Consider the following 121,801-nt stretch of genomic DNA (forward strand, 5'->3'; position numbering starts at 1 on the left):
GAGAACAGAGGAAAGCATTCTAGTCCGAGGACTGGCAGGCAGGCATTATCCATCCCTGAGCATCCAAGCCTCAGACAGCAGTCAGGCAGAGAATAAAGGGAAACACCCCTGGGCAAGGAGATGTGGAGAATAAGGGAGGAGAAACACATCTCCAGGTGTTGAGAGGGAGCAGGAAAATGCTCTCCCAGGTTGAACAATGGGATGGGACTTAGGATCAAGGACCAAGGTAGAATCCCACAAACCCAAATTAAGCCAATACATGGAAAAGTAAAAAAGCTGCTGGGTATGCCAAAGAACTTTTGAGAGATGGATAGGCAGGGTAAATCCAGGTGTTGTGGGGCCTCCTTTGAACAAAAGAATGCAAAATTAAGAATACAAAAAGTTAGGATTCCTCCCAGAAGGTGTTCATGTAAATAGGTTTCTGTAGCTTAAACTCCGTTAAGTTTAGAGTAAGTTTACCCCTGAAGACTGGTGAGGGGAAGGGAAAGGGGCTTGAACGGAATAGTGTAAAAATTCTGCAGTTGTCCTGGAAGCACCCATCAGTTTCTAGACTAAAGTATTGAAGCTAAAACACTTATTTGTTTTCTGTCCTGTCTGAATGGCCTGGGAATTAGAGTGGATCTCACCTTCTATCTGTGATCAAAGATGTTCACTGTGGGAATAGAGAAAGATGGAATCAGGGAAAGTGAAGCAAGACATTTATGTAAGAAATTATTTTACTTGCAAAAGTGGAATAAAAATATTTATTTTTCTTGCCAAATTTCAAAAGATGACTTTGCATATCAGAAAATATAGTTGTATGAACATGTATGTGTATTTGAACATTATTTTTATGTAGGTAAAACCAAGTATATAAAAATGTGAGGGATAAAATATAATATGCCAAAAGAGAGTAGTAATGTGCATAGGTTGACAGTATATTTTAAAGATTTTTCAATATTATAAAACATATGATAACCATATTCCAGGAAGAAGAGGAAAAAAAAAAAAAAGCAATCATTCTCAACCCTGATGTATCATTATAGTTTTTGTTCATTCTTCTCAGATTTATAAAAATATGTACCTTTCCTTATATAATCCTGTGTCCTTTGAAACAGAGGAGACTCTGCCTCAATGTTAAAATGCATCTCCATCACTTATTCACTAACTTCTAAACCACACCCTCCTTTCTTTGAACTTGGTCAAGCTGCATTTTGTGCTTTAACCATCATTTTCATCCTTATTACTAACTGCTTAAAAACAGCTAATGCAGCCCTCAATTTCATTAATGGAAGCATAGTGCCTGGAATATGGGTGTTAATAGCCCCTCTCTGCTCTGGGCAGGGCAGACCACATGTAGATTGCTGTGTTCACTCTCAGAAACACATTTTGTAAGGGTCATTGACAAATGGTATTACATTTGTTCAAAGGGGGATTATCAGGATGTTGAATGCCAAATGAGGGACATTAAAGAAACTGAGGACATTAACATTGAGAAGAAAAGCCCTGGAATGAAATGGGGAGATAAGATATATCCCATCAATTATCTGAATTTTGTCATGTAGCAGAGGCATTAGGCTTGTTCCATGTGGCTCAACCATTAGGTGGAAGTTACTGGGAATCAAGTTTCTGCTCAATCTCAGTGAACTTTCTAACAAGAAAGACTGCCTGAAATTTTAATAAGCTCTCTGTTCCCCATCTCTGAGAGTGTTCAAGCAGAGATTGGAGCACCACCTGGCAGATGTACTTAATTGGAAGGTAAGTCGAACTTGCTGGAGTTACGAACCCAGATGTCTTCAAAGGTCCAGGCAGGTATGTGAGATGAAGCTGATGAGAAAAGTAATGTGGAGGGAGGGAGCGTGTGGCACGCTAGAGAGTGAACCACCACCCACCTGATGGATTCACACTCACTCGTGAAGCATTCCCAATACGCACTGTACACACACGTACAGTTAGCAGACCATATTCAGCTGACAGAAACCGGTTCATGACCTTTAAACTATGTCATTTCTGAGGTCTCTTCCAAAGTTAAAATTCCTGCCTTTTCAGACTACGTTCACTACTGTGCCCTAGGAATTATAGAATATTTTATGTTAATAATTACAAATAACTTTCCATTTATTTTAACTTGAATTAAAACTGTAGGATTCCATCAATGTTTTACACTTTTAAAGAAAAACATGGACTTTTGTAAGTTGGAATGTATTTCCATTTTTTTCTCATCACCACCCCAAAATCAAAGGTGAATCAGGAATTAATTGAAGCAGTCTTCATTAATGGCGGCATCTATCATTATAGATGCAAGTAAACAGGATTCTTAAAGAACTGAGGATTTGAATCAGATTTTCCCATTGAATTATCTGTATGCGTGCATTCTTTTTCCCCAGTATTTCACTATAAGAGCCATACCTGTAACTAATATAGAGAAAGAAGATCAAAATTATTGCCTAATATTTGAATAATTGCCCTTTTGTCCAGATAGAGTAATAAAACCCTTAGCTTTGTTTCAAGTAACTAAATATAAAGAAAATTCTATTTGACATTAATTTTATAAAATATGAAAAATAGGTTTGCTGTATGTAAGTAGTCAGGTCATTGACAGTAAGTTGTAATTTTAGAGTGACAAAGTCCTTTTCTAGTGGAAACACAACCTTAGATATACAATAAATTGCATCTTATTTAAAACACCACTATTTTGGGCCTCTGATTCTTGGTTGAATCACTTATATGTTGGATTTGGTGAAATTGGTATTTCTAATTGACAATTAACTGACTAATACCAATAATTAATAACTGAAGAGGAGAGAAATATTGGGAAATGGGAGTGAAGCATATAAATTTAGTTTTGGACCACTGAGTTTGACACTCTTATGGGATTTCCATGTGACGAGTCAACAGATGGATATACAAGAAGACTTCAAAAGTTTGGGCAAAATAGAATTAAAAGATAATACACATCTCTCCATGAAATTTTTGAAGACCCCTGTAGATGCCTCTAGAGCTCACACAAGAGATTTGCACTGTACCTTTGAGAGATTTGCACTATGCATTTTAAAGTCCTTGGCGCCTAGGTGCTACTTAAAGCCACAGGAATCTTCAAAGTCACTTCATCTTTGCCAAGATTCTCATTATCTTTTAATTCCATTTTTCTGCCAACTTTTTGAGTATCCTCATAAAGGCATGAACACCAATGGGTGGTAACCATGGGGACCACCATAGAGTTTGCCTTCCACAGAAAACGAAACACAAGTGCCTAATAAGACTCTCAACCTGATGCCATTGTCACATTTCCCACTGTCATAAAGTAAAAGTGCTGCTGAGGATTTGAAGCAGCAAGTACTCTCATAAATTATTAGTGTAGTATACATAGATACTTTCATTATAAGAGATGTTTAACAGCATATGCCAAAATTCAATATACACATACTGTTTAAGCTGTTAATTCCATTTCTTGATGTCCACACTACAGAAATATAAACACTAAGACAGAAGTACAAAAATGTTCAAAACAACATTACGGTAATAATAAAATTTGGAGAAAATCCAAAACATCTCAAATAGGAGAATTAAATAACTTATGGTACATTTGCAATATGAAGTATGCAAGCTTAAAAATTAATAGGATAGAGTTGTATGTACTAATACAGAAGAAGGTTAATAATATGCTGTTGATAAAAATTTAAAAAGCAAGTTGTAGAACAATAGCATTTATTATAATAATTTTTTTAATGTATGCATATATATATATCTGCCTATTCATTCATTCCTCTATACATTAATGCTTTAATGATTAAGCAGGTAGAGAAGTATACAGTTCAGATTGCTAACAATTTCTTATTTATAGCACCCAAGTGCTATTTACATATTTTATATACTTTTTAGTTTTTACAACAAAGTGTTTTTTTGTATAGTTTATATAAGTTTAATTGTTACTTATTTGTTAATATTTTTATCAAATTAAGACACTTTCTTCCATTTCTAGCTTACTAGGTGTTTTTATCAAGTGGATGTTATAGTTTTATTGACATATACTTTCGGCCACTAACTCTACTTCTCAATATCATTTCTATGGAAATATATGCACTAGGATATATGAATAAAAATATTTAATACTTCATTATTCTAACAGTCAAAATTAAGAGAATACCCAAATAGTTGGCAATAGAGGGTTACATAAATTGTGGTTCACATAAATTGTGGACACTAAAAAATGTGCACTTATTAAAAAGAAGGAACCTTTTCTGCATTTATGGTTATGGTTTTTTTTATGCTACCTCCATTTGCTAATATTTTATTTTGTATCTTTCATTTTATACATAAGGCAAATTAGTCTGTATAGTTTTTTTTTGTGGTTGTTCTTAGGTTTTGGTATTAGGGTTAATCTAATTTGGTATTAGGGTTAATCTAATTTCTAGGTTTTGGTATTAGGGTTAATCTAATTTCATCTAAGAGTAAGCACCCTTTTATCATTGTCTCATGATTCTGTGTTTTAACACACTGAATGAAGTTGCCTTTTCCTTTAAGATCGTGAAAGAATGAACTGGCCTAAAAATCAAATGGGCCTGGGTGGTTTCGATCCCTTTTAATTGCCTTTTCAATTTCTTGCATAGTAATGGGGAACAAAAAGAGCACAATGAAGAAAAGTGAAGTTCCTGATTTGGGAAGAAGCCTTATTCTGTAAAATCCTCCAAATAAAAGGAATATTCTGAGATCAAGCTATGAGTATGGGGTATTTGCTTGCAGAGGCCACAGTAGGACAGATGGACAGAACAATGGGACATGGAGCCTCAGGAGAGTAGAGGAAGAAGCGTCTGGCAATTTGGACAATGCCCCGAGACTCTGGATAAAAGAAGGCATGGATGGAGTTAATCTCAGGACTCCCAAATTTAACTCAAAATTACTTTGCTTTGGTGTTAGAATTACCTGAAGCAGTGCTTATAAGAATTCTGCAGAACAAAAAAGAAATGAGACAAAACCTCCTAGTTTAGAATAAGCAGTGACAGAGTCTCAAATCCTACTCATCTTTTGGGGACTGTCATATAGCCCATTCCTTCCAAAAGCCATCACTACCTACTGTGTTGATCTTTTCTTCCCCTTAAGATTAGTAGCTCTTAGTAACCCACAGATGGGCAATGACAACGTTCTTTTTTAAAATAAATGTTTTATTTTGGAATCATTTTAGATTGTTGGAAAAGTTGCAAAGATAGCTCAGAAAGCACATACATACTTTCTCCAAGTTCCCCTAATGTGAATTAGGCATATGTTTGCCCAAACTACAATTTAACACTGGTGTAATACTACTAATTACATTACAGACTGTTTTCAGATTTCAGTAGTTTTTCCATTAATGTTTTTTTCTCTGTGTCAGGATCCGATCCAGGTCACTATGGCACATTTAGTCATCATGTCTCCTTAGCTTCCTCTAGTCTGTGACAGTTTCTCCATCTTTCTTGCTTTTTATGATCTTGAGAGTCTTAAAGAGTAGTGATTAGGTATTTTTTAGAATGTCCTTTCATTTGGACTTGTCTGGTACTTTCTTATGATTAAAGTGAAATTATGGAAAGAATACCTCAGAGGTAAGGTGTGGTCTCATCATAAGATATCAGGCAACTGAAATGCCCATCAATGGATAAATGGATAAAGAAAATGTGGTATATATAGACAATGGAATACTACTCAGCCATGAAAAAGAATAAAATCCTGTCATTTGTGGCAGCATGGATGAGCCTGGAAGACATTATGTTAAATGAAATAAGTCAGCCACAGAACGATAAATATCTCATATTCTCACTTATATGTGGGAATTAAAAAAATGTTGACCTCATAGAAATGGAGGATAGAATGGTGGTTACTAGAGCCTGGGAAAGGGAGGGGGAAGGAAAGATAGGAAGAGGTTGGTTTACAGATACAAATTTAAAGCTAGATAGGAAAAATAAGTTCTAGTGGTCTATAGTAGTGCTAGATATCTATAATAAAAAATAATTTATTGTATGTTTTCAAACAGCTAGAAGAGAGGAGCTCAAATGAGTCACAAAGGAATGATAAATTTTGCAGCAGTGGATATGGTAATTGCCCAGATTTGATCATCACACGTGAATACATGTATTGAATGAAATATAACTTTGTACCCCATAGATATGTACAATTATTATGCATCAATAAGAAAATTTTTTTTAAATAAAAGAACAAGAACAAAAACAATAACAAATTTTTTAAAAAATAAAATAAGTGAGTATATGAAATAAAGACCCTCTCCTCTCCAAAAAAAGATAGCAAGCAGGAGGCACGTGATATCAACATGACACCACTGGTGACATAAACCTTGACCACTTGGTTAGTTGGTGTCTTCCAGATTTCTCCTCTGTAAAGTCATTATTTTCCCCTTCCCATTGTCTGTTCTTTGGGAGTCAGTTTCTAAGTTCAGTGTATACTCAGGGGGAGAGGAATTAAACTCCACCTCCTGGAGAGAGATTGTTTACATACATCATTTGGGATTCTTTTATAGGGAAGATTTGTCCCTTCTTACCCATTGATTTATTTATTCAATCATTTATTTACGTAAGTATGATCTCATAAATACTTATTTTATTCTTTGGGTTGTAATCAAATTCTGTCATTATTAATTTTGTTATTCAAGGTTAACATTCTTTTAATAAGTCATGTGTGTTAGTTTATCTCCACCTCCAACTTTAGATAGTCTCTACCCTCCCACTGTCAGACTGTAAACTCCTGAATCTAGGCACATGCTACAGAGAATTTGTTTCTTTTCCTTCACAGTATCCATCTTAGATCCTTGAATATAGTAAATCTCAAATACATTGTTATATATATTAGTAGATGGTAAGTAGAGAGAAAGAGAAACATATGTGTCTTTCTACCATGATGTAAATCTATATGAAAACCATTTCAGCTAGATAATTCCCTAACCAAATCTTCCAGATATTGTGGGAAAAAATGGTGTGTGAGAAATGGAGGGCAGTGTAAGCACACTTAAGGAAAAAGAAAGACATTTCCAAGACAATTCTCAGGGGTAAGGAGCTGTTTATGTCAAAGTTTGTTTCCCACTTAACATAAGCCTTGACTTTTCTCATTCTACAATGTCATATCTGTGACACCCTGGCCTTTTCTATAAAATTGCCTGTTTACAAAAAAAAAAGCCCCATATTTTAGAAAATCAAAATCCCACATGTTAATTTTTAAACCAAGTTAAAATTTTAAAAAATGTTTATCCAACATAAAAGAAACACTGCACATTTTAATTATTCTAATTTTAAAAGTTATTATGGCAATAATCAATTCCAAAGCTCCATATACTGATGAGATAAACACACTATTCTGACACTTGAAAGCTCTTGACCCTAATGTACTAGAGATGTGAGATTGTGTAATTAGGATTCACACCATCACGTGCTATTACATTTAGCAGTTGAGGGATGTGTTTGTAACTTCCTTACTGTGAGCAAAATGGCAAGTGCTCAAAGGCCAAGTCTAAGCAGTCAAAATGAAGCAGAATATCAAGTAATTACATAACAAATTCAGACAGTGTAGACAATAATTCCCGAGACCAAAGCATTCATCTTCAGCTCTTGGATATCTAAGCTATCTATTTAAGTATTGGACCAGCTCCATACAGAAATGGCATTGACTTAAATGTATTTATTAAGATAAATTTTAACAGGTTTGATCACTATTTAGTCCAATGAAGAAAACAAAAGCTAACTATGTAGAGACAACCATTATATTTTGACTGGAATCAGAAAATAAATTAACTATATATAAGAGGGACATTCCAGAATCTTAAATTAGGTTTGCAATATATTTGGGAAAATGTGGGAGGGAGGTAGAGGGGAAATCATCAGTAAAAAAAAAAAAAAAAATGCTTTTCTTCTTATTTTATATTTGAAGTCATCAGATTTGACAAGCTACTAGCTCAAGAAGAGCTTAATGTTCTAATATATCTTCAAATAGGCTCTCTGGTATTTTCACAGGGTCAGAGCTGAAGTGCATGTGTTGTACATTGACAGCTTCTCTAAATACTATTTTCTCTTTGCTTACTTCAGGAAACACACCACCTGATGCCCAATTAACATAATGATTTACATAAAATGAAAGTCCTTGCTTTTTTGTTTCACTGTCATCCCTCTGTGGTGTCCCCAACCAGTGCAACATTTAAAGCAGCATCTGAGAAGTATGTTTATTGCAAAGGAAGACCACACACACACACAAAAAAAACCACCATTGTTCTCTCTCCCACAAGTGTGCAGGTATTCCATGTGGAAAAGAAGAAAAAGAGACTCCAATTTCTTATGTTCCCAGCACTCAGTCATCTTGCTCCTCTCTTTGCAGTTGTTTCAAAGCAGAGTTTCATCCAGCAACTGGGGACATCAGAGGAGAGACCTCAGTTATGGCAGGAAGCACTGGCTCTTTACCTCAGAAAAGACTCAGGGATGAAAGAGGTCCTGTTCACTGCTGTTTGAAATTCTAGTTTGTTTGAGTGAGCAGTAGAAATAAAATTATTTGTTTGGGGAAGCCAGGAGTGATGGCGGCACTGTCAGATGCCAGGAGTGTGTGGCTCTGGGACAATTACCCAGCTTCCCTGCATCCAGGTAACAGAGGCCACGAGGGTGCCATCTCTTTGGGACTACGCCTCTCTGCTCCATTTCCACCACTTCTGAAGCCCTCTGTTTCAAAGGGTTTTTCAGAAAGGTAAAGAGAAAATCTGATCGTGGTTGCTTATGGAAGAGAAAATCTGATCGTGGTTGCTTGTGGATACTGAGGTGGCTTTACCCAAAATATATTAGATCAGAGCAATTTCATAGTCAGTTAATGTAGGTTAAGCAAGGCAGGTTAGATATGTTTTGTCCATGTTTTTCCGGTGCTAAATCAAATTGAACAGGAGCAGCTGGGTGTGCAGATGACATATTCCTTTTCATATTTCCAATTACTAATTACTAAAGACCAATCTCTTCCCTAAGTGGTACTTCACCACTGTTTATCTTTACTATACATTTATTATGGGTAAACAGTTTATCTTGCAGTATTTGAGATCATAAGTTAACTGAAAATGAATTTTCTTTTGGCATAAAGGCACTTCACGTGGGTTAATTATGATTACAAACCTTGAAATGCCCAGTGCCTTATACTTCTGAATGTGAAATTCTGAAGGTATTGAAAGGATTATCTTGAAACAGATTTTAGATTTGTGTATTTACCTAAGAAAAGATAGAAAATTTTTTACTATTTTCATTTCATCAAAAGATGTAGAACTTTTTTTAAAAATTTAAGACATTGCCAATCATGTAATACTAAAAATTTTGTGATTACAGAAGCATGTTAGAGTTTAATGATAGTAGATCAGAAAAAAGAAGACTTAGGATCAACTTAGTATTAAGAGATAATTTAACTAACGGAAACATAAGTATATATAAAAATATATTTATTTAATATAACTAAATCTAGGTGGTAAATTTTACCAAAAGTGGCTAGATATTCCCTCTACTGGGGGATATCATGCCATAGCAGCAGCAGCCGGGAAAGAAACACAAATGAGCTAAAGGGCACCTGTCACAAGCCAAGAAGCGGAAGTCCTTAAAGAGCTCAGACATTGCTCAGCTCCAGCCAATCGAGGCAGAACAGAATATCAACCTAGTGTTGCTATTGCTACTGATTTTTCAAGAGAAGCTTAAAATTTAGATTTTTATGAATGAGAGATCTCTTGTTTTTTGAACACTGGATTTTTTTTTTTCAAAAATTTGACAGTCAAACAAAACAAGGTTGGATTAGGCCCCCGGGAAGCCAGTTTATTCCTCAGATGTAGAGGGATCCTAGAGGAGCCAATGGTAACTGGCTGGAGAGACGATCACTCAAATGTCTCTCACTGAGCACACTGACACGCCGGTTCACTGGGGGTACAAATGCAACCGTCAAGGATGCTTAAGTTGAAATTACCGAGTAGCTCATGATGAAGCTCAGTATCTTTATTGCAATAAATGAATTTTCAGTTTCACATTAATGTATATCATCATAATAGATTCTGTTTTTATGAGCCTTTTTGTTTCCCAGGGAGGAATGGAGAAGTCATTTATAATGTTTGGCTAAAACTGCCCAAACTTTGTGCCAGATGGGGCCTGATAGGAACTTGGACGGTGAGAGAAGCACGCAAATGTCATAGGTCCCAGGGCTGGACCAAACAGCGTTCTTTCTTGTTTAATGATTCCAAAGAGATTCTCTGATGGAGAGGAAGGTGCAAGATTAGGCTTCAGGGAGTGGAACCAAAAGTAGGAAATCAGAGAGGAAACTTATCAGTGTTTTAAGCAAGAGAAAGGTAGACCACACTGATGTAAAATGATCAACGAGTGGATCATTTTACAAAGAAGGAACAAGGTACAAAGAAGGAACAAGGTACAATGCGAAAGGGGGAAGCTCTGGAGGTTAATACCCCTCGTACACCACAGCATCCCTTTTACAGAGAACCCTCATCAGTCCCATAGAGGAAATGGTGAAATCTCAAAGGGATACGATAAGGTTAGATTTGGGAAAAAAACCCAAAACTCCATGGAAGAATAATTGTGTTTATCAGCAGCTTATTAAATACAGGTATGAACCATAGGGGGATTTCCACGTTTCTCTATATTTGATATGATATAAACAGTTCTTATTTTGAAAATACTTGGGCACAGTTGCAGGCAGATCTAAGTTATAGCTTTATGGCGCTCCAAGGTGCTGCTTAAACCTTAAGCCTTCACAATTGAATGACACTTTAAAGATACAAAGAAAAACATTTTTTGGCAAAAGGGTGAGGGTACAACCAGGAGTAGAAAAATCATCCTTGAATGACAATTAGGTGAACCAATGGGAACACTCCAAAAAAAGAACAAGACAAGGACTCCCCCAAGTCCCATAACATTCAGTATATTTTCTTGAAAAGGCCATTAACATAGGTCTAAATCAAAGTGAGTGGGATGTAGAATATTCCCCCAGCGTCATCATAAACCTAGCACAGTCTTATAAATCAGTGAAGCAACATGCTCATATAAAGAGTGAAATACCACTGTATAAAACTGTATAATGCATGTGATAAGGCCACCACGTTTTTAGAATCTAAGTTTATCTTCAAGGGATCTTTAGGGCTCATGAAATCCTTTTTTTTTTTTTTTTTTTTTGCCTCACGTAAGCACTGATTATTCTTCTCCCAACCTCTGTCCTGCCCCTTTTCTGTTCTGTGCTTCACACTGAGCAGTTACACCCTGCCTTGGCAATATGTTCTTTGGCTTAACTCTACCTGTTCCATGATATGAGACTCCAGGCAATCTTTCATATCAGTGACTTCCACTCAGATATAAAAGCTCTTTAAAGTCTACTAAAAATTGTGGAATGCATGCCCAAGTGAAATGTTTTACAGATTACCATTTCATTTCAAAACAGCAGAGTGAACTAGAAATAGAACTGTGGTTATATCTTTTAGTACTACTCAAAATATGGGCATAACTGTAATCTCTCTTAAAGGTAATTGTAGCTTTTCCTAACTTAAAACTTTTAGTATAATTATCCTCCCTGCTTATTAACTTAACTGCTGTCAGATACACTCACTTTGTGTTTTTTATCTTAACTGTTAGTTTTTTTCACTTTTACTACATTTTAAGGAATTGTTTTGTAATTTATTCAAAGGTCCATACAATTTATGAATATACTGTAGAAATATGGCCACTGTTGCCTTTTCTGCCCTTTCCTAACACTCCAATAGTGTATCTAATAGAGGTGTTGATGGCAGTTACATCATCAAAATTTGGTTTTCATTTAACTTGATGGCCTAATGTTTGAGTTCTTATGTGTCAAGTATGCTACCAGCTTATTCTAGCCACATAGTATCTTCTTGAAGGCAAATAGGGGCTAAGTTGGTAAGTAAATGAGTAAAAAAATAAAATAAAATAAAATAAAATAAAATAAAATAAGCTTTTTAAAGTAGATATACTTTTTTTAGAACTGTCATGGGTTGATTTTTGTCCCCCCAAAATTCAAATGTTGAACTCCTAACTCCCAGTGCCTCAAAATGTGACCTTATTTGGAGATAGAATCCTTACAGAGCTATCATGTTTAAATGAGGTCATGAGTGTGGGCCTAATCCACTATGACTGGTATCCTCATAAAAAGGGGAAATTTGGACACAGCAATACACATAGAAGGCAGATGTGAAGAGACAGAAAGAGCAGATGACCATCTACAAGTTAAGGAGCAATGCCTGGGATTCTCTCACAGACTCAGAAGGAACCAACCCTACCAACACCTTGACTTTGGACTTCCAGAATCCAGAACTGTGGACTTTTAGTAAAACAGATTACCCTGAATTATGTAAGTGGGCCTCACCCAATCAACTGAAGGTCATCATAGAACAAAGACAGACCTCCCGCAAGAAACAAGGAATTTTGCCAGCAGACTGCATTTAGACTTAAACTGCAACTCTTCCCTGAGCTTCCAGCCTGCTGGCCTAGCTTAAAGATTTTGGACTTGCCAAACTTCCACAATCGAGTGGACCAATTCTTTAAAATAAATATATCTATATCTATCTACCTACACACACACACACACACACACACACACACACACACACACACACACACACACACACACACACACACACACACACACACACACACACACACACACACACACACACACAACACTGTTGGTTCTGTTTCTCTGGAGAAACCTGTCTAATACATTAAGTACCTATGATAAATAATAATAAATTCAACATTTTTGATGCTAACAATAACCCAGGAAATACATTGGACACTTAACATGGGTTATTTTATTTTAGACTTGTATAATCTTGAGGTAGATATTGTTATCTTCCAAATTTTATAAATGAGGAAACCGAAGCATAGAAAATTTAAGTAACTTGCTCAAGTCACTGAGCTAGAGATTTTGCCATTCTGACAATAGGACATGTGCCCTTAGCTACTGTGCTGCAGTAATCATCACTAGGAACCAAGCTATGTCCAGGGGATAAAATGGTAAGGTAGACATGGCTTCAGTGGGTATTAGCTGTAAATGTGGTAAACCTAGCAGTGTGGTGAATGCCCCAGAAATGTTTATTCAATTGTAGCAAATTAGCATAAAACATTAGGCCATCAAGTTAAATGAAAACCAAATTTTGATGAAATAACTGCCATCAACTCCTCTATTAGATAGACTATTGGAGTGTCAGGAAAGGGCAGAGGAGGCAACAGTGACCATATTTCTACAGTATATTCATAAGTTGTATGGACCAGGCATAAAATCTTAAAGGGGCATTATTGTGTATAAAAGTGGTTCTACCTTCCAGCTGGAAATTACTGAATCTTAGGAAAGAATGAATCTCAGACAGAATAATGTTTGTCTCTAAGGAGAAAAATGAGCTAGACTTGTTTTATTTTTAATTTTTCCTCTTGTATATTTCAAGGTTTATAAATCCCAGAGAGGTGTGTGCACATCTCTGCCTGAACGCAGCCTCATTATGTTCAGAACAAACACCAGAGCAATGTGTCCTGCAGGTGCTATGTTTTTTCCAGCAAAACCATTAGTGGCCAGGAGTTGCCCATTAAACTGTCTTTTTACAACCAGCTGGATCACTTCCTATTACTCATAACAATGTTATTTACAAATGAGATGCTGAAAGGGTGGCGTTGTCTGCCTCAGCCAAGCTACCTTCTGTTCTATTAAGAATATATAAAAGTAATAGAAAGGAAACACTTCCTGCCAGTTAAGAGATGCTGGTGAAGGTCCAGAGGCAAAGCCCAGGGCCCTTAAACTAGGCAATCATTAAGTGCTAGGAAACATCTACAGAGAGGTCACCTCTGGTGATGTGGGAGGGAGCAGGGAATCTGGGGGAAATATTTACCTCGGCATGAGTGGGAAAGCTGAAGTACTCAAGAAGGCAAATATGCAAAAAGCCAAGGAATTGAGGAATCCCTTAGTTTTCATCTGAAATCAATTTCACCGCACTACAGCATTTTATGGAAGAAAAATCATGGTATGCCCTTTCCCTCCTTGGTTTTTTGTTTTTAAAACATTTTACCTACTCTTCCTCAATGTGATGGCAAATCTGGGCTGAACATTGGGAATTTCAGTAAAAGAATTTATGAGGAATGTCTGCTCTGATCTGTGCTTCATTTGGGTTACAAATTATATACAGTGCTGTTTTGTTTTGTTCTGTTTTGACCAAAGATCAAAATGAAACCAAACCTCTACAAAATACCTAATTTGGGCTAATCTCAAAGCACTAGTAAGTTTGCTCTCTAGATATATTCACTACTTGATTAAATATTAAAAAATCAATTTTGGTTTGAAACAGCCTTTTGCCTATGGCTGCTGATATTATATATTGCTTTTGGCTTTGGTTTCCAAAACGTCAGTAGATGGAGAAACTGAAAAGAAGTAGAAGGATCTGCAAAGTTCGGGAAAAAGAACCAGAAGCTTCCTCCCACTACTGTGTATCCCAAGCTTCTTCACTCCCACCCCCTTACTCACTAGTTTTATTTCTGGGATACTTCTTACATTCTCTTTCTATGGATTTTTTTCTCCACACATGTTTTCTGCTTTGTTTCTCCTTGCCCATCACTACAAAAGGCTCCAAATTTCTTCAAAAGCCCCAGAAATAATCAGTAGACCCCCCAAAAGTAGGCAGCAATGTAGATAGTTCCCTAAGATTAAGTTGAGGAGCATGAAGAGGTTTTTACATTACTTACCCAATAGAACCCAATTTCGTAATTTCAACATAACCAGATATCCCTGCTTTTGCTATCAATAAGGGGTATATTTTTGTACATTTTCCCGATCTGGTGCTCAGTCTTTCTCAGATTGTCACAAGAAATTAAGCATTGCCCCAAACTTGCATGAAAACCTATTGTTAGCAGTGACTACCCCTTAGAAAACAGTTTAGTTACCGTCTGCTGTTACTTAATCATCCATTTGGCTCAAGCTGCTCATTAAAACCCCCCTTCCAGTCACAGACACACTCTGGATGTGAGGAATCTGGTAAACGAAATTTTCTCCATCTTTGTCCCATGTGTATTTCAAGCATGAGGACCCATGCGGCATGGCAATGTTTTGACTTACTTCTGTGAGGTAATTGCTCGTGTAAAATATTTAAAGAAGAGAGAGGCAAAAGGAGGTGACTTTGTCAGAATGTGCCTTTTTAATTCAATATTGAATACATCTTATTGCTATGAGAAGCTTACTGCTATTATAAAGAGAAATTCAGAAGAAATGCATTAGAGATGTCATTCTCAGCAAAGGCGCTTCCAGGTTGGGGGATTTTATTAGGGACCCTCACTGTGGTCCCGAAGTTTTGGTGGATAGAGATGGGGATGTAAGTCCTTACTCTGAGTTTAAAAGCCAGATGAAAAAAATAAGCAGAATAGCTATGTTTTACTTAGAATTTCTCTTTGAGGAGTTAAAAAAACAGCATTTCTCTATTAACCCATCAAATTTCACTTCCTTATTAAGTTCAGACATCTTCATTTGCCTAGTTTTCACTACAATTTTTTTTCTGGCAATTTAATAAAGCAAAGGCAGTTATTGCTATTAGTAGTCATTGAATACATATGTTCTAAGTAACAGTTTTATGACACTTTACCATCAGCTGTCAATATTATGCTAAGCATTCAAAGGCAGAGGGCTTTAAGTGACCAGTTTAAGACAACAGGAAAAGTCAACCAGAGCTAGCAAGAATCCGGTTTCCATAAATTGTCTGGGTTTCTTGACATACTGAGTCACACTGTCAGGTAATATAAACCTAGTGTAGCTCAGATTCTTCAATAAGGTAAATGAGGCATGTTATTCTTCTTTACTTCTGCACTCAAATTATCATGCTGTTGTTTCATGCCATTTCATCAAAATTTATATATTCAAAACATAAAGCATATGATTAACAATTAAATGGCACTCTATTTACCAGATATTTTAAAGTCATTAATTAATTTTTAGTTCCTGTTTATGTTTGCAATTGGAAAACATTAGGTCTTCCATTTTGCAGGTAGAAAAACATAGTTTTATATGGTAAGTGATTGTAAAAATATGTTAGTGACAGAGAGAGGATTACCCTTCAATTGCTGTTTCCTAATTGTTCCCTTATTTAACTCAATTCCCACAGTAAGACTGTTCCTCATCACACCATATGCTTCTACTTGCTTTATATATGACTTGGGTTTGGAAAAATAGATATTTTGCATGCATAACGGAGGTAAATTTTTCAATCTAAAAATCACATCTTTGGGACAGCCTGACATCAATTTATCAATCACTATAACTGTTCCAGCTCTATGTCAATTAGTTCATTTCCTGTCATTACACATGTCAGTCATTACTTTTCCTTCACATTGTTACTTGTTCTTGTCATTTCTGAAGGCATGTAGGGCTTTGTCGAATGTCATTCCAAGACTTTGTGTGTGTGAGTGTGTGTGTGTGTGAAATGACTACAGAAAATAACTAAAACTTTTCTGAGAGAGCTTAGTGAGGAAGGAACCACAGCGCGCTTGCCCTCAAATGTCAATCAAATTTCCCCAAATTAACCACATTAAAAATACATATTTTGCTGAGTTTCAAGACCTTTCATAATCATGGATAGGTTGTTCCATATTGTAAGAACGTACAAAGATCATTAAAATGTTTATCTTATGTGTTTAATAAAAAAGGAATCATAGTTAATTTCTCATGACATGTCCTCTGCATGACTTTCTGTAAATTATGGCCTACCCACAAAATTAAGCTAGACAGTTGTGGAGTCTAGTCACTTGACTTGTGCTCATACAAGATAGCAAGATAGCATGTCACTTTAAAATTATATAAGTGGGGACAGACTCATAGGGAAAATAATCTACAGAAAATCTTGTTACTAGATGTGTACAGTATTTTAATAAAAGGAAAATCAGTTAACAAAAGAATATATGCACTACTATAATTCTCACTTAAAAATTATTTATAAATATATGTATTATAAATATATATATATCAATACACAGTGACAAATACATGTGCATTTGTTGAAAATGTAGTACATAGCTTTAGAGCTAGAAGTTTATCCACAAAAATGATTAGAGTTTCTCTCCATGAGGTCATATTATAGGCCGTTGAAATTTATTCTTTATACTTTTCTTTAACATTAACATTTTTCTACAATGAATAGGCATTAACTATATAAACAGGAAAGTGTTCAAAAGTAGAGAAATAGATGCATAATCAATCATAAAAATTCTAAAATTAGAAGGGCTGTGTGTTTAAATTCTTTAAAAAGAAATGCTAATAAGGAAAATGTGGTATATATACTCAATGGAATACTACTCTGCCATAAAAAAGAATGAAATTCTGCCATTGCAGCAACATGGATGAGCTTGGAGAAAATTATGTTAAGTGAAGTGGGCCAGGCACAGAAAGAGAAATACCACATGTCTTCACTCATAAGTGGGAGCTGACAGAAAGAAAAGGAATGAAGGAAGGAAAGAAAGAAGGAAGGAAAGAAAGAAACATAATATTACATTAAACTTTCCAAAAAAAATAACAGAACTGTGGTTATTAGAGGCGGGAAAGGGAGAGGTGGAGGTTGGCAAGAAACTAGTTAAGAGTCACAAGGATTGATTACATTTTGTAAACATGAATATACTAATTATACTGATTTGATCTCCTCATATTGTACACATGTATTGATACTCGATTCTGTACACCACAAATATATACAACCAATTATCTTTCAATAAAAAAAACTGTCCAAAAAAACCCCAAACAATAGCTAAGGCCGCTGGACTTCACTTATATGTGGAATGTGAAAACATCAAACTCTTAGAAGTGGAGAGCAGAATGTGGCTACCAGAGGCTGAAGAGGATAGGTGAGATGAGGAAAAGTTGACCAAAGGATACAAAGCTCCAGTTAGACAGGAGAAATGAGTTTTCAAGGTCTACCGTATGGTAAGGTAGCAAGGAAAGTATTGTTGGTAATAATATGCTGTATATTTCAAAATTGCTTAAAAGAACAGATTTTAAACGTTCTCACTAAAAAAAAGATTAGTATGTGATGTGATGATACGTTAATTAGCTTGATATGATCATTTCACAATGTATACATATATGGGAACATTACATTATCCCTCACAAATACATGCCGTTATTAATTGTCAATCCAAAATTTTTAAAAATTCTAAGTAAAAAAAATGAAATTAATAAATGTTCGAGTTTTAAGGAGTTAAATTACAAAATACTTCCAACGATACTACCTAAATTCAAAATAATCTCTCATTTAGACATTTGTAAATGGCTATCTTTTTCAAATGGACTATAATAAATAGAAGGTTAGATCTAGCTAGGCTAAAGTGAGGCAGAATACCTATTCATAGTAAATCATTGCCATGTGGTGGTGAAAATATCAGTTTTAACGAGAAGACCTGGTTTGTAGCCGAGGATCTTCTTACTAATACGTGACACGTAATTCTCTCTGTGCTCAGTCTCTTCTCTGATGAAATGGATATAAAATATCTAATAATTGCCAATAAAAAGAAATGCTAAGTTAAAAATGTATTAAGAGAGTAATATTACATGTTCAAGATTCTGAAAATAATTTACAGACTAGGTAAATAAGTAACTCACATTTTCTACTGAAGGTGAATTAAGTACAGCTGTTAAGAAGAAAACAAAGAAAAGGTAAAGATTTTTTGAACCTAGAGGGTTAAGAGTAATGTTTTCATTATCTCTTCTGTTTGACTTTATTACAACTAATTACAGTTTGCTTGGGCCCAGTTAAGTGGATTCATAATTATATTATTTAATTTTTAAATTTTATTGTTTAATTGACATGTAATTGTACATATTTATGGGGTACAGAGTAACATTTCAATACATGTCTATACTGAGTGATAATCAAATCAGGCTAATTAGCATATTCATCATAGAAACATCATTTCTTTGTGATGAGAATGCTGAACTCCTCTCTTCTAGTCATTTGAAAATATATGATAAGTTATTGTTAATTATAGACACCCAGCAATATATCAAACTATATCAAACTAAAAACCTTCTACGCACCAAAGGAAACAATCAACTGAGTGAAGAGGCAACCTGCAGAATGGGAGAAAATATTTGCAAACTACTCATCCAACAAGGGATTAATACTCAGAATATACAAAAAATTCAAACAACTCAATAGCAAAGAACAAATAACTGATTAAAAAATGGGCAAATGAGCTGAATATACATTTCTTAAAAGAAGACATACAAATGGCCAAAAAGTAAATTAAAAAATTCTCAACAACACTATTTATCAGGAAAATGTAAATTATTTTTTAGTTTTTTATTTTTTTCATTATGCATTCACATTTCATTTGCATATTTTCTCATGTTGTCCCTCAATTTTTAGGAAAATAATTAATTAATTAATTTCATTGGTTATGAATATTCATGGGGTGCAAAGCAAATTGTCACCACTCGTGCCTAAGATGTGATGGCCAGATCCATACTGGCATCATGTCCATTACCACAAATTGTAATTATAACCTGTGTCCCCCACCCAATTATCACCTCAATTATCCCCAACCTCCCTCCCATCCCCCTTTCCCCACTACACTTAGCTCCCACTTATGAAAGAGCACATATGGTATTTATCCCTCTGTGCTTTGTTTACTTCACTCAACATAAGTTTCTCCAGGCTCATCCATGTTGTTGCAAATGGGAGAATTTCATTCTTTTTTATGGCAGAGTAGTATTCCATGGTGTAGATGTACCACAGTTTCCTTATCCAATCATCCATCAAAGGACATTTAGGTTGGTTTCATATCTTGGCTATCGTGAACAGAGCTGCAATGAACACGGGAGTGCAGGTATCCCTTCAGCATGATGATTTCCATTCCTTTGGGTATATACCCAGAAGTGGGACTGCTGGATCATATGGAGGATCTGTCTGTAGTTGTTTGAGAAGACTTCATACTGTTTTCCATAGTGGTTGTACTAACTTGCAGTTGTGCCAACGGGGTAGGAGAGTTCCCTTCTCTCTGCATCCTCGCCAGCATTTGTTATTCTCATTCTTTGTGATTATAGCCAGTCTAACTGGGGTAGGGAAATGCAAATTAAAACCACAATAGTTATAATGGCTGTTAACAAAAAGACAAAAAACAATAAATGCTGGAAAGGATGTGGAGAAAGGAGAACTATACACTGTTGGTAGGAATGTGAATTAGTACAGCCATTATGAAAAACAGTATGGAGTTTCCTCAAAAAAATTAAAATTAAGCCACCATATGACCCAGCAATCCCTTTAGTGTGTCTTTATCCAAAGAAAAGGAAATTGGTACACCAAAGAGAAACCTGCACCCCCATGTTTATTGCTGCACGATTTATAACAGCCAAGATATGGAATCAAAGTAAGTGTCTATCAACAGATGAATGGATAAAGAAAATGTGGTATATATGCACAATGGAATACTACTCAGCCATAGAAAGAATTAAATCATTTCATTCATGGAAACGTAGAAGAGCCTAGAAAACATTACGTTGAATGAAACAAGTCAGGCACAGAAAGGGAAATACTTCATGTTCTCAATCACACGTGGTAGCTAAAAAAAGTGAGCTCATGGAGGTAAAGAGTGAAATTATGGTTACTAGAGGCTGGAAAAAGTAGTTGGGGAAGGGGAACAGGGAGAGGTTGGTTAATGAATACAAAATACAGAATACAGAAGTACAGAATTACAGAAAGATTAAGTTCTGGTATTTGACAGTAGTGCTAGGTGTTCATAATTAACAAAAATTTATCTCATTTAATTTTACTGAAACTAAAGGAAGTGAACCCTCACAAAATGGACAGGGGTCTTTAAAGATTTGTGCAAAGGAGGGCCGGCCCGTGGCTCACTCGGTAGAGTGCGGTGCTGATAACACCAAGGCCGCGGGTTCGGATCCTATATAGGGATGGCCGGTTTGCTCACTGGCTGAGCGTGGTGCTGACAGCACCAAGCCAGGGGTTGAGATCCCCTTACCGGTCATCTTTTGAAAAAAAAAAAAAAAAGATTTGTGCAAAGGAACTACAGATAGCAGTTAATATTAATCATCCAAGATCAAGCAAATGTTAAATGGCAGAGCTGACATCTCCCACTCCTTATACAAGACATCCATTAACCACATTTCATGTTAGAAGCAATACCCCATCTGATAATTCAAAATCACTAATACTATTTGGAATATGTGTCTATAACACATGTTTGATAATAAATTAATATCACTCTAAGTGTGTTCTGTGTGTTAAGATAGTAATGATAGGGCCGAGCCCGTGGCGCACTCGGTAGAGTGCTGCGCTGGGAGCGCAGCGACGCTCCCGCCACGGGTTCGGATCCTACATAAGAATGACCGGTGCACTCACTGGCTGAGTGCCGGTCACAAAAAAAGACAAAACAAAACAAAAAAAAAAAAAAAAAAAAAAGATAGTAATGATAATATAAAGCTCCCACACTAGCAAGACATAAAAAATGAACATCCGGGACATAAAGACAGACCATGACAATTTTAAGGGATGTTTACATCATGTCATACTCACTGCAGAATTTTATTAAATTTCTCTATTAAATCTTATGACATGTGTTCAGAAGTATCTTTTAAGATTCTTTCACTTCACTGTAAAAACCAAGCACCATGTACCAATGAGGAAAGTCTTGTTTCTACAACAGTAAAATGGAATGAAATAACGCACTGAAAGAAATAAAGAGACAGTCTAAAACCATTTCTTTTTCAGCAAGTACTGCTGGAAGAAAGAAAATATTGCCAGAGACTGGAGTAAACAGTCACAAATCACACATCGTGGCCGATTTATTCTTTTGGATGAAACTATGGATTATGCTGTGTCTCAGCTGATGGTATTTGCTATATACTGTTTCAGTAATGGAATATACTAAGAACTAGTTTTTTTGTGAGCCACTAAAGATAGTTGCTCGATTTAAATGTAACCATTGATAGAATATATGACTGTGACTGGAATGGATAAGAGAATTTACTTTTAGAGCTCAGAGATAGCCCAGCTTGTGAAATTCAATCACTGCATCATTCACAGGCAGACTATCGCAGCAAAGGATTGAAACCAGAAGCAAGTGGGGATTCTTCAAGATGGCGGTGGCTGCGGCGGTTGGCGCGGAGTAGCTGAGGTGGAAAAGGCGGCCACTGGGCCTCAGGCAGCTGGGAAACTTGTGGACCTTCCTCTTGCCGTCTCTTAAGGGAGGACCGCTGCTGGTGGCCAGTCGTGGGGGCTGACCACCACTTTGCCCTTGGCAGGAGAGGCTGCCTCGTTTACAGGCAACAGCTCTGAAGTGTGGAGCAGGAAAAGAACTGTTTCTTAGCTGCAAAAGCGAGTCTCGAAACAGGGAACACGGCGCCAGGGCTGCTGTGGATGCAGCCAGGATCCCGGAGGCCGGGACCGCGCTGAAGGCGGCCAGCTGCCCTATTCAGGATTCGAGGTTTCAGGCCGGCATAAAAGAAGATTCCTGGGAGCGCCCGAGCCGCGCCGCGGGACCGAGTGAGCAGCCCGAGGCGGTGGGAGCTGAGAATGGGGACGGCGACAAAGCAGAGGCAGAGAGGGAGCCGCCTGACCTGGCACAGCCCTGTGAGTGACCCCCAACCAGGCCCTGCTTGGGGGGCTGACACCCGCCCGGCTTCCGCCTGCATCACTGGGTCACTCACCGCCCCCGGGGCTGGCTCCATTTTCTAAGGTGGTGGCAGCTCCAGCCCGGCTCAGCCAAGCCTGTCCTCCTTGCCCAGCTCGGCTCCTCACTGAGCCTTCCCACTTGCTTGCCCCTGCGCGGGGCTTCTCGGGGCCTGCGGGCTGGCCTCCCTGCCACTCCCTCCGTGGTTCTCTGGCGGGGCTGGTGGCGTGGGGCATCCCCGGCCAGCATCGGGAGGGCAAGGAAGTACGGGCGGGGCCGATGGTCACTCCACCGCACCCTGGGCTCCGGCCCCCGGTAAACTTCCTGTTACTGGGAGGCAGATACCATCTCTGCAGCCACCAGTTCGGAAAAATGCCTAACCGATTTCTGGTTAGGAATAGTGTGGTTGGAGAGTTCCCAAGTCCACTTGAACCTGCCGGAGAGCTGACTGCGGGTGGGCACTGGACTCGGTCTGCACCGGGGGGATACAAAGGTGAACCGTGTGCTGCGGGCTCTTCCCCCAAGGAGCTCACACTCTGGTGTGGGAGATAAGACAAGTACACAAATAACTGCGATACCAGGAGGAAGGTGATAAGTCCCGAGAAAGATCTACACAGTACTACAAAGACACCCAGAGCGACCGGTCATCTGCGCCTAGCAGAAACCTGGTAGACTTCCTGGGCGAGGCGGTGCTGAGCAGGATCTTGAAGGCCCAGCTGATAGAGGAGGGTTGCAGAAGACATGTCCCAGCCCAGTGCGCACAGAGCGGGGAGACGTCTGGCTAGGAAGGCGGAGACTCGACAGAAACCACACACCCTGTGGGGTCACCACTGCATGATCCAACAACCCGGGCCAGAGCGCAGGGAACAGGAAGAAGTCCTGCATGGGAAGTGAGAGCTCAGCAGAGATCACACACCCTGTGGTACCACCCCGTGATCCAGCAGCCCAGCAGAGGCCAAGCTGACCAGAGAGGTGGCTCCTGGAGAGGCCCAAGACCCGAGGCAACCATACACACAAGGCACTAGAGGCCAACTGAGCAGTCACGGAGGTAGCCATACAAAATTGGCAACCACAGCAATATCTTAGTTAGTCAATAGTCTCAAAACGGTGGACTGTGAAACCCCCTGCCACAATGAATAAACATCAAAAAAAGATACCAGAAATACAAAAAATCAAGAAAGTACACCACCAAAAGTTAATAAATCTCAAACTCTAGATCCTATAGAACAAGAAGCCCTTGAAATGACTGACAAGGAATTTCGAGTGATAATTCTAAGGAAACTGAATGAGATACAAGAAAACTCAGCTAGACATCATGATGAAATGAGGAAAAGTATACAGGATCTGAAAGAGGAAATGTACAAGGAAATCAATGTCCTGAAAAAAAATGTAGCAGAACTTGCCGAACTGAAGAAGTTATTCAGCAAAATAAAAAACACAATGGAGAGTTTAACCAGCAGGCTTGCGGAAGATGAAGAGAGAACCTCTGAACTTCAAGATGGGCTGTTTGAAATAAAACAAGCAGACAAAAAAAAGAAAAAAGAATCAAAGACATTGAAGAAAATCTGAGAGAGATATCAGACAACCTTAAGCACTCAAATATCCGAGTCATGGGTATTCCAGAAGGGGAGGAAAATGGAGATTCCATTGAAAACATATTCAACAAAATAGTGGCAGAAAACTTCCCAGGTATAGGAAAAATCACAGATCTTCAGATCCAGGAAGCTTAATGATCTCCAAACGTATTCAACCCCAAAAGGCCTTCTCCAAGACATGTTATAGTCAAACTGGCAAAACTCAGAGACAAAGAGAGAATCTTAAAAGCTGCAAGAGAGAAGTGTCAAATCACCTATAAGGGAGCCCCAATCAGGCTAACATCAGACTTTTCATCACAAACCCTAAAAGCTAGAAAGGAATGGGATGATATATTCAAGATACTAAAAGACAAAGATTGCCAGCCAAGAATACTCTACCCTGCAAGGCTATCCTTCCGAAATGAAGGGCAAATAGTATATTTCTCAGACAAACAAAAACTGCGGGAGTTCACTACCACACAACCACCCTTACAAGAAATCCTCAAGGGAGTACTGGGTTTGGTTCCTGAATAATAGCTACCACTGCCAAAAAAAAACCCCAAAAATCAAAACCCACTAGTATAATAAAAATGGCATTCATGAAGAGAAAACAAACAAACAAAAACACTATCTACAACCTAAGGAACCAACAAATACAGAAACCAAACAGTAAATCAGAAAGCAAGGATCAAAAGACACCTAAGAAAACCAAACAACCAATAAAATGCTAGGAATAAATCAACACCTTTCAATAACAACTCTTAATGTAAAAGGCTTAAATTCCCCAATCAAAAGACACAGACTGGCTGACTGGATCAAAAAGGAGGACCCAACTATATGCTGCCTACAAGAGACCCACCTCACCCATAAAGACTCACATAGACTAAGAGTGAAAGGATGGAAAAAGATTTACCATGCAAACAGAAAAGAAAAACGAGCTGGAGTAGCTATTCTTATATCTGACAAAATAGACTTTAAACTGAAAACCATAAAAAGAGACAATGAGGGACACTACTTAATGATAAAAGGACTGATCCATCAAGAAGACATAACAATCATAAATATGTACACACCCAATGTTGGAGCAGCCAGATTTATAAAACAAACTCTATTAGACCTAAAGAAGGAAATAGACACTAATACCATAATGGCAGGGGACCTGAACACCCCACTGTCAATATTAGACAGATCATCTAGGCAAAGAATCAGTAGAGAAACACAAGATCTAAACAAGACTCTAGACCAATTGGAATTGGCAGATATCTACAGAACATTCCACCCAACAACCTCAGAATATTCATTCTTCTCATCAGCACATGGATCATTCTCCAGGATAGATCACATATTAGGTCACAAATCAAGTCTCAACAAATTCAAAAAAATTGGAATTATCCCATGTATTTTCTCAGACCACAATGGATTAAAACTAGAAATTAATAACAAACGAAACTCTGGAAACTATACAAACACATGGAAATTAAACAGCATTCTACTTAATGACATATGGGTCCAAGAAGAAATCAAGCAGGAAATCAAAAAATTTATTGAAACTAATGAAAATAATGATACATCATACCAAAACCTGTGGGATACTGCAAAAGCAGTATTAAGGGGGAAATTTATTGCATTAAATGCTCACCTCAGAAGAATGGAAAGATGGCAAGTGAACAACCTAACACTTCACCTTAAAGGTCTAGAAAAACAAGAACAATCCAAACCTAAAGTTAGCAGATGGAAAGAAATCATTAAGATCAGAGCAGAACTGAATGAAATTGAAACCCAAAAAACAATACAAAGATCAATGAATCAAAAAGTTGTTTTTTTGAAAAGATAAATAAAATTGACAAACCATTAGCATGGCTAACAAAAAAAAAAAGAAGAGAGAAGATTCAAATAACAAACATTAGAAATGAAAAAGGCGATATTACAACTGATTCATCTGAAATATAAGGAATCATTCGAGACTACTATAAACAACTATACGCCAACAAATTTGAAAATCTGGAGGAAATGGATAAATTTCTGGACACACACAAGCTCCAAAAACTGAACCATCAAGACGTAGAAAATTTGAACAGACCAGTAACAATAAAAGAGATTGAAGCTGTTATCAGAAGGTTCCCAACAAAGGAAAGCCCAGGACCAGATGGATTCACAGCAGAATTTTACCAAACATTCAAAGAGGAATTGACACCGATTCTTAACAAACTATTGCAAAAGATTGAAACAGACACAAATCTCCCAAACTCATTCTATGAAGCAAACATCACCCTGTTACCAAAACCAGGTAAAAATATAACCAAAAAAGAAAACTACAGGCCAATATCCTTGATGAATATAGATGCAAAAATCCTCACTAAAATACTAGCAAACAGAATACAGCAACACATACGTAAAATTATTCACCACGATCAAGTGGGATTCATCCCAGGGATGCAAGTTTGGTTCAACATATGCAAATCAATAAATGTGATACACCATATTAATAAAGTCAAACACAAGGACCATATGATCATCTCTATAGATGCTGAAAAAGCATTTGATAAAGTTCAGCACTCATTCATGACAAAGACCCTCTATAAGTTAGGTATAGAGGGAAAGTATCTCAACATAATTAAAGCCATATATGCCAAACCCACTGCCAATATCATCCTGAATGGGGAAAAGCTGAAAGCTTTTCCTTTAAGAACAGGAACTAGACAAGGATGCCCACTCTCACCACTCCTATTCAACATAGTGTTGGAAGTACTAGCCAGAGCAATCAGAGAAGAGAAGGAAATAAAGGGCATCCAGATTGGAAAAGATGAAGTCAAACTGTCCCTGTTTGCAGATGACATGATCCTATATATCGAACAGCCTAAAACCTCTACAAAAAAACTCTTGGAATTGATAAATGATTTCAGCACAGTAGCAGGATACAAAATCAACACACAAAAATCAGTAGCATTTCTTTCCTCCAATAGTGAACATGCAGAACGAGAAATCAAGAAAGCCTGCCCATTTACAATAGCCACCAAAAAAATAAAATACTTAGGAATTGAGTTAACCAAGGAGGTGAAAAATCTCTATAATGAGAACTACAAACCACTGCTGAGAGAAATTAGAGAGTATACAAGAAGATGGAAAGATATCCCATGCTCTTGGATTGGAAGAATCAACATAGTGAAAATGTCCATACTACCCAAAGTGATATACAAATTCAATGCAATCCCCATCAAAATTCCAATGACATTTTTCTCAGAAATGGAAAGAACTATCCAGACATTTATATGGAATAACAAAAGACCATGCGTAGCCAAAGCAATGCTGAGCAAAAAAAATAAACTGGAGGCATAACACTACCTGACTTTAAGCTATACTACAAAGCTATAATAACCAAAACAGTATGGCACTGGCATAAAAACAGACACACTGATCAATGGAATAGAATAGAGAATCCAGAAATCAACCCACACACTTACCACCATCTGATCTTTGACAAAGGCACCAAGCCTATTCACTGGGGAAAGGACTGCCTCTTCAGCAAATCGTGTTGGGATAACTGGATATCCATATGCAGGAGAATGAAACTAGACCCATACCTCTCACCATATACTAAAATCAACTCAAAATGGATTAAGGATTTAAATATACACCCTGAAACAATAAAACTTCTTAAAGAAAACATAAGAGAAACACTTCAGGAAATAGGACTGGACACAGACTTCATGAATACGACCCCAAAAGCATGGGCAACCAAAGGAAAAATAAACAAATGGGATTATATCAAACTAAAAAGCTTCTGCACAGCAAAAGAAACAATTAACAGAGTTAAAGACAACCAACAGAATGGGAGAAAATATTTGCAAAATATACATCTGACAAAGGATTAATATCCAGAATATATAAGGAACTCAAACAACTTTACAAGAAAAAAACAAGCAACCCAATTTAAAAATGGGCAAAAGAGCTAAGTAGGCATTTCTCTAAGGAAGATATACAAATGGCCAACAGACCTATGAAAAAATGCTCAACATCACTCAGCATCCGGGAAATGCAAATCTAAACCACACTGAGATACCATCTAACCCCAGTTAGCATGGCTAAAATCCAAAAGACTCTGAACGATAAATGCTGGCAAGGTTGTGGAGAAAAAGGAACTCTCATACATTGTTGGTGGGACTGCAAAATGGTGCAGCCTCTATGGAAAATGGTATGGAGGTTCCTCAAACAATTGCAGATAGATCTACCATATGACCCAGCTATCCCACTGCTGGGAATATACCCAGAGGAATGGAAATCATCAAGTCGAAGGTATACCTGTCCCCCAATGTTCATCGCAGCACTCTTTACAATAGCCAAGAGTTGGAACCAGCCCAAATGTCCATCATCAGATGAGTGGATATGGAAAATGTGGTACATCTACACAATGGAATACTACTCAGCTATAAAAATGAATGAAATACTGCCATTTGCAACAACATGGATGGACCTTGAGAGAATTATATTAAGTGAAACGAGTCAGGCACAGAAAGAGAAATACCACATGTTCTCACTTATTGGTGGGAGCTAAAAATTAATATATAAATTCACACACACACACACACACACACACAAAAAAAAAAAAAACCGGGGGGTGGGGAAGAAGATATAACAACTACAATTGCTTGAAGTTGATACGACAAGCAAACAGAAAGGACATTGTAAGGGGGGAGGGAGGAGAGGGAGGAGGGAGGGAGGTTTTGGTAAGGGGCAACAATAATCAGCCACAATGTATATCGACAAAATAAAATTAAAAAAAAAAAAAAAAGAACTCATTCTTCTGAAATACACGTGGAATGTTTTCCAGAACGGAAAAGATGCTAGCCATAAAGTAAGTCTCAACAAATTTAAGAGAATTGAAATCCCACAATATACATTAGAATAGCTATAATCAGAATTAAGAGACACTGGAACTTCCATACATTGCTGATGGAAGTGTAAAATGGTATATAATCCCTCTGGGAAATTGTTGGACAGATTTTATAAAGTTAAGAATACACTTACCCTACAACTCAACCATTCCACTTTGTTGTATTTACTCAAGATCAGTGAAAACATATGTCCACAAAAAGATGCGAGCATGAATGAGTGTTTATAGCAGTTTTATTCTTTATAGCCAAAAACTGGAATCAACCCAATATCCATTAGCTGACAAATGGGTAAACAAAATGTGGCATATCTATACAGTGGAATACCACTGAGCAATAAAAATAAATGAATTGCTTATATACACAGTATGGATGAATGTCGTAGTTATGAGCTTCCATTTCATTGCGATTTTTTAAAAGGCAAAACTAATCTATAGTGACAGAAAGCAGATCAGAATAGGGCTGGGAGTGTTGAGAGGCTTTATGGAAATGGGGCAAAATAGAAGTTTTGGAGTAATGAAAATGCTTTGTATCGTGATTCTGGTGGTAGTTAGATTGTCCTAGCATGAGTGAGGAGTTTAATTCTTATCGATGTAAGTTCAAACAGCAAAGTTGCTGGTAAACTATAATTTTTAGAGAATAAGTTTTCTCAGTAAGTGGTCCAAGTAAGAGATTGTTAGGGCACTTTAAATCTGTAGTGTGTTCTTGGGAGTCACTGAATCAGTAGTTGGAAAAGTTTTCTCAAAAGTAAGCATCAAGACTTGAGGATTTTACAGACAGTTCCAACCAAACTCTAGAGACATACTGATCTAGTCCCATATACAACTCTTACAGGGAGATGAAAAAAAGAGAACATTTCCCTATTCATTCCATGAAAGAGGTATAACCTTATGACCATTTCCACATGAAAATGTTCCTTATATCTTGTGAGTTTGAAAAGGCATTAGAGAGCACATGGTTAAATTTATCCAGGGTGTGGAGACTGTCAGTACTAGTCATCACTATTTTACCAAAAGAAACTGAGACAAAAAGAAATAACTTAGAGTCTAGCACAGTTTCTATTTGGCATGGAGTAGATTCTCAGTAAATGATGAGTTAAATTGCCAATGTGAGGGGCCGGCGCATGGCTCGCTTGGGAGAGTGTGGGGCTGATAACACCGAGGCCACGGGTTCGGATCCCTATGTAGGGATGGCCGGTTCGCTCACTGGGTGAGTGTGGTGCTGACAACCCCAAGTCAAGGGTTAAGATCCCCTTACCGGTCATCTTTTAAAAATAAATAAATAAATAAATAAATAAATAAAATTGCCAATGTGACATTCTTGTTTGGTTAAACCAGCCTATCTTAATCATCAATGGTGAGATATCTTGAATAAGCGAGTTATAAAAATAAAAAAGATTCCCTTGTTTTTCTAATATTATATGCTAAATTTATATTACATATAAAATTAATGACCATGTACATTTATATATTAAAACACTAAGCTTATTTTGTTAGTGAAATGGGGAATTGTTATTCTAGACTAATGAAAATGCTTTATTTTAGAAATATAATTGAATATCTTTGCCAGTCTTTTACAATATAAATGCATTTATAGTATTTACTTTCCGTGTGTCATTTGTTCTGAGAAAAATTTCTGAAAGGAATTTGAAGTACTTTGATGCTGTCTTCAAGTCTATCTTTAAGCCAAAACTAACTCTTATAATTAGAATTACCAAAAAGCACTATAAATATAGCCTTAAAACCAATTTTAGAATGTTATTGGTTACCTACTGACCAAATGATTCTTCAAATTAAATGTTTTCCCCCTTCAAAGTAGGGTAGTGTTGGCTGCCCTTGATACTATTTCAAGTTCTCTTTTCAGCCACTAACTCTAAGGGCATTTGAAAACCTTTCATTTTCCTCTTCATTGTTTGCCTCTCCACAAACTTACTGAGAACAACCTAGAGTAGAAACTGTTAGAACAGGTCTTCTTCACCACAGATATGACTGCTGTGGACAAGACTGACATTTCGCCCACTATCTGCAGAGTAACTCTAGAGTCTGGGATCTTGAGCTATTTGTACAGAGCTGGAATAGTGAACTCTGGAAGTTCATGGCCCCAATTCACATTTCCTCTTTTAGGATAGCTAATTTAAAGAGATATGACAAGCAAAAGACACAAATAGGTAGTCTATAAAAGAAGAAATAAAATGCTAAGAAATACCAAAACTATTTCAATTCTACTAGTAATCAATCCATTGAAAGAATGAGATAACATTTTGTGAGTGTTTAATTTGCAAAGATTTTAAGTGATAATGTTTGTAAGAGGATGTGTAGTGGTTAGAATGAAAGTCCTGGAGCCTCATTGCTTGTGTTCAAATTCTGGACTCATCACTTAGCAGCTGCTACTTAAAATCTTGGTTTTAAGTATTTAAATCTTGTACCTTAGTTTCCTCATCTTTTAAATGGGCTAAATAATAGTGTCTATCTCAGAAGTTTGTTGTGAGGATTGAACAAACTGGTATTTGTGAACGAACCTGTAATAGTTCCTCAGACATATTAAGAGCTCACTAAATGTTAGCTATTGGTATAAGCAGGGATTTCTATACATAGGCACTTGCTTTCTGAAAAGTAATTTGCTCCCTAAGTATCAAGAACATAAAACGTGCTTAAAAACTTGTAATCCAGTAATTTCCCTGTGAGGGAAACTATCTGAGCAAAATAATAACTACTTCAAAGATTTATATACAATGATTTTTTTTTAATCAAAGCAAGAGTTTTGATAAATTGGAAATAACTTAAATGCAACGTTTGGAACAAAATTAATAAAATTATGCTATTTATAAACGTAAGCTTTTTTAATGCAATGGTTAAAATGATTAGGATAGAAGTTCTACTATTGACCAAGATAGAAAAATAAGGACTTAATTTACTTTCCTGCCTTAAATAACCAGAAAAATATATAAAATATATGAAAAAAAAGTACTTGCAGATATTGGACAATAGGCAGATCAATATGCCAAAGTGGCATATTTTTAACTCCTTTAGCTCTATAGTGTTAAGATGTCAATTCTCCCCAAATTGATATACAGATTCAACAAAATGCCACTTAAAATCCCAGCAGGCTAGTCTACAGCCATACCACCCTGAATGCGTCTGATCTTGTCTTGAAAGTCCCAGCAGGCTTTTTCATAAAACATAAACTATTTAGCTGATTCTAAAATTTCTATGGAATCGTAAGAAACTAGAATAGCCAAAACAGCTTTTATGGAGAAGCACAAGGTTGGAGACCCACACTATCTGATTTCAAGACTTAACACAAAGCTGCAGTCAACAAGGCAATGCTGTACTGAGACACAGACATGTGTTGTCAATTGATTTTCAACAAAGGTCACAAAATAATTCAAAGAAAAAGAATACTGTTTTCAATAAGTGATGCTGGTATAAGTAGATATCTATATGTTAGGAAAACAAAACAAAACAAAAACAAACCTCCTTACTTACCTCACACTATAATAAAACCAGTTTCATAAAATGTAAAAACTGAAGGTAATCAACTTCCACAAGAAAACTGGAAAATATATCTGTGACCTAGCTTAGGGAAAGATTTCTTAGAAATGACACATGCACAAACCAAGAACTGCCATCAAAGAATGCACTACACTGTTGGTGGGACTGTAGATTGGGGCAGCCATTATGGGAAACAGTATGGAATTTCCTCAGACGACTACAGATAGAACTGCCACACGATCCAGCAATCCCACTGCTGGGTATACAGCCCAAGGAATGGAAATTATCATGTTGACGGGATGCTTGCACTCCCATGTTTATTGCTGTTCTATTGATAATAGCCAAGAGTTGGGACCAACCTAAATGTCCATTGTTGGATGACTGGACAAGGAAAATGTGGTGTATATACACAATGGAATACTACTCTGTCATAAAAAAAGAATGAAATTCTGCCATTTGCAGCAACATGGATGAATTCAGACACAATTATGTGAAGTGAAATAAGCCAGGCATGGAAAGAGAAATACCACATGTCCTCGGTCATAAGTGAGAACTAAAAAATAATAATAATTAGTTAATTGATTGATTAAGAAAAGAAAGAAAGATACAACAATCATAACAATACATTTAGCTTTCAAAGGGAGAGAACAGAACTGAGGTTACTAGAGATGGGTAAGGGGAAGGGGGAATGTGAATAACAAAGTAACCAATAAAGGGCCATTAAAAATGATTAATTATGTATAATATTGAATATACTAATAATCCTGATTTGAGCACAGATATGTACAACCCATTATGTTTCAATAATAAATAAATAAATAAACATTAAAATAAAGAAAATGAAGAGGCAAGCCACAGACATGGGGAAAACATTCACAATACATAAAAGGAAATGCTATGGTCTAAATGTTTGTCCCTTTAAAAGCTCAAGTGGGGGCTTGATTCCCAATGTGGCAGTGTTGAAAGGTGGGACCATTAGCAGGTGACTGGATCATGGAGACTATGCTGTCATAAATGGATTAGTTTATTCATTTGTGTAGTGAAGGGTTAATGGTTTAAGGGATTATCATGGTTTTGAACTGGTATTCTGTTATGAGTGACAGAAAATGGGCTAATATAGGAAGCAAGTCCTTTATTTTTTATGCATAATAAAATTATATATATTTAATAAATATATATATACATAATACATATTTTATATATTTTATGTGTACTAAATGTATATATTATATATAAAATAAAGGACTTGTATCCAGAATATGTGAAGAAGTCTATCAATTCAATTTTTAAAAGTCATAAAAAAAAAGGAAAAAAATCTGAATAGGCATTTCATTAAATAATAAATATTAATGAAAAGTAAGCACATTGTTATGAGAGAATTGTGTCTCCTCGCATCACCCCAACCAAATTTATATGTTGAAGTCTGAACCCTCCATAACTCAGATTGTGACTGTATTTTGAGATATGGTCTTTTCAAAGGTAATTAAGTTAAAATGAGGTCATTCGAGTGGACCCTAATCCAGTATGACTAGTGCTGTTATAAAAAGAGGAGATTAGGACACAGATACAGACAGAGGAAAGACCATGTGAAGACACAGAAAGAAGTCAGCTATCTACAAGCCAAGGAGAGAGGCCTCAGAAGAAACCAGCCCTGCTGACACTTTGATCCTGAACTTTTAGCCTCCAGAATGTGAGAAAATAAGTTTTTGTTCTTTAAGACACCCAGTCTGTGGTACTTTTTAAAAGCACCCCGAGCAAACTCATCACACAAGAACATGTTCGGTATCATTAGAAAAGTGCAAATTAAAACATACTAGAATGTCCAAAATTAAAAAGATAGTCAAAATCAAATGTTGACAAGGATGTGGGGCAACTGGAATTTTCATACATTGCTGGTGGAAATGGAAAATGATATAGCTACTTTGGAAAACAGTTTGGTGATTTTTTTTATAGCGTTAAATACACTCACCATACAACCCAGCAATTGTATTCTCAGAAATTTACGTAAGAGAAATGAAAACATATGTTCACTAAAAGAATTGTATTTAACTATTCAGAGCAGATTAATTGATAATAGCTCACCTATGGAAACAACCAAAATGTCTACCAACTGGTGAGTACGTAAGCAAATTGTAGTATATCGTATAATAGATTACTACTCAGCAATATATAGGAAAACATTATTGATACATGCAACATTACAGATAAATCCCAAAACTATTATGCTAAGTGAAAGAAGCCAGACCAAAGACTACGTACTGTATGTTTCCATTTACATAAAATGCTAGAAAAAGCAAAACTATAGTGACAGAAAGCAGGTCAGCAGTAGGATTCAGGGGTAGGAATAGGAAATTGACTGCAAAGTGACACTAGAGAACCTTTTGGGTTGATAAAAATGTTCTAGGTAATGATTTTTGACAGTGATTAGACCATGGCATACAATTTGTCAAAATTCAAATTGTGCAGTTAATTAGTGAATTTTTCTATGTAAATTATACTCAGCCAAGATGATTTAAAAAATAATTAGGATTTACAAAGAGTTTTGATGGCACTTATACAATGGTAAGCAAAAAAATCAAAACATTAACTATCTATGTAAAATACATTGAAAAATGATAAATTATATTATAAAATGAGAAATATACTTTTTTCTTAGTGATCGAGTTATTGGTGCTTTTATTTTGGTATTCTTCAGTAATTGCCAATTTTTCACGGTAAATAAATTTTATTTTTTTTCCTTAAAAGAAAAAATAAACTTAAAAACTATATTAGTTCCTTCATTTTGTTTGATTTTCAAGAGCTACCTAAAGTGATAGAGCGGTAGTAGTAATGGAAGTCAGAACAACAGATTATCTCTCACAAACTCCAGAATAACCATGAGGCTGAATTTCAAGTGTTAGTCCAGAATCCAAGATCAACAACAGGCTGTTGACCTCCTGCTGTTACAGTGAACAGGTGTTCTGTGTCATTGCTTCTACAGTATTTGAGCCACCAGCACCCCACCTCACCATCTATACCATATATATTCTTTTTCCTCTATGGAGAGGCTTCTGCTAAGTCTTGACTTCTATGTCTTGATATCTTCAATCTGCCTTCCCCGTGTGCTCCTCATATCTCAAGATCAATCTCTTGAGAGCAGGAATCATATAGGTCCTGCTAATTATCATTTGTTTTGATTCTAAAATACATCCTAAAATTGATCGACACTTCTCTCTTTGAGAGGTGGAGGCTAATTCGACTCCTTGAATGTGGGCTGTCACTAGTCCCTTGTTTCTAATAGATTCAATGTGGCAGATGTGATGATGTGTGCTCCCAAGACTGGGTCTCAAAAAGCACTATGGCTTTCTCCTTTTCTTTCTCTTGGGTCACTTGCTTTGAGAGAAGCCAGTCACCATGTCATAATATTCAAGTAGCCCTGTGGGGAGGCCCATAAAGACAGGAACTAAGTTTCTTGACAATAGCCAGAGAGGAGCAGAGGCTTCCTGTCATTGGCCACGTGAGTGAGTCATCTTTGAAGCCAATGCTTCTGTTCCAGTCGAGCCTCAGATGACTACAGCTCCAGCTGACATCTTGACTACAACCCAAGCCAGTTAAGCTGCCCCTGAATGCCCAACCTCCAAAAAGTATAAGATAATAAATATGTTTTGTTTTCAGACAGTGAGTCTAGGGGTAATTTGTTACACAGTCGTACTGCCCACATTAAAAGGGAGTTGTATCTTAAGCTTCCCCAGAGATTGTCTTAAGGCACCCAGGCATAAAAAACAATACAAGAGTGTTCTCTCAGCAAGCAGTTTGGGTTTAGAAATTTGCCCAGGAGTGGAGTTATAGAAAAGAGGGATATTTTTATTGGCTATGCAGTAAAAAAAATCTGAATAAAAAATGCATGCCCTTTTAGGATAATAGACAAAGGACTCCTAGCTTAAAAAAACAGAAATAATTATTTTCCACACAAACAAGACACCAGATATCGATAAATTAGTTTAATAAAAAGTTTCACAGAAGCCTAAGTTTCCTGGAAGCTGGTTTCTAAGGTATGTTGTTTTGAATTTCTAGATTTGCCACTGTTAACAGTGTAAACCTAAGTCACTTAGACTTTTTGAGTTTCTTTAGAGTAATTATTAATCTTGTTTTGGTCAAAAAACACTTTCGAGAATCTACAATTTTCTTCCTGATAAATATAGTCTGCCGCAGTGAGTTTAAAAACTCCCTGCTTCTTTTGGAAAATATTTCCTACCTGGCAATCGTGCATATTTAACTTGAGTAATTCCAGTAGTCAGGGTCCAAGTAACTCACGGTTTTCCAGCATTTTACAATCTGAGGATTTTCAATTAAATGGTTTACTACAGACTTACTACTTCCACTCCATATGTTAAGTAGTGCTTTATAAATAAAGTTTTTCCTTTTTCAATTAGTGTTTTACTTTCTGTTCCTAAGGGAGCTGAGAATCCAAACTATAACACAGGTGTAGAGTTACCCGTACCCAGTACAGCGGATTTACATAAACTGCTGTGACACACCTATTTGTTATAAGTTATGAATTCTTGGTGTTAAGAAATAATATTAACTCATGTTGGTGCTCAATGGGAGACTAAATTTAAAGGAAACCCTCATGATCAGTTCACTACCTGGTTTCTGTACATTCAGCTTTCTGTCTAATGAACCTCTTTTTATTGGAGTATCAGAAAAGTAACCCAGGATGAAAGGACACATTGATCACAGATTAACAGCATTGTTTTCACAAACAACAGGCAATCCTGTTTTGTCATTTATAGAGTAACATATAGAGATCACAGGAGCACAGAGACAACCTCTGATGGCATTATCCTTCTCAATACTCCTAGCTGAATGTAACTACACATGGCCACAAGGACACTTTTTCTGTAGGTTAACCTTTTTAAAGATTAATGATTCTTCAGAATAAAGTACCTATGAAATGAATCTATGAGATGCTGAAATGGGATCAATACTGATGGACCTTGGATGTGACTGGCGCCATCTTGGACATGACTGGGGCCATTTTGTACACACTGAGCACAATATGGCCACCAGCCTTTCCCTTATGAGAAACCTCATGGTATATGAGAATAGAAACTCCTCTACTTCCACATGGGTGCAGCCTTCCACCTGATCACATCAGCCAGCCTTACCTTCCACAGCAGCACAAACCCCTCCCTGATTACGTCAGCCTTCCTCACAGTCTATATAAGCCCTCCCTCCCTGACGCTGGTTGCTGCTCTCCATTTTGAGTGCAGCCTGGCAGATTCTTTTCCTTTAATAAAGCTTGATCAGTACCCGGTGTTTTGGCTCACTTTCTTTCAAATATTTCTTCCATAAAGGATGAAAAGGAAGACACTAAAACATCTTGTTTGATTACTGTTTGGAACAGCAAGACAGCAGGAATCAGATGAGTGGCTTTGCTCCTCCCTACAATCCAAGATAGGATATTCCAAAAAATCCATAACTTGCCCTCAAAAGAAAGTGAAAATAATTCTTCCCTATTCATGAAATGTTTCACCTACCTTAAGAGATGGATTCCAATGGGGCTTTCTAGTTAGAGTCCCCTCACTGATTGATTGCCAGTGTGGATTTCATAATAATTTCACCTTCAGAAGACATAATAAAGAGAATGTTGTGATATTAAATAGTGACCAACTGCAGCAAGTAAACCGTTTCACATAATTCTTATTTTTTAAAGATGTGTATTTTTAAAGTTTCAGTTTCAAAGAAAAGAACCTTATTTCATTAGCATTAGAAGAACACAAAAAAAGAAAGAGAAGCTGCTACATCAACAATTGACAGAAGCTACTATGGTGAGGAACATTAACTAACAACGCCATCTACAACCCTCTCCGCAACCACAACTCCACCTTCTCCTCTTTGGGTGGAAAAAAAATAGAAACCAAAAGGTCAATCTAGTGTTGTAATTCAAGTTAGAGAATAACAGCCTAAGATTATTAAAAGGATTCTTTCACAATTTATGATAATGTACAATCATGTTCTTTTCTCCTAAAAGACTTTTGCAGGATTGTATTTATTTCTTATAAAGGTGAAATATCACTTGTCTTGCAACAGATGTGAAATTATCCTTATTAGATACTTTTCTCGACACTGGTATTTTAACACTGTGATTAAACCAGATGGAAAACAACTTTTTTTTTTCTATTTCTTTAAGAAAGGAAAAGGTAGTGGAGAGGAAATAAAACACACACTCACAACCAGGTACTTTCAGATTCTAGTTGCCATAACAACTTGAATCAGCTTCCATCATTAAATCATCTTTTGACCATGCTTATGGATTTTTTTGTGTGCAACAAGTAAAGAAGTCATTTATTTCATTTATTTTCTATTGAGGAAATCCTTCTTTTTGAAAACCGCTCATTGTCTATTTTATTAAACAGAAGCAGAAAAGTATTATAAACCCCCTCTCAAAACTATAAAGCACAATGGCTCCCCAAAGAAAGCTAGGAAGTGTTTTATTACATTTTTGCAGACTCCTAATGGTATTTGTAAAGGGTATTTTGTGTCCACGAAAATTAAATACTTCTGGTAATTTTACAATGTGTGAATTATCGATATATTTTCCTCTGTTTCAATAGGCCAATTCAAGAATTGTTTATGATAACACCACCAAAACATATTGCAGTAAAATGCCTTCCTTCTGCCTCTTGTCTATCGTTTAATCTGTGGGTCTGAACACATCTGGAAAACAGTGAAATCAGTGGGAAGTGTGAGAAGCTGGTATTGAAGCAAGTTGCTTCCTAGCAACAGCAGTCAGGAAAACAGACTCATTTGTCAAGGGGCCCCAAGCAGGAAATTAGGAGGCCCTGGAGAACGACAATGGCATAATCAAGGTGCAAAACCCAAGTTAACATTTACCTTCCCAAAGAATATTCAATGTCCTTTCTAAACCGGATGCCCAAAACTGAAAAGGAGTACGAAACCCATGACGGTCATTGGAGAGGACTGCTTCTCTCACTTATGTGACGAAGCTCCGATGTGTATGTGTGTGTGTTTGCTCAATTCATTACAGATTGTTCCTTTGTAAAATTAATATAAAATATAATAATATACTATACTATAATAATATATATAATATTATATATACTATAATATATAATAATATATATTATGTATATGATATAATCATATCAACCATAAAAATCCTATGAACTGAATGAGGATAAAATTTTACCTAGGAGGAGAGAGGGGAAGCTAAGACTAATTTCTCCAGTGGTTCCTCTTCATTTTTAACACAAAAGGTAAATGTCGTGCTTAGATCACAAAGTTCTTGAAGATCTTCCTCATTCCCCTGTTATTGTAGGTTTATTCCTCATTCCTTCCCAATGTGGAATTTATGCTTCAGGCACAAGGAATTCGGGTAGATGAAATCCTGGAATTTCCAGGGCTTTCCTGTTCCCATACCTTCCCACTTTCATCCTCTCTGCCTGGAAAGCCTTCTGCTGCCCCCACCCCAATTCCTCTTCCTTCCTCTTATTCATTCGTTCAACAAATGTTTTTGAGCTACCTGAGTGACAGGATTTTTATGTGAGTTTTAAATGAGATAGTGCATTTAAAGGGCATGGTAAGGAATGCAGCACATGGCAAGAACTCAAAGATGACAACGATGATGGTGATGATGGTGATGCTGACACTGATCATGTGGACAAGGACTATGAGGTTATACGATGATTTGAGGATCTAACGCTTTGTTTCGTAGCTACTGATTTTTAAGTCACCTCAAATAGACTGTGAAGCTCCATTGCAGGAATTGTGTTTTTCACCTCAATATTTCCATTTGCTAATGAGGTTTCTAGGGTACAGTAAGATCATTATAAATGTTGGGAGAGTGGTAAGAAACTGAAGGGGTCATAACACGCAAATATATCCTCCTATTCTTTTTCCACTATGCAGTGTTATATATCTTTTAAAAGGTCCCTTTTTCCAGCCTCCTTACCACAGAATGAAAAAAAAAAAAAAAAAAAAAAACACTCTCCATTTTAAATGACCCTGGGTGGAAGCAATTAATTTATTTGTTAATTTAATTGTTGGATTATTTCAGACCTTGTAGAAATGGCTAAGCATTCATTATCCACGTAAATGGAAGGGGAATGTGACAGCATGGAGGTGTATCACTTGGATCTCCCCTCAAGAAAGAACTTACTCTTCAGCTGCAAAAAGTACAGTTTCATGATCTGTCTCAGCTTTCAACTCAAGGCTACAGCCTTCTCCGGCAGTTCCCAGTCAATGACTGAGCCTAACAGAGTACAAGATCTTGGCAATTTCTGCCTAGCCAGGATTCCTCCAAGGGGGAGTTCTTACTCTAGAGCTTTCACTGACTTGGCTGAGACTGTTTCTGATCTACATCATGGCATGAAGCTCTTCTTCCCAATCCTGCTTCCTTCCCATCTTATCTTTTGTGGGTGTTACTGTAACCTGTGTACTTCTCAGTTCATCTCAGAGTCTCCTTCCTAGAGGATCCAAATGGCATAGGAATATGAAAATGCAAAAGCATGCTTTTGGTTTCCATGATGGGAAATTAAGCATTGAGTCAAACTGGAGTCTAGCTAAAATAAAATAGAAGAAAACAAAACAAAAAACTTGAAAAAGATATAAGCAAGACCGGCAGAGCACTTCCCCCATTTATCTGAAATTAAGCACAGAGAAGGATAATTGTGTCCCCCACCTGCTGAGACACTCTATTCTTTACCCCTTAATGTACTACTGTCACTACTGCCATCTGAACTTCATTGTTTCCGTCTTCATTTTTCTCCATTGCGTACATTCCTGATGCTTTCAGACTTCGGGACTAATATTCACAAGTCATCCTTCATCTTGTTTATATTCAGAAAGGTACCATAGCCTCTGTGGGTGACTGAAGGCAATCTTAGGTACCTTCTTGATTATTTAACAGCTGAGAGCAGGAAGATATAGCCAAGCTGTAGCTATGTCAACAGAGGAAAAGGTAAATTTATTCAAACACCTAGTAATAAATTGTGGGGGAGGTTTGTACTAAATCAGTAGTTCTTAGTCTCTTTTGGCATCTTGAATACATTTGACTATGACACAAAAGGTGTGGGCTCAATCCTTAGATTAAAAAAGATACTACTATTATTAGAATCAGGACTTTAGGGTATGGATTCTACTATTATCTTTTCATTATAATCAATGTTTTACTGTTAATCATGAGTGCATACTAGGATCATATTTTGCTGTATTAATGAATGTTTTTCATTCACAGTAGTTTTATTTGTTGTTATTCTAAAAATGAAATGACTGCAATTCTGCATCAGGGAGGGGAAGCTTCAGAAAAATGAATTAATTAATAAATATATTAATAAATAAAATATTTTTTTAGTGTTTGGTTTTTCAAAGCTGATGTCAAATTTTCCTCATCTTACAGCAGATAAAAATTCCTAGTGTGGAGAGGGGGAAAACAAAATTAGAGGTCAGATGTGCCTCTCTATGCACGGGTGAAAAGATCAGTGCAACAATTTTCATATTTAGGGGAGTCACAGGCCCCTTTGAGAAGCCGACAAAAACCATGGACCTTCTAAAAATATACATCACACATTTACAAAAAATTTTGTGCATAATTTCAGGAGGTTCACAGACCTCCTAAAACCCATCTGCCAACCTCCGAAGGATCTATTTGGAGGATATTGCTCTAGATTGTGGAAATAAAGGCACTTATATTATGGCATTAAACTAATTTAATCAGGGGCAGCAGGAGAGCATGCGGGAGCAGTCAGAAGTACCCTGAAGGCACAGTCACTGAGTTCTGACTTCCTGAATGATTAACGTTCAGACATTATCTATTCTGGGAGAGACAAGTCTCCAGTTTCTCTTCTCAATTAAAAAGAATAGAAACGAACTCATAAGTGCAGATCTCAAATCAGTTATAAAATTATCACCTGTGGTGTCTATTGTGGACTGAATTGTGTCCCCTCAAAAGTTTAATGTATTGGAGGCTTGATCCCCGCTATGGCAGTGTTAAGAGGGTGAGAAATTCTATTATGATAATTGTGGGGTGGGGTCTTGAAGAAGTGATAAGGTTGATGGTTCAATGCATGTGGTTCCGAGGCCTTTAAAAGGAGAGCACATGAGGAGCCACGTCTCTGTCTTTGCTCCGCCCTTTTCTGCCATGTGAGGCCCCTGTGTTGCTGTGAAGTCCTGACCAAAAAGGCCCTCACCAGATGTGTTCCCTGGACTTTGAACTTCCCAACCTCTGAAACTATAAGCAATACATCTCATTTTCTTTAGAAATCATCTAGTTTCAGGTATTTTGTTATAAGCAGCAGAAATAATACATTATGACAGCAAAAGTAGTCCCTTAGGCCACACCCTTCTCTCAGTTGAGAAGGTAGAGTTGGTGTCTAAAACATGGAAGACAGAGGGCAGTGTGAGAAGTTGACATCAAAGAACAAGGTGCTTCCTAGCGACCTATCTTGGGAACCTCATCTCATTTGTCAAGTAGCTCTAAAGCAGAGGGTGGGAGAGGCCGGAGGACTGATGGTGACATGTGCTCTGGTTTAACCAAGAGTTAACATTTGCTTTACCACTCTAAAATCATTCTTCATAACCTCCTTGAATGAATAGAAAACCAGGGATGGGGTCTTTTAAAATGAAATAAGGGAACAAATGAGATAATGTGGTCATATCAAAAAGAATAAAGAGGAGATTGAAGCTCTACACTAACTCCTTGGGTGACCTGAGACAAGTAAAAAGTCTGGGCCTCAGTTTCCTTCCCTATCAAGTGATGATAGTATTATCTGCTACAATAACTTGCAGTGAGAGCAGTAAACTGAAAAGGTAAGACAACAGAGCTGCTAAAATTCAGTCCTACACAATGTACAGTTCCCAAGAATACGGGGCATTGGGAACTGTGCCATTATCTCAGCAAGTCTAATACCTATCACCTGGATAATCAAAAATTTTCACACTTGCTTCATCTATCTCTTGTTTTGAGCACAACTATCAGTTGATGAACAGTGGTGAGCGCATCAGTAACTTGGGGCCTCAGTGAGGGAAAGTCTAGACTGATCCGCCCAACAGGATTATTTTAACAATTAAATTATTTATTTATTTATTTATTTTGGTAAGGGCATCGCAACCCTTGGCTTGGTGTCGCCCGCACCGCTCTCAGCCAGTGAGCGCACCGGCCATCCCTATATAGGATCCGAACCCGCGGCCTCGGCGCCATCAGCACCGCGTTCTCCCTACTGAGCCACGGGGCCAGCCGTTTACCGGTCATCTTTAAAAAAAAAAAAAAAAAAACAGTCGTTTTAGAGGTTGTACCTCTCACCCTCACCTGCACCCAGTTTTATTTTTTTGTGGTAGTCGTTAACACTAAAATTATATAATTATTTTATTAGTTATCTGACATCTCCCCTATGAGATAAGGGCCCTTTCCTGTCTCGTTCACCGTTTAATCCGCAGGGTGAACCGAGATTCGATACTAAATAGTCTGGCTCTAAAGTCCGCGTTTTCAAGCACTACATTAGGCTGCTATTTAGCGAATAAAGTAGACGATGGACTTCTGCCTACACAGGGACGCAATGGTGAGAAAGGATCCTGCGCACGGGTTAAGCGAAAAACACGCAGAGCCGTCCACACAGCGGCCCCTCCGGAAGCGCTTGACCCCCCCCCCGGCGAGTGCGCACGCGCGGCCGCAGGGTTCGCTCTGGGCCGCCCGCGGAGCCGGGACGTGAGGGAGGGTTCCGCCTCCGGGGCTGGAAGGCGCCTGCGCCGGCGGGGTCCCGGTCCTGACGCGCATTCTCGCTCACTCCCTCCCTTGGCTGCGCGCGCCCGGTGGGCGTGGGAGGAGGCGGGGAACGGGGGAGGGGGCGGCTGTCGCGGGAGGAAAGGAGCGAACCGGAGCGCGTCGTCCTGAGAGGAGCGGAGGCGGCAAAATGGCGGATCGCTTCTCCCGCTTTAACGAGGACCGAGACTTTCAGGTAAACATGGGCGTCGCTGCAGATCCGGGGAAGGCGTTGGCTGAGCCCGGAACTTCCTTGATCCCCGGCTCCCAGCTGTCTTTCCTTCCACGCTCTGCTCCGGCTCGCGAGCCGGCTGGCTCTTCTCCCGCCTCGGATTTCTGAGGGGCCTCCCAGCTTGAGGCGAGGCCGCATCTCCTCTCGCCTCTTAACCTCAGGCGGCCGGGCTTGCGGCTGCGGCCTGTTCGGCCTCGCGGTTTGGAAGCCCAGCCTGGGTGCTCGTGAGGGCTGTGCTCTCCTCGGGTCCGCGGCCTGTGCGGGCGTGGGGCTGGCTCCCCGGGGAAAAGAGGGTCGGGCTGGGAGGGCTGGGGCGAGTGTCATTGGGAGGCCGGCGCTTCTGAAGCCCTGGATTTTGCCCCCAGGGACCTTCTTGGGATCCTCCCGCGTTTCCTCACTGTGCTAATCAATGTCCTTTCATCGTCTGTTTTCCCTTTTCCTCACCTGGGGAAAGGGTGCCTTCGTTATCAGACGCCTTTTTGGCTGGTCAAACATGGAGATTTTCCCCCGGGCATTGCTGTTGTTAGTCCGATGTAAACTTAACTTCAGTTCCTACATGGAACGAAGGTTTATAAGGAGCCTCATGATACGGGCTTTCCGAGCGTGTGATGACTAGTGTCAAAAGCTCGCTTTTTCTTTCTTTAGTTGCAGATGTTGATGTGCAAAAATGTCTTTGTGATAGCAAGCATTATTGAGGAATACGTAAAGGCCAACTTAAGTAGCTCCTCTTTCGGCTCTTTAAAATCCCTGGCCGTGGAGCACTGTTACCGCGGAAATCTGGGAGACTGAAAGGGGGTTAGTAGAGATTGGCTATTTCTAGGTAAGATACATCCTCAGAGTCTCAAAGAAACCGCCGCATACTACGGCATCTCCTGGCAACAGCAATTTGGGTCAGCGGATGAACCCTGTTGTTGTCCCGCTGCAGATCTTCCTTAAAGCAACGCGGGACACTCTAGATAGGTTTCAGAAGCCAGTTTGAAGAATTTGAATTCCCTGAAGTGATTGGGTTGGTAAACAAACAGGTAAAGCAGTTTAACAGTTTTAAACGAACACTGTTAACAATCTAGTACACAGTATTTATGAGAAGTTTTTGCAGCAGTGAGGCTGTTGAAAAGCCTGTGATCATGCGCCTGCTGTGTGGCTGCAGCACTGTGCAAAATCTCAAGGTGTTTAAAGGGTATAATGCAGACCCACCAAAGTTTGAAACAGTTCATATTAACCATTTGATCCCCGAGAAAGATTGTTTAGCAAGCACCATAAAACTTGAGTAGGCTTGAAGAGTGTGAGCTTTACTGGTAACCTTTAAAGAAAAATATTGATAACAAAAACCCACGAGTGCTTTATAGAGGAGAGAACTTCAGGGTGACCTAATAAAATTACAAGTAGGTAATATGGATAATTTTGAGGAAAAAATGGCTGTCGACCACAGAATTCCAGCAGGCTTAACAAACAGTATTTGCAGTGACTTGAATGAAGATTTTGAACACTGTGGATAGCAGAGTGAATGCTGTCCCCTGAAAAAACTTGAGGTTAGCTTCTACCTTTTCAATACCCGTTTTCTAAGTAAGATGACCCTCTGTTCTGAAGTTTTAGTTGCATTAATGTGAAAACTAATTTTGGCTGCTTGGGAGTCCTTTGAAGATACTACATACATTTTAACTTTATTTTCTGCTTTTGTGTTGAAATATCCAACTTCTGACTGTATTGGGTCAGCCAGGAAAATGTTGGTTTTTTAAGAATTCAGATGTCCTAGCATTTGGGGTAAATAGGGTATTGGGAGTGAAACCTTTTACACAGTTATGAGATGTTACAACTTTTGTAAATTATTGCGTTAACATTTCTAAAAGCATTTTTAAAAAAATACTTGAAGTGGTAGTTTTTCTGGATGTTTTAATAAAGGGAAAAATACAGTTGACTTTCATTAATGACTTTCTTTGATTTAAAGTTTTTGGAGAGAGTGTAATGTAACAGGGTGCTCCTGTGAATAGTATATCTGAAACATTTTTCAAGCTCAGGTTATTCAGAATTAAACGTGGCCTCCTTTTAAGGTTTAAGTGATAAATGAGGTACGAAGCTACTAACTGCAGTTGAAAAACAAATCCCAAGTAGGTTTCCAGACACAGTGGACAGATCCTTTTGCTTTAAACAGATCATCTTGTAGCACTGGAACTTTCTCTGTTTATCTTCTTTGGTAAGTTCTAGATGGCTGTCATTTTCCTTGCCTTTAATCTGGCAAGAAAATTTGAAATAGTAGAATTTCACTCTTTTTTTTTTTTTGGCAGCTGGCTGGTACAGGGATCTGATAGAATTTCACTCTTTTGCAGTTTATCACTAAGTGCAGGTTTTGGAGAATTTGAATGTTGTCTCTTGAACTGAGTTTTGAGTCAGGGATTATAGGGTCTCCTCATCTCTTGTCTCTTAGGCACGCAATTCTCTCAGTTAACTTCTACTACCAGCTTCTTTATATATCCTAGAGCTGTTATATGCATGTATTTTAGTTTGTTTTATTTTTATTTAATTAAAATATCATATAATAGTGTTGACTTTTTATTTATTTACTTATTTTGGTGGCTGGCTGATGTAGGATCAAACCCTGGACCTTGGTGTTACCAGCACCATGCTCTAGCCAGCTGAGCTAACCATCTACCTGACTTATTATTTTTATTTTTTAATTAAAAAAATTTTTTTAAAATTTATTTTAATTGACATAATTGTACATATTTATGGGGTACAATCTGATGTTTTGATACCTATATATGTTTTATAATAATGAAGTCAGGATAGTTTGTATATCCGTCACCTCATGCATTTATCATTTATTTGTGTCAAGAACATTCCTCTAGCTATTATGTAATATACAAAACTTTTAAGTATTGACTTTTATTTTGATGTGCAGGTCTATGAATTTTAACACATGTATAGATTCACATAACCACAACCCTAAGCTGCTTATAGAGCAGGATTTGTACTTTTTAAATGTTTAAAATATATTTTTAGGGGGGAGATGTAGATATAATGCCTTTTCCTGCCCTTTTTTAAAAAACTAAAGTATGATTAAGATATAGTAAAATTTACCCCCTTTAATTTACAGTTTGAGTTTTGACAGAACGTGCCATAATGTCACTACCATCACAATCAGTATATAGCCACTGGTAACCACTGATCTTTCTTTTCTTTAGTTTTGCTTTTTCCATGTAAAGGGAAAGCCTTTTGAGTGTGGCTTCTTTTACTTAGCATAATGAATTTGAGATCATCTGTGTTATTGCTTGTGTGAATAATTCCTTTTTATTGCTGAGTAATATTCCATTGTATAGGTATATCATAGTTTTTCACATCCATTTCCCAGAACAGACATTTGGGTCATTTCCATTGTACAAATAAAGCTATTACAGTGTAATCATTCACAGACAGGGTTTTGTGTGAAAATAGGTTTTTGTTTCACTTGGGTAAATACCTAGGGACAGTATTGTTGAGTTGTGTGATAACTGTATGATTAATTTATAATAAACTGTCAAATTGTTTTTCAGAGTTGGCTGTACCATTTTACATTCCCACTAGCAATGTATGAGAGTTCTTGTTCTTCAGTTTTATCAGATGTTGATATTGTCAGTTTTTTTTAAAAAGCCATTTTAATAGGCATGTAGTGGTATTGTCTTGTGGTTTTAGTTTGTATTTCACTAATGATTTATGATGTTGAGTGTGCATGTCTTTATTTGCTGTATAATGCACATGTGCTCACGTGCTATATATCTTCTTTGATTAAATGTCTGTTTAAATCTTTTGCATACTTTTAAAATTGGGTTGCTTTTTTACTCTGTTTTGAGAGTTCTTTATATATTCTGGATACAAGTGTCTTTTTGTTTTGTTTTGTTTCTTTTAAGTAAGGTAAGAGATTTGTAGAAATTTTCTCCTAGTCCAGTTTATCAATTTTTTCTCTTAGAGTCTGTGCTTTTGGGTCGTGTCTAAGAAATCTTTGTCTAGCCTGAAGCCAGAAAGATTTTCTCCTATATATTTTCTTATAGAATCTTTATTTTTTTAGACTTTACATTTAGGTATGCAAATACATTTTAATTTTTTATCATTTAAAGTATGGATTGAGGCTCATTTTTTTTTAGCACCATTTATTGAAAATTCTATCATTTCTCTATTGAATTGTCTTTGCACCTTTGTTGGAGATCAGTTAATCATAAACGTGTGGGTCTTTTTGTGGACTCAAACTATATATGTAGTTGTGTGTTTTCTTTTGTTTTTTTGGCAGTTGGCTGGTACGGGGATAGTAACCGTTGACCTTGGTTTTATCAACACTGTGCTCTAACCAGTCAAACTATATTATTAATCCTGATTTATAGTAATAGATCCAGAATGATTTGAAACTTTTAATTATCTGTGTTTAGAAACATGTTAAGCATCTTATTTGGAACCTGGTGTTTGCTGATAGTAGTTTGTAATCTACAGAAGGATTTTCTTTTTTTTTTTTTAAAGATGACCTGTAAGGGGATCTTAACCCTTTACTTGGTGTTGTCAGCACCACGCTCTCCCAAGTGAGCTAACCGGCCATCCCCATATAGGGATCCGAACCCGTGGCCTTGGTGTTATCAGCACCTCAGTCTCCCAAGTGAGCCACGGGCCGGCCCTTCCAGAAGGATTTTCTAAAACAACTTTAAAGTCTAAGATTAAGAAAAGATTTTGGTAGTAGTTCATTAAGTAGTGATAGTTCATCCAGCAAGAATGAACTGGAATGGCTTTTCCTAGAAGATGCCTTTTTTTTTTTTTTTGTAGAATTACTTGGTAATTCTCTAATATCTGTCAATGTGCTCTTATTATATCATCTTTGATAGTGATAAATTTGGGTGCAATTCTCTTTATTTAAAATAATCACATGGTTATCCTAAGTTAAATACTCTAAAGGCTTAATTACTTTAAAAGTAGTGTACAATTATTGTTGATAGGTTAAGATTATTCTTTTATCATTATGGAGCTATTGAGTGAAATTATGTGACTTGGCTGTACGTCAGTTTTCTATTATATTGTGAGGTTTCAGTTAATCTAAGTGTTGGGATGTTTGTTTATTTTTGGCAGCTGGCCAGTGTTGCGATCTGAACCCTTGACCTTGATGTTACAAGGCTGTGCTCTAACCCTCTGAGCTAACCAGCCAGCCTGGGATGTTTGTTATCTAAGAATTTAGAAGTATTTTGCAATTAACACCTTTTAATTAACTGTTAAATTTTAAAATTTTAAAGTAGAAATTAAAATGCCAAGAAGCAGGTGTTAAATTTTTAATTTTTAAGTTTTGTTTTTGTGTTTGGAAAACTCATTCCTATCCCCTGTTATTCCTTTTTTCTTTTGGATAGACTCTACCATACAATTTAGTTTTCTTATTTTTATTTGAATAAAATACACATAACATAAAATTTATCATTTTAACCATTTTAAAGTGTACAGTTCAGTGGCATTAGTATATTAACAATGTTGTACACTGTAATCACCACCACTATCTAGTTCTAGAACTTGTTAATTACTACCACACAATTTTATCACCTAATTGTTCTCTAATGTTTAACTACCATATTAAGTGTTTGGGTTGTAAGAGATAAACAAGACTTAGTTCTTGTTCTTAAGGACATCACAATCTGGTGAGGGGAACCTAATATTTATAATACAATATGGCAGACTACATGATAGAGCTCTCCATCATCAAGTTTTATTTATTAAACTAGAATTTTAATTTTACCTTGAAAAAGCAAAGTAACTTTTTGTTAGGTTAACAATCAAGTTGTCGTATCATTCTACACGCTGAATTAATTTAGGCTATACTGAAATCTTTAGTCTTTTGATGTAGGTCAGTTCAGGACTCAGAAATCCTCCTGCCCTCTACTTTGGAACAAGAAGGGAACCAGGAAATTGATATTTTGATATAAAGTCAAATTATGAGCTATTCCTTCATACTGTAACAGGGAGATATGAGAAAACCCTGATTGGAGAGAATTTCCTAGTTGTCTGCACCTATCCTTAGTTGAACTGTTTAGGAGTGACAGCTTGCTTGATTATGATCAAATTTGGCATTATACAAGCATGTTTATCTCTCTTGGCAGGTCATCTTGAGGAATAGTTGCATTTGGAAACTGTGTCAAGAGATTGTGTTTTTGAATTCTTTGAAAATCTGGGAGGTAGCAATTGATGATTTAAAGTTTAATGTCTTAGTAGTTTTATTTATCAGTAATGTTATCAGTATTGAACAGTATTATAATATAGATTTTATTTGCATTCTTCTGATTTTTTTCTTTAGTATTAAAAATTTAATACAATGTTATTTATGAAAGAGAAATGGCATTGCCCTTTGTTTTTAAGATTCTGCAGTCTTCATAATATAGTCAATTTAAGAAAGAGCTGATGTTCCAAATGGTTGATGGTGTTTTAGTTTACAATTTCAGCACTTATCAGAAGAAGTAGAGTTCAGATTGCCAGGCCTAGACTCCTAGTAAGTTGTTGTTATAGGTTTTTTAAAAGTCTGAATTTGCAGTATGAAAAAGAATGGAGAATTAGAAATGCCTAGTTTTATTAGTTTTGACATTTATTACTTTTGAAATATAACTGTAGTCCTCTTTTTTCAGGGTAATCACTTTGATCAGTTTGAAGAAGGACACTTGGAAATTGAACAAGCATCGCTCGACAAGCCTATAGAATCGGTAAGGTAATCAGTGCTTAATTTTGGGTTTTAGCCAGTTAGGTAGTGTTCATGTGACACTTGATGTGCATGAAGTTAAACTTATTAATAACTGATAGTACAGTTTAGAACTGTTTTCTTGCATGCCCTACAATAAACAAATAGAGTTTGGGAAGTAATCTAATAATTAATATGTTAGGAAATAAGTCCCAAAAGTCTAGAAACAAATTAGAATTTTGCTGGAAAAATATTATTTTGGCCTATACTGATAATCTGTTAAAGATAGCAAGTTAAAGTTTAGTGTTTGTATAAATTTAATAAGGGAGTAAAATGCATTTTGATCCTTTAATAGCTTAACCTTTCCTGGGCAGCATAATCATGTGTGAAATGTTCCATTAGAAACAGTTAAAAAGTAATACGTTTTTTTTACCAGACCTGTGAAACATGTTAAACTTGGTCTCTGTAGCTTAAGATATATCTGGTTTTTATCAAAAGTCAATTATTTCTATCTTTTTACACTGCTTAGTTTCAAACATTCATGATACTAAGCAATAGAAGTAGATATATTTTCCTGACTCTTAATTTTAAAAAACTTCTTAATTTTTGAACATCATTTTCATTTTGAAAAACCTGCTGTTTTAAAATAACACAGTCCATTGTTAAACTGTCTAAACTTGTCATTATTGTCAGCATTTAATACTTGTGCTTAAGTGTACATATTAAGGGTTTTAGTGAGTTACTGGTAAAACTCAAGTAGGGGAAGAAAATCAAAGAGGGAATCTTAATCTTTATTAGCAGTCAAGACAGGGCCCCTTCCCCTCTTAAGAAACACTAACTTCTTCTCCCTCAGGAAAATAAGAAGGCAATTTAGAGAGCACAGATATTTTAATTTTAGCATTTATTTTCAAAACTGTAACATAGTAAAGGATGAACATATATTTATGTTCCTAATTAGGTTGATGTTGTGTGTGTTTGTGTGTATGTTTAGATGTTTACAGAAATTTACACAACATGGGGTGTTTGACATTTTTCTTCCAGAGCAATTGGCCCGTATTAGCTAAGCAGCCATGATCTGGTTTGTTTTGCACGGTCTGCCTTTTAAAATATTTCTTCTCTAGGGTTTCTTTCTCCCTACCTCCCCTTCTTATTTCTGTCCTTTTGGTCCAGTGAACACTGCATATAGTACCTTCTGTCTTAATGTGCTAGCATGATGCTAGACTTTAGGCATGGCAGTAATTGATGACGCATGTGATAATGCTGCAGAGGGAGAATTCATATCTGATGTGCTGCAAGTCAAGTCTTGTGTTTTGACATGGGGGTAAAATGCCAAGCCCACTTTGCCAAGTTAAAAATCACTGAAGTTTGTGCCTTGTTCCATATCATCTTGGGTTTTATCACAAGGCAGAATTTTGTAATGAAATCTATAGGCTAGATCAGTATTTTAAACTTCGAAAATAATTTAATTTTTCAATTTTAATTTAAACATGTTTCTTTGGGTCAAAGTTTAAGAACAGAAAACCATCCGAAGCAAGGCCCCAGTAGCATATTCTACAAAGTGCGTGTTTGATTAATATTCTTATATAAGCTATAATTAATTCTGTGGGTACTCTGACTCGACAGTAGTAGGAAATTTAATTAGATTAAATTTGCTGCCTAGTATTCATTATTGCTATACCAAACAAAAATTTTTAAAAAGCACTAAATTAAATGGTATTTAACATTTTTTAAGTCTTCATTTATGGCTACATTGTAAGATTTTTGGAAAACTCATTCCTGTGTCACGTGAGTCTAATGCTGTTCTACCTCTCACAGTGTCCAGAGATTTTTCCAGCATATGTCATAGAGAGAACACTAGCAGAAGACAGTCTGACTGAGTAATCATTGTTGAGTAATCTCAGTGAGTAGTAGCAGAATTGATATATGCCTTATTTATTAAATAGTGTTATCTTCTTCACTTAAAATAGCAAATGGTATAGTATCCAGACTGGATATTTAATTTTTTAATAAATAAATTTATGTTCAGAGATGTATATTATATTAATAAATTATACTTCAAATGAAAATTTACTCCTGAAACACATAAGTATATGAATTATTTGTGATGTAGTAGTTTAGGTAGTACAGTAGGAGGAGGAGCTTCACAGCCTACATTGTGTTAGATAGAAGTGGGACACAAGATAGGAGGGATCTTATTTCTGCTTCCTAATCATTTGTGAGTAAAATTTAAAAGTTTTAAAAGAAACTCCTGCAATGATTGACATCAAAGTAGTGCTCCCTCCTCTCCCCCCAAAACAAAAGAAGTGTCCCCTATCACCTATTTGGTGGGAATGCCCACCAAATAATAAGTATATATTAAGTTATCTGGCTGGCTGGCTATATTTAGCTGTTTTGTTCTTAGGGGAAAATGGCATTGCTCCTGACACAGAAAGAGTCTGCTGAATTAAAATTTTTCTCTGCAGCAATATCTATTGAGAGGTGCTGACTGTTTTGCTACAGCATGCAACTCAGAAGTGGCTGGAAATATGCAGTTTTGGGAGTCTACAGATCATTGCAGGAGCTAAAGGCCTAGTCATTTTTTTTTTTTTTTTTTAATAACAAAGGTAATCTGCAGAAGCTGGTAACCATGGAAGTCTGCACAGGTTTATGCCAAGAATATGCCCGTTTGAAGGGTTATTGTGACTATAGGATTAAGGTCTTTTTGTTTTGTAATAGGGTAAATTTGATGCAAACCAGTAAGATGAGAAATGAAATACAGAGATGTAATAGTGCATTATGCTTTTATTGAACTTCTTGAAGCCTAGGTTTTTTTAGTGAGATGATACAGGTATTTCAGTTTCAATAGGCAAATGTCAAAAACACTTAAAAAATCAGCACTTGTAAAGTATTTATTTATTATGAAGGGTTTTTTTCGTCTTCTTTATAACCAACCAGATATCTTTTGGTGAAATTTCTGGTCAAGAATAAAACACCTTTCTAAGAAAATTATGAAAGAATTGCTAGATAACTTCATTATTTGAATTAATCAGAAGGTGGAAAGTATTAACATTTTATCATTATTATAACAAACTTTTTTGAACTTAAATTTTAAAAGTTGTTATTGTTTTATGAGATTTTTAGGTCCCAGCCATTATAATTATGACTGCCGCAATACCTTAAAGAAAAATATTTAGAAAACAAATAACACGATCTAAAGCCATAGGCCAGGCTAGGATTTTATCAGTTATATGAATTAGTTGTTGTGATTTAGGATTTATGGTTGTTTATGACCTTTATCATAGTTAGAAGATGAGAAATCAGTTGAGAGAATGATTTTAAGCTATACAGAAGGCAAAATGCCTGCATCATAGACTTAAAATATGTTGTCATTGGTGCAATTGGAAGTGTAACTGCCCATCAGCCAATGGCCTTTGCACTACCTGACTGATTAAACTGTCTTTATAGTTGTCAGGTTGACCAACCAGGTTTAAAAAATTAGTGTAAGTTTGAAACTCTGATTACAAGTGTTTAGTTTGCTCATCTATGGATTTAGAAGTACGTGCGTAATTGGGTTTTGTCATGTTTCATATCTGTTTAGATCTGTGGACTCCACTAGTTCCAAACTATAACTCTGTAAGATTGCTGATTTGACATTTAGCAGTGACCATATGTGGACTACACTATAAATAGTGTGCTTCTTGGAGCTGAATGGTGTAGCATTACTATATGGCTTTTCTCTCTGGTCTTCATTGTGTCATCGTAGTGAGCTATAGATTTTTTTGTTTGGGGATTTTTTACAACTTGTGGTTTGCATGGGTTCACCTAGTAGCATTTGGTTCTTGCTTACAGAGTCTTTAATACACAATCAGCAAAGCTTACAATCCGCTCAAGAGACTTAGCATTTTTGTCACTGTTGAAAATGGGCTAAATGGTGTAAATTGAATGTGGCTGTCAACAAAAAGAAAATTCAGTGTAGAATTAATATATTCATCCAGTCACTGACATACGTGTAGTATAGTTTTCTTTTGAGAGATGATATTCTTTCAAAAACTTGGAGTCAGCCCTATACAATAGGTGAATTTTTATCTGTGTTTTGGCAGGCTCCCATCATACACATTGGTGGTGCTCTTGCTAAAATGATCGTTGTTACTGTGGTGGTATACAGCTTCATGGAGCAGAGATAAGTTCCTGGGAACGTTTTCTACTTAATATTTAATTAATAAATAAAAGTGTAGAGTAAGGGCTGGGACAGTTAATAATGAGTGTTTTGGTTTTTGTTTTTATTGCTGGTATTGCATTTTCAGAATAATGGTGGTGGTTAATAATATACATTTCTTGCCTTCAAAGATCTTCCCATTTTAAAAATTATATTCCTCTTTCCCACATGTATAATAGAGCAGAATGAAGGAGAAGGGTGTAGCATTTTAGTTAGACATTTAAGTTTAGAAATAGAAAAAGAAAAAGGCCGGCTGAGGTAACCTTGGTGAAAAAATTGGGTTTTTAGTTCAGCTTTATGGTTGAACCAGAATTAGAAGAACTTTGTTTCCAACCAAAGAACATGCCACACTGCCACCTTTTTGTGGTTTTGAGCGCAGAGCGTAATAAATAGGTTGTGTGAACTCTTTATGAATCACTTGGAAAATGAGCTTTTTTCCAGTTGCCTTAATTACTTTAAAATTAGGATTTCCTCACAGTTCTTCATGTACGTTTAAAGTATGAACAGCTTACCATTTATCATGCATCTTTGTTAGTTGAAACCAGGCTATTTTAAAGAATTTTTTCTACAATTTATTTTTTGTTCTATGAGATTATAATTAAGCCCCAAATTATATATTTTATTTAAGGAACAAAAACTGAAAGATTTTTAGTCACTATTACAGGTTGAGCATCCCTAATCTGAAAACCCAAAGTCCTCCCCAAAGCTTTTTGAGCACTGACATGATGCCACAGTGGAAAATTCCACAGTTTCATACACAAAATTAGTAAAAATATTTTATAAAATTACCCTCAAGCTATGTGTATACCGTGTACATGAAAAATATATGAATTTCATGTTCAGACTTGGGTCCCATCCCCAAGATATCTTATTATGTATATATGCAAATGTTCCAAAATCCAAGAAAATGCAAAATCTGAAACACTTTTGGTCCCAAGCATTTCAGATAAGGGATACTCAACCAGTTTAGTGCCTGAAATAGTAAAGAGTTACTATTTTATTAAAAAAATTTTTTTCTCTAATAGTTACTATTTTAGAAATAAATTTCGTCCTCATTGCCCTTGTTCTGTCTAGATTATCTGTTTGAGCTTATAAATTACTCGCACCAGCATACTGTTATAGATAGTATCCATGGGCACAACTGGCAAAGCCACAACCCTAAACAGAGAAAATACATTATTTATTTTCTGCAGGCTGGTGATTGATTGAGACCCTTGTTCTTTTGTAGTGAAAGTTTTGATCATTTCAGAGACAGGCAAATCTGCTTTGTTCTACTTTGCTATAAAGTATTTTGGTTTGCCTTCCAGTGTTAACTATCATCCTTTCGGATTTTTGACAGTGTTTATAAAACCTTTTTTCTTTTTTTTGGTAGGAAGAGGGATCATACTGAATACTAGCTCTTTCTGCTGAGTCACAGAGCTGCTTTTTTCCCTCCAAAAGCAGGTAGTTTGAAATGATAGGAAAGGTTCAGTTTTTTCTGTATTAGTCATTCATTTACTCTAGGAAGGGGAAGAGGTTCTGAGAGATGTGTCCATAGTTCCTGTTGCCTTTGTTATAATTGCAAGGACTTAGAGTGGTTAAATATTTTAATACAGCCCCCAACATTTCATTCTCTATTCATACCTGGGAAAGTGGATTTAATTAAGGAACAGTTTTAACCTAAAGTTTTAAAAAGAAATGCCACTACCGTCTTGTATTAATAGCTTTTTGAGGTGACAGGCATCCTCTTGAGTGGTTTCATAAAAGTCGTGCTAATGTGTATAATCTAAATTTTTCTTTTTTCTCCCTCTCCCTTTAACATTTGCTTTTCCTTTCACTGTTGTCAGTCACAACATGCTGCTGTTGAATCTCTCAGCTGATCTTGACTCGTGAATTTACTTATGCTTTCACTCTTCTTTAATAAATACATTACTTGCAAGCAGTGAATTGAAAACAAGACAAAAAAAAAAAAAAAAGACCATTAGTGATTGGACAGTTTCTCACTTTGTGTTACATTTAACTGTTCTTTTGACAACCCAGTTTTTAAAGCCAGATTCGTATGGCTTTCACTCCACTTGCCCTGCTTTTGGAAATAGCATACTGCTTCCTCTGTCTGTTTATTTTAGTGCATTCATAATACAACACAGTCAGCATAATGTCTCATCTCTACTTAGGCAAAGATTTCAGTTTTCTCTTAAAAAAAAATAATACAACAACAAAAAACAAAAATAGGGGGCAACAATTTTTGTCAGCGTTGTTTAATACCTAAATCTTGGTGCCAGGTATAGTTACAATAGTAGTCTATTAAGATATCAAACTATAATTTAATCAACTACATACTCTTGGAGTCATTCTGTTATCTTTGTCCTTTCTAGAGTTATTCAGTTGTAGGAATTATTATATGAAATAAGGGTTTATATACAGGTAAGTTTGTTTTCACAATAGTAAAATAAGGGCCCCTTTACCTTTTCCATTTTCTGCTAACAATACTTATATGGAGACTTTTAATCTTTTTTTTTTAAATAATAAAGTTATAAATAATTAAACACTGAGTACTGAGTAAGGGAATACTTTAACTTCCAATTCAGTTGAGAGGGGAAAAGGGAAGACATTGCAGCAGCAGCAGCAGTAGTAGTGTTAGGTTATGTTTTTGTGATGTCTAATAATATGGAAGTCATCACTTGAGATTATACACTCGATAGCCTTTTCTAATTCTTTCAGTTCTTAGCAAAAATAATTTCTCGTGACCTTTTGTGTACCATAATGATTATTTATATGTATACATATATGTTTAAAACAATAGCCTCTTTTGCTTTAGAAATAAGTTTCTGATTATAGTTTGCCTCCACTTTTTGTTTTTAAAAAAGTATCCTTATCTTTCTTCCCATAAACAAAATAATCAGCTGCTCAACCCAGTTTTTCAGTTTGCATTCTGTCATAAATTTATAGGAAATTGTCATTTAAAAAAAAAAAAACAGCATTGGGGAAGCTTAATCTTCTTCTAACTTCCTATCAGAGAAGGTAAGAGTAAAATAATGTTTTCTTTCCCACCTCTATGATTTCAAAGAGCATTTTATCATTGAATATGGAGCTGGAAGATACATGATTTAATATGAAATGTTTGGTTTTAATGCAGAGATTTGTGTTTTTGTTAGCTTTATAAATTGATTTCATGAAATATGAGATTATTTTCAAATGGTGATACCAGATTAATTCTATAAATTACATTTTAATACATATAGAACACTTTGCGTTTATGATTTTAAATGTTTCCTTTGGACAAGTACCATCATTTTTTCTGATACACAGTCAATGGTTATTTTAGCTTTATGTTGGTATTTCACAATAACTGTAAAAAGCAAAGAATTGGACAGAGTGCTGCAGAAGTTTCTGATATCTTGACCACTTACACAAAAGCTGACACTTAGTTGTTTCTGGTGTCTTTTCATACAACTTAATTGAAATATATATTTCACCTTTTCCAGTGTGCACCTAGGAAGATGACACATTATGTATGTTGAGTTTTTTCCCCCTACATGCACTAGTGGTTCTTTACTGTTAACTTATTGCTAGGCTTGTTTCATTCTAACATCTTAACATTTTTATTAGACCACATGTTGAAATGCATCAGTCAGTCTGCGCTTGAGCTCATTTTGTTTTTCTGTTTAATCAATTTAATTTCTTGTTTTACTAACCTCACTGTTTTTTCAGTTTAATATTGGCTGCATGCTAGTTAAATATTTATATTTTTTATATGTATTAAAAAACCAATCAAGTCTAGCCTGGATTTTGCTCTGATTGTTGGTTTTTGTTGTTGTTGTTGTTTTTTCATTTCTAGTGGTGGGGCAGTCTTACACTTATAATTTACTTTGTATCATGAAAGCCTGACATGAATAAAATAACTAAACACAATGTAGATTTTCTTTAAGAAACAAATCTTAAAGTGGTGCTGTCTAGGTGATGGATATGATTGTTCTTCTCATATAAAATACTAGCCAGCATTTCTTTTTACATTAATGTCCCTTTTATTGGGCACATGTCCTCTATTATTAGCACATTTTTGCATGCATATATGCAGAACTATCTCTTGCTCAACACCTGTTTAAAATGTCACTAGGAAGGGAAGAATATATTATTGGAATACTTTCAGTTTGTTTCTCTGTTCTGTCTGTCAGAACAGAATATTGGACACTGCTGACTCCAGAAACATGGGTGGAAGCTGGGCCAGGGATTTGGAAAATCTCTTCAGGGTAAGTTTTAAAAATTTACCAAAAAGAAAAGAAAGAAAACAATGTTTTTGATGCAGATCTTGTACCTGAAAATATTTGCTGTCTTTTTAAAAAAGTGTTTAGGTTTTTCCCCCAAGAATAATCTATTTTTCCTATAACTGTATGTTAAGTCACTGTTAAGCCTCCATATTTGCCAGTAATTTGCGAGAGTAACTGCTGTGTTATTAAAACTTTCAGTCAGACATACTGTGTATAGCTCAACCTGTTTTAATTTTTTTTTGGTGGAGGTGATGGGTGGGTGGAATAAAAGGAGTGCCACAGTGTGCTTTCTTTGTGCCATCTAGTGATGTTGTATTGTGGCTTTGGTATTATAAAGAGAATCATTCAGTGGAGTTTAACTTTTGTCCTTCCAAATTCTCCCTGAAGCTGGTGATTGCCTTGGCTCTTTTGTTCTGCATTCAGAATCCATGCACTGGTGGAGTGAAAAATTAACCCTCAAAAAACATAAAATGAGAGTAGAGGTTTTCCTAGGGTTCTCTCAGCAGGGCTGTCATTTCCCAGGTTCAGATCAGGTTCTGGAAAGTGTATAGCTTAAAAGTTTCCATTGCGTCTGTTTTTCCTTTTAACTATGCTGATCATTTGGGTCAAAACAAAATACTAACATTTCTGCTTCTGAGTTCTTGCTAGTTGGAAACTAACCAACTGCATTCAATTTTTAGCTTTCTCAGATTCAAGAAATACTGTTTGTTCTTTGCAGATTGTGATGTGAATGCTGCGTCAGAAATGATGGGAATCATTTTTCTTCTACATCTGGTCATGGAGGGGCTCATTGTGTAAAGGGATCTTTGGAGAGAGGTGTGCTACTGTTGACTAATTCTTTGAATTTTAGAAATGGATTTTCACAGTTTGAATGTGGAAGTCTACAGCTCAAGTGTGTTAAGAACAAGAAAGAGGACTGGGCATGAAATAGGACATTTCAATCATTAACACCTTTGCTTTTTAAATTCTACTTCTGCAAATTCTTTTCAGTGGTAACACATAGGAGATGCAAATAAATATATTTTGATACAGTATTTATTTCTAAGCACTGACCTGTTCTTTTGGGGACATAGATTTGATTACTATTAAACTTGTTTTTCAAGTGGCACAAGAATTCTTTGCAAACAATGCAAAGAATATTCTACAATTAAGAGAAACTTGTATGGCATAGACCATAGATTATATGAGTCCAGAAGAGAGATGGGGCAATCAGTACCGAAATAGAAATGCCTTTTTGATAGAATTTGTCCCGGAGGTTTGCACAGTTGTAAGCGTTGGGTTGAATTGAATGGAAGTGATTGCACATAAGGTCCAGAGACTAGATTTGGGCTTTCCCTCCAATTAGAGACATGTCTTCTTCTTCAGGATGCTCAGGATCATTGTTGATTGTTATTCTCTGGCAGATCTGTTTGAATCTCAGAATTTTTCATTTCAAGCATCAGAGACTTTAAAGTACAACTAGAACTTGCAGCAGGGCGGGGTGGGGTGGGGCGGGGGGACCCATGGAGAGAGATTGAGAGAGAGAGTTTAAGAAAGGATAGTTTAAGAATGGATACTCACTTGCTTTGGATGAACCAAAATTATTTCATTTTTTTGGTTTTAAGAACACTTTAGAATTTTGGTTTTTTTCAAACTTTGAGCCCCTTAAAAAGAATTAGGTTTTATCCATATTTTGCGTCCATCTCCACAGTAACAGACATATAGTAAGTACTCTGTAACTTATAAATCTATTATTATTTTTAAAGTACAAGGGAAATTTGAAGCCTGTTTGAACTTTTTTCCTTTTTACTTGTGGTAAAACAAAACAAAACAAAACACAAAATTATCTTAACCATTTTTAAGTGTACAGTTTAGGGGTGTTAAGTATATTGATATTGTTGGTGCAAAGCCCATCTGTTTTAAATGGCTAGTACAGTGCCTTTACCCTTCAAAAAGAATGGAACCTTATTCTGTTTTAACATTAAGGGCAGAGGTTAATTGTTTCGTAAATGACTCCTGTTTCCTAGTGTTAGATTCAATAGTGTGCAGGCATTATGCTGGTTTCTCACACATAGCTCTTTCTGTAATACCCACATGATTTGACCTAGAGTATAACCACATTTATGGCATATTGAGGCAATTTGTAGCAGATTTTTTTTCACCATACCAAAGCTTTGCTATAAATAACCATTGAAGAAAGTCTTGTTGCTCTAGTGAAAGTGATTAATGCCTCTTTGGTATTGTATAGACCAGTCACCACACGTAATTTCTAGGCTCACACTTTATAAGTTCTTTGCATTTACTACTTTATTGTCAGCTTTCAGTTCTCTTCTTGAGTTTAGGACTCTAACATATCTAACATGAAACCACCCACTAAGATTTAAACCTGGTATCTTTGGGCTTTTTTGCCAAAGGTTTAAAAGTTATTTTGACCCATGCAGGACCTTTATAGATAGTGCCAGTTGTTTTGGCGCCAATACAGTTATCTTGTCACGGGACAGGTTGGGGAATAGGGCATGCTAACTCTGGAGTGAAGTTATCTGTGGATATAAAATTGTACTTTGTGAACTGGTTTTATTTTTGTATTTTAATTTTCTTATTATTCACCCTTTGTTCTCTCTTAGTATTTATTAAAATATTTCAAAAGCTAAAAAAAAAACCAAAAACTTTTATTGTCTGTGGCAAATAAGTGATTGTTAGTATTAAAAAATTAAAGACCTGTAGAAAGGATATATTGGCAAGGTTGAAGGAAACAGCACAAAGAAAGCCCTGTTGATGAGAAATATTATGGAAATTGCTTATTGTAGAGGCAGAGGATGTATTTAATATGGAATAAAGCAATAGTGAATGACAGCTGTATTTTGTGGCAGTTGGACAGTATTTGGTTCTGGAAATTGTTTGATAACCTTTTGACAGCTTTGAAATGTAGCAGAGTGTAGCTCAAAATCTTTATTTCACTGTGAAGTGTGTTTACTCAGTAGGTGTAGCCCAGAAATGGTGCCTGAACTTCCTCTGTTTCATTGTCTAAGAGCTATTTGATGATTTAGCTGGTTCTTTGGTCACACCAAAGTTCGGCTCCTGGGAAAAATGAGTGGGGTCTGATATTTTATATTTCACCCTGTGTAGAAGGTTCAACCAATACATTTAAACAACCCACAGATATTTACCGAGCTAATAACATATTCTAGTTATACCTGTTGTAAGTAGCATAAGACATGGACAAAGTAGATAGGACATGGTTTCTGCTCTTCAGGTTTATTTTCCAGTCCTCAAAATGCTACTTTTTAAACTACTGTAGGCCTTTGACGGTTTCTTGAGGAAAGTGACTATGTTTTATACTTCTGTGTACTCCTTCCATGCTTAGAATTAAGTGTATGATCAGTTTGAATATTTGATTGATAAATTACTTCAAGCTCCTTGAGCATAGGGATTCTTATTTATTTTTGTGTGAAAGTACTTGGTGTGGGGTACGATGGCATTGTGTTAATAACATTTGGAAGCATAAGATCTAGGTTTGAGTGTAGCACTGCCATTTCCTGTAGGTAAAGGGACAAGTTACCATCACTGAATTATTTTCCTCAGCAGTAAATGGGAATCAAAATATCTGTCCATCTTCTCATAAAGTAGTAATGGGGACAAAGTAAACTAATGTAAGTGAAGTCACTTTATAAAAACTGTAAAATGCTGTATAAATGCCTATTGTTATTAACACCTCCATTGTATAGTGTATATTCTAACCGAATTAGCGATAATCCATCTTTACGTGTTAATCAGAAACCTAAATGTCATAAAAATCATAAATAGAAACTTCTGTCTTGTTACTCTCTATTTCCCAGAATTAACAACAATAGTAACTAATATGCTTTACATGTGTTAGATAGTGGACTCCAGGATCTGTGCTTTTATATGTAACACCACACTCTACCCATCTGAGCTGTCAGCTGTGCTTTTAATGTTATATGTTTTTAGGGCTCCTAAACTCCTAATTTTGTTTTTTTTCCCTCCATTCCAAGCTCACTCATCATCTCTACTTCTGAATCTAATTTACATCCTCTAAGGGGAGCCTCAGTCACTCAATAGTGTTGTTGGGACAACTGGGTGACAACCTAGAAGAAAAAAACTTGGATCCCTATTGTCATATTTTACCCCAACATAGATTCCAGGTGGATAAAAGATTTAAATGTGAAAAATGAAATTACAAAATTATTAGGATGAACAATAGAATTATTTTTTAAATCATCTTTGAATAAGAAACCTACATGCTACTAAAAAAAGGATAAATTTGGCCATATTTCGTCATAAACAAAGTCAACAAACAAGTAAACTGGGGAAAATATCTATAATATCTCATAGGCAAAGGACCAATTTCCTTCATGTATTTATCAGTATGAAAAAGACATTACCTAAATAGAAAGCGAAATGACATGAACACTGTACAGAAAAATAATGCAGATGGCTTTTAAACATGTGAAAGTATTCTCAACCCTTCTCATAATAAGAGATGTTCATATTAAACTACAGCATGATACCATTTTTCACTTGGACTAGAAACAGTTAAAAAAAAAACTACTGAAAACAGATACGTCATAGTCGTGAGAGTATAAATTGGTAAAACTACTACAGAGAGCAGTTTGGAATATTTAAAGATTAAAATGCATGTGTCCTTGAATCTAGCAATTCTTATTTCTGATTATCCTGAACTAATTCTTGTGATGCACAAAATAAGGTATGATTGAGGTTATTCATTATATCACTGTATGAACAAAAGATTGGAAACAATCCACCATATTTCATTCATTCTAAGATGCATTTTTTCATATTTTAAGAAAACTAAAATCAGATACAGCTTATCAGTGGCATTGTAATTGGCAGCTTTTTAATTTCTTAGTGGCACATAAAATAATAATGTGTTTTATGGTTAATGGCATTTTAGATTTGAAGAAATAGAATACTAAAATGGTATAAAGGAAGACCATGCAGCTTTAAAAAGATTGAAGTAGTTTACTATTGTACCCAATATGTGTAGAACAGTTTCTGAGATATAGTAAGTGAAAAAGCAAGGCACAGAACAGTGTGTAGTATGGAATAGATACATATGTACCTCCTGCTTAAAATCATTATTTTGTTCCTGAAAGTCAGATTTCCTGTGTGAAAACCCTACCTGGAAACCTGTTTCTCATTATAAATGGACCACATGTCAACCCCAATCTTTCACGAGTTTCTAAAACCTAATGGAAACACAGAAAGCTGCCTATTCATGAAATTTAAAAAAAATTTTAGGATATATGATTCTTCCTTATTACCAAATAATTAATATGGTGGTTAAACATACAATTGCTTTCTGTACATCCCTTTTATTGATACTGAAGCAGCTTTTCCAAAGTTCTGCTAGGTTTATTTGGAATGTATCTCCAGATTTCTCACACATCTTTTTTAAAAGAATGTTGTATTAAGTTTTTGAGATGGAAACATAAAAATTTTTACTATAGGGCCGGCCCGTGGCTCACTCGGGAGAGTGTGGTGCTGAGAACACCAAGGCCCCGGGTTCGGATCCCATATACGGATGGCCGGTTCGCTCACTGGCTGAGCGTGGTGCTCACAACACCAAGTCAAGGGTTAAGATCCCCTTACCCGTCATCTTTAAAAAAAAAAAAAAAAAAATTTTTTTTACTATATAAAATCATTGGCCAAAAAATGTGTCAAGAGAGGTGAACATCCTTTATAGTTTGGGTATTAAAAATAAGGCATTCTACTGCAGAATATTAAAAGGGTACATTCTGTGAGTATACAGGATCATGTCTGTATATTTGTGTTCACATTTGCTTGACCGCAGAGAGAAAAATCTTTGTAAAGGTAGACTCTGGGAAGGGAAACCGAGTTGCTTTTTACCGGGGTTTTTTTTGGAATTTGATAGGTACTTGTATTACTGCTCAAAACAAATATAGAAAATAATTGTTTTGGAAAAGACTAGAGTGGGGAAACTCAAAGCAGAGTAGGGTTGGGGGTGTTTCAGTTAGGAAATGAATGGCAAATGTAGTAGGGTAAGGCCTGCATCAGATAAGTCCCAAAAATGTTTATACTACATTTTATAACTGAAGGAAAACTACACTGGAATTCAGTACAATAGAATAGAAATAAGTAGTGTTACAATTTAGCCTTTATTATTAAATTAAATTGTTCTTAAGAAAAGTCTTCACTAACTTCTTAAGAAAAATCCTTCTTTGGTTGAGAAAAAATAGTTTCCCCCTAATATAATGACATAGATACGTTTTTCTGCATAAGGTCTTTGGAAAAGCTAAGTGTCCTTCTACCTTATTTTCTCTTTGAAATTCATGTTTTCCTTTAGAAAAAGGGAATAAAGCTTACTTAGTACATATTATGTGCCAAATATTGATCTAGAATCTAGATGTTTTACACTGTCCCATTTAATGAAATAGGTATTAGTATACTCATTTTATAAAGTGAAACAGGTTTGGAAAGGTCGTACAGCTACTGAGTGTCTGCCATTCAAATATAAACTGACTTTGAAATCAGCGTTTCTACCTTTATAACTTTTCCCTTCTCAGAAAAAAATGACACTGAAAATAGGAGTACATTGAGGGAAGACAGCAGACATGTAGCTCCCCAAGTCACAAAGCAAGGTATGGATTGTCAGAGAGGCTTAGTTATACATGGAGCTGGTCTAGCCAAGGCCTCTGCTCCCCACTAATTAAATGGGCCTTGGAATCTGTATGCAGTTGCCAAAGGCAAGCATAATTTTAGTAATTGACAAATTACTAAAATTTATTAAGGTATAGATTCTATAGGGCCTTTGACCTTAATGGAACTTAGTATATAAACAAAAGAGGTGAAGCCCAGATAGTAAACAGAATTAGTCAGAATTGGCGGTCTATAGTAATAGGTCTAGGTTTTAGGGCTAAAATAAAAAGGGAGAGGGATTGGGGGAGAGGAGAAGGAAAGGCGGGATGGTGAACTCAGATGCTGTATAGAAAGAGACTGCCTGTTTCTCAGTACAGAGATGATCACATTTAAAGGATAAATCAGAAGATATTAAATATATGTTAAGTTCATGGCAAAATAACAATCAGAAAAGAAGGGCAAAATTTTCAGATAAAGATTTAGAACAGATAAGTGAAGGCTATTTTATCGTTCTCGCACCTATTTTTATTTATTTCCTTTTTAAAAATTATATTCTTTTTTACATTCTATGATGTTGTGGAGCAGTTGGGAGGGAGGGGGAGAGGGGAAAGGGGAAGGAAATGGGACGGAAGGAGGAAGGGCTGGATTGAGGCCTGTGGCACCCCCCTCATTCCCGCAGGGGAGACCAGGGGGCTTCCAGCAGTGGCTGGGTCATTGCCGGGCTGGGTGCAGATGTCGGGGGTGTGGCAAAAGCCCTCGCCCCCACCACTCCAGCTCGGGAACCTAGGGCCTTTCATCCTGCAGCTCGGTGGTCATCGCTGGGCTGGTTGCTTGGGGGTGGGGGTTAGGGGGTACCTGTTTTTAGTTAGAAAAGATAGAGTGAACCAGTTAGAGAAGCAGATTAGACATTTATCAAGGTAGATTACTTTAGAAGAGGCATTCACTGGTAAAGAATTAAATGGAATCAGTTGCACATTTATTAAATACTTACTATGTCCAAAAGACTACAATAAAGGGGATAATAAGATACTGCTCTTACTCAGAGAATTTGTCATTATTTTAGGAGGTAAGACTTGAAAATCTTAAGAGTAAAAAGAGGAGGGTTTGGGTTGAAGTAGAGTTCTTGGTCTTCAGGAACAGTTTGAAAACCATAAGTAGAAGGCAGTAATGGGAGATTGGTTAGAATAGGCACAAATCTCATACTTAGTGTTTATTATGTGCAAAACACGTAGCAAATATCTTATTTAATTCTAATTAACAAGCCTGAGACATAATTACTTTATTCCCATTTTGTAAGAAAAACTGAGGTTTAGAGAAGTTTAGTAAGTTGCCCAAGGACAAGCAGCCTGTAAACTACAGAATTAGCATTCAAACCTTGGTCTTTCTGGCTCCAAAATTCGCTCTTAACTACGACACTAGATGTGGAAGTCTTTAATGCTGATCCAATTTGGAATTTTATTTTGTAAGCCAAAGACAATTTTTGATAGGGGAGAGGTGTAGACTTTTATAGCAAGAAGATATATTAAAGATAATAAATCTAAAACTCATTTTATAGACGAAGAGATTTAGGTTTAGGTTTCCAAAATGCCTTGGTGATAGTGCTGCAACCCAAACCCAAATTCTCTGATTTGTAATCTAATGCTCTTTTCATTACACCAGCCAGACATTTGTGGTGTAAGTAAGTACTAGTTTGGACAAAGTATGTCTGAGGATGGAGATGGGAAACCCTTCAGAAAGTTGCCTGGATATGAGTAGATCAGAGCTTGGAATATAGTGATAGCAAAGGAAAGGAAGGAATAGATACGAAGGATGATAAGACAAGTCAGCTATGAAGCACAATGTACAATCAGTTCATGCATGTGTCCAAATAGCAAGCGTCTGTTCACTGGGTTTAGGGTTATCCTTTATAATAACTGAGTGCTTGCATATGGATTATTTAATTTAAATCCTCTTGAGGTAGATATGATTCCCATTTTGCAGAGGAGGAAATTGACATTCTGAGCAATAATTTGCCCAATATTTTACAGAAAATAAGTGGTAGAATCTGGTGCCAAAACGTATGCTTTTTTTTTTTTTTTTTTTGGAAATAATATGAAACATTTATTTAATATACTGGATGAGAACAGACCTAAGTAATCCAACTCTACTGCAGGATTACAAAAAAATCATCCCTTCACCACAGTGTAAGATTTAAATGCAACCTGCACAAGGGTGCATGTTATATAAAACATAGTAAGATTGCTGCTACCCTGCCAAGTACTTCCAGTCCCTACACAGGTTCTACTGAAAAACTGGTGGTCCCTATAATTTTATGGAAATAAATCATTTTTTAAAAAATAAAGCATTTAAAAAGACAAATCAAAATGCTTCTGTAACCATATATCCAACTCAAACATTACCTATTTAAGTGAGTTATATTTGCCTCCCACTAATAAAACTTTATTTCACGCAAACGAGCAATAAATCTTCCATACTTAAGTACCTTCCTTGCCCAATAATTCAAAGGAAAAAACCCAAAATGATAAGTGAAAGAAAATGTAGGAATCAACACAACACTCCTTTGTTTTAAATATTTTTAGGTTTAAAAAGTGTTTAAGGTTTTCCTAGAAGGAAAACATTATCTGAATGAATACCCTAATGGCAAACCACTGTAAAATGCTTCAAGCTGCATTTGCAGCAGAGGGGTAGGGATTATCTTCAAAGCACCCCAGCTCTCTTGATGAGCTCAGAGGTACACTGGTTTGTATTATTGCGACATCCATTAGGTGATCTAGGTTATTTTTCCTTCATCAAGGGCTTTATTTGTCAGAAGGGCATTATGCTTGATCTTCAAATTTGGCTTACAATTTACTGATGAGATTCATAACCTTTGGGTTGCTCTGATATTTTGACATATTTGCTGGGTTCTGGGCCACATCCTGGAAGGCCACCATAACTTCTGGATCCTGCATGGCTGCAAGAACCTCTGTATCACTAAGAATTTCATTGAGCCCAGGCATTCCTGCCATTCCAGGCATGCCCCCTCCCATTCCAGGCATTCCCCCAGGAAAGCCACCTGGAAAAGAGTAGTACTGAGCTCCTGATGGTCATCTGGTTTCTTCCTCCCTCTGGGCTCTCTCATGTTCATCTGGAGCCTTCTTAACCCTTTCTATTCTTTCTTTGATCTCTCGCTCTTCACGTTTTCGCTCATACTTTCTCCGATGTTCTGCAATTTTCTGGGCCCTTGGTTGAACTTCTTTCAGCATTGCACTAGCATCTTCATCATAATCCAGTTTACAGGCAAGGGCAAGACCATGGGCTGCTTCTTTCCAGTGGCTCAGAAGTCTGTGTGCTTTCCCTCACCACTTGTAAGGCTGAGCTGAGTCAGGATTTATTTCAATGGCTCTGTCACAGTCTCTGATAGCAGCATTTGGCTTCTGTAATTTGATGAAGACACTGGCTCTCTTGGCATACAGAATGGCCAAGCGAGGATTCAGCTTGATGGCATCTGTGAACAAATCAATGGCTTTCTATGGTTAACCACCATCACTTAGGGCTTCAATGGCAGCCACTTTCTTATCATTCGCCTGATCCATCATCTCCTCTGTTATCTCTACATTTTCATCTCCCATTTCTTGAGGGGCTTCAGTGTCTGGTTCAATCACACCTTCATTGTCAATTTCTAGATCACTCTCCTCACTCGATAGGTCATCTGTCTTTATGTCTTCCTCCGCCTTCTTACTATCTGTTTTTTCTTCCTTGATATTTTCTTCGGATTTAGCTTTATGAGTAGCAGGTGATACTTTACCCCCATGCTCTCCACCCACTCCCTCAGGAAGCGCATTTGCTCGGTGTGGCGAATGCTCGGATCCTGCTTTCACCAGTTCATGAAGGCCCGAAGCTCGCTCACTTTTCCGGGATCTATAGCCGGGAGGCAGCGGGGCAGCGGGAGGTGGAGGGCATGGCTGAGGCTGCAGCGGCTCCAGGCCTGGGCGCTGTCTCAGCGTGAGCGCCTAGAAGCCAAACGTGTGCTTTTAATCAGTATTCTGTAATGTACCCAGGACTGTAGGTGTTGGTTCACTTCTGTCTCCTGGAGAGAGACAGGATGGTGGTAAGAAATACCACTACTATAGAATTGAAATATACAGTAGTTCTTCTGGCTGAAAACATTGGAGATAGCTCTGAATGTGGTTTTCTCAGGGTATTTGAAGTGGTCATATGTATTCTTCATGATTAGGACAAATTCACTAGAAATTTGAGGCTAAATTGGTAAGAATCTTGGCCAGATATTTAGGAATGGTCTTCAGGGAAAAAGAAAATACTGTAACATCTGTCTCATACTATAATTTCCTCCTTGATTTCTTCTTATACTTTATATTTCACTCCTGTGACATTTTAAATATTCTATCTTGTATAATTTTTGTTTATGCATCTCTTTGGCCATCATTAGACTATAAGCTCCTAAAGGATAGTAATTACTATGCATTTATGTGTTCTCTTTTGTTGGTTTTCATGTTTTTATTCTTCATGTGTTCATTAAATCCTTAGAATGTGCCAGATCTGTACTAACTAATAAATGTAATGCAGTATAATGAGTATTGTAATTAGGAGATTTAAAGGGAGAGTGGGGGCTTAATAGCGAATTGAACAATTTTAACTTAGAATTACAGTTTATTTCCTTAATGATTTAACAGTGAAAGATACTCAGATTGTGAGAATCAGGAAGCAAGCAAGTATTTCACATCTTCCCAACCATACTTGCTGTTGATACATGGAGCACAGGTACCTGTGGGTTAGTGGAATCTCTTCATTCTTCCATGAAAATCGCTGGTATTTTAAAGTAGGATGAAATGTGAAAATGACAAGAACACAAAATAAACAGTGTGTTTTATAAGAAATCTATTTTGTTAAAGAAAAAAGCTTTAGAAAGTTTATTAAAAATTCAAAATAAAGGGACTCATACATTTAGAAAAGAGAACAAAGTAATATTATCTTCCATGTATAAATGTATTTTATTAGTTTTAAATCCAATCTTTCCTCTCTCACTAAATCTTCCCAAGCCTGTAGAGTAGATAGCTACCAAGTGGGAGTTACAGAGAAAATCCAATGGGAGCTCAGGAGGAGGGAGCAAAGAATGTAGACCTTGAAGTAGGAATTGGGTCAGGTGGTAACATATGCAGTTGAAGCCCTTTAAGTGTGAGACAATAGGAAGTGGTGTGAGCTGTGCCATGTTTAGGGAAAAATAAATGCCACTCAGCTCCTGCTGATTGTTCCTATGTGGGAGTATAGTCTCAGTGTTGCCAGGTCTTCTGAATTTTTTAAAGGAAACTAGAAATCCAGACTTTTCTATGAAATTTTCTAATTGATGAATGCTGGCTCAAAGTGTAAAATAATGTAGGAAAGACAAAACATATTGATAAATTCCTAATTGATGAATGTTGGCTCAAAATGTAAAATAACGTAGGAAAGACATTGAAATCTGACCTGGGTTTAAATTCCAGCTTTCCAACTGTAATAAGAAGTGTGACCTTGCTATACCCTCAGTATACTCATTTTTAAAAGATTTGGGGGTTGTTTCAGAAATTAAATATGATAGTATATGTATTTTATATACATGTGGCAATCTCATTTTCCTCTCTGGTTATAGAGTGGGACATAATGTCACTTAAGAGATTGAGGTCAAACAGCTAAGGATAGGAGGGAGCTGTGTTTACCACACAAATCTTCTGACCTCTACTTCCATTAGATTTATGGTTCTCAGCAGAATCGCCTTGGCTACTTGCTGAAAACATAGATTCCCAACCAGCACAACTCACCAGGTCTGGGGTGGGGTTCAGGAAATTAATTTTTTTTTTTTTTTTTTAAAGATGACCGGTAAGGGGATCTTAACCCTTGGCTTGGTGTTGTCAGCACCACGCTCAGCCAGTGAGCAAACCGGCCATCCCTATATAGGATCCGAACCCGTGGCCTTGGTGTTATCAGCACCACACTCTCCCGAGTGAGCCACGGGCTGGCCCAGGAAATTAAATTTTAAATAAGCTGCCCCCAAAATTTTAATGCAAATGGAATGGACTATAGCTGGAAAAACATTGCTTTGGACCATGTGAATGAAATAGGCTTCTAAGAAAATGACCTTCTTTACAGCAAGTAGGGTGGCCAGTTGGTTTTTTTACCCAAAATGTGTTAGTGATTTTAGATCTGAAGTAGTATAATATATTTATTTTTCTTTTTAGTTGTATCTTTAGCCTGATTTACATTGTTTCCTACCTTATTACTTACAGACTTCTTGCCCTGTTAATTTGCATGATTAAAATGAAACTGGCTTAGTAAGATACTTAGGCAAGAAAGTGGAGTGTCCAAGAAACTTTTTAAAGTGAACAATATAGAGTGATAGTGGTTTCTTTGTAAGTAGAATAGTCCAATCAGATGGAAATAGTTCAAAATATAAAAATTTATTAGTTAATCAGTATTTGATAAATAGGAACTAAGAGGAACAAAACTGCTTTCAAAGGTGTATGTAATCATAGAGTTTTTAGAACTGGAAAGGAAAATTTTGGGGGATGACCTAAGATCTCTGGGTGCTTAGCAAAGGAAATAAGGGGAATTTTTTTTTTTTTTTAGTAATTTAAATCTACTGGACTTTCTTAATTTACATACTCTTATATTCTGCATGGACTTCATCTATTACAAATTTGATGTACCATGGATTAATATCTTTTGCCACTCACTACACATACATATGTGCTATTGTCTCCCTCCAGGTGATGGTAATAGTAAATAATAGGCATTTCAATAATGTTTAATTTATGTTACTTAAATTTATTTCTTAGGTGATCCGTATTATATGTTTAATTTCGAGAAGGTCTTGCTAAAATTATGCTTTTATAAATTAATTCTTTTGGCACTAATTTGGTAAATGGAATGATATATGGGAAGGACTTTTGGGCAAAACTTGAATTATTGATCCTAGATAATAATTTTGTTCGTCTGTAAGTGGGGTTGTTTCATCACCACCAAATCATATGTGAAACTTTAGCATTTGTCACAGCTTCTGTTTTAGAGTATCTTTTATTTTAAGTTCATTTTCAAAACTACCAAGTTTGAAAATAAAAGGAAGACTATATTTTACTTCCTGAAGCCTTGAGATAATGATTGTGTTAGAATTTAACAGTTTTCTGTATAGCGATTTATAGTTTACAAAGCGTCTTCCATTTGTTCTCTCTTTTGATCTATATGCCAGTTCTGAAGTCTTCATTTTGCAGGTTGGCTACTGAGACTTCTTAGGCTCTGGTTGTCAAAAGTCACACAGGTGTTTAGATAGTATCTCTTATTGCATAACTGAGATTTTGTAGCCTAGCTTTTTTTAGGGACAACCTAGGAAGATATAGAAAGAAATTAATTAAAGATGAAATGGCGGCTGTGGGTGCTGGTGGTGGTGGCTTCTGGCAAGTCACTGGCTCTCTGGCTTCTGCGTCTTTAGAGACCTGCCCCAGGACCTTTGCACTTGCTGGGTCTGCATCTCCTGGGTTTCTCATGAGAATGGATGGATCTAGACCACAATCTCTCAGCCTCAGCACTGTGGGCATTTGGAGCTGGGTCACTCTCTGTGGTGGGGTGTCCTGGGCACTGCAGGTGCTGACCAGTGTCCCTGGCCCTCAGCTACTCCACCCAAGGAGCACTCCCCAGTTGTGACAACAACAAATGTCCCCAGACATTGCCAAATGTCACCTGGGGAGCAAATCACCCCTGGTTGAGACTCACTGTCCTACAATGCCTTTCCCCCAGGTATCCACACCCTCCCTGCTTGCCCATCTCAAGGACACCTGTCCCCGTGCTGGTCACCTCTACCTGGTTATCTTGCCATTTTTCTTTATACTCCCAGCTTCACCTCCAGGACTTGCCTGAGGCATCGCCTCCTCCAGGAAGTCCTCCTTGATGTGCCAGCCTGGGCCAAGTAACTCCTTGTGGCTCCTACAGTGCCTATGTGTCTACCCACCCTGACCTCCATGACCTGTAGCCTCGGCTTTGCCCAGGAGGGCGGCCAGGGCAGGGGCTGGCACTGGTTCACTCCCCACGGCATCTGCCTGCCCAGCCCAGGGACAGCACCCAGCACCTGCTCCACAAATACCTGCGGGCAGTACACGAACGTCACAGTTACAGTGACTGGCAAGCCTTTGTGTTTTTCCTTCCTTTAAATTTTTTTTTTCTTCTTTGGAATTTTCTCTTCTTTCCATCATTCACAAAATGATCGTGAATCATTTTGAAATCAAGAAAGTCTAAAACTTCAAAACAGGAAAGGAAACGGCCGATTTAGCAGTCACGACCATCAGATGGAGGATTCGCACACCGAAGCCAATACGGGCTGGGTTTATTCTTTTCAGTTCTGTGCCCAAGAGAACCAAGAGCTTCTGAAAGCAGCTAGGCTCCCTGGCTGCCGGGCCTCAAACACATGCCAGCAGGTGCCACGCTGTCCCTGCCTCGCGGGGCATCCCAGACCCCCGTGCAGGCTGGTAAATGGTGGCAACGATAGACCATTTGCCATTTGTTGGGCACTGTCAGGTGCACGGCGGGGATGACCGTTATCCCCATTTCTCAGAGGGGCACATCGAGGCACCCGGAAGTTCCCAGGATGAAGCCTATGTTTTTCCTTTTCCAGAGCTCAGGATCTTTTCCCAAGCTTGCGTGTTTGTCGTCCCTGTTTTCTCACTGGCTGCCATGTGGATCCCTCTCCAGACAGTTACCAACTGGGCTGTTTCCTTCCTACAGGACAGTGGGAGATTTTCTTGCTCCAGTGGGCTATGATGGAGTCTTAATATATAATGTAGTCTAGTCATAGGACTGACATCTATCACTTTTGCCAATTTTTCAATTTAAATATGTATTTAAAAAATTTTTAAATGCATGGATCTTCCCTCCCCCCAGTATCCTGCTGGCTGGAAGCAAATCTTAGCTTCTGCTGAACTTAAAGGGAAGAGTGACCATGGTGGGGGGGGTGACTCATTGGGGTCACCTAAGGATGTGTCTGCCTCTAGCACTTGCCATGTGCCAGGCGTTCTATAGGAATAAACTCACTTAATCCTCACAATAATCCTAGGAGGTAGGCACTCCTTATAGCCCATTTTACAGATGAGGAAACTGAGGTCCAGAGAGGTGGTGGAGCTGGGACTTGAACACCCAGGTGGGCCGGCTCCAGAGCACAAATTCCACATCTCCCTCCCTACTCGCTGCCCCTACAGTCAGTCATAGGTCCACAAAAGCATATCACAGGGTGAACGCTCTGGCACACGTTGTCACCAAATGGTAACATTCTTGTGGTCTCGCTACAGCCCCGAGCACAATGCAGAGCCCCCCTCCCCCCCCCAAAGCACCCAAAGGCAACAGACAGCCTTGAGTCCCCCCCTGGGCTGGGTGTCTTTCAAGCACTGGCCGAGGACCTCGAAGGCTCAAACACGGGCTGTAACTGGCACACTGGGAAGTGTGATCAGGAGCGAGTGTCCTGCCGAGTGCACGGGTCCCACATCATCGCATCTTCACGGTAACCAGGCCGGGGTTGTTCTGATCCCCATTTTCCAGGAGAGGAAACTGAGCTCAGCGAGGAGGAGAAGCGACTTGCCCACCATTTCCAGCTTGGGACTCAAGAAGGAGGGCCGGGCTCCTCCTGTCCAGCTGGTTCCTCTGCTGTCCTCTCCCCAGTCCAGAAGGCAGGATGGTTCAGTGGTCACATGCTCTGACAACCTGCTGTGTGACCTCGGGCAAGTCTCTTCCTCTCTGGGCCCTGATTTCCCCGGTGGCCCAAAGCTAGGCTCCTTTCATCCACCCCACTTAGCACGTGGCTAAGGGCATACATAGCCCATGGGTTCATCAGACCCATTTGAATCCTTCATGCCAGGCCTCTGCTTTCTCATCTGTGAAATGGGCACCATAAGAGCACCTACCCAAGGTGGGCACAACACCCCTTCTTTCACTTGCCCCTCTTGGACAATCGGCTGCCCTCATGATGTCCCTCCCCTCCTGCCCCCTGTCTGTCCCCAACATCATCCAGCTCCACTGGCCTGGGCCAGTGCTAAAGGGGAAAATAATGACTGTCACTGTCAAACGGACAACAGGTACCTAAAGATGTGAACCTAGATGTCAAATGCTGAGTTCATTTGCTCAGCAAATTCTGCCTGCATGCTTCCTCCTTTCCCTCTCCCAAAGCCAGGCCCCTTGAGGAGCACATCTGGGAGCCTGAGCATGTGTTAGGAGACAGACTGTATGCAGGGGGCTGGAAGGCTGCAGGGAGTGTGCATCTGATGAGGTAAATCAGGAGCCGCCTGGAGTTCTCTACAGGAAGAATTCAAAGTAGGGGCTTGGTTACCCTGGTACCCTAGGAGCCGCATGGAGTTAGCATCAGCAGGAAGTCACCGCTACCACCCCTAGCCTGGAGTTTCAGGGGTGGGGGATTCAGCCAGCCTGGGTATTCACATCCTGCCCCCACCAACTCTCTGGGCCTCAGTTTCCATTGGTAACTCTCAAAATTAGGGTTGAAATGTCAAAAGAAGCCAAGATTGTATGTCCACTGCAATATGACCAAAGATCCATTTAGTTCTCTAGTAGTGGCCAAAGTTTTTCCACTGTGAAAGAGAAAAAAAAAAAAAAAAAAAAAACAGAGAGTAGGTTGAGGATAGCAAACTTTTTCTGTAAAGATCTGGATGGTGAAATTTTTAGGTTTTGCAGCCACCTGGGCTTGGTTACAGCTGCTCAGCTCTGCCAGTGCAGTGGGAGAGCCCTTGTGGATGAGACATGAATGAATAGGCATGGCCATGTGCCAATGAAACTTTATTTACAATAACAGGCAGTGGGCTGGACTCAGCCTGGGGGTCAGAGTTTGCTAACCCCTGGTTGAACACATTTCCCCCATGCTCCTATGGCTTGGGACAGTGGAAGGCTGGCAACAAGCTATGTGTCCCTCAGCAGGGGACTGAGTGACTAACTCCTGGTATGCCCTGAGGATAGAGTATCATACAACTGTGAAAAGGGGAATGTGGCCTTGTAGATCCCAGACTTGAGGCTAAGTGAAAAAAGTGTAGAAGCAAGACAGGGACAGCAGGATGCTATCTGCATAAAACACTGAAGGCGAACACACAATACTGAAGAGTCTACAGAAAAATGTTTTTTATTTTATTTTATTTTATTTTATTTTACTTTTTTTTTTTTTTTTTTTTTTTTTTTGGTCTTTTTCGTGACCGGCACTCAGCCAGTGAATGCACCGGCCATTCCTATACAGGATCAAAGAGTGAGGACACGTACCAATGGATGAGGCCTCTGGGGAGAAACCATGATGGTTTCAAGGGACATTTGCTTATGTTTCATCAATTAAGAAACAAAAAGTCCCCAGGAAGAGACCAAAGCCACTGAATCTAGTCTCTCTGGGTTCCTGAGAGAGGGTGCGATGTCGTTGCCAGAGGACGTCTTTGTCCACATCGCCTGCTGCAGTCCAAAGTTGATGGAGACTCAAGGTGATGCCCGAGGGCCCCGAGGGAGCTACAGCTTGAGCCCTCAGGTGTCCCTAGCACCAGCTGCATGATCTCGTTTCATCTTGATAACTGCCCTCCAGCAGCTGGCGACCTTTCCAGATTCAATGAAGTTCAGGCCACGTCCCTCCTCTCTTTACCCGCTGTCCCCCTGTGTCCCCAGCACATTGAGAATGAAATGCAAATGCTTCAGCAAAGCCCAAGGGGCCCCCTCCTACTGCCCCCTTGCTTTCTCTGCTCTGGCCACACAGCTGCTCCTCCCACACACCAGGCACAGTCCTGCCTCAGGGCCTTTGCATGGGTGGTTCTTGCTGCCTGAATCACTCTCCCCAGATTTCCACATGACTTAATCCCTGGCATTCTGATTTCACTCAAAGGCTCCTCCTCAGGGAGCCTTCACCGTCTACCCAAAGCCCTTCTTCCACCTACCCTGTAAAATTCTGTCCCTGGTGTTGGTCACAATCTCAAAGTGGTCCTCTCCATCTGATGACTTCGTACCCATCTTCCCCAGTGGACTGCACACCTCACGGTGGCTGAGGTGTCTCTCATACACGCTGTATCCCAAGCCCACCACAGTACCTGGCACGTGGCAGATTTCCAGATATGGGTTGAGATCATAGTTGAATAGAACTAATCTACAGTGACAGAATCAGTGGTCGCCTGGGGGCCAGGTGGGGCTGGAGGAACCCTTCAAGGCGGATGTATGTATTCACCCTTGACTGTGGTGATGGTTTCACGGGTGTGTACAAGTACAGACATGGAAACTTGTCACTCAGAGACACTGTGCACTTTAGACATGTGCCTTTTACTTTGCATGACAGTGATGCCTGGAGAGTGATGTTCACAAAGAAACATACTTAAAACTTTTTATGTAGAGTCGAATGAATTCTACCATCCTATTTTCAAACTTAGATGGCTTGGACACACGCACAGAACCCACATACCTCGGGAAAATAAAGAGGATGAAAAACACCAGCATGTGGACGGTGGCCATCTTTGCCGGCTGGGCTCAGTGGTGGTTTTCATTTTGTTACGATCAATGGAACATTTTGTGTGAAAAGGAAGAAGTATCTGTGTATGTTAATATAAGACAACAGGCTGGCTTTGACTCTGTTAGTCCGTTTTGTGTTACTATAACAGAAATACCTGAGACTGGGTAATTTATAAGGAAAAGAGGTTTATTGGGCTTATGATTTGGGGACAGCTGCACCTGGCACTGGCCTCAGGCTGCTTCTACTCATGGCAGAAAGAGACAGGCAGCCGGCGGGTACAAGCAGATCACATGGCAAGAGGAGGCGAGAGAGAGAGAGAGAGAGCAGGTGCCAGGGTCCTTTAAACAATCAGCTCTCTCGGGAACTAATAGAGCGAGAACTCACTCACTGTCCCTTCTCCTCCAGGGAGAGCACTAATCTGTTCGTGAGGGATCTGCCCCCTGACTCAATCAGTTTCCAACACTGCCACCCTGGGGATCAAACTTCCACGTGAGTTTTGGAGGGGACAACACATCCAAACTCCATCAACCAGCGCCACAGCTGTGGGAACTGTGACAAGCAGAAGACATGGGTTCTGAGCTCCTTGCCCCGTTTTCTTCAGGCACCAGAAGCCCATAAACTCATTGTAAGTTGAAAATATTTTAAGTCAAAAATGCATTTAGTATACCTAACCTGGTGAACATCATAGCTTATCTTAGCCTACCTTAACTGTACTCAAAACACTGATGTTAGCCTACAGTTGGGCAAAGCCATCTAATGCAAAGCCTTTTTTATAATAAAGTATTGACTATCTCACGTAATTTATTGAACGTGGAACTAAAAGTGAACAACAGAATGGTTGTATGGTTGAAGTACAATTTTTACTGAATACCTATAGCTTTCGCACCATCATAAAATTTAATAATCATATGTAGAACCATTGGAACTTGGGGACCATCTGTACCACATCAGTTCAGAGATCTGATTGCAGGCTAGACGGTGGAGGGTCTCACTGGCCACTTTGAGAATGTCAGCTTTTACACATAATGTCATTTACATTTTAAAAGAACCTCTTGATGTGTTGTGCTGAGAACAGACTAAAGAAGTGCAAGGGAGAAGGTAATGGACCTGTTTGGAGGCTACAGGGATAATCTCGGTGAGGGATGATGGTTTTGCTGGTGTATTGGATGCATTCTATATCTGATCATTCCAATATCTGAAGACTCTCTGGGTCTACTCGGACAGTTGTTTCTCTCTCTTTGTGGGTCTGATTCCACTTTTGATTTCATAATCTTTTTTCCTCAACTCTATTGCAGTGTTTGATAGTGAGCTTCTGTTCACTGAAACTTTATTTGTAAGTTTTTGGTTTTTCTTTTTCTTTTCTTTCTTTCTTTTTTTTGTAGTCTTAGATTTCTTTGAGAGTGTTATTTGCTTTTGTTTAGGCACGTGTGGGCACTGCTGACCCGGGGACACTTGAAACGGAATTCTTGTCTTAGGTCTTTGGGGCCTTACAGGTAGTGAAAATTCAGACCCTAATTCCACGTTGGTATTTGCTTGTAGTTTTGAATTTTCAGGGAAGACTTTTCCCTACTACCCAGAGAAGCTAAGGAATGCAATATACTGGCTGGTTCCTTTTAAGGGAGTGGGTGTTTTTTCAATTTAACTTTTTGCTAGATCTTTCAGTATCTAGCTTTATTGTCCCCAATTGAAACAAAATCCTAGATCAATGAAGATTGGTAGGATTCCTTAGGGAGGTTGCAATCTTTACTAGTTTATCTCTCTGCATTGCTGTGTTTTTTTTTTTTTTTTTTTTTTTTGATCGATTTGCCTTTCATTCTTGTTACTTCATTGAAAAAACATTTTTTTCTTACCATTATATTTATAGCCTTTTTACGTGTTCTGTAGTGGGAGTATTTACCTGAGTAATTAGCCTTCCATGTTGCCATATACAGAAGTCTCCCTATCTTATGTTAATTATTTTGTGGACTTCTTCCCAGCTGACTGAAATGTTCCCTGTATTACAAAGAAAGTGATGCCCAAAGTGCCTAAAATAATCAGTTACAAAATTTCCATTGCTCACTGTGATCAGTGATCACAAATGGAGAGGCTGTAATGTCTCCAAAGTTAAAGAAATTTCCCTTGTGCGAAGTGATTAATTTTATAGTTGGATTCTAAGTGATCAACTTATTGCTCTTAATGGGAGGATGAGAAGAACCAAATGCTAATTGGCTCAAATGTCTAATTGATGATTATTGTTTTCAAAAGATGAACATACGTTAACTGTCAGGGAATCATTTTGAAAAGGGCTTAGAGCCGTGGAGAAATAAAACAGAGATTACTCTGCTGGTCGGAGCTAGCAGACAGCATGCTGCAGTGATTAAGTTTTGCTGTGTTGTCATGTTGTGAGCAACTAATCAAGCCTGGAAGGTAGATGCTTTTCTTTCACTTAACTCCAATACAAGGGTACTTCAAAAAGTGCGTGGAAAAATGGAATTAAAAGATATACGAATCTTTCCATGAACTTTTGGAAGTCCTCTCGTATACTGTAACGTTTTCTTTTTCTTTCTTTCTTTCTTTTTTTTTTTTTTTTTGGCAGCTGGCTGATATGGGAAAGCAAACCCTTGACCTTGGAGTTACAAAGCTGTGCTCTAACCACCCAGTCTAGCCAGCCAGACTGTGACCAGTTTTTAAGGCTCGTTGACACCATGCTGTGATCCAGTTTCTTCTTAGGCACCACGGGTCCATTAGCATCACCTGTTATCGGAACAAATGCGAATTCACGTCTCTCATATCCATACCTATACTGAGTATTCCCATTTTTTGCTTTTGTTTTGTCGCTATTTTGTAAAGGTTTCAATGAGTATTCTGGTACACAGGGCATCACCCTTGGTCTACAAGGTGGCGGGAGGTGGGCGAGGCTGAGGAGGTCACGGGGGCAGCCAGTGGGGCCTGCAGGGTGGAGAGGGGCTGGCGTGAGCCGCTGCTTTCCCATGCAGACAGCAGCAGGCTTTGCCTCTGAACATTTTAGCATACATATCGTTAATTAGAATTTGGGGCCAGAGACCTCCTTCCAAGGTGGCTCATTGTCATGGCTAGCAATTAGGTGCTGGCAAGTGGGATCCTCTCCACCAGGCTGCCTGGGTATCACCATGTTGTGGCAGGTGGCTTCCCCTAGAGGGAGCATTGTGAGAGACCGACCAGGAAGCTTCAGTGTGTTCTATGATGCTATGTCAGATGTCACACGCTGTCGTTTTGAAGCACTGTATTGATCACCTGGGTCATGTCTGATTCAGTGTAGGAGGGGACTACACAGAACATGAATACCAAGTGGCAAGGATTCTTGGTGGCCAACTTACAGGCTATCTAACACGCCTACTCTTTCTCCAGACTGCCTTTTCTCATGAGCCCCGAATTCCTTTTCTTCTGCTTCAGCTTGTCCTCGAGAGCCTGGTTTTGTTGTTGCTGTTTAGGGCCTTGGGAATTCATCGCCTGGTTTGGGACAACATGGGAGGTCTCCTTTTTCCATTTCTCTCTCTTTTTTTTTTTGCGGATGGCCAGTCTGAGCTCTTGACCTTGGTGTTATACGCCGTGCTCTAATCAGCTGAACTAACTGGCCAGCCTCTTCCATCTTTTTCTTTTTTTCCTTATACTACTTACCTCTCTCTGCACCTCTCAGCCTGACCCTCACCTCTCTCCTTCCTTTCCTCTAGCACCCCTGACCAGTAGATGTTCTGAGAGTCAGCTGGGGACGCGGCAAATAAGAGGGGTCTGCTGAGTGCAGGAAATATTCTGAGAAGGTTTGATTGCTGGTCCCTCATCACCTGCTGCACTACGGGGTGGGGGGTGTCTTCTGTCTTGTCAATGCTACTGTCGTCTTTCATGTTCTGCGTGGGGTCCCCAACATTCCTTGGGGAAGAGGATATTCGGTTTAACGGCTCTTATCCATCTGTAACTTGGGAACAGAGATATCTGTATTGCAAGGGGTGGCTGAAGAGTTGCCTGTTGGGGCACAGGTTGTTCCTTGTGTTTGGGACGAGGGGTCACCGCAGAGGCAGTCATCTCATTTTGGGAAAGATTTGAGGATTTGCATCTGGGCCTCCCTCCTCATTTGTATGAGAACGTTGCTTGCTGATGCTTCTTTATCAACTCTTATTTGGGGATAAGAAACAGAGAGAGTTTTCTGGGGATCTCTTTTGTCACTTTTGTTGCAGAATGTGCTAGATTGCCTGTTGATATTCTGATCATTGCTTGTGTTAGGGTGTCATTGCTGGGGGTACTTATAAAAAGTATGGAAAGACAAGGGATGCAAGTTGGGATTGTGTTGGGTGCCCACACAGGGGTGCCTCTGATGGTAGCTGTCATGCCCCCTTCCAGGCTGCTGTGTCTCAGAAATGTACCCTCCTGAGCATGTGGGCAGCGTGAAGGGGCTGGTCAGAGATGAGGTGGACTTGGGAGATAATGCACAGCATGGCTCAGGGCTCAGGGCAGGAGACCACTCACTGGCCACCTCTTCCTGGGGTACTCCACTGAAGGTCTCAATGCCATCATTGTCTTTGCTGCCTGCTTTTGTCTCCTGGACAGCAGCTCTCCCAACTACCACTACCTGTAAGTAGTGGAGAACCTCTTCCTGTAAGTCACTTGCCCTCTTGGAGAACCTCTTCCTGTAAGTCACTGAGCCACTGCGGGCAGCCTGTGGCCAGCCACTGACAGCTCTGGGGGGATGTCCAGGTTGCTGGTGGGGCCAGGCTGTGAGAACCATGCCGCAGGAACACTGATTTTCTAGGACATGCTTTTTGATTTCCCTAGAGTTGGTAATCACCTGGAGTTTTTGCGTCTGCGACTCCTTTTCTCCCAGAACCTCCCCAGCAGAGCTGACTTCTCCACTCCTGTGGCTGCTGCCACCCAGCTGTGGTCCTGGCCTCTCTCTTCTTCACTCCATGGGGATTCCTGGGATGTAGCTCCTATTTCTTGGGTCCACGTTTCCCTGTTTCTTGGTTTGCTCCCTTTTGGGGGGCGGGGAATGTGTGCCCCCTAGGGTTTCCAGAGAGAGCATGTTCCTCCTACCCTCCTGTGTAAAATTGGTGGTTTGGCTGAGAACAGTATTCTGGGAAGTGGATAATTTCCTTTGCCCCATGTCTTTCAGCTTCCAGTCTTGGGCAGCTGAGTGTTCTGAAACTGTCCTGCCCTTTCATCCTCTGCTTGTCACATGTTCTCTCTCTCTCTCTCTCTCTCTGGAAGTTTGTAGAATCTTCTTACCCACATCCTGCACTCTTATGGTCTTGAGCTTTGTATGGGGCTATTTTAACCCACTGTGCTGCGCCCTTGGTGGGCTCAGTCGTGCGTTCTCTTCCTGGCAGACTTCTTTGAATGATATAATTGGTGATTTCTCCCACTTTGGTTTCTCTGTTCTCTTTCTGGAACACTTTCTTGTCATACGTTGCATTTCCTGTGTAGATACTCTCATTTTCTTGCCTTTTTTTCTCCTTTTTGTCATTTCATTCTACTTTTTGGGAAATTTCCTTTGCTTTTTCTTCCAAATGTTCTATTGGCATTTTGACTATCAGATTTTTTATTTCCAAGGGCTTGCTCTCGTTTTTTGATTGTTCCTCTTTAAAAGGCCAACTTATACTTGTTTCCTGGCTATTGTATCTTCTATTATCTCTTTGAGGATAATATACATAAGAGTTTTTTCTAGAAATGTTCTCTCTCCTCCAAGTTACTTTTATTTTCTCTTTGTGGGTTTTGGTCTCTTCGTTGGCTGACATTTATGAGTGGAGTGCTACAGAGGTGACAGAAAGCTCCTTGCCTCAAAGGCAGCTCCCCTCTGGGCCATTATGGGGGAGCCAGCCACTGTAGAGGAATCCCCAAACATCGACAGCCTCTGTAGGGCTTTTCTCACAGCCTGGTGGCCAGTGCTCTGGAAGCCTAGAGAGGGATGGCATCTGGGGTCACCATCCTGTAGATGACTTTCATTTCATATTTATTTTATTTTATTTTATTTTTGGCAGCTGGCTAGCACACAGATCTGTACCTTTGACCTCGGTGTTATCAACACCATGCTCTAACCAAGTGAGCTAACCAGCCGGTGCATGACTGTTTTCAGATGGTGAGTGTTTGCTGATTGTCTATTGAATACATTTAATACTCATTAAATGAATGAGTAGATGAAAGAGAGGTCGAGGAGAGAAGACATCCCAGAATGAAGCCTGTTAAACTTGTATCCATGTGCAGAAAAGCATTTTTAAAATGAGCACAGTCCTAACCTGGGAGCAGAGAATGAGGGCCCTTCATTTACAATGACAGGGACACTGGCAAGGCTCATTTGGAAGGCAATTTGTTGCGTGTAAGTTTCATATGCCTTAATATGTCCATGCCCTTTGGTCAAGAAATTCCATTCTTGGGCATCTATTGGAGGGATAGAATCCCAACTGCTTAGGAACAATCTGTTGTGTAATTTATAATACAAAAGCAATCTAAATGTCCACTAGTAGGGGAATAGTAAAGCAACGTCCCCCAGAACATTCATTTGATTTTATGCAGCTATCAAAAACTCTATATCTCTCCATAATGGCTGAAAAGTAGAAACAATTCAAGTGTCCATCAACTCATGAATGGGTAAAAGCAATGTGTATCCACATATTGGAATATCACTCAGCCATGAAAAGGAATGAGGATCTGACACATGCTACAACATGGATGAACCTTGAACATGTCACACTCAGTGACAGATGCCAGACACAAATGGCCACATAATGTGTGATTCCATTTCTATGAAATGTCCAGAGCAAGCCAATCCACAGAGACAGAAAGTGGATTTGTGGTTGCCGGGGGCTGGGGGAGGGGATGAGGAGCAAATAAAGTATAAATGCAAAGCACACAGTAAACAGGTGATAAATCAAAGTTGTTATAATGTCAAGTGAAGAAAAGCAGGAATCCAAATGGTATAAACGGTCCATCCATAACCAAGAGTGCATTAAAAACAAACAAACAAACAAAAACAGCTGAAGGGAGATAGAGTGTTAATAGCAGTTGAGTGTTTTGTTTTCCTTTTTTAATTTTTCTGAATTTTCTAAGTTTTTTATAAGGGGAGAAACCAATACATTTTTAAAAGTTTATTGTGGTAAAAAACACGTAGCATAAAATTCACCTTCTCAGCCATGTTTAGTGCACAGCTCAGTGGCATTAAGCACATTCACATGGCTGTGCAGCCATCGCCACTGTCATCTCCAGAACTTTCTCATCTTCCCAAACTGAAACCCTGTCCCTATTAAACACTCACTCCCCATCCCCCTCCCCAGCCCTTGGCACCCCCCATTCTACTTTCTGTCTCTGTGGATCCGACGACTCTAGGGACCTCCTGAGTGGAATCACACAGTGTTTGTCCTTTTGTGTCTGGCGTCTGTCACTGAGTACAGTGTCCTCACGGTCCATCCCTGTTGTAGAGTGTGTCAGAACTTCCTTCCTTTTTAAGGCTGAATAGTATTCCAGTGTGTGATGGCCACATTGTGTTTATCCATCCCCTGAGGGACACCTGGGTTGTTCCACCTTCTGGCTACTGTGAATCATGCTGCTACCAACATGGATGCACAAGTATCTATTTCCCGATACATTTTATTTTCAAAACTTGGACAGACATGAACAGGAAGGCATCCCCCAGATATCTCCTCCACCTTAACAAAAAACATGGGTGCTCTGGCTTGTTCACTCAGCAGAGCCTCAATCTGCTTTCCTGAGACATCTTTCAGCCCCAGAAGCCCAGCTAAGGAGGCCACCAGGGAAAGCATGGAGCCAACACTTCCCCTAGCAAGCCGGGGAACTGGCCGGGCCTTGGGGATGCTCCCTGGACCACGGATTGGGACCAGCCAGGCCCGGGGCACGTGGTGCATCTAGGCAGCCACCTTTCCATGCTATCAGTGATCTTGCAGATGAAGATGACAGATCTGCCCTTTCCTTTCCATGTCTCCTGCCAGATTCAGCTCCAGCTCTGCCCACATGGCCACATCACCCCTCCCACACTCACCGACATCTCCTAGCAACCAGCTCGCCACCTGCATCCTGCAGCCTGAGGTCCCCATTGGCTCGGGTTCTCTGGGGGGTTTCTCCAGCCCCAGCAGTCTGGTGTCCTCCTGCCACCACTGGTCAGCCCTTGGGTCTGCTGCCTGGTGGGACAAGGGCTGTGGCGGGGGGGAGGGGAGATGGCCAGAGTGACTGCTCTTTAGGCCTTTAGTGAGTGGCACTGCCCAGACGGCTCACTCATCTGGGCCAGATCTTTCCTAACTAGCTGCTTGGTTTTGCTATTGTGTTACCGAAACTCAGCTTTTTGGAGTTGCTAGGAGGGCTGACTTAACTCTTTGTCACTTGGTTGGTTTTCAGCCACCTGGTGGGGAGGAAGGAGAGCATCTGCCTTGCCTGGGAGCCAGAGACAGGAACGTGGACAGGGGCAGGGAGGCTTCTGAGAGCTGCCCCACCAGGATGTGAGGGAGGGAGTCAGTCTGTGAACGCAGCCCACAGTTCTGCTGCACCTGCCGTGTCCCTCCTTGTCACCAAGGCAAGCCCCTCCTCCCTTCCCTTTCCTTTCTTCCCACTGTCCTAGCTGGAGTCTCTCTCCTGGGTCAAGATGGAAAGAAACAGTGTCCTCTTCACTGCTGGGAAGGGACTCTCTGAGGGTCAGAGAAGGGCTCGAAGCATCTCAAACCCAGATGTACCCAGCTGCTGGTGTGTGCCTGGCCTGCTCCACATCTGCAGATACAAGGGCGAACAAGGCAGACTCGCTTCCTTCCCATAGAGAAGTCATGTCCTCGAGAGGAAGGCAGACAGGTCATTTTAATTGGCGATATGTGGCATAACGACAGCAAATAGGATTACGTGACAGGCTGAGGCAGTCAGGGAGGCCTCTCTGGGGAGGTGACATTTCAGCTGAGACCTGAAGGACAGGAGGAGGAGCAGACCAGCAGGTCAGGGGAAGAGCTCACCAGCCAGAGGGAACCACACATACAAAGGCCCTGGGCTAGCTCAGCAGAGACAGCAGGTCTGAAGTGGAGGGGTCAAGGGAGAGGGCGGCAGATGGGCTCTGTGGTTGTGTTGCTGTTGTTGTTGTTGTTTTAATATCTGAACCTCTCCAGTCAACATTTTATTTATCGTTATTATTTCTGTGGCTGGCCAGCGCAGGCACGGAAGCCTGGACCTTGGTGGTGTCAGCACCGCACTCTGGCCACCTGAGCAACCGGCCAGCCCGCAGACTGGTTCTTGTGGGGCCTGGTTTGGATCTGGGGTTTTGCACGCAGTGCAGTGGGGCCTCTCGAGGGCGTGAGCAGCGAGTGCCGCTGGGGCTGGAGAGAACCGTAGTGGAAGCGACAGGATTTCTAGACGGATCGGCTGCGACTGCAAAGGGATCCAGGAGGACTCCCTGGTGGTGGTGGCGGTGGCGGTGGCCAGCCTGGGCAGCTGCTGGGTGCGTGGCCGTGTGTGGGGGCTGAGGGTTAGGGAATTTGGGGAGTTCCCTGCATGAGGTGCAGAGAATGGGGGACAGCAGGAGAGAGGCCGTGCGGGGGAGGGGGTGGGGCAGAGGGACCTGCACTCGTCCCCGTGCCCAGGCTGTGGCTGTGGCCGGGACCAGCTGAGGGGCTGGCTCTGCCTGTCAGTGTTGTACAGGTGCCCACTCCACCAGGAAGGGGCCCCATGGCAGGGAAGAGCGGCCTGCCCACCTGGGGGGTCTGAGCGGTCAGGCCCCAGGGAGCTGTTTCCTATTTTGACAGATAATGTGCCTGCCTGAAAGAAATGTTTTGGCCTAGGGACTGAGGAACAGAGGCCCGAGGAAGGCGGGTCCTCCCTTTGGCCTGGGCCTGAGAAGGGGGTCCCAGTGGTCTCCCTGTCCCAATCCCTCTGCAACCAGCCCGTGCTCTGTGCCCATGATAGGTGCCGGGGCCACGACCACCCTGTCCCTGCCCACCTCCCCCACCCCCCCTCCACCCCCCCACTGTGACCCAGCAGATGTCCATCTGTACCCCTTCCACCCTCTGAGGTTTGCCATGAGACTTTGGGGACACTGTGGGGGAGGTGCAAACTCAGCCTTGCCACCCCCCCCTCCGGGAAGCCTTCGGGGGCCTCCTGACTCTCTCGCTGTGCGTGGGTGGCCACAAATCTCCTGGAACAGCCCAGGGACGGTCCTGGACAGTGAGGCCAAGTCCGGGGTTGTGGGATTCATTGAGACAGCGCCTCTCGGCCAGATTTCTCTGCGCCCACGGGGGACCCCTGTGTGGGGATGGCCTGAGAGTGCCCATATCTGGGGAGCAGCCACTGGGCAGCCCTGACCCCTCGGACCCCCTTCCTGCCAGTGCTCAGGCTGCAGAGCCTCCGGGAGTGAGGCCTGCTGGCTTGAGCCCCCTACCCAGGACCAGAAGGAGGCGGAGGGCTCAGTGTCCAGGGTCACATGCCCCCTCCAAGTGAAGGACTGCATGGCCCATGCCAGAGGACAAGCAGATCTCCTGGATTCCCCACCTCTCCATTTCCAGGTAGTTCTACAAAGACATTCAGATGCTGGCCACACACGGGTGTCCTTGAAACATGTAAAAATGGAACAGAATGAATTGAGTAACCACAGATCACATCTGTCCAAGGATGGACTTTTCTTTGTCAAGAAAAACTCCTCACAAAGGGAGAGATTAGGGCAAAATGCAATGGGGGCCAGGCAGGGGTCCCCCATGTCCACCTGTGCCAGGAGGTGCCTGCCCATCCTGGACCCTGCACCCACGAGGGAGGGCACCGGGACCCCTTGCCCCAGCCTGGCCAAGACCTACATCAGGGAGGGAGGGTGGGAGGGCGGGTGAATGACAAAATCCAGGTCTTATTGACAGTCACAAAGCATCTCCTCTCTGTAGAAGGCACTCAGTGGAATGGGGTGCCGTGGGTTGGGGTCTCTGGGGTCAGGGTTAGACTGCGGGGTCACAGATGTGTCTAGGTCGTGGTCCACCACGGTCTGCCTGGCTCTGTGACCCTTCACAGGCTTTGGAGCTGGCAGGTGGGTGGGGGTCTGTTTGGAACAGGCTGGATTTGGGGCCGCTTGCAGAAGCGGGCCCCAGGCCTACTCCTGGACGGTGGCAGGGGGCCCATGCCCAGGATCCTATGGACCTGCCAGAAGGCCAGCATGTGCTGGACATACTGCTGGAGACGTGGCCATCAGGACAACCCTCCTGGCCACTCCCGGGGCTGCGGAGCACCCAAGGGGCCTCGCAAATGGGGCCACAGGAGGTCCAGCTGGGCCTGTTCTGGGTCCTTCGGGACAACCCTTCTTGCAAATGCCGAGCTCCAGTCACCCCAGGATGAGAGGAGTTTCACTGTGAGCCGCTCGATGCCCTGATGCCCCTCAGAGCACCAGCTCTTCCCGCCTCACCAGAGGGACCCAGATCCTGCAGTGCGAGCAAGTCTACTCGTCCATTAAGGCCAATTCACAAACGTCAGATGCAACATGATTTGATTTTTGTACCACCCGGATGCTTTCCTTATCCACAAATTTGCAGACAAGGAACCCACAGGGGATGCTGGCCGTGCCCTGCCCTGGTGCTCGAGACTGGCCAGGCTGGGCTATGCCAAGTATTTATGGACCAGAGTGGGTGGGGGACTCCCAGGACAGTCCCAGCCAGTGTGACCCTCTGAGATGGCTCTGAGCACTGGCTTAAGGCCAGGCTGACACTGACACCCACGGCCACCCTCCTGTCCCCACACAGCTCTGCAAGGAGGGAAGGGGAGTCCTAGACTACTTAAGGGGGTGGTGCTCAGCTGCAAACAGGGTTGGGACCCAGGTGCCACCCCCACCTGGAGACAGGTGGCCTTGGGGCCCGGCCTTCCTACCTGGGCACTGGCTGTCATGTCCTCCTGCTCCTGGAGGTCACAGGCTTGAGGGCGTCCATCTGGTCTGTCTCGCAGGGATCCAGGAGTCTGGGCCCGTCTTCATGGGTGGAGGTGGGGGCAGCAAAGAACAAGAGAACACCCTTGTGAAAGAATGCCGATGACACAGCCATTCTGCCGTGCCAGGGGACCCCAGGGGGTCTGCTCCTGTGCCCACGGCACCCCTGACTGATGGGCCACACTGAGCCAGCCCACCCCCTCGGCCAGCACAAGGTCCCACCTGGGGGCATGTGGGAGTCCCCCATGGCCCCACTAGACACTCTGGCCAGGGCTCCTTCTGGCCATGTGCCTTTGTGTGCATGTGTGTACATGTGCCCATGTGTGCATAGATACACGGCTCCTGTGAGGGGCCCAATGCTTTATCCTCTTTTTTCACTTAATGTCATCCCATGACACTAGCAATTCCTAGCAATTACTGGAGTTTGGAGAATATTCCTAAAGACTATTCCAGGAGGTTCCACGGTGGCTGAGACTCCAGGGAGTTCAAGCGTGCAGGGTTTTTCCTGGCACCAGCCTTCACTGCAGTCGATGACCAAGGCCCTTGTGGCCCTCTGGCCTCCCAACACCGTCTCCACTCTCCCTGGTGCTGCAAATCTGGCTTCAAGTCCCCCATGAACCCCTGTATCCCATAACTCAATAAGCTCTCGTAACCCAATAAGGACAAGACCAGCAATCCAATAAAAAACTGCCCAATGAAATAACAGAGTCAGTAGAGAAAACACAAATGACCCCTTTTACACAATGACACAAATCACCCCCATAGTCAGAGAGAAGCAGATTAAAACTATGAGTTGCCACTGTCAACTGTGTGAAGGACAAAGTTCCAGTGGTTTCTGTAGCAGCCCAGCCTCCCTGTCCATCATCACCAGCCTCAAAGTCACCTGCATTCACCTGAGCCCAGCCTCCCACCTGAAACGTACCTTCCTTCCCATCCCGAGCCCCTCCACATCAGGCTCCCTGCTGTGAAGTGGCGCCTGGGGTCTCTGCTTCCACCACAGGCACGGGTGCGCTGCCGGCTTTCCTGCGACCTTAGCCATCTTTATGCAGCTTAGGACCTGTCTGTGCAACTGGGCTGTGAGTTTCCAGAAAGCAGGGCCTGCATCTGAGCAACCTTTACACCTCCATGGCAGTTAGCAGAAAAATGTCATGTCACCAGTGTTCAGGAAATGGGAGATTAAGTCAGTGAAGTCACAGCACACCAGTCCCCTGCTGAAAACCCTCCAGTCTCCCCACTTTCCTGAGAATGCAATCCCACCTCCCTGCATGGACTTCAGGCCTGGCTTGATCCAGGCTCTTGTCCCCTCACACCCACCTCTCCTGTCCCCGGGCCTCCTGCCTGTGGCCTCTGCTGGTGCTGGGTATTGTATGTGGAATACCCCCACCCCCACCCCAGACAATCCAACACCTCTTTGTTCAGGTCTTGCCTCATGTGTCCCATCCTGTCAGGGACACATGCGTCCCCCGATCCTGTGTGAAGGAGCCCCCACTCTCCCCAGCTGCTGTCTAACTGGTGCCCAATTTTTATTTCCTCGCAGAAGATGAACTGAAATTAGCTGGCTCCTGTGCCAATTTATTCTGTCTCCCTGACCAGGGCCTGTCTGGCCCCCCGCACCCAGTGCCCAGTGGACATGTAAGAGAAGCAATGTTGAATTTAGACATTTTGAACCTAAGGTGGTCGACTTAATTTGTGTGTGTGTGTGTGTGTGTGGCTGGCTGGTATGAGGATCTGAGCCCTTGACCTTGGTGTTATGACGCCGCATTCCAACCAACTGAGCTAACCGGCCAGCCCCCATTTACCTTTTCTAATGGCAGGTTACATTTCTGTTGGGTGGATGTCCCATGAGTTGTGATTCCTCAGTGGAGGGACATTTAGATTGTTTTCAAGTTTCTTTTTTTTCAGCAGCTGGCCAGATATGGGGATCTGAATCCGTGACCTTGGGGTTATAAGGCTGCTTGTTTTTAAGTCTTAAACTGAACTCTCTTCATAAAGGGACCCTAAAGTTGCTAGCCCTCTCTCTTTGTGACTATAAACTCTGGTTGGTTTCTAAAAGTGATGTCTCTTGTTTCTTAAAGTTGCATAGAAACAAAGTTACCCCCATCTCAGAGCCCAAGGGGCTCTTGGGAGCAGTTGGTGGCCTGACACCAAGGGGACTTTACCGGGAGCTGCAGGGCCAGCTGCTGGGCTGTCCTCCACAGCAGGGCATGAGTGGGCTTCTGGGAGCACAGCAGGGCCAGGTGCATGTTCCTGTCCCCCCGCAGCAGGCGGCCTTCCACCGGGATGCCGACCCACATGATGCCCTTCAGGATCTGGGCCAAGGGGCAACGCCGCTGTACAGACAAAGCCATCAGGGAAGGGAGGCTGGGTACTCTGGCCGCTCCACTCACAAGCTGCAGGGACCCTGGCAATTTGTGGAGCAGCCTCTGTGACTTGATTTCCTCATCTGTAAAATGGGACCAAGCCCACTTTGCAAGTCAGAGGCACTTGCTGGGATGAAATGAGACACCATGCGATACATCTAAGAGGTGCCAATGCCGGTCGGTGGGAAAGGACACTGGCCTTTCGTGCAGAGCTGCCCAGTCAGTGGAACACATCAGGTCACTGGACAGCAGGCATACCCATCCTCTCCTTACGCCTCATGAGTTATGACAGCTCCATGGCTCAGAGATTTTCCTTTTCAGGATTTGCTGCATCAGGGCTGGCGGCTGGCTCAGCTGGGCAGAGTGTGGTGTTGAAACACCAAGGTCACGGGTTCAGATGTCGCATTGCATTTTGGATTCGCTCTGGCCCCAGAGGTGGATGTAACAGACTGGGGAGGCTCTTGTGCTTAAGCTGAGGGGTGGGCTGTGGGTGTCCATCATGTTAGGACACTGTCACTCCCAGGTACAGGACACGCATGTACTTCTATACAGACCAAATGCTAAGGTAGAAGGAGGCCACCCACACTCGGCATAATCACCCAGGCACAAAAGGCCACATAGCGTGTGATTCCACTTACATGAAACGTCCAGAACAGGCGAATCCACAGACATGGAGGGTGGGTTAGCGGGTACTTTAAACGAAATGGGAGTGAGTGTTTAATGGGAACAGGGTATCAGTTTGGGAAGATGAGAAAGTTCTGGAAATGATGGTGTGATGGTCACACGACAATGTAGATGTGCTTAATGCTGCTGAACTGTGCGCTTAAACACGGTTAAAATGGTGAAATGTATGTTATGTGACAATGAAAAAGTAGCTACTGAGAGAGGAAGGCCTTGGGACAGCTGACCCCCTTGTGGGTGATTTAAATCGTGTGACAGCTGACCACCACAAGGGGGGGCTGTCTCATCTCCTGATAATCATGGTGATTCACTCCGGCTCTCAGTGACATTGTGTCCCCTGATTGCTTAATCACTCTGTGAGGTGGGGAAGACATCTCAGAACCTCCCTGAGCTTCCTTTTGCAGGTGAGGAAACTGAGGTTTACAGGGATGCTGAATCCTTCACGAACTCCATTTTTGGATGCGCCTCTGATAGCAAAAGGGAATGTCTGCCGCTCAAACAACAGCTGTCACCAGCTGCCACCAGACCTCACTTGGAGCCTCAAAGCTCAGGCTCTGAGATTTGGGGAACGCCCCAGCAGGCCACAGGGTGTTCGAGGCTGATCAGAGGTGGGGGCTCCTCCTGGCCCACTTACCATTTTTCCCCTTGACAAACTGGAGGTTCTGGGCTCCTGCTCCAAGCTCACACTGCAAGCCCACCCCTGCATTCACTGGGGGAGGAAATGTTTGGTCCTTTTCCCTCAGAATGTTGCTGATCCTCCCTGAGGGCTCGAGCAAGCTGGGGACACAGAATTTACTTGGCAGGTAAAACGGACAAGAGAGAAAAATGGATAGATGCTTTTGTTTTTCATAAACCACATGAGAATCTGGGAAATGCCTCCTCTAAATTAGTGGTTCTGAACTTTGTGTGCACAGAAATCAGCGGCAGGGTGGAGGGGCAAGAGCTGTAAAAATGCAGAGTTCCAGGTCCCAGCCCCCAGCCTGACACCATGACACAGCAGGTCCAAGGCAGGGCCCAGCAATCTCCACCGTGAAATACGGGTGATGGGATGCCACACACTCAGTCTGAGTGACACCGTGAGACATGGCTTTTGGGACACTGGGTGACTATGGCTCTTGGGACAGGAAATCTCCCTGACACCCACCACCCTGTCCCTGCAGCCCACCTTCTGTGGCTGAGGCAGAGCCCTGGGAGGCAGAGGTGGCCTGGGTCTACTCATAGATGGACAGCAGGGCCTCGTCTTCCATGGCAAAGTACACGGGCACAGTGGTCTCCATGACCATCTTCTCAGGCTCCATCTCCGTGAATTGTTGCAGACAAGACACTCATTTAGGACAGGGCACAGGAGGGCATGGTGCCCCCCAGCTGTCCTTGGAGGGCACACAGGCACCAGTGAACCACCCAGCACTAAGCCGGCCTCAGGAGAGCGTGAGCTTCCCCCACCCCAAGCCTGTCATCTGCAAGAGCGTCCCCACCCGGGGTCTCCGGTGCGATCCTGTCAGCCTGTTCATTCAGAGCAGCCTCTCTCCCGCCTGGCACCATCGACATTTGGGCCAGCTCCTTCTATGTGGTGGGTGTCCTGGGCACTGCAGGTGCTGAGCAGCGTCCCTGGCCTCTGCCCACTCTATGCCAGAGCACCCTGTATTAGTCTGTTTGTGTTGCTTATAACAGAATACACAGAACTGGGTGATTTATAAAGAAAAATGAAATTTATTGCTTGCAGTTTCTGAGGCTGGGACGTTGAAAGTCCATCTGGTGGTGGCGACAGCAACCCGGGGTCTCACTTGCAAGATGGTGGAAGCAGAGAGAGCAACAGACAGACTCTCCTCTTCTTTTAAAGCCCTCAGAACCACGCCCCTGACCACCATTTTTAACCCATTCACTACTGCACGGTCCTGCAATCCAATCACCTCTTCAAGGCTCCACCTTTCCATTACACTTATAGGATTTCCCACCCTCTTAACAGTCACAGTGGAGGCTAAGTTTCTTTTTTTAAAGATGACCGGTAAGGGGATCTCAACCGTTGGCTTGGTGTTGTCAGCACCACGCCCAGCCAGTGAGCGAACCGGCCATCCCTATATAGGATCCGAACCCGTGGCCTTGGTGTTATCAGCACCGCACTCTCCCGAGTGAGCCACGGGGTCGGCCCTCAACCACTTTTTGATCACGTTTTATTTTTCTTTCACACCAGGCTCCCGCCCATCCCGGCAGGCCCGGCCCCCGTCTCCCAGCAATGCCTGACGCGCCTCTGCAGGCCGGGAGCTAGTGCGCAGGCGCGCCGACCTGCTTGCCCCAGGCGGGCCCCGCCCCGCGACGTCGCCCTGCGTGTGCGCTCCCGGCTGGGCCCCCGCCGATTCTTCCGACATGGCGGCTGCACTGGTCGTGCTGCTGGCTCTTTCCCTGTTCGGTGGCTGAGGAGACTCCGCGACCGGTGAGGAGAGGCCGGGGGTCGGGGGATACCAGGGAGCCGAGGGTCCGGTCACCGAGAAGCCGGGAGCCGGGGACCCTGAGGTCCGGGGGAAAGGGGAGCCGGAGTTCGGGGAAAAGGGGAGCCGGGAGCCGGGTATCCGGAGGTCGGGGGAACTGGGGAGCCGGGAGCCGGGTAGCCGGAGTTCGGGGGAAAGAGGAGCCGGGAGCCGAGGTTCGGGGGCACAGGGAAGCCGGGAGCCGGGGGTCGGGGGCACAGGAAAGCCGGGAGCCGGTGGTCGGGGGGACCGGGGAGCCGGGTAGACGGAGTTCGGGGGGACAGAGGAGCCGGAGTTCGGGGGAAAGGGGAGCCGGGAGCCGGGCTCCGGGGAGCTGTGAATCGGGGGAGCCGGGAGCCGAGGTTCGGGGCACCGGGGAACCGGGAGCCGGGGAGCGGGAGGTCGCGGGGACCGGGGAGCCAGGGGTCGGGGGGACCGCGGAGCCGGAGCCGGGGGACAGGGTGGACCCGGAAGCCGGGAGCCGGGCTCCGGGGAGCCGGGGATTGGGGGACCGTGGAGTCGAGTGTCGGGGGCGAGTCGGGAGCCAGGGAGTACAGGGTCGGGGGCACTGGGGAGCAGGGGGTCGGGGGGCCCGGGTGGACCAGGAGCCGGGGAGCAGGGTGTCGGGGGATGAGGGGTTGAGGCCATGGTTTGTAGAGTCTGGAGCAAAGGCCGTGGGATGGAAGCCCTGGACTTGGAGGGTCCTGGGGGTGAGCAGCCCCTGACCAGGGGGCGCCTTCTTGGCAGGGACGGCGCTGGAGGTGAGAGGAAAGCCTGGAGTTCGTGGGGTTGGCGGCAGTGCTTGGGAGTGAAGTCCCCGAGGTATCGGAGGGCTCTGTGGGTTCTCAAGCAGAGCTGTCCCCCAGGTGTCCCAGAGGTGCTTCTGTCCTGGTGTCTGTAAGTGTGAAGCCCTGGGTTTGCTGGTGGGGTGGGGGTCCCTGGCTGAGGTGTAGGTCGAGGAACTAACCTGACCCCTGGGCGAGGGCATATGCAGGCGGCCCACCTGCCCGTCTTTGCGGCTGGTGGGAGGGAGGCCCCATGCCTGGGTCCTTGGACTTTCCTTTTGGACTGGAGCCAGGGGTCAGAGGCCTGTCTAGCACCTGCTCAACCCACCCTCCTGGGGACTGGGTCCTGCAGAGCCTGGGGAGGAGACCTGAGAGAGGGATAACGAGGGGTGGCACGCCCTGCCTGTGGGGTGTCAGAGCGAGAGACTCTCCCCCAACCCCAGGACTCCCTGGGGCCCTGCATGGTTGGTCCTGTTTGAAGAGTGGGCCATTGTCCTCCACTGGGCACTGGGACCAAGTGTGTGTAAACAGCCCCCGAAAGGGTCAGGCCTGGCTGGGGCCTGGACCGGATTGTCATTCTTTGCAGGATTTAGCTCTAGCGTCTTGCCCCAGTATGCACCTGCCCCCTGTGTTCCGTCCACAACGCGAAGCCGGTGTTAGGCTCCAGTGAAGGGCCCTGGCTGCGCGGGCAGGTGGGAGATCCCAGAGTTTGATGCATATTGCTCTCTGATTTTGTCTCATTTGGGGGCACAGGATAAGATGGCACCCTCATCCTTTTTCAAGTGGGGAAACTGAGGCCCGGGAGGGGAGTTGAGGTTTTTCAAGGTCACAGTGAGGTCGCCTTGGGCACCCAGTTCAGAGCAGGGAATGTGGAGAGCTGTTTTTAGCAGACTCCCATGGCCTCTGGGTCTCAGTGCTGTGCACAGGACTGGACCATGTTTTGAGGGAGGGCACACGTGGTATAGAGACTGGTTGTGGGAAAATGGACTGGGGTATATTTTCCCAGGAGAAAAGTAAGACAGCGTCTCTTCTGCTTGATAGAAATTTTTTTTCCTTATTGAGACCCCAGTTTGGTTCTTGGTTAAAGATTCCTAGGGACAGACACATAGGGAGGCACGTGTAGAAGCAGAGGTCTGGGGGCTCTTGGAGAGGTAGGAGTGGCCTAAGCCGGGTCAGCTGTCCTGAGCAGGGAACCGCAGGACCAGGGAGGGGCTGCCTCTTGTAGGAGCTTCGCCATGTCCATCTCCTCTTCCTTGTAATCAGAGTAGTCCTTTAGGAAATGCCTCTCAAGAAGGGCATTGGCCCAGCAGCCAGGCAGCTCTCTGAAAGACACAGAACCCCTGGCGAGGTGAGTGCAGGACCGGTGGGAGCAGGTGGTGTGGGCTCGTGTTGTGGGTACAGATAGGGTGGGGCTGGGTTGATGGGTGCATTTTCAGGGGGCCTGGACCCATGGCTCCATTTTCAGCGGTATGAGTCCGTGGGTACAGTTTGGTGCGAGTTGGGCCCATTGGTGCACTTTTCTGAGGGCTAGGCCCGTGGTTGCACTTGGGGGCAGCTGGGCCAGTGGTAGTGCTTTGGTGGGGGCTGAGCACACGGTAGTGCTTTGCGGGGGCAGGGCCCGTGTGTGTGCTTTGAGGGGGACTGGACCTGTGGGTGCGGTTGGTGGGGGGTGGATTCGCGAGTGCAAATGCGGAGTGCTGAACCCGCAGGTGTACTTTGTGGGGGCTGGATACGTACGTAGAGTCGGGTTTGAGCTGGGCCCCTGTGTGCATGTGGGTGGGGGCAGGGCGCATGGGCGTGCTTTGGGTGGGGCTGGGCCTGTGGATGCACTTTGGTGGGGGCTGGGCCCATGGTTGCACTTTGGTGGGGACTGGAAATGTGGCTGCAGTCATTGGGGCCTGACCTGTGCATGCAGTTGGGTGGGGACAGGGCCCGTGGGTTCACTATGTTGGGGGCTTGTCCCGTTAGTGCAGTTGGTGGGAGGTGGCGCTTCTGGGTGCAGTGGGGGAGGCACTGGCCATGGGTGCAGTCGTGTAGGGGCTGAGCACTTGGATGTACATTGGAGAGGACGTGTCCTTGGGTTTACTTTGAGGGAGGCTTGGCCTGTGGGGGTACTTTGGTGGGGACTGGCCCCGTGGGTGCAATTCAGTGGGGGCTTGGCCTGTGGGTGCAGTTCAGTGGGGGTCTGTGTTAAGACTATTGATATAAATTTGGGGGTCATTGTCATATAGCGGGTACTTAAAGCTATGAGACTAAATGAAGCTGATGTCAGAGGTAGGGTCTGACCTGACTGGTGGGGGGGGTGTCGGGGGGCAGATAGTCCTCCTCAACCGCCTCAGTCCTCTTGTCAGGTTCTTGACCCCACCAGAGGAAAGAATTCACGGGCAGACTCAAGGTAGAAAGAACCAGTTTAATAGAACAGAGAAGAAATATTGGTTCCATAGAGAGAGTGCAGCCTAGCTCCAGAGACCAGAGCATGGCTCGGACCAAGTGTAATATACATGTAAGTTCAGTACAGACATGAGGTTTAACTCCAAAATGAGAATTAAGCGAGTTCAGCAGAGAGCGCAGGTTGGCTCAAGAGTGCGAGCAGGTACCTGGTGAAGGTAAGTTCTGTGCACAGTTAAGCAAACACACCTCAGCCAGGGCAGCGCAGGCTGCCTCCAGGACAGTCAGCAATGACCCCGATTTGGCGTCTGTGGGTTCTTTGCATAAGGAACATTCAGTGAAGGGGGTGGCCCCCAGTTATGGAACATTAGTCTTGGACACGCTGAGTCCGTCTCTTCCTGGAGCGTGTTCGTTGGTCAGACCCTATTGCACGCAGCAGGTACATACATTCAAGAATTTCCTGTCCTCTCTCCAGAGCACGCCCAGCCACTGGATTGGCATGAGCCTGCAGCTTGTGGTCACGTTTTCCCCATGTTGATGCTAAAAATAAGTCTAAGTGGCAACTGTAACTTTCCTCCAGGGAAGAACCCAGAGGAGGGGGCCTGAGACCTCAGGGAGTGGCTGGAAAGCCGGAGACGTGTCCTGGAACCCAGAGCCAGGGAAACCGAACACCTTCTGTGTCAGCATCGTTGATTGGAGACTGTGAATGTAAAAAGAGAAGTCCCAGGACAGAAGCCAGGTGAGAGAAGGTGAGTACGGATGCCTCGAGTGGGGTGACATGTGAGTCGAATCTTCAAGATGGGGTAGAATTTGATCAGTAAGTGACGAAAGACGACATGTTAGATGACAAAAAAAGAAAACCAGACCAAGGTTGTGAGTGCAGTTGGGGGAGGGCTGCGCCAGAGGGTGTTGTAGCCGTGGGTGCAGTTGGGGATGGCTGACCATGGGTGCACTTTGCTGTGGTCTGGGCACATGGGTGCAGTTAGGATGGTTGGGCTCAGGTGTGTACCCGGGGGTGGGGGGTCCTGGTCCCATGCGTGCACCTGGGTGGGGGCTGGGCCCGTGTGGGTAGCTGGTGGGTCTGGGCCCATGGGGGCAGTTGGGTGGGGTCTGGGCCCGTAGGTGCAGTTGAGTAGGCGTCGGTCACTGAGTGTACTTTTGGGGGTGCTTGGTCCATGGGGGTACCTTGGGGTTGGCTGTTCCGATGGGGAACTTTGGCAGGTACTGGGCCCTTGGTTGCATTTCGGGGAGGGCTGGGCCAGAGGGTTCTGTGACTGTGGGTGCAGATGGGGCTGGATGGCCCGAGGGTGCAGTTGGGTGGGGCTGGGCCGTTGGGTGCAGTTTGGATGTTTGGACTGAGCTGTGTAGCTCGGGCAGGTGGGGGTCCTGGTCCCACGTATGCACCTGGGTGGGGGCTGAGCCCGTGTGGGTAGTTGCTGGGGCTGGGCCTGTGGGTACAGTTGGGTGTGTGCTGGACCTGTAGGTGCAGTTGAGTTGGCCTGGGTCCGTGGGTGTAATTCTGTGGGGGCTGGGCCCGTGGATACTGTTGGGTGGGGCTGGGCCCATGGGTACAGTTGGGTGGGGGCTGGGTCCGTGTGGGTAGTTAGTGGGGCTGGACTCGTGGGTACAGTTTGGTGGGGGTTGGGCCCGTGGGTGTGGTTGAGTTGGCCTGGGTCCGTGGGTATAATTCTGGGGCGGCTGGGCCGGTGGATGCTGTTGGGTGGTGCTGGGCCTGTGGGTGCTGTTGGGTGGGGGATGGGCCCGTAGGTGCAGTTCAGTTGGCCTGGGCCCGTGGTTGTAGTTCTGGGCGGGCTGGGTTCGTGGGGGTACATTGTGGGGAGTGCGCTGGGCCCATGGGGGACTTTGGAGGGTACTGGGCCTGTGGTTGCATGTTGGAGAGGGCTGGGCCAGCGGGTTCTGTGCCTGTGGGTGCTGTTGGGTTGGACCTCGCCCGTGGGTGCAGTTGTGTGGGGGTAAAGGCCATGGGTGTAGTTGCTTTGGCCTGGGCCTGTGGGTGTCCTTTTTGGGTTGCTCGGCTCATGGAGGTACCTTGGGAGGGGTTGGGTCCGTGGGGATAGTTTGGCGGGTTCTGGGTCCATGGGTGTATTTGGGGGAGGACTGGGTCAGAGCGTTCTGTGCCTGTGGGTGCAGATGGGGCTGGGCCCATGGGTGCAGTTCGGATGGTTGGGCTGAGGTGTGTAGCTGGGTGGGGGGGGGTCCTGGTCCCATGCATGCACCTGGGTGGTGACTGGGCCCGTGTGGGTAGTTGGTGGGGCTGGGGCCGTGGGTGCAGTTGGGTGGGGGCTGGGCCTGTAGGTGCAGTTGAGTTGGCCTGGGTCCGTGGGTGTAATTCTGGGGGGGCAGGCCCCATGGATGCTGTTGGGTGGGGCTGGGCCCGTGCGTGCAGTTGGGTGGGAGCTGGGCCCGTAGGTGCAGTTGAGTTGGCCTGGGTCCGTGGTTGTAGTCCTGGGGGTCCGGGTTCGTGGGGGTACCTTGGGGGGGCGGTACTGGGCCCGTGGGGGGCTTTGGCGGGTATTGGGCCTGTGGTTGCATTTTGGAGAGGGCTGGGCCAGAGGGTTCTGTGCCTGTGGGTACAGATGGGGCTGGCTGGCCCGAGGGTGCTGTGGGGTGGGGCTGGGCCCGTGGGTGCAGTTGTGTGTGGGTCAAGGCCACGGTTGTAGTTGGTTAGGCCTGGGCCGGTGAGTGTCCTTTTGGCATTGCTGGGCCCATGGAGGTAACTTGGGAGCTGGGCCCGTGGGGGTAGTTTGGCGGGTGCTGGGTCCATAGGTGCATTTCCAGGAGGGTTGGGCCAGAGGGTTCTGTGCCCGTGGTTGCAGTTGGGGCTGGCTGGCCCGTGGGTATAGTTGGGTGGGGGCTGGGCCCTTGGGTGTACTTTAGAGGGTGGTGAATTAGTCCATTTTTCTTGCTTCGCAGAAAATACTTGGAATTGGGTAATTTCTAAAGGAAACAAAAGTTATTGCTTGCAGTTTCTGAGGCTGAGAAGTCCAAAGTCCATCTGGTGTTGGTGACAGTGACCCAGGGCTCTCACACTGGAAGGTGATGGAAACAGAGAGCAAAAGGCAGACTCTCGTCTTCATTGAACGCCCTTAGAGTCCCGCCCCGAGCACCATTTTTAATCCGTTCACTACTGCGAGGTCCTGCAATCCAATCACCTGTTCAGGGATCCACCTTTCAATGACCAAAGTAGGATTTCCCACCCTCTTAACAGTCATAGTGGGGGCTGAGTGGCTAATACATCAAACCTGGGGGACACAATTCAAGCTTCACGCAGTCTTGGGGGGAACATAATTCCACCCACTACAGGGGGTTTTGTCCTTGGGGGTACTTTGAGGAGGCTGGACCCGTGGGTGCGTTGGGTGGTGGGCTGGTCCGGTGGGTGTAGTTTTGTGGGGTTGTGCCCATGGTTGGAGCTGGGGTGCAGCCAGGCCCTTGGGTGGAGTTGGGGGGGCGGCTGTGCCCGAGGGCGCAGTTGTGGGGAGCTGAGCCCATGGGTGCCCTTTGGTTTGGGACAGGGGCCGTAGGTGCGGTTTGGCTGGGGGCGGAGTCCGTGGGTGCAGTTAATGGGGGTGGGGGGCCTTGGATGCAGTTGGTGGAGGGACAGCCCGTGGGGGCGGGGCCCATGGGGACAGTTGGTGGGGGCTGGGCCTGTGGGAGCAGTTGTTGGGGCTTTGGGCTGTGAGGGCAAGTTGGGTGTGCGATGGGTCAGAGGGGGCACTTTGCTGTGCGCGTGTCCCGTGTGTGCAGTTGGTGGGGGCTGGGACCTTGGGTGCAGTTGGAGAGGGCTGGGCAATGAGGGGCCTGTCACCAAGGATGTAACTGTGGGGGACTGGGCCCGTGGGTGCGGTTAGGATGGTTGGACTCAGGTATGTAGCTGGGGGGGTGGGGCCTGGTCTCCTGCGTGCACCTGATGAGACGTTATGAAAGTGATATTGCACCTAGGAAGTCATTTTTATAACCTGTCTTTAATTTGGTCCTTTTGCTAAAGATTGCAGTCACTGCTTATTTATTATACCATTGGGCATAAGGTAGTAATGCATTTATATTTTGTTTACTGGCAGTCTTTGATATTACCTAAAAGAAGAAGTATTTGAGAAAAATTTTTTTTCTAACATGAGATGTTCTTTGTTACTTAAACTTTTTTTTTACTATGGTAATTATTTCTAATTATCTCCCTGTTTATTGTTAACAAACAATAATGGGATAATGGTGATAAATAGTTAAACTTCTGAATTTGTTTTTCATTCTGTTTTTTAAAATATATAGAGCAACTGGATAAAAGTGGTTGTTGGTCACTTTGAAAATGGTTTCTTCTTTTATCTGCAGGACCAAAACCAGTCACGATAATGGCATTTAAGAAAAAAATTTTTTTGGTAATACCTCAGATTTAGCCTGAGAAAACTAAATTTTCAGCCCAAAGGTATAATATATATGTGTGTATAACAACAACCAAAAAAACGATTGTGTACACTAGCATAAGTGAGATGATGATGAGGGAAGTAAACATTATTTTTTTTCACTAAAGGTGTACAACGGATAAGGTAAGTCCTCTTTTCAGTGGGCTTACATCACAATAAACAGCGCAAGTTGTGATGTAAAACAGCTGTGGTAGTAAAGTGCTTGTCTGCCTCATTTTGCTTTGTTTGGCTGGTTATGAGTGGATTAAATATACATTTATTTAAAACCATTTCCAGCATAGGTTGATTAGTTTAAAGTCAATTTTCTTTGCAACTAGTCCTTTTCACAGCTTACCGGTTACTACAGTTAAATCCCCTCTGGAAAATGGGACATCAGAGCACCAGTTTAAAACTATTCTTTGTCCCTAAGGGCAACCAACTGTTGCTTTTTATTTATATTTTTTATAGTTCCATTTAATTGTAAAGCATCTTTGGAAAACCAAAAATAAAAAAACAAATAAACATACTGAGTTGTAATTACAGAGTTTTACTGCATCATGCTTGAAGATGTACTTTTTCTACTTAAGCATATCAGTTCAGATATTTATTACCAGTTTTAAAAGTATTTGTGGGAGAATATCAGTGGCCAAACTGAAGTGATTCTTGGTCAGAAGTTACTTTGGGGATATTTTTTAAAGAAAATAAACTTACAAAGTTTTAAATTTTAAACCTCCTAGTGCCATTGTTTAGAAGTGCTTTGTTTTGCTTATTAATTAATTTTGCCTTAGTAATCCAGAATTATCCCCAACTGGAAAGTCAACCAAGGTAGTTGGTTAGGAAAGGAAGGTTTGGGTATAAGCTGTGAGAATGGTTTGTGTTTGGTTCACTGTAGCTTTCTGGTCTCTGCACTCCAAGGCAAGATCTCTAACCACCCAAACACGATGTGTAAAGTGAGCTGTTGGCTTGGCTTTGCATCTTACCTTGATTATGTGTTCCTGTTACAGGGAGAACAGATCCCATTCCAATTGTTGTCAAGTATGATGTCATGGGCATGGGTCGCATGGAAATGGAGGTAAATTGATCATATTAACTCACTCATTTTATTGGGTATTTAAAATTGGTATTAATTCCAAATTCAGATGCCAGTGCATCTGAATACATTTATCAGATGGAATATAGTTTTAATACTTTCTGGACAATTAAAAATATATTTTACATTCTTATTTAGTGCTACCTTTGAGGCACATAGGGTGTAAATAATGTTCTTGTTTTAACTGGGGCATAAAGAAGTTTGAGTGGTTTACCCAGGATGAAAAAGCAAAACAAGATCAAACTTAGACCCAGGCCCTGGTGCTTTTTTCAGACAACAGTGTTGCTCAGCTCTTAAAATATTTGTTGAGCTAGAGGCTTTATGTACAGCTGTCATCTGTGATATCTGCATTTCATTGCCTAAAATATTTTTTCCATTTACTCTTAGTTCTTTGGCATTGAATATTGAAGTGAAATCTGTTATCATCAATAAATGTGCCTGTTGGGAACCAGCAGCATGAGAGGATTGATTAATGAACTGTCCTTGCATGCTATTTTCTCTACAGGATGACAGAAAAGCAAGTAGCAGCTAAGCAAAATACAAGTTTTTTTGTTTTCAAGCAACACTGTAGTTGTGCAAATGACTTTTTTATAGCTAATATGGGGATACTTTAGGAATTGAGACTAATTATAAATATTTGTGTCAAGCTTGATTATGCTGAAGATGCTACCAAATGGCTCCATGTCCTGGAAGTGGAAAAAGAAGACACGGAAAAGCTGAGACAAAAGTACAAGGTACTTAAATGAAGCCATTTCTTTTTTTTTTTTAGTTAAAAAAATTTTTTTTATTGAAGCATAATTGATTATACATATTTTGGGGGTATGGAGAATGAAGCCATTCTTGTGTAGAGTTTGCTCACACTAAAGAAAAAAAAGAATCTATGTTGATGACAACATTTGTTTGACATTTGGTGGTGATTAGAAGTTGATCTCAGGTTTCTTTTACTTTCCTATTTATAGCCTTTGTAAAAACTATAGAGATAATAATACCTATTCATAAGTTTGTTGGGAAGATTACATTAGTGTTTGAAAACACAGTGCTGGATGCACAGTAGGTAGTCAAGTTAGCAGAGCTGTAAAAATTGAGTCCTTTGAGAGCTTGATACCAATTGATAAGGCTTTCCTTTTCTTTTTCTTTCTTTCTTTAAATTTTAAGAACAAATTGAGAACTTTTTTTGTTCATAGTTAATTAAATCAGTTCCAAAGCAGAGATTTGTCTTGTCCTATGGAAGTATCAAGTTGAATTTACTCTTTCAGTATTTTCCTTTTTTTTTAAGGTGCTAATTATAGAAAACTGCAATTTAGGACATGTTATCAGTTAGCTTTCAAAAAGGCTGACTAGGGGGCTCACTGGTTAGCTCAGTTGGTTAGGGCTCAGCCTTATGACACAAAGATCATAGGTTTAGATCCCCTTACTGGAGAGCCACCAAAAAAAAAAAAAGGACTGATCAAGGAACATGCTTTTGTGTGTGTGTGTGTGTGTGTGTGTGTGTGTGTGTGAGACCGGTAAGGGGATCAGAACCCTTGGCTTGGTGTCGTCCGCACCGCGCTCAGCCAGTGAGCGCACTGGCCATCCCTAAATAGGATCCGAACCCGCCGCAGCTGTGCTCCCAGCGCCGCACTCTCTCGAGTGAGCCACAGGGTCGGCCCAAGGAACATGCTTTTTAAGGTGTTCTAGTGTACCCAGTCTCTACTATAAAATAGCTAAATTTGAAGAAAAGAAACAAGCTTAATTAAGACTATCATATAGAAACTGATTTTGGTTATGATATTTAAGGTGAGAAAAGGGTTTTATTTTTTAAAAATCTGTTCTACCATAAGAAAGAGAAGAAACAAAGCCATATCCTTTTAGTTGTGCGAGTTACCCAGTGATCTATAAGAGACCTTATAAAAGTGTCACAATTTGGGCCGGCCCGTGGCTCACTCGGTAGAGTGCGGTGTTGATAACACCAAGGCCCCGGGTTCGGATCCCATATACGGATGGCCGGTTCGCTCACTGGCTGAGCGTGGTGCTGACAACACCAAGTCAAGGGTTAAGATCCCCTTACCGGTCATCTTTTTTAAAAAAAAAAAAAAAAAAAAGTGTCACAATTTGTTTGCACTGCCTATAAATTTAGCCTAGGTATCTTGAATTCCCTAAATTGGTGAGGAAGAGTTAAAGAGGTAATTTTCCAACTTGAGGCCATAAGAATCAGTTGTCATTCTTGGAAGTCAAAGATCTGTTATTTCTTTTTGTTGTTAAGATATATAAAACTTCGGTATAAATTAAGATAACTATCTAAAGACTTGAAAACATTTGCTTCTGTTTTGAATTTTTAGTGCTGTCTGGATTACATTTAAGTGATTATAGGTATTGTAGAGGGAGTAAAATTGAGTTAATTTACCTATTTCAATATTCTAAGTAATTATGAGTGAAGAAGTAGGCATTTTCCCTGCCTCATTATGTCCCAAGCAGTGATAGAAAGAAATTGAAGGAAGTAGCAGCTGTGGGATGCAATTTATTTTGGGTCTTGTACAGTACAGTGGTGGGAATATGGGACTAAGAATCAGAAGCCTTTGTAGTTTGTGACTTAATATCTGTATCAGTTTTCTAATTGTAGAATAGAGATGATAAGGACTCTGCCAAATCCAACTGATTGCCAGATCCTGCATTATCTCACAACTTGTTAGAATAAGGTTCCTAAAGGTATTTTATAAAGCTAAAAGAAGCTGTATCTAGTGTGGGGGGGGGGATATAGTGGTACTGACCTTTCAAAACCTTTTTTTAAAAACCTTTTATTTTAGGACAGTTTCAGATTTACAGAGAAATAGCTAAGATAGTAGCAAGAGTTCCTATATACCTCATACACCCTGTACCCAGTTTCTCCTATTATGAACATCTTACATCACTATGGGACATTTGTTACCATACTAATGAAGCAAAATTGATACATTATTATTAACTAAAGTCCGTCCTTTGTGTTCCCCTAATGACCTTTTTCTGTTCCAGTATCCTGTACAGGAATACCACATTACATTTAATTGTCATGTTTCTTCAGGTTCCTCTTGGCAACTTCAGTTTCCAAAAACTTTAAAAAAGCAAATGTTGGGCCGAGCTCGTGGCGCACTTGGAAGAGTGCCGCGCTGGGAGCGCAGCGACGCTCCCGCCGCAGGTTTGGATCCTATATAGGAATGGCCGGTGCACTCACTCACTGGCTGAGTGCCGGTCACGAAAAAGACAAAAATAAATAAATAAATAAATAAATAAATATAAAAAAGCAAATGTTTAGTTAATATTAATGTTGTAATTGTCATATTAATTTTGGGTCTAATTTAATAATATTTCAGTTTATCAGAAATGCTGTATATACTCTAAGGCATAGTGGGACTCTTAATTTTTATTATTTATTTGTTTTTTAAAGCAAGCACTTTGACTTGTACATTTTTGTTTGTAGCATTGTTAGACACGGTGATTATTTGGCTGATTTGATAAAGCCTTCATTAGGAGCATGGATCTGAAATTTAACATCGTTTTTATAGGGAGGGAAAAAAAAAAAGATTTGCTTTAGAATGATCTGATTTCCTACTTCCAGGAATGCATTTCAGGGGAAACCAGGGACTGCTCGCTTCTTTGGGTTAAAAGAAAGAGGCAGAGTTTCATATGTTTTCCTTGAACACCTTAATGGCCAATAAATATACCCATTCTCAATTCCTTTTTGTTTTTCTTTTTTGAGGATGGAGCTGTCTTAATCTTTAAGATAATTAATTAATGAATAATTAAAAATTTAAGATAGTTTTTTAAGGTAATTTCTTCCAAATCTCCATTGTCTTTGATCTTCTCCAACAATTTTCTCCTTTGTTTTCTGTATATTCAGTCCCTTCACCTTTTTAATCCTAATAAACAGTTTTTAAAAGCAAATCTTATCATACTACTTTCTTAAAGACCTTGAGTAGCTGCACACAGAGTAAATTATAGATCAGACAATAAATCCTGTGCCCTACAAAGGCAGCCTGTACCCTACCATTCTCTTAGTGGGAGAGTCCCACACTCCTCCCCTGCCCCCAGCCTAAGGTCCAGCTCACCTCCACTTTGAAGTCCTGCCTGACCTCCTAGTCTGTGCTCCGCCAGCTTTCTGTTTACACTTCTAGTGTGACACTTATGTTGTAATTCTCTGTTACCGGTCTCCTCTGTCGTAAGGCATGTTCCTTGGGTCCAAGTACTGTTTCTTCATCAATGTGTTCTATACCAGAACAGTTCCAAGTAGATGGCAGAAAATTAGTGAATATTATGTGTTGGGTTAGAATAACATGTCCTTTTTATGTAAATAAAATGAAAAGCATCTGTCTTATACAGGACTTTTTTTTTTTTTTAACTGCAGTACAGACTCAGTAGTTTCACATCCTAACTAACTCTTGCCCCTCAATTTTTTCAGCCTTTTTGAGGTGATTTGCACTATTTGAATTAATTCCCATTAAGAGCACATTTTTGGTAAAATGGTTTTCTGCAGACATTTTCATAGACTGAACTCATAGGTAGGACTTTTAACAGCCTGATATGTTACCTAGTCTGATAGCCTCTTGTAACAGGTGAGGAAACTTTGTGCCAGTAATGTCTTTAATTTTTTTTTTTTAGAACGTTGTGGCTTCCCTTATTAAAGACAAGTAAAAGTGGATATTATTAAAAGTTTAGACTACATTGTGACAAGTGAGAAATTAAAGAAAGCCTTCCTTTCTCTATTTCATTTCTTAGAGGTAACCGTTGTTATGAATTTATTACCTTTCTGTTTTGTAGTAAAGTTTGAAAATAGACATACTGTTTGGAAGAAATGCTTTAGAAATGTTGAAAATGAGTTTACTCTATTCTTTTTTTTTTTTTTTGGAAGCTGGCTGGTGCAGGGATTGAGCCCTTAACCTTGGTGTTACAAGGTAGTGCTTTAACCAGCTGAGCTAACCGGTCAGCCTAAGTATTAATTTCCATGTTGTTGTTTACTTTAAAAAAAATACACAGACTTTTTTAAAGCAGTTTTAGGTTTACAGCAAAGTTTAGCTGAAAGTATAGTTCCTTCCCATATATCCATTCTCTCCTTCACAGATACAGCCCCCACCATCAACATCCTGCACGTTTGTTATACCTGTAATACGTTTATACATTTGTTACATTCATGAACCAACACTGATGCATTATTATCAACCAGAATCCATAGTTTGCATTAAGGGTTCAGTCTTGTAGTACTGTGGGTTTTGACAAATGTATAATGACATGTATCCACCATTATATATCATAGAGAATAGTTTCATTGCCCTAAAAATCTCCTGTGCTTCACCTTCACCTATTCATCCCTTCTTCCCCCCACACCCCTGGCAGCCACTGATCCTTTTACTCGTTCCTTAATTTTGCCTTTTCCAGAATGTTATGTATTTGGAATCATATAGTATGTAGCCTTTTCAGATGGGCTTCTTTCACTTAGTTTATGTATTCAAGATTCCTCCCTGTCTCTTTGTGGCTTGATAGCTCATTTCTTTTTAGTGCTGAATAATATTCCATTGTCTGAATGTGTCACAATTTATCCATTCACCTACTGAAGGACATCCTGGTTACTACCAGGTTTTGGCAGTTACAAATAAAGCTGCTATAAACATCCGTGTGCAGGTTCTGCGTAGACATAAAATTTCAACTCCTTTGGGTAAATATAAAGGAGAGTGATTGCTGGACTGTATGGTAAAACTGTATTTACTTTTGTAAAAAACCGCCAAACTATCTTGTCTTCTCATTTTCTTGACATTGTCTTTTGCAGAGCCAAAGTTAAATTTTAATGAAGCCAATTTATCAATTCTTTCTTCCATGGATTATGCCGTGGGTATTGTATCTAAAAAGTGAGCACCAAACCAAAAGTCAACTTAGTTTTTTGTTTACTTTTACTTATTTTTCACATTATTGTTATGAGGCTATATTCCTTTTGGGGGCTTTGTGCTTCACTACCAAGCATTATTCCCCATTATGGTGAAATTAAGATTTTGCTTTTGAAAAAAAAGAAAAAAGAAAAGAAAAAAGATTTTGCTTTTGTGGGAGTTTATGATCTTTATGTTTTTGTGTTAACAAACTTTAAAGAAATCAGTTCAGTTTAAATTTGGAAATTCATGGCACTTTAGACCAAGAAATAAAAATGTCTAATTCAAATTCTTCATTTTATAAATGAGGGCACAAAGGGCGAGAAATGACATGATTTGCATCAGGTCATACAGTGAATTACTAATAAAAACAGGACTTAGAATTGGTGATAACAGGCTTAGAGAACTGAGATGAAAGATGTATTGATAGTTTTTCTTGTATGAAAAGTACTTTTTTTGATGATAGGTGTTTATTTCTTATTCTTTGTGACTTGTGATATGGTTCCTAATTTTTCAAAAGGTAAATTTTAAAACAGTAAAAAGTATAAACAGTTTTTTTTTTAAAAAAAAAAAGATGACCGGTAAGGGGATCTTGACCCTTGACTTGGTGTCATCAGCACCACGCTCTCCCAAGTGAGGTAACCGGCCATCCCTACATAGGGATCCGAACCCGTGGCCTTGGTGTTATCAGCAGCACACTCTCCCAAATGAGCCATGGGATTGGTTCTGATGGCTTCCCCCCGCCCCCCACTGGACAATAAATCCAACATTTATTTCCTCTCCATTTCTACATAGGCTAGCTTCTAAACCAATGCAAATTTTTAGAAAATGATGAAAGCATTTTGCTCTGGAATACTATTGTTTGCCTACCATATAGGTTGACAGCAGATACTAGTTTGCCAAGCTTCAGGTGGCAGAATGCTAAGTTGTGAGTTCAGTATTGTCCAGCCAGTTGTTCTTCCTTGCCCTGGAGACTCTAGTGGTATGTGCTGTTGACAGACCATCTTGTAGCCACCACTTGTCTTCTCACATTGAATCCACTATGGTAGAACATTCATGTCCTTAAGATGCAAGGCCTAGTAAAAAGCCTCCCACAAAGCCACTGGATATCACAATGTTCTATTTGATAAATTCTGTTGCGTCTTCAATTACATTGTTGATTTCAGGTGCTGCTTTATTTGCTCATTTCTTAATCTGTCTTTTTGCTTTGTTTGCTTTTTTGACTCCCTTCCAGTTAATCTGCACATAGCCACTGTGACTGGCAATCTGAAGAAGAAAGCCACCACCCACTGCAGTTGCTGCAAGTTTTCCAACTTTCTGGAACAAAAATCCCACACACCAGCCAGTTATGCCACCCATTACAATCTGGGTAGCTACTGAGTATTTTTCTACCATATGTCCTAAACTGTGGCCAAACACTCAATTCCACCAGTGGTGTCTTCTCGCATACTCAGTTAAATCCAACACTTCGTCAGAGTCGTCATCGCTTTCATATCCTTGGGGAGGCGGGTCTTGGGTGGCCATGATACCACCGGCGGCCTGTTCTGGGGTGGTCCCGGCTTTAAAGGAGAGCAATTGGGTCTCTTGCTGCTGCAACGCGAGTGGGAGCACCAGGAGCCCGGGCTCAGAGAGAGACACCTCAGATTGTTTTAAGAAGATGGCAGACAAGCTGGACTTGGGGGAAATCGCCAGCTTCAATAAGACCAAGCTGAAGAAAACTAAGATGCAGAAGAACACCCTGCCAGCCAAAGAGACCATTGAGCAGGAGAAGCGGAGTTAAATCTCTTAAGAGCCAGGAAGATTCCCCACCCCCATCATCTCCGAGCCCCCAGTCGTGGTGTGGGGGAAGAGCCACCTGCAAGATGAACATGAGCCGCAAGCTACATTGTGAACCCGGGCACTCCACACCAATGCCACCAGCTCGTGGGTCTCTGAGGGGACCCCCAATTGGACTGCCACATTCTCCGGTTTGCCCTGGGATACTATAGAAAATTATTTGTTTGATTAATGAAAATAAAACATACCTCATGGCAAAAAATAAAAATAAAAAATAAAAGCAATTGAGAAGGATAACTCTCCTGCTCAGCTCATTCTCACCACGTGACACCCTGGTCACCATGGGATCTGTAGAGAGTCCCTCCAAGAAGACCCTCACCAGATGTATTCCCTGAACCTTGGACTTCCCAGCCTCCAAAACGGTAAGAAATAAATTTCATTTCTTTATAAGTTACCAAGTTTCAGGTGTTATAAGCAGCAGACACAGACTAATACAATTTCCTAGGCCAGTTACCAAAAAGGAAAAGAAACACCTCCTGTAGTGTGACTGTTTTTCCTTATGGGAAGCCCATTTGGATAACCTGAAAGTGGAACCTGATAAAAAGGTATTTTGAATTTAATCAGACACAGGAAGAAAGTGTCCAAGGTTATGAGAGTACCAATTAAAGCATATGAAGAAAAACTATGAGTACAAAATCAAATTATAGTGGAGGAAAAACATTGCTTTTCTAGACATTTCAACTGTCAGATGATAACAGCAGAGTTAGCTGATAAAAGAGAGAGTTGTCTTTCAAGATCTTTTCAAGGGTAGAAGAGGGGAAACTGCTGGCATTTGTGACCTGTAAGTCACGCACAGTGAGATAAAACAACTTCTGAGATATGAATCTGGGAAGCTTCAAGAGGAAGATTCCACCTCAAGAAAGGAAATTAGCATTCTAAATGAAGAAAACAGCATTTACAACTTGAAAAAGGGAGATTAAATGAATCTCAGAAAGAAATATGACAAAAATAGAAACTGTGGTTTTTGAAAATGACTGTTAAAGAAACAGATTTTTAAATTAGAAATCAAGGCCTGGCCAGTTAGCTCAGTTGGTTAGAGCGCAGTGTTGAGAACACCAAAGTCAAGGTTTGGGATCTCTGTACCAGCTAGCTGCCAAAAAAAATGTTAGTACATAAGATGTTTTCTCATACAAAATTATTCTCTTTTCTTTTTAACCTTCTTACCAAAGCCACATTTTCATATTTATTTTTATTTTTTTTATTTTTATTTATTTATTTTTTTCTTTAAAAGATGACTAGTAATGGGATCTCAGCCCTTGGCTTGGTGTTGTCAGCACCATGCTCAGCCAGTGAGCGAACCGGCCATCCCTATATAGGATCCGAACCCACAGCCTTGGTGTTATCAGCACCACACTCTCCCGAGTGAGCCACAGGCCGGCCCCACATTTTCATATTTATAGCTTTCTTCATATCTCTCTCTCATACTTACTAGTTCCTTTCTATCTTGTTTCTATTTCCTTCCTAAACTTAGGTTTGAAACAACCTCTAATAATGTCAGAATTTAGGCAAGGTTATTCTTTCTTTCTTTCTTTCTTTTTTTTTTTTTTTGGCAGCTGGCTGGTACGTAGATGTTAAGAATAGCTGTGCTTCAGGTTGCACGTATACCCCTTTCAGCTCCCATGTCAGTAACCAACAACTGTGATTCCTGTGTTCCATGAGAAAGGGACAACTGTACTTGGAGCTTTCCCCTCCCTTTTGAAACTGTCTTATAAAATGCCTTTGCTTGTAGTAGACTTCGGAGCACTTTCCAACTCTGTTGGCTTGTGTTTCCCAGGTCGATCATCAAGTGTGGCTTCAATAAACCTTTACAGAATTATTTCTGCCTCAAAAGTCTTGACTTTGGTCCACACCCTCTGGGTGCGTGTGTGGTGGCTCTGGTCTCAACATCCAAAATAAATTTGGGGTGGAGGAGGGGGAAAATGAAGTTCTGTAGAGTGGCCGCAGCACAGAAGCTACTGGACTTAGTCTCCACATATCCCAATTTTGGGTTGAAAACCTTCCCACTAGACAGGGTGACCTCCTGTCTGTGATAAAACCAGGGGATCCACTCTTCCCTCAATCACGTGCTGGTTAATGAGTGCCTGCCTTTTAACACTCAGTATCATGGAAAATTCATTGCTTCAGAGTAAATTGACCAGGGTCTTCATGGGATATTCAAAGGGGTGTTTCTGGTGAGCTTTGGAGTATATCTACCTCTGATTCTGGCCCAAAGATTTTAACTAAATTGCTGCATATTGCAGCCAAGACACCAGTGTGATGTAAGTGAGCCATCAGGTGGTTCTGACATACAGCCCAGGTCGATAAGCACTGCTGTAGACACATACAAATGAATTTTCCTTCCCCATCAGTGAAGAACTTTGGAGGTAGGACCTCATCTGGCTGCCATTTTCAGGATGGCAGGGGTCCAGCAAGTGTGGCAAGTGCGAGTCTTAGGAATATATGGAGGAAGTAGATTTAAGTCCCAGTCATGGAGGCAGAATGACAGGCAGAGTTTACTTGTTCACATGTGAGTATGTGCCTTATGTACATCCACCAGAAAACATTCCTCATTAAACCATCTACCTGGGCTGATGCCTCCTAATACACGTTAAGTGAATTACAACCACCTAATCATAGTAGGTACCTTGTATGGAAGACTTCTAGAAGTCCCCACCAGCCCCTCCTCTTCTCCATGCCTGATTGCTCCCATCTATGATAAACATGATTGGGATTTTGGTGGAAATGTCAAAATTTGGTAATTACTGATCCCAATCAAACAAAAGATATTTCCCCCTCCATAAGTTTACATCTTAGTGACCACCAGCAGAGAGTGGACCCTCCCTGTCCCAAGGAGGATCATCGTACATATATTAAAGTCATTGGAGGAGTGTTCCAGAAAGCAAGAAGCGAGAAGCTAAGTCTTTAAGGAATGAGTTGGAGTGGGGTTAGCAGATGTCTTTCTCAGGAACCGCGTAAGGACGGTGGTCAGAAGATGCAGAGCTGCAGAAGTTTTAAGATAAATTGAGGGAGAATGGTCTGTAAGCACCAACAGTGACAGAAAGAAATCTTGCCTACCTGTGGGGCCTGCAGGATGAAGGAGGGGAAGAAGAAACAGCCACCGACCAAGAACCCACAGGAGCAGTGTCTTCAGGGGTGGATGGAGAGGCAAACCTTGCAAATGAAGAAAACACACAGAGAAGAGGGACCAAATGGATGGAAGACATGGCAGAGGACTCACACTTACAGGAGAAGGAAAAGGGGGGACTTAAATAAGACAGATGAGGGATCACCAGGAGATGACTACTTTCCTGTGATAATTGGCATCCACTGTGATAAAAAAGACGATGAGGGACTTCTATGGGGCCAAAAGCCACCCGACCAGTAACACTTCATAAGCTCATATTTTATACACTTTGGATGACAGTCCTTTATCATATATGCCTTTTGTATGTATTTACTTTCTTTTTTTTTTCTTTCTGACTGGTAAGGGGATCGCAACCCTCGGCTTGGTGTTCTCAGCACCATGCTCAGCCAGTGAGCGCGCCGGCCATCCCTATGTAGGATCCAAACCCGAGGCCTTGGCGCTACCAGCGCCGCACTCTCCTGAGTGAGCCACAGAGCCAGCCCACTGTGTATTTTCTTTTACTCTCTGGCTCGTCTTCCCATTCTCATGACAGTGGCTTTTGCAGAGCAGAAGTTTCTGATTTTATTGAAGCCCAAATTACCACTAATTTCTTTCATGGATCGTGCCTTTAGTGTCGTAGGTAGAAAGTCATCGCTAAACCCGAGGTCCTTTAGATTTTTTCTCCTGTTATCTTCTAGCTGGCTGTTTTCAAATTGCGGACTAAGCTGATTCTGCGTGCGCCTACTGAGTACCCGGCATTGGATAGGTCCTGGGGTCACACAGGTGAACGTAATCTCGTCTCTGGGGTCAGCAAGGAGCATCTCCCGTGCTCTTCCGTTCCCCCTCCGGCTGCCCAATTACGCAGAAAGGCCACGCTTTGTCTGACCTGGCTGTTCTGTTGAGCCCTATCCCGGACACAAACACGTGCGCACACACACGCACAGGCACACACGCAAACACGCGCGGACGCACATGCACACACAGGCGCACGGCTCGCACACGCGCGCACACGCACGCCCCCACGCGCGCGCACACAGGCACACGCAAACGCGCACATACGTGCACACACACGTCCACGCACGCGCGCACACACACAAACACAGGCACACGCACACACAGGCACAGGCACACACACACACACACACACACACACACACAGCCGAACTCCTGCGCGCTCCGCCCCCCTCGAAAAAGAAAGAAAGAGGGGTCTTGACGACACTGCTGCCCTTCCTGCCTCCTTTGGATCCCACGGAGTTATTGGGGGGAGAGGGGGCTGCCTCCGAAGCCCATGGGGAGTGAGGGTCCCATCTCAGGGGAGCCCCACACCAACCACGGCCTCCTACTCGGACACAGAGGGACAACTCTGAGGTCCTGCGACTCACGTGCGAGTGGGGAAAATTGCCGGCACAAAGGGATGTCAAGGCCCAGAAGCCGGATGTGTGGCTTGCTGAGGAGCAAATGAAGTCCTCAGGGGGCAGCAGGACGTGGTTCTCGGGGTCCCCAGTTGTAGGCTCCTCTGACCTGGGCGACGTCTGGCTCCCCGCGGGCTCTAGACAGCACCCGGCATGCCCGTGTGACACCGGGGAGGCGGTGGGAGCTGAGCCACCCACCGCATCCTCACGTGGCGTCTCCTGCTCGTAGCTGCCTTGGACGTGGCCGAAATCGAACCGACCGTGGAACCGCATCAGAACGGTCCCTCTCACCCCTCTGGACCCCGGACCCAACGAGGCCTGGCCCGGCTCCGAGATGATGGAGAACAAGGGCCCCTGTGAGTGACAAATGGGAGGTACTATGGCCCTGAAGGACCGGTGACCGTGGAGCAGTGGGACCAAAAGCCAGACTGTGAGGAGGGCCAGCGTTGTGGTGAAACAGAGCTCCCCACACCCTCTTGACGTACGCTATCTGCTTCTGTAGAATTGCTTGCTTAACCTAAGTAACTCCATTTGGCCCCTGTCTGACCTGCAGACTAACACCCCCCTCCCACACACACACACCCTTCTGCGTGAGAAACCGTTCACCTTCTCATAGAAACAAAAGACAACTGCATGGGAACAGGAGCCACACACAGTGAACTATTACACGGGAACAGTTCACTGTGTGTGGCTCCTGTTCCCATGCAGTTGTCTTTTGTTTCACACGGTGAAAAGTTGTACGCTCGGTTGCTCTGACGGCTCATTCTCGGCTTCTGTGACCTAGTTCCCTAGCTTGCTCTGGGCACCTGGACAAACCCGCGTGCCAACGGGATGTAGTTTGTGCCTCTTTCAAAACCCCGAAGACCAAGGCTCCAATTGCCGTTCTTCCTTGGTTGCACGTCGGGAGACGGACGCTGGCCAGCTGGAGTGCATAAAGAAAAGTGCCCTTTTCCGCACGAGTGGCGTGCGGCAAGAGGTGAGGCCGGGCGGACCCAACCAGGCCCTCTCTTGAGCCATTCCCTGGACATTCCTCTCCTCGGCCGCCAGAGCTGAGGGCCCCTCAAGTTTTCTTCCCGAAGTCTTGTTTTTCCTCGGCCTCCCTCAGGCACTCCACAAGGTCTCACAGTTTATCCTCCCTCACCCCCACGCTGGATCCTCAGGGCCAGATATATTTTGGATTTCAGACTTTTCCAGATTCTAGAAATATGGACTGTGGACTATGAAACACCCCCACGGGGCCCACAGCCGCACCCTAGAATCAAACGTTAGTACTTCTGCATCCCATTATGTGAATATTTGCAAGAAGCAGGAGAAATGTTCGTTAATGCCCGCTCTCAGTTGAGGTTATATTCTGCTGACGACACGTCATGAGAAGAAATCGTTTTCAGGAACGAGGGATCTCGGCCTAGGCGTGTGGACCCACCGTGACAGTAAACTCTCTCAGGGTAGGGCCTGTCTTGTCTTTGTTCTACCTGTGCACCTGTCACTCGGTCTTAGCACATAGTCGTGATCCAATAAGTGTTTATTGAAGGAATAAACCCTAATTGATAACACTCATTTGGATCTGACCTGGGGGGGAGGGGAGAGATGCTTTGCTCTCAGAGGTACATGTCCCTGCTCTCTTCCCGAGTCAAAAAGGTCACATAAAATTATTACCAACTGTATGGATCATGTATTTAATTTTCTGTATTCCTCTCTCTCTCTCTCTCTCTCTCTCTCTCTCCACCCCCCCCCCCGCCATCTTACCAAATTTAGTTTTCTTAATCGACACGTAATGATTGTGTACATTCATGGGGTATGTTGTGATATTTGGGTACATGCGTACAACGTGCACCCATCGAATCAGGGTAACGGGCATACCCATCATCTCAAACATTCGTCATTTCTTTGTGTCGGGAACACTTCAAGTCCTCTCTATGAGCTATTTGAAATCACGCGACAAATTGTTGTTCCGTAGTCTCTCTCTCTTATTTTCTGTATTTTATGATGCTGTCGTATGTCGGGGGCCTGCCTGGCTGGCCAAGGGAGAGCCTTCCCTTCCCAAGGCCAGCTCATTTCTGGAGACAGCAGACGACTTGCCTGCAATGGGCCCATCCTATGCAAACCAACCAATCAAATAAATTGCTCGGACTTGCCTACCCTGGCTCTCACCCAATCGTTCCTCCGACCTCCCGTGCCACCCCCACTCCCGTCCCCCACACACGCCCTACCCACGATAAAGGCCCTGAGACATCGTTTCTCCTTTACTTCTTCTGACTCCCGACTGACCCACGTGCCTCCCCACGTGGCCCCGTGTGGTGCGATGGGCCCCCTCCTTTTGGGAACTGTCCACCAAGCCTCTGTCCTTTGACCAAAACTTGAATCAGGCTCCTCTGGGTCCATTCTGAGTAGGCTTGACCTTGGGTTTCCCGCTCTGTCCTCGTAGGATCCAGTTTGAGCAAGAAAGCCGCCAAATCAGTTCAGTGAAAATCCTCCCTCCTGGTCTCTTATCACCCTGGCTTGCCTTCCGCAACAATTCTACGGAGTCGGAGTCCGTCTAGCAGATATCCCTCTTAACCCCCCCCCCCCCCGATGTTTCTTTCCTCTTAGTACTTTTTCAACCACTGACACCCCCCCAGCCCCCCCCACCCCCACCCCACTTCCTTGGCTGTAACCACTCGTCCTCGTCCTCGTTGGAGTTAGGGTTAGGGTCCAACCTGTTTCCCACACTGCACGATCCCGTTGCAGCGTCCCTATAACCTATCACCGTGGCCCCCGTTGAGTTTTTGTTCAAGTCTACCCGGCCGTCGTTAACAGGTGTCACGAATCGTGTTTTGGCTTTCACGCCGTGGAACATAACGCCGGGAACAGCCGGCTCATCATTTTTGCCCGCGTTCCGTCCGGGTGGATCTTCATGGCTCTTGGCACCGAACTGCCTGCTGTGCTCGTACTTTGTACGTGGACGTTGAAATCAGGAAACATGAGGACAGGCGTACCGTTAGAGAAACCCCGAGAAGCCAGAATCCGTCCCGAGTGCAACGGGAAGGGCCGTGGGGGGGGAGGGGGGAGTAGAGCCCGAAGCCAGGAGACGCAGAGCCAGCGTTGTCGTTTGGCTTTTAAGGGTGGTAGGAGAAGGGTCTGCAAGCCGAAATCAGCAGCAAGTCCACGTGCTCCCGCCACCCAGGTAGTACAGGCTGAGGCGATGTGGGAGAGAAGAGACACAGACAAGCCCCCGAGGAGAGCAGTAGGGATAGGCAGGTGTGCGCAGCAATAGGAAGAGAGCATGTGGAGAAGAGGCAGAGAGAGGACAGACGGGACCTCCCCAGTTGATGAAAGAAAAGATGGGAACGAGGGACGTGTCGAGCCTGGCGACGGCGACGGCAGCAGGTCGGAGCCCCCCCACCCGCCCCAGGTCCTAGGTGGGAGCGCAGCGCCGGGCGTGACCTCGGCAGCAGCTTCCCTCTCCCGGCGCACGCAAAGAGCGGGCCGAAGCGCCGACCACGCCAAGCGGCAGCGCCCCGCGGGCCTGGTCCCCGCTCGCCGGGTGGGCGGGCAACAGGGGGGAGGCCTCCGCAGCTATCAGCCCCTCAACACTCCGCAACCCGTCCCCGCCATCTCTCATCTTGGGTCACCAACGTTCTTGTCCCCGGAGGGGTGCACCGCGCCCGGAGGCACTGCAATACCAGGCCGATGCGTGGACTGGACGGAGCAAGCTCCCGTTCCACGTCCCTGCTCCAAAAATCCATTTAATATATTGTCCTCGGATAGAGGACGTATCAGATATTAAACTGATAAGAACAGATACTACACTTGATCTTAGCCAAAAGGCCGAGAAGCGATGCCCGCCCCGCCGCCCCTCGCCACCTGCCGCCTCTCCCTTACCCATCTTTAGCTCACGGTGACCAACCACACCGTCGCCGTCTGCCTCCTTCGCTTTGTCACAGGCCTGTGCAAAACGCTGCGCCCCTCCGCGCATATCTGATGCTCTGCCTTGGAAAAGACACCTTTTACATCCCTTTCTCCTACGGCGGTTCCCCGGCTGAAGCCCCGTTCTCATTTCCATGCCCCGCCCATTCTGCCTCTGGGAGGCGTGGCCACTGCCACGGACTCCACCCTCAGGACCGCCTTGACGCGCTGCCGCGGAAGCTGGGTGCCGGGGCCCGGCTCCTGGTCTGTACCGACCTGCCTTAAAGACTGAGCGAAGGGGATCTGAGCTGCGGGCCGGGAGGGAGACTGTCGGCGCAGAGTGGCCCGACCTCTGCTGAAGAAAGCGGGCGGTGGGGGTGCGGGGCGAGGGGGAGGAGGGGTTACCCTGCTGAGTTAGGGGAGGGAACAGGACTTCCCTGACCGAAGGAGGAGCCCAGCGCCGAGAGTCAGGATCGCGGGTCCGGCCCCCCCCCCGCCCCCGCCCCCGCCCCCGCCAAGGGCGGCAGAGAGGGGTCGCCGCCCTGATCTGCCCAACTCGCGCTCCGTCAGCGGGGGAGTTTGGGAAACTCCTTAGACCTCCCCAGTCTCGGTTTCCCCAGCTGAGAAGGGGATACCTGGATACCTTAGTGCCTGCCTCCTGGAGTTTAGGGAGCCCCACAGGAGCTCACCGGGCGACCGTGGCTTAGTCGTCTGGAATGTGGGTCTTAGCGTCCCACGAGGTTCCCGTGAAGGGGTCGTGCTTGTGAAACCGTAAGGCAGTCCGACCTTGGCCTCATCGGTCACAGTAACCCTAAAGACACCCAGCCTGGACAAGCTGTGTTGCCTGCCGACTGACGACAGGTAA

The 121,801-nt window shown here is 41.8% G+C and overlaps 1 protein-coding gene, 1 non-coding gene and 1 pseudogene across 9 annotated transcripts; 1 reads left to right on the forward strand and 2 right to left on the reverse strand.

Moving 5' to 3' along the window:
* Window positions 1–44,284: 44,284 nt before the first annotated feature.
* LOC134364666 (G patch domain-containing protein 8-like) lies at window positions 44,285–116,405 on the forward strand. Of its 8 annotated transcripts, XR_010021866.1 has the most exons (10): window positions 44,285–44,527; window positions 51,175–51,249; window positions 59,574–59,648; window positions 79,174–79,393; window positions 95,882–96,121; window positions 99,909–100,077; window positions 104,748–104,815; window positions 105,481–105,567; window positions 111,935–112,898; window positions 116,338–116,405. XR_010021866.1 is itself a non-coding variant. In XM_063080691.1 (9 exons), the coding sequence occupies exon 9, from the start codon at window positions 112,049–112,051 to the stop codon at window positions 112,478–112,480; it is 432 nt and encodes a 143-aa protein (XP_062936761.1). In that variant the 5' UTR covers window positions 44,285–44,527; window positions 51,175–51,249; window positions 59,574–59,648; window positions 79,174–79,393; window positions 95,882–96,121; window positions 99,909–100,077; window positions 104,748–104,815; window positions 105,481–105,567; window positions 111,935–112,048; the 3' UTR covers window positions 112,481–114,352. The 8 variants fall into 8 exon arrangements, 3 of the variants coding, with proteins under 3 accessions (XP_062936761.1, XP_062936762.1, XP_062936763.1); XM_063080691.1 differs by lacking the exon at window positions 116,338–116,405 and having other exon boundaries at window positions 111,935–114,352; XR_010021869.1 differs by lacking the exons at window positions 111,935–112,898; window positions 116,338–116,405 and adding an exon at window positions 107,871–108,105 and having other exon boundaries at window positions 44,293–44,527.
* LOC134365023 (putative protein FAM10A4) lies at window positions 69,366–78,770 on the reverse strand (annotated as a pseudogene).
* Window positions 116,406–120,679: 4,274 nt separating the features above from the next.
* On the reverse strand, window positions 120,680–120,870 carry LOC134365364 (U2 spliceosomal RNA). Its single transcript, XR_010022065.1, has one exon. It is a non-coding gene; the product is annotated as a U2 spliceosomal RNA (small nuclear RNA).
* Between the last annotated feature and the right edge of the window lie 931 nt (window positions 120,871–121,801).

This window comes from Cynocephalus volans, chromosome 16 (assembly GCF_027409185.1).
Source record: "Cynocephalus volans isolate mCynVol1 chromosome 16, mCynVol1.pri, whole genome shotgun sequence".
NCBI classification, from domain to species: Eukaryota; Metazoa; Chordata; class Mammalia; order Dermoptera; family Cynocephalidae; genus Cynocephalus; species Cynocephalus volans.

What these genes read in the sequence shown, in the direction of transcription:
- LOC134364666 (XM_063080691.1), top strand. Translation starts at nt 112,049, where the DNA reads ATGCCACCCATTACAATCTGGGTAGCTACTGAGTATTTTTCTACCATA.